A 110,135-nucleotide genomic window follows, 5' to 3' on the forward strand; every position below is an offset into this window, starting at 1 on the left:
AATAATCCTGAAAAAAGTATCTCAGGTTATAAAAAAAATATTAAGCAGCACAACTGTTTCCAACATTGATCATAAATCAGCATATTAGAATGATTTCTGAAGGATCATAAGACACCAAAGACTGGAGTACTTGCTGATGAAAATTCAGCTTTGCATCACAAAAATAAATTACATTTTAAAGTATATTAAAAAAGAGAACCATTATTTTAAACTGTAATAATATTTCATAATATTACTGTTTTTTTTGTTTAGTTTTTTTTAAACTGCAGGCTTGATGAGCATAAGAGACTTCTTTCAAAAACATTAAAAATAGTAATGTTTCCAAACTTTTGACTGGTACTGTACATTTAAATATTTTGATATTTGTATTTAAAGCATTTACAAATATAACAGTAAATTTTAGGTATGACCTTTTTGCTGAAGTAAACAATATAGGCCTTCTTGAACACAATACATAGGCCTGTAGCCTATATCTTATCAAAAAGGTCTAATTCAAGAGAAAAATATATAGATCCTATTAACTATAATTCTGTTGTATGGTCTTTAATGGTTAACTCGTGGGCCAATTAAAATGACAATATGATATCAGCATTATGTGTGTGTTTGTCAATGAAATAGAAAATCATCTCACTGACTCTTTTGAATCGGTTCTTTTCATTGAATCGGTTCACACACACGCTGCTTGAACGGTTCGCTTATGAATCATTATTCTGTTTTTCACTCAACAAGTCTTATCCAACTGAACCGAAAAGCGTTTGTTGGGGAGATGCCCTATAGTCCAGGCGTTTTAAGCCAAAATGGGGGTCAACCGTGAACAAATTGCAACAGAATCAAACTCAACTGATTTTGTATCCTCAATATGTCCTGAGTAAGGAAAAAAAAGCCCCGAAGAATCCCATTAGGGGAAAGTTTCGAAAAAGAGCCAAATATATCCTATTCATACGCCTATTCATTCTTTTTCTCACGTGAATAGGGTAAAAAATTTAACCTTTAGATATCACCATGAAAATTACTGAGTTGATTACTTAGATTGATTACTTGTCTCCTGTTCTTGCCTCAGATTCGTCCCCCAGAAACAGTCCCACGGACCCATCCCCAAACCCCATCTCTTAAAAATTAATAAAGGCTGGTTTAAAGGACTTCTTCCTGCCTCTATGTATTAATGCTCATGGGTAGCCTAAATGTGTTCCATTCAGACCTTAATATTAAGTATTTTACTGTTATTTGTCAACAAGATTCAACAAGACATTTTCACCTGGCTATACCCAATGTTTAGACCTGTTGTGGTATTTATGCAAATTAGCACATCTGTAATCAGATTATGCACCGTTTGTCCATGTTAACAAACAATTTTAAAAAACTTGTAATACATTTTTTGTTTGTCTTGACATAAGTAATCAACTCAGTAATTTTCATGGTGATATCTAAAGGTTACATTTTTTACCCTATTCACGTGAGAAAAAGAATGAATAGGCGTATGAATAGGATATATTTGGGTCTTTTTCGGAACTTTCCCCTAATGGGATTCTTCAGGGCTTTTTTTTCCTTACTCAGGACATATTGAGGATACAAAATCAGTTGAGTTTGATTCTGTTGCAATTTGTTCACCCTTTTTTCCTAAAACGCCTGGACTACTATGGCTTGGGAGGGTTACTTTAAAAATGTATTCCGTTACAGTTACAAATTACTTCATAAAAAAAGTATTCAGTAACGTAATCCAAGTACTATAATATGAAAGTAATGTAACTGATTACTTTTGGATTACTTCAAGGTCACGTATATAAATAAAGTCAAGCAAGAAGAAATATTATTAAAAAAATAAAAATAAAAATAAAACTTTTATTTATTAAGAATTTGGTCCAGTGCACAATATTTGCAAAATATACACACAGGCCTGAAAATATATTTATGTAAAGGGCTATACAGACATCTAGTGGCTATTGTATGGTATTACAGATTATTTTGTTGTTTTTTTAACTAATTTTTAACTAAAAAATAAAAACACAACATTTAACATTTTTACACAATCTACATATTAGTTTATTTTAAAATAGGCCTACATGTTGACTAAAGCCGTGATCTTTCTTAATTTGCCTGACTGAACTTGGGGCGTTGGCAGTGGGAGTTCCCCTACGTCCTACGACGTTACCTACAGCGAACTTCCCGTTACGTGAGAAAATATTAAGAAAGGACATTTTGGGTACTAAAAAAGCGACTCTCCTAATTTCTACAAAATAGCAGCGGAATTTCCATGAATTAAAAGCGATTTTACCCGCAGGCAGCATCGTTTCTACTAGCATCAGTGATTCAATCTGCGTCTGAGGAGATTGTAGAAAGCTGTTATTTGCACATGCACCAGCGCGTGGCACACGTGAGTCATTACTGGCAACAGAACCAGGAACTACTGTATAATCAAGCAGCGCTTAATATAGTGTTATTGTGCCAAAATACTTATTTATTTAGTTTTAAATGAAACCATTGTAATCCTGAAAGTATTCCCCCTTTTTTCAAAATGTAACTATAATCTGATTACTACTTTTTTTTGACGTAACTGTAACGGATTACAGTTACTGGATTTTTGTATCCTGATTACATAACGCCGTTACATGTATTCCCCCCAACCCTGATAATGATTTATAAGAGCATGAGTGAACAGAGGATTTTACTGATATAGGGCGAAAAGTAGGCTAAAAGTTAGTTCAATAGACGAATAGTTGAATAAAAAAATACAAAAAATAAACGCAGTCGTGATAATGATTTGATTGTATGACAGATAACATAGCTTATATGAACAGAGGTCGTTTTAATAAATAGCGTCTTTTTTCAACTAAGAGATGAAAATGAATTAAAGTAAATGTATAGGCTTAAATTCTAAGTGACTGTGACCATCCATGGCGTTACAAAACAACCCCTTCAGTGGAACGAAATTGGATGTCCAAACATTACATAGAAAAGACGTCACTCCGACGTCACATTGCGCAGTGGGATTATTTCTCAGAATTGCATGTTAAAGTCAGAATTGCGATATAGATATATCTATATAGTAGATAGGCCTTTAAACTTTCAATTGCGAGAAATAAACTCGCAATTCTGACTTTCTCGCAATTACGAGTTTATATCTCGCAATTCTGACTCACAATTGCGAGTTTATCTAGCAATTCTGACATATTTTCTCAGAATTGTGAGAGATAAACTCACCATTGCGAGTCAGAATTGCGAGATATAAACTCGCAATTGCAAGATATAAACTCGCAATTGCGAGATATAAACTCTCAATTGCGAAAAATAAAATCCAATTCTAAGGAAAAAAAGACTGACTTTTTTCCTCAGAATTGCAGGTTTATATCTCAAGATTCTGACTTTATAAAACTTTGTATCTCCCAATTGTGTGTTATAAAGTCAGAATTGCGAGATATAAACATGCAATTCTGAAAAAAGTTCTCGCAATTACAAGTTTAAATCTCACAGTTCTGACTTTATAACACACAGTTGTGACTTTATATCACGCAATTCTTATTTTATAACTCGCAATTACGACTTTATATCACACAATTCTGAGCTGAAAATTCAGAATTGCGTGATTTAAACTCGCAATTGTGAGAAAAAAAGTCAGAATTGTGAGATAAAAAGGCGCAATTACCTTTTTTATTTTTTATTCTGTAGCGGAAAAAAGCTTCCATATGTTTCTGCCATGAAATAAAATGGTAATTGCAAATTTTTCTCTCACAATTTCAAGTTTATATCTTTTTATCCTACAGGTTCGAATTTATATCTCACAATTCTGACTTTTTTCCTCTCAGAATTTTGAGTTCTTGCAATTCTGTTCTTTTTTTCTGCCATGGCATGAAAAAAGGTATTGCGACATTTCATCTCACAATTCTGACTTTTTTGCGAGTTTATGTCTCACATTTCTGGGTTTATACACTTTAAGTGAAAATAGTCTATACTTAAAAGTATACTTTATTTATACACTAAAATGTGGGCCAATTTTATTGAATTTAGGCTTACAAGTAGGCCTATAGCCTACTTCTAGTTCTAACAGTGATATTAGTATACTTACTATATAAAGTATTCATAAAATATACTTGAACTTTACTTAAGTGTACTTAATAAAAATTAACTTGAAGCATAGGCTACTTATTTTTTTGTAAGGGTATGATGATGATGTCAGACAGATTAACACATCTTCAGAATGACAAAGTCCTTTGTTGCGCATTGCGATGATCGATGACTGTCATATTTGAGCTTTTGATTAGTAAGGCAACAGTGGGTCATTTAACTTATGTCCCACTTCACCTGACCTCTACAGCATGTCTGAACTTTCACCCAGATAACTCAGTTATTAGGTCAGCAAAACAGGAAGTTGCTGCAATAAGCCAGATGCTAGTTGTCATTTTCACTAAACATGCTTCAGTCACATGCAAGTTTAAGGCATGAAAAGATTAGCCTACTTTAAGCACGAAACCATGAATGTTTCTCTTAAACGTTTGAGAACTACCAGACAATTGTGCTTAACAGTTGACTGATCTTTGTACACTGGATTATGTCATTCGTACAGTGAATTCCCCTCAGCACACGACCTTTGGACTACATCACTCGTCGCAACGTCATCCAGTCTGTCATCAGAATTCCTTCCTATAAAATCCGGAGCAGTCGCTCAATCCTCTTTAAAGCAACTGAGAGACGGCTTATGAATTTTGTTCAGACAGCACAACAGGTAGGCTAAATAATGCATTTTATTTTAAGGTGGCGTAGTTACATTGTTACTCGAATAAGTACTGAGTAATATTAATCAACTTCATGTAGGCTACTTACTATAGAGTTATGGTTAGGGTTTGGTTTAGTGTTAGTTACTTGTAATTATGCATATTTTACTGTTATTAGCCTACTATAAGTACATGTAGTATTAAAGTAACTACGTCACCTTATCATGCTTTTTTCTTTTGCTGATATTTAAACCTTTTAGGCCCTATTGTGTTCATTGTTATCTAACCGTTAAAATGTATTTATGTGAGATGTTATGTACTGGATGAGATAATATTTTGATTAAAGTTTAAAGTAGAAGAAAGAATTTTCTATGACAGTTTGAATGATCTTTTGCAGATTTTCTACTAATTACAGTGACATGGCTTCTGTGGACATTGTGAATAACCAGGTGTGCCATTTAATCCTCGTTCAAATTAAATTAATTTCTTTCTAATTATTAATACTATAAAAAAATAAAATATGTTTGTTGGTTTGAACGTCACTTAATCTGTTCATCCCTGTCCATTCCTTTCTAGAATGTGGTTGACCGAATAGTTCACCTTCCCATGGTTATTTCCACCTATGGAATGGTGTCAAATGTGTACTGCAACACTAAGAATAACTTTCCATACTTGAAGTCTGTGTGTGAGGTGGCTGAGAATGGTGTAAAAACCATAACCTCCGCTGCTTTTTCCAGTGCTTTACCAATCATTGGCAAACTAGAGCCTCAGAGTAAGTCGATTTGTTGTTCAGCCGATTTGAGATCAGGACAGATTACGGTGTGAAAATGTATTTACCAAAAGTTATTGTGTCCCTCTGTAGTCTCTATGGCAAATGACCTGGCATGCAAAGGACTGGATAAGATAGAGAAGACTCTGCCGATCCTACACAAGCCGTCTGATCAGGTATTTAGTAAACTCCACATTAAAATTGCCTAAATGTTAAGCATAAGAAAAGTACCACAGTTTTAAGCACTGCTCTGATACATTGTTCTCTTTCAGATTGTCAAAGAGGCGGTGACGGGAGCCAAGGAAGCTGTCAGCGGTACCATGAACGGTGCCAAAGAGTCCCTCGGTGAAGTGATAGACCGAACACGAGGGGCAGTTCTGGGCAGTGTGGGAAAGACCAAAACGGTGGTTAGTGGACGTGTCCAAACGGTGATGGAGAGCAAGGCGGTCAAACTAATGAGCAAAAGAGTGGACACAGCACTGAGCACATCTGAGACTCTGCTGGAGCAGTACTTACCTGAAACTGAGGAGGTGAAAGGTGAAGATAGATGGACCATGTTTTTTGGTACTAGAATGTATTGATGATATTTAGACTGTGACTTAAAGTTGCTCAGCTTTAGAGTAGTTTCTAAAAGATGGCCTATTTTCTTCCCTATCCGATTAAAACGGCTTGTTTTTAACGGGACTTGATTTTGTCCATTGTTTGGTTGGTTGTGGTTCGCTATTGGTCGATCTCAAATGAGTGACAGGTTGCCCTGCCCTCATGCAAGTAAACATGTCATCAGAGAAGAGAAGATTTCTTCTCTGCATTTCTTTCATCTGTGGAATTTCATTTTTCTTTCACAAAGGAATGTTTTGAAAAAATTACCTCAGTGAAAGTCCATGGGGTCAAAATGTTGTTTCATTGACTTTCATTGTATGGATGAATGTAAAAAAATTCTTCAAATATCATTTGAAAAGACATGATTTTAACAAAATAATTAAAAAAAATTAATTTGTGAGCTATCCCTTTATTCTTCTATAAAATATACTTGCAGTCTGAGAACTGCATATGTACTTATAAGATTCCTCATATCTTGTGATAGTCTTGGGATATGCTTCTTATAAGGTATGGCTTTTTAAATTACATTGAAAGAATATCCTTACTGTATGTTCTGTTATGAGTGTCAAAAGACTGCATTTAGTACTTGGAATTATTTTCCTGAATTCCATTTTCCTGAAAAAGAAGTATTATTCCCATTAATGCGTGGAACATCATAATTAAGCACATCTCAAAGAGATCGTTGACAAGGAATCTGAAATTAATTATAGTTTCAAGAGCCTCACTAATCTTTATTTATAAAATGCCAATGGAAATGATGAAATTAACAATTGCTTCTTTGTCCTGTTTCTGTGGTTGTCCTTTCAAAATCTCTCAGAATGTGAAGGGAATAACACCGAAGGATTTGAAAATAACAGTGATGCACCCAGTTACTACGTGCGACTGGGGTCTCTCTCCAGCAAAGTCAGGGACAGGACATACCAGAGAGCTGTAGATAAGGTTCGTAATGACATGCAATGCAGTTCAGATCTCTGCTAAACCACACCATGGATAAAAGGTCAAAATTATGAGATAAAAAGTCAAAACTGTCATATTCAGTCCTACTTATTACATAAAAAGTCAAAATTATGACAAAGAGTTGAAATTGTGACAAATTTTGACATTTTATGTAATAATTGTGACAAAAATTAAATATTTAGAAATGATGACATACCAAGTCATAATTATAACATATCAAGTCATTATAATGAGATTATGACAAAATTATTACTTTCTTTGCTATACTTTTTATATATGACTTAGTATGTCATAATTAGTTTTTTATCTCATTATGACCAAGTCAGAATTTCAATGTTTTTGTCACATCTTTTTAATGTCATAATTGACTTTTAAAGCCATCATTTTGATTTAGTGTGTCTTAATTTTGACTTGTCATAATTTGATTTATGTCATAATTTCGACCTTTCATCTTATAAATCACTCAGTATGTCATAATTTCGACTTTTAAGCTCATAAATGACTTCATAATTTTGAATTTTCATTGCATAAATTACTTAGTATGTCATAATATCGACTTCTATCTCATAATTATTGTCATAATTATTACTTTTTAAGTCGGAAGTTTGACTTGGTATGTGTTAATCTTGACTTTTTATCTCCTAAATGACTTAGTTTGTCGTAATTTCAACTTTCTATCAGTATCTCATAATTATGGTTTAATGTCATAATTCCGACTTTTTCTCTCATAATTTACTAAAGCGTTTTGTTTTCTTATGTGAGTGGGCTTCCATACAATGGACTGTCTCCTAATGTTGTTTCCTTTTCTTATTAGATTGAAAATACACGGAAGAGTATTGATGTGTCTAACCAGAAGCTACATGAGAAACTGAGTTCACTGATGGGCTGGAAGACTGTGACTCAGAGTCAAGAAGAGAACGAGACACTCACGGACAATGAAACTGAGGTACCCGAGATATCATCTGACTGGAAATTATCTCAAAGATACAGTCGGAATTTCATGTTTTTAGAGACGTGAAGTTCCGTTAACATGGTTAAATGCTTGGATCTCATTTTCTCTTCTGCAAATTATTTTTTTTTTTTATCAGCAAACAGAATCACACACACTGACCGTTGCCTACAACCTCAGCCTGCAACTTCAGACCACGTATTTGGTCTTGGTGTCCAGCCTCAAAGGTCTCCCTCAGCGCGTCCAGGTCCAGGTGGCCTCTGTCAGCCTCTCCGTCATGGAGGTATGCAGCAGCTTCAGAAAGACAGCCGTCATAGGAGATGTGTCCAGTAGCATACTCGTCATCAGTCGATCTCAGCTGAGCAGAATAGGAGATTCCATGGATAACGTCATGGACTACCTGCTCAATAACACACCTCTCAATTGGCTGGTTGGTCCTTTTTACCCACGCGTGGCACGCAGTACTTCAAACGGCCCCAAATGTAACAAACAAAGGACCCTTCAGCCTGAAGTGGAGATGCAGTCAGTGAACGAGGACCGATGAAATTTCAGGATATTAAACGTTTGTTTATATCTTACAAATATACGTATAATCACACATTCCTGCCAATAAAATCCACTCAAATATTTTATGTGAACAATCATATTAAATAAACAGCATTTTACTGAATAATATTTCTGAAGTATTATAAGCCTGTATGCCTAATCCACTAAGGCATAAATAGTGCCTTTTACACACTATTTAATCTGCTGTCTTTTTATTGTTTTTGTACATTTCTAATAAAACAAATACACTTGCAATATTTATTTTTGTCGTGTGTTGGTCTGATGATTGAAATTTCACCTCAAAAATAGTATTTTTATAAAAAAAATTCACTAGGACAATGCGGATAAATATTTCTATACACCGTAATGTTTTACTGAATACTTCACGGTGTAATGGACATTTGGTTTTGGATCCACAAAATGTCTATATTGTTAAGATGTGTGGTCTCTAACTCATTCTATAACCCTCATCATTTTTGTTTCATTCTTTTGTGGATTTAGTCTTTAAGGCTATTGTCTTATTGAATCTTCATTTTCCGGTACCTCTAATGCTAAGCATTTGGTGGAATAATAAAAGTGAAAAGGCGGATAACCTTTTTTGCATCATGCCCGATTTCATATTTTCAGATCTGGCATCAGAGCCCGATATGCTGTGTGTGGAGGGTTCGGAAAACTCTGAGAATGATACAGAGCATCATTTACTAATCAAACATTCTTATTCTTAAAGTCTTATAATTATTTTGCTATCCAATAAACCATTAAACATACACTATGTTACAATCACCTTCACCCACACAGTGAGTGAGTGATGCTCAGTGGGTAGCACTGCCGCCTCATAGCAAGAAAGTCCCCGGTTCAAGCCCCGGCTGAGTCAGGAGTCTTTTCTGTGTGCATGTTCTTCCAGGTGTTTCCCTGGTTGCTCCGGTTTCCCCCCATCAGTCCAAAGACATGCAGGTTAGGTGGATTGGATATACCAAAATTGTTGTGCAAGTGTGAATGTTTCCCAGCACTCTCAATGCTAGGATGTGTCAGGGTATCCAGCGCAAAACCTGTGCCAAATCAAATGTGTGTGTAAAGCGGACCCTGCAAATGAGCGGGAATAACTCCAGGAAGATGGATAGACGGATAGACTATCATCTGCACCCAGGATAGCTCTTTTATTCAAAACAATACCAAGAAGAAAGAGTATAATTTAGGAGAAAAATGTATGTACCACTAGATGGCGCTCTAATAAAAAGTGGCACAATCCCCACTGCTTACATCACAAAACATTGCATTACAAGAAAGAAAAATATTTTTAACAAAAAAATATATATATATTTTTGTAACTTTACTTTCCAAAGTCACCTTTAAAACCAGGATTGTTGTGGATATTATGTATAATAGTTTGCAATTGAAAAAGTGGCATGTATACAGTTTAAACCTCATTCTAGTATTATATTTCATGTCAGGTTCTCTGTAAAACATTTTAGACCTCTCTAACTCAAAATTTTCTAGTGACTGGTTCACTTGTGGCAATCAGTCTACCAATTGTGGCAATAGTCTATTAACATTGGCTCAATCAGAAATATTAAGTTGAGCCAATGGAAAAATTGGATTTACCAAACCGTGTTGTTGGTCCAAAATGAAATGTTTTGAATTGTAGTAGCAGTTGCTACACGAAAAGCATAAATACATTAAACAAAATACAAAACATAGACAACGGGTTTGACATTTACATCTTAAGCACAAGAGGATTCAGAGGATTATAGGTATTGCATAAATATTCTTGTATATTTACATATTACTAGATATATATTAACTCTCTTTATTAATATTTATTTTAACAATGCAATGTACAGTAAAAGAACTACTAAAAAAGTATATCCATAAAGGTTTCAGGTAATCACACTAAGGTAATTACTTAGTGAGCTTTCAGGCAAGACAGAGAATGATAGTACTGTAAAGTACATACTGTAAAACAACATGCTTCTCACAATTGACCTAACTTAGGCCTAACAATTAACAACTAACAGTAGTTCAACTAACAGTTAAAATGGTATACAATAAGGTTTCATTTGTTAACATTAATTAACTACATCAGTTAACATGAACGAACAGTTTACTTGCTTCATATTAATTTTAACATTTACTAATATATTAAATATATGTAAAAAATATATATATAAAAAAAGTAACATATATTTAATATATATATATATAAAAGTTACATATACTAATATATGTAAAAAAAAAGTTGCTGCCTTAAATTTTTAAGTACAATCAACTTAAGGATGTTTAAGTCATTTTATCTTAAATTGCATTAACCTGAGTTGAATCTTGAATAAAAAAAAAAGGTTTTTAAGCATTTTAAGTTAAAGCAATGTAAAAACATATGTTGTCATAACTTATTGATCATATAATTTTTTTACAGTGTACATTATTTAAAATAAAACATTGTATCTGTTAATATTATTTAATGGACCTGATCTAATGAACTAAGGATGAACAGTTGCATTTTTATTAACTGAATGGTAACAAAGATTAATAAATATCGAAACAAGTTAGTTGATGTTAATTAATTAATGAGACCTTACTGTAAAGTGCTACCTTTAAAATAAAATAAAAAAACAAGTACAAATCAGAACGATTTCATTTCATTTGAAAAACATTAGATGAAATGATAGGAAAAGAGTAATGAGGCTCAGCGGAGGCATACTCATTGTGGCTTTACCTAAAGTGAGTGAGAGTGAAAGAAAGAAACAAAGAACAAAACGGTCAGAAACAGGAATTTCTTCCTTTCCAATTAAAGCTATGTTTAATTCAAAAAAGCTGTCAAGTAACGATTACACTATCTGTGTACAGCTTACCTAATGCAGAATGTCTTTGCAGAGCATCAGTTTCTTTTGCTAGCACAGGTTCTACAATTAAGAAAAAGACTGAGATTAACACAATCTTGCAACAGGCCATTACAGGTCAAATAAATGTTCCAAAAGGGGTTTTTTTGCAAGCGATGCCATAGAAGAACCATTTTTGGATTCTCCATTTTTGGATCCTTTCAGTGAACAGTTCTTAAAAATAAATAATTTTCTTCATGTGAAGAACTTTTTAATACTCTAAACAATCTTTTTTCCACAATAAAGAACATTTTGTGAAATGGAAAGGTGCTATGGATATTAAAGGTTCTTCAGGGAACCATAGAATACAATAAAGAACATTTATTTTTAAGGGTGTAATGTACTGAACAAAAGTTACCTACCTGTAACTGCGACCTTCACTGTGCTGAGCGCCAGACCCTGTGAGTCTAGAACTTTGTATGTTCCGGCACTGCTGGCCGTAACCGCCCTAAAAATCAACTTGCGGCTTCTCTCTTTCGGATAACCTTTCTTGCTTATGCCTTCACCTCTTTCCCAGAGGACTGACCAGCTGGTGTCATTACTGTTTTGAAAAATCACTTGCTCAGCTTGATGCGTGTACAGATCCAGGATCAGGTCTTCTCCAGGTTTCACAGATTTAATGGCCTTGTGATCTGGGAAGAGACAAGCCAGCATCAATTTAGATATTCTGCTACATGCTATATGGAAACGATGAGTATTTTGACGTTTACAGATTGGCCCCATTCTCTTCCATTTTAAATGCTCACTGCAACCCAGATTTTTTCCAAACATGGTTGCGAAAGTTTTGCCTTTGATACACTTACATTGAGGCGTGTTTCAGTGTTAAAGTGTTAAGTGTTAAACTCTCACCAATAACTGCAAGTTGGACGCTCTGAATGAATACTCGGTTCTTGATATTTGATTCTCCAACCACCAGGTAACTCTCGTAAATGCCTGCATCGCTGAATCTGACATCCCGCAAGAACAGAGAGCAGTTTCCCCTCATAAGCATTTCCTTAGGCACATCAGCCCGGTCTATGTAATGCTCTCCCTGAAACAGCTCCTCTCCCATTCGCTCGAACACTGAATCCCTTGTGGTCTGCCACTGAATGTGAGGCACGTGAGCTGTTTCCAGTCGATATGCCACAGTACACGGAAGCACAGCCGGCAGACCAACCTTTGACGAGGTGTGGACAACCATTGAGAGGGGAGAGGAGCCTATAGGGATAAATTATTATATGAAAAATAAAAAATGTGTATAAATAACTTAATAAAGATGGCCTACTTTTAACATTGTCTACTTACCAACACAAACGAGAAGCCTTAGCATTAGAAAGGCCGAAACCCTGTGAAGAAACGTTATATATTATAATTACAGAGATTTAATTCCCTTGAACCATATCTAATGGATATTAACAAGAGGCTGACGGTTACGACTGATTGCAGTTAACGTGGAACGTTCTCTGAACATTCTGGCAAGGTTCATTCAAAGTTATGAACAATCATTATTCCAGTAACGTAAACAGAATGTACATATAAAGTTATCTTGTCTTTAATAATGTTTTCAAAACATTAGCACAAAAACATCCAACATATCTTACAAAAAATAAGTAGGCCTATACTTCAAGTTCATTTGATTAAGTATGCTTAAGTAAAGTTCAAGTATATTTTTAAGTAGGCTATACTTTAAATAGTAAGTATAGGCTACAGCTACTAATATCAATGTACTAGTAAGTGTACTGTTTCAATACTTGGGACTAAACTGGCCCACTTTTTTCTATAGACTATTGTTCGTGGAACGTTCTGAAACGTTGTAGGATGTTCGTCTATGTTACTACTTCAGATTGTTTAGAGAACATTCAAACGTAACGTTGCCATTAAATGTTTGCAAAATGACGAAATAAAATGTTCCCTTAAATTCGTATAACCAAGACCAAAAGTTTTTTAAAACCTTTTTTTTTTTAAACTAGACGTTTTGAACGTTCCGAGATCATTGATTCAGAATAATGTTTTCAAAATGGGAACGTTGGTACACGTTTTTAGAACGCATTTTCGTGCACCCAACTATCAAGTTTCTATTCTATAGCTCAGTGTATAGGCTATATTCTGTCGGAAAAGTTCTGTTCTTAAATTCATCTGCTTATACACAGACATCTTTTCTCGTTTTTTTTAGCTTCCCGCCAGGCGTTTTCAAGTTTAAATAGTCCAACGCGTCTCGAGACGACTGCATTTGCTCCTATAGTGTTTGAATAGGGTATATGTCGAACGCCGCATTACGAAACCGGAAAACAGAACGCATCGCTTCCGGTTCAGGTCTTTTGTATGTGCTTCATGCATTTTTTTACTGTTTTACTCAAGATAACTTAAAAGGAGCGAGCAAAGATGATCATAACCAATGTCCCTCGCATGTGAAGATCGATATTTAAAAGTAAAAAAAAAAAATAATCTTCACACTAACGTTTAGATATTTAAATAGAATAAAAAGCCAATAACAAAGTGAGATAGGTAGGTTAGCTGATTACCTTAAAATTCCATAGATATCGGCATCAGTTCATACGGCTGTTAACACTTTCTATGACAAGCGGATGCGATGAGACCAGGTTTCCGGTTTCGTCATGCGACGTTCGACATATACCCTATTCGCTTTGCTTTGAACCCGTCTTGCTCCCTTAGTTTCAGTTTGCAGCAGCTGCGGTGACGCTTTTAGCCTAAACGAAACTTAACTCAATTCAACCAGCAGTAGGCTAATCCTGAAGTAGCCTACTGGAGGCTGCAGTGTCCGTTTTTTGTTGTTGTTTTTAAGCAGTTTATACTATTTTATAGCACTTACCATTCAGTTATGTGGGCTATTCGGATTATGCTACTCAATCAAGAGACAACTTTAAAAAACCAACAAGCGATGTTGATTCGAATTTTTACATTTTAAGAATGTGACAATTTCCTCAGAATATCACCTAGTCTTCTAACGTGTTGCTATTAAATAGGTTTCTCACCTGTTACTTCTGTCCATGTCGCATTTGTGCAGGCTCCTGCTCCTGTCAGACATCCTATGACTGTAAACAGCTCAGCAGAGGCTTTATATCTACAGCGTTCCCTCTCCATTTCCCAAAAACGAAACTTATGCTGTTTAATCGTTACCACCTTGATTTTCCCCTTGGCTAGCCCAAATCAACACATTTGGTGAATGGCTATATCTGAACATCATCATTTGTCAGATTCAATCAAGTCAAAATAGTTTTGAGTTAAGTCTAATTTTGTGTCTATCTTTAATAAAGGATTTGTGGAGTAAAAACAATGTTTTTATTTTGAAGTGGAAAGATAAAACAAGACAAGTCAGAACTTCATACCTAAACCATTGAGTGAGCCTGCCTGTCAAAAAAGTCTGGACACACACTGTCTGCAGCTTAGTTGTTTTAATATATTTGTGAATTTCTGGACATGAGTGTGTTCAATGTTTCAAGATTAATGTTTTCGTTTGTTTAATCACACCACCCATTGCTGTTCAAAAATAAAGGGATACAAAATGTTCAATCAGCCCCTGGTTGTTGTTTCTATATGTTGGATGTCAATCTAGTAATACACTACTAGACCTATGGGTAATCTGGACAGAATAAGGAGTAAAAGTTGTCCCCTGCCAAGTAATTTAGCCTACTCATGTGTTAACTGAAATAAAATAAAAACAAAAATATAGGCTACTTATAAACTAAAATTTAAAAATATAGCCGCAAGCAGCTGTTATCGGGTCCAAGCACAAATGGCCCATTTGAATAGCGATCCAATTGAAACTTATGATGTAGTTTTTATAGCATAGTCCTTGAATCTTGAATGATCTAATTTTGATGTTTGTTTAAGTTTGATGATATATGTGGTGTATGTGTGGACTCAGTCTCATAAATTAGGATGTCACAGGACAATTTCAAATGAATGTGAAGATATCATTTGCAGCTCAAAACCTTATTTATCTGAAGCAATTATCTTAAGTCCCTTTTCATTTTTATAATTCATTTCTATGTTTCTATAACCTAATGTTTGCAGTTTAACACATAAGTGTTTGTTTTATTATTCACACCAGCAATGCATGTCTTTATAGAAATTTTATAATAGGCTATTATTGTGAAAAATACATAGGCCTATAAAATTGTCTCTTCATTTTAAATGGACAGCATTTAAACTGTGTCTGGTTTTATTGGTGTCATGTCTAGTATGGTTGTTTTATGTTCATGTTTCATATCTTTTATTTTGAAGTTTAGTCACAGTCATGGTTCCTGTTTGTCATGTGATTCCTATGTGATCATCATGTGCTTCCCTAGTTTCGTGTTGTTCTCATTGGTTGCTGTGGTCATGTGTCCTGTTTTCTCATGTTTGGTTTATTGTTTGATTAATCACATGTGGACGTTATTGAGTGCACTTATTTAATCCCACATTGCACTACAATAACGAGTGTAGGCCTACAATCACTTGAAGGAGTGAATAAAAACGAGAGAGCGAATTCGGACAGCCTTTGAACATCGGTTGTATTACTGGACTAATTTAGGGAAAAGTGAATGACGGTTTAGGGAGCGATTTCGGATTATGAAATACGAGAGCTGACTTGCCGAGACCTGGGCTGCGTTCAGCCCCGACAAAACGTTGCACAACGTTTTTTAAACAGAAACGGTGATGCGTTGAACACACTGTTCTTCTGATGACGCAAGAGTTGCAACTATGGCAGCTGAGAAGGCCATTCTTTGTGAAGAATTTTCGGAGCCTGATGAAGTCGGTATAAATATGTGTTTAAAGGGATACTCCACTTTTTTCGGAAATATGCTCATTTTACATCTCCCCCAGAGTTAAACAGATGAGTTTTACCGTTTTAGAATCCATTCAGCCGAACTCCGGGTCTGACGGTACCACTTTTAGCATAGCTTAGCATAGATCATTGATTCTGATGAGTCCAGTAGCATTTCTTTCAAAATGACCAAAGAGTTTCAATATTTTTCCTATTTAAAACTTGACTCTTCTGTAGTTAAACCGTGTACTAAGATCGACGGAAAATGAAAAGTTGCGATTTTCTAAGCTTATATGGCTAGGAACTACTCTCATTCCGGCGTAATAATCAAGGAACTGTGCAGCTGTACCATGAGTGCAGCAGGCGTAATGATATGACGCAGCGCCTGAAAATAGTCCCCAGCTCGGTAACTTCTTCCAACGTGACCGGGACTAAGTTTGTCTAACCTATTAGACCTATTTTCAGGCGCTGCGTCATATCATTACGCCTGCTGCACTCATGGTACAGCCGCACAGTTCCTTGATTATTACGCCGGAATGAGAGTAGTTCCTAGTCATATAGGCTTAGAAAATCGCAACTTTTCATTTTCCGTCGATCTTAGTACACGGTTTAACTACAGAAGAGTCAAGTTTTAAATAGGAAAAATATTGAAACTCTTTGGTCATTTTGAAAGAAATGCTACTGGACTCATCAGAATCAATGATCTGTGCTAAGCTATGCTAAAAGTGGTACCCGTCAGACCCGGAGTTCGGCTGAATGGATTCTAAAACGGTAAAACTCATCTGTTTAACTCTGGGGGAGATGTAAAATGAGCATATTTCCGAAAAAAGTGGAGTATCCCTTTAATACTACAAAATATGCCCGATGTTACAGTTACTGCACTTGCCGCCCAGAACAAGAGAACATCCCAATCGAGTGAAGGGATTTGTGGAAACTGAAATGGAAGCACACATCTTACCTAATTCAGACTAAAACACATCTATTTAGCCTCACATACTGACTTTATTTGTAGTTCATACTGTTTTAATACCCTGTATTTTCTTTCTCATTTTTAGGAAAAGCACTTAATTACCATTGTTTATTTCTATACCAAATGTCATACACTTGCAATGAAGCTAAAAATATAAACAACTACATCATTATGTTGATATCCTATATTTTTACAATAAAACTTACGACAAACATGTCTTCTAATATCCTCAGTTGTTGCGTATACCGAGCTGCATCGAACACATTTGTAAATTACTTTCCTTGACCCATTGTGCGAGTTCACTTTAATACCGCGTGCTTTATGTTGCTGCTGATTGGACTGCAGTTCTGACACACCCACCAAACAAGAGAAAACGTATCTCAAACCCCGTTGCACACCGATGCACGCTGTTTCCAGGAAACATGACGTTCAAACCGGAAACCATAGCAAAACGTTGCGCACCGTTTTGAACTTGAACGTGCCCCTGACGTTCTCGACACAAGCTTCGATGCCTCGGTATCAGGCGTAACCATGTTTATGCTTAAGTCTACGTTTATGGTTATTTTCAAGTCAAGTTGTATTTTAGTTAAGTTCTTCATGTCTACAGTTTGTTTATGTTTGGTATCACATCAATAAACTGCACATGGGTTCTTCACATTTGCCTTCAGTGGACTATTAGCCTACGTAGTTACAATTGGGGCCTAAACAGGTTAAAAATTTAATGAGCAATAAGCATTTTACAGATTTATATGTACACTAATTATTTAAAACTATACTATCAGTAGGCCTACATCATACTTATACAAATGAACTAGAGCATGTATTTCGACTTAAAGGGATGGAAACTGGTAGAGAAAGATTGATCTTAAAAGATGCCTTATCCTGTGGCTCCTCTAGTGGGCAACATTAATATCAGCATTAATCTTTTAGTTGAAATGGCTGATAGTTTAGAATTTGCTGTTAGCCTCTCGAGCATCATAAATTCATGAAAATAAGCATGTTTGTTGAGAATGACTTGTTCTCCATGTACAAAGGTTTGAGAGGTTTTGGACTTTGCACACAAGATTATAGACAAAAGTAATAATGGGTCATACCAGACACATATAAAAAAATTATCTCATCATACCTAAACTGTTTAAAAGATCAATATTCTTTTGATAAACTTTTATTAGCATGGTCTAGAGCTGATGTGTGCAAAGTTTGGTGAAAAATTAGAATGGTGGCTAAAGTTTTAAGATAATCGTAAAAGTAGATTTACTATTAACCGGGCCAAAAGCAAGGATTCAGAAGAAATAAGAATTTTATTTTTTAATGTAATTTAATTTTATAGTTATTAGCTAAAACATAATGTTGCTTAGTATAGCACCACCATGTGGCTGATTTTCACATAAATCGGTACGCAAAATTATTTTGTAGAAATATATCCATTTTTGTAATGGTATATAGGCATAATAGTCCAGTCATTTTAAGCCAAAATGGGGGTCAACCTTGAACAAATTGCAACAGAAGCAAACTCAACTGATTTTGTATCCTCAATATGTCCTGAGTAATGAAAAAAAAGCCCAGAAGAATCCCATTAGGGGAAAGTTTCGAAAAAGACCCAAATATATCCTATTCATACGCCTATTCATTCTTTTTCTCACGTGAATAGGGTAAAACTTTTAACCTTTAGATATCACCATGAAAATTACTGAGTTGATTACTTAAATCAAGACAAACAAAAAATGTATTACAAGTTTTTTAAAATTGTTTGTTAACATGGACAAACGGTGCATAATCTAATTACGTATATTTGCTAATTTGCATAAATACCACAACAGATCTAAACATTGGGTATAGCCAGGTGAAAATGTCTTGTTGAATCTTGTTGACATATAACAGTAAAATCCTTAATGTTAAGGTCTGAATGGAACACATTTAGGCTACCCATGAGCATTAATACATAGAGGCAGGAAGAAGTACTTTAGATACCAGCCTTTCAGACCTTAACATTAAGTATTTTACTGTTACTAGTGCAAAATACACGTGAAAAATCAGTTTTTGTGTGTGTTTTTAGTAATTGTTGGTTTGGTGTGTTTGAGTGCTCATTGTTACAATTACACAGCAAAAGTTCAGTGACAATTTTATTTGTGCATGCATGGAAGAAAGCACAAAGTGAACTCTGAGAAAACGCTATGCTTGAGCAAACAGTTTGTGAATAGGCTACTACAAATGATGCCCGTGAAAGAGACTGTGAACGCATTGAATAGGATATGTTTAGTTGGTGAATAGCATAGGCTACTATTACACAGTAGCGATAACGTTAAGCGCACCTGAATGAAATATAATATTCAGAAGTAAACAGCATAGCTGACTTACAGATTCACTTAACATCCACAAATGAATAAGCGCGTCGATTCAGGGAGCAGTGCAAAGTGCTCAAAGTTTTTGTGAGCTGATTGCCGTCAAAAAAGTTCAGAAGATATTTCTTAGTGATGGCTGATTCCAACAGTTTCAATATGATAAAAAATAACTTTTATATTGATTCAATGGATTAATTGCATTTTGAAAAAAAAAAAAGTGTCATGAATTTATTGCATTTTTTGGGGAAAATTATTGCATTTTTGGGGGAAAAAAGATTTGAATTTGTTATGTTATTATAACCTAAAGATGCTATGTGAAAGTTTGAAACAGAAAATAGTGGTTTTCATCTTGCCACTTTCTTGGTAAAGAAAACACATTTTTACTCAAATTAATCAAAATGGATTTATCACGTTCTGGAACCAAACTATAATATTCAGAAGTAAACAGTGTAGCTGACAGAGTGTTTATGTCAGAATGTTTATTTTTAAACCACAACCTTCTTGGGGCTTCTTTGACCGATACAACCCTCTAATGTCAGAATGTTTATTTTTAAACCACAACCTTATAAAAATGATATATTTAACGATATCTTTTGCATTTCTCATCCAAACAACATTAAACTTGGCACTGCACTTACTCATGCCCGTGGCAAGACACCTGTCGAATTTGAAATCCATCGGACTAACGGTTCGAGAGATATGCGGTTAACAGACAGACACACACACACACACACACACACAGACAGACAGACACACAGACAGACGTTTCTGTCATTTATAGATAGATATGTCAACAAGATTCAACAAGACATTTTCACCTGGCTATACCCAATGTTCGGTTGTGGTATTTATGCAAATTAACACATACGTAATTAGATTATGCACCATTTGTCCATGTTAACAAACATTTTCAAAAAACTTGTAATACATTTTTTGTTTGTCTTGATTAAAGTAAACAACTCAGTAATTTTCATGGTGATATCTAAAGGTTAAAAGTTTTACCCTATTCACGTGAGAAAAAGAATGAATAGGCGTATGAACAGGATATATTTGGGTCTTTTTCGAAACTTTCCCCTAATGGGACTCTTCGGGGCTTTTTTTTCCTTACTCAGGACATATTGAGGATACAAAATCAGTTGAGTTTGCCTCTGTTGCAATTTGTTCAACCTTTTTTCATAAAATGACTGGACTAATAGGCCATTCAGATGTGACGTTATTAGCTGTTAAAATTGATTGGCAGTTGGCGGCCAAGTTTTTTATTCATTTTTATTTATATTATAGGATATGTTAGGATGTCTACCAAAGAAGATGCATACCAATTTTCACGTTCATGAATCATGTTGCGGAGTTATAATTGTTTAGGCTATTTGTTGTAGCGCTCCCTATTGGCAGGATTTTCCGAACCTTGGTGTACGCCCTCAGAATGTCCTGTTGTCTATGGGTACATTTACACGACAATTGCATTTTTTTGCGTACAGACAACAACGTTGTCAAATCAGTCCCCATTCAACGATTAAAAACACTTTATTCTGCTACCAGACCAGTAGTTGGCGAGGTTACTTTGTAAAGAAAAACTATGTGTCCTATAGACTAAACACGTAATATGCATGCATATAACGTCACCGTTTTCACAAATTTGTGTTTTTGTAGTTTACACAGAGACAAAATGGTATTGTTTTCAAAACTTTGAAACCCATTTTCACAGTGTCCAAATTCACAGTACTCATAAAAGCGTAGGCAAGAAAGACCCTGGATGACCTACTTCTTGTGAGGCGGTGAAGTGCGCATACCTACTCAAGAAAGTAGGCTATTTTGTTTCTAGCCCAGAATTCCAAAGTTATGATCCAAAATGCAAATTGACTTATTATAGCGCCACCTTGTGTCAAGTGGGTGTTTGTCTGTACACCTGAGCAGTGTTCGAACTATACCGTGTCTTTTGGGGGAGCCCACTTTTGTTTTGTTTTTTTTTTAACGGGGGGGGGGGGGTATTGGTTATGCGCGTGCCATACGAGGATGGGAAGTTCGAATCATTTTACTGACTCTCTTGTTTGATCTCGTCCCTCAAAATGAAAGAATCTTTTCTCGAGCCATTTCGTTCATCTAAGGGGCTTTAAATGTTATACTTTTAACAGGCAAATCCCCCGAACACATCCACCTACGCAATCTTGATTATATTCTGAATTAAGAAATCATTATAATGCAGTCAAAAATTATTTACAAGGAACATAAATAATTATTTTACCTTCAGAGTCTTTCGTTCATCTGTCACGTGACAGACGCAATAAATGGATTGTTCACGTCAGATATATAACAGCTACAAGTCACAAGTGTATGCACTACTTGCTTTATGCAAGCACTATATAGGATAAATCACTATACAGGATTTACCCTATTACACTTTATCGACCCGATAGGTCAAACAGCAAACATCCACCAACAAATAGTCTATAAATAGGCTGTCTTTGAGTTCACATGAACAACGGTTAAATTATTCGTCGGGCTACAGAAGAATATCATAATTCCTCCGGTCAATTAGGCCTAAGACATCGAGAGTCATGCAGACCTATAACAACCCAGCCACAACACATTTTGGGAATAACATGCCTTACCTTAACACAGAATGGATTTCAAGGACTTTGCGCGCAGATCAATGGCCTCGTTTATATTTTTTTCGACGAATCTGTGAGTTAACATGAGTGGAATTTGCACCGCAGCGCCACCACACCTTGATGCTCATGACAAGAATAGCATGCATAGTTATCTTTATTGAAGTGAATTACCGGTAGGTTTAAATGCACCCTGCATGAATGAATGATATTTTTGCTATTTTACACATAATAATCCTTGATGATCACATTACACAAAACTGAAATTGCACGTCAAAATAACACATTGTCTATATTTTTTGAGACCTCCCAAAATTTCACAAATCACGTTTTCAGGGGAGCCCATGTCTTATTAAGGGGAGCCGAGCTCCCCTAGCTCCCCCGTAGTTCGCACCCTGCACCTGAGTAGCGGTGCACGATTGGGACCATCCTGCAAAGTTTGGGGTCAATGATTTACGTTATCTGACAGTCTACGACCCCTAGACTTTTAGGGCAGAAGAAAAAGAAGAAGATCAGTAGCCTACAATGCAAACCTTACAGTCTATGGTAGCCTACAAACACATCAGGGTTCCAGTACCTTCTGTGTTTGGACGCTAAAATGAATTGAAAATGTAAACTAAAACGCAACAGCTTTGGTAAGACCAAATACTAATTGGAAAAACTAAATAAAAGTAAAAACTAAACAAACCTATAACCATGCGGTGTGTAGTCTATTTATATTAAGAGCTGAGTCATAGAATGAAATTGCAACAAATAACTTTATTAACAAAACTTAATAAACAGCATTATGTATGGATTTTTGGAACGCGTTGGAGCTTGAAATATGCTATCATGCATGACGTTTTTTGAACCGGTTCTTTGACACGAACTGTTCGAAAGAACCGATTCGCGGAAATTGGTAGTTCCCAGACAGAAAATCTCGCGATATATCAGATTACATACCACCACATTACAGTGTGCGATAGAGACAAGTAAGATGGCGGCGCAGGAGACCCAGGCAACACAGCAGCTGTCCGTAAGCAACGGAGAGGTAAGAATAGTCGAAATAATAAAGTATAGGCGTCAGATGGACTTGTCAACGAACAGCTTTCATATAGTCCATAAGTTCACGAGAGTAAAGACTTGCCAGTACGTTTTAAAGAAGAAATCCAGATTGCCGGTGTGAATCAGCGACCCCTTTAATTCAGCATGCAGTGGGGGAGAAAACAATGTTGTCTGAGTCACGCAGGGTCTTGTCCGATTGTGTGACGTCTTATTACCGGCACATCTCCTTTTTAACAAATCTCAATTTACACCATTTTCTATCAAACAGGCTGTAAGTTATTTCAAAAACGAGTAAACTACTGCTCCCTTTGACAGCATTTTAAGGCATCATCACGTTTGAAAGCGTATTTGATGCCCTCAAACGCTGTCTAGCTAGATAGCTGACTTTGGCTTTAAGAAACAGCCTATATTGTATATGGTTGTTCAGAAACTTCTATATACTGTTATGAGCTGATGTCTATGAGTTTATCATTCTTAGCATGCTGGCTAACTAGCTGCCTAGCTCTTTCGTTAGCTTCACATGTCAAAGCAGTTTAAAGATGGCAGTATTGTGCAATCCTGGTCACTAATCTTCCAGTTAGACCGAGTAACGTTAGTGATACAATAGCACGTGTCTTGGGTGCAGTTGGAGGAACTGTAACTTAGTTAGAAGTTTTGTAATGATTATAGTATGCTGTGTTTCGTCAGCTAACGTTAGTCAGCTAACGTACTTGAGTAAATGGCTTAAGTCATGGATGATCAGCCCTGTTCATAGAGATCTGCTTTCATACAGAGATTTCATACTGTAATTTTCTAGCGAACACAAAGACTTTGGTTATCCATTTCTGGTGGGGTTGGTCTGAGTTAGACTTAAACGCTCAGGAGGGAGAACTTACTATTGGCCTGCTGCTGAATTAAGCAGCAAGGTTAGCTTCACTCATCTGGATGAATAACCCTGTGGTTACTGATTACACAGGTTATAAAGGTCATATATGTGTTATGATTAACCATAGACATTACTCAGGTTTACAACACTTTTTCCAAAACAAAAGTGGGCTGCCAAATGTAAACAACTGGATAACAGTTTCTCAGTAGAGCAAGTATCTTGTTATTTTTATTGGAAACAAAGAAAACTGGGCTGATGTAATTTATATATCTTTTTGAGTTTAATTCATCTTGCTTGGTTTTTTCATGTGCAATGTGTTTTTTTTTTTTCATCATTATGTTCATTAGCACTAACCAAGCTCTATGGGGTTTCTGTAAGTCAGGGTTTCTCAAACTCGGCCCTCCAGGACCGAGTTTGAGAAACCGTGCTGTAAGTGAACTGGTTAAATTGGTTATGTTGACAAAATTACCATGACAACACAGCATTTGGGTCTCCACCTTTTCCAGAAAGGCCATTCCATCGTCTGTGATTAGGTTAGCCTAACCTTTGTCATAACATCAGAAAGCTACAATGGACTTTGATATTAGTGTTGAGAACAATAGAGGTCTTAGGACTTAGCCTTGGGGGACCCCGTATTCAGAAAGAGGATTGGCTGCCTACGTTCATTGCCTGAGGTCTGTCAAGAAGAACAGTAAGTCCAGGACCCACTAATAGAGAGTTTTAAGATTAAAATAAATTCTACACAAGTGCATAAACGTTAATATCATCCCAAGCTTGATTTCACATGTTGGTTTTGTGTTCAGAGTCAGACCACAATTTGTATTCTATATTCTATATGTAACTTGGTGACAAGCCTTTTGGGATGTATTGTTGTCATGTCAGAGCTGTTATTTCTCATCTTTAGACAACTGGATTGTAAACAGAATCATTGTGGTCCCTGTAGTGTGTCAAATCTAAATAATTTCCTAGGCAATTTACTTTTAGCTGATCAAAAAAAAAAAAAGGGGGGAACAGTGGGAATACAGAGCTAGATGAAAGCTACAGTCGTCTCTTTATGAGCTTGTGAAAATACATTTATGGTAATCATGATATCTTTCTTTCTTGGTCATGGTTGAAACTGGTCACGCTTAGTTTTCTTTAGATTGAGTTGATGGCAGACTTCTATCAGGCTTTCTCATTTTCAGAAAACAGCAGCAGTTTTTGTCGGTATAGGACACACACACACACACAAATGCCTGTGGCTTTGTTTTCTCTAATTAATATTTCCTGTTTTGTCAGTACAGGTTTAGCTGGCACCCTACCAAATGTCAGAGTATTATATAACCAAAACTAAAGTGCAAAATTTGCAGAGATTTAAAAAAACACACAAAAAAAACAGTTGTTAAGGGCACAATGATAAAAGGTTTGTTCTATCTTTTTGTCTAACATCTTTATCACAATGTGTAGTATAGTAAATGTTCATGGTAAATCACTGTTCAATGCTCTGTGCAGGTGAGCAGTAATGGGGCTGCTCCCTCAGGTCAGGAAGCTCAGACAGTGGCGACTGCACAGGACCCCCAACAACAGCAGCAGCAACAGCAACCCAATGCCTGGCAGGTGATTAAAGGTGTCCTCTTCAGGTGAGTCCTTAATGTGAACCTAATTGATTGTTTAACTTTATAATTGTGTGGGGTTTTTTTTCTCCATGGTGTCCACGCATGTACTTTCAGAACACACTTTGGTCCCCTGACAGAGGTGGTTTGTTTTGTAAAACTGTAATGTGGATGGCAACTTATAGTCATGCGGTTGGGTTTTAGCTTGGTATGCTATAATGTTTCAATGCACTTGAACAGTTTAATTTGGTCATATTTATGCAAATAAATGACACGGGTTGCAGTGATCAACATTGGTTTTGGATAATTGTCAACATTTATTGGTATTGCCTGCTGGAGATATTGCAACAACCCCAATGTGAGCCCAGAGGACTATATTACTCAATGGGCGTCCCGTGAGGGGAAAGCGACTGAACGTCAGAGTTGTTCTGGGTGCTCTAATTGATGTCAGGGGGTTTGCATACTTAACTTCGCATACTTATGCAATATATATATATTTTTGGTTTAAATGTTTTATTTATTGTCACAGGTACAGTCATTACCTTGACCAGTGGTATTTTAAATTCACTTTACTCATACTTAAGGTGGGCTGAAATGGACTGTTTTATGGAATACTTTCTCAAATAATAGGTGACAATATAACGCAACTGTGTTGCATCATGAGTTTCGGGATTACTACACCCGAACATCGTATAACTGAAGTCTAATATGAGTTTGCTTTTGTGTTTGTGTATTATTCAGGATTTTTATCATCTGGGCTATAAGCAGCTGGTTCCGCAGAGGTCCATCAACTCCAGATCCCACCACTCCAGCTGGAGCTCCGCGATTGCCCAGCAGAAACCTCTTCCCCAAGGACACCCTTATGGTATTCATAATCAAGACCTTTCCCATCTGCGTTTTACATATATAACCAGGATATATAATCAACCACCTAACCAAATCCTGAGTAGGGCCAGGTTTGTAGCTGCTTTGATAACACGATGTTCTCTGTTACCTGTCTTTTCACAGGATTTATATGTATACATCTCTGAGAATGAGATATTTACAGATTTTAACAATACAGAAGCATTATTCTGGTACCAGCAAGATCTGGTTTATGGAGACTGGTCTACAGGGGACTTGGGGGATGGCTGCTACGAGCATTACCAAGAGCTGGACATCTCTGAGGTGGGACGTGAATACTTGCTGTAAATGTGAATGCAATATATCTGAGAGATGCATGGTTTTAAAAGAAGTGACATTCGTTTTTAAATGAATGAATAGAATTATATTTAGTAGGCACTGTAAAAATCCAATAACATAATTGTATGTGTATAAAATCCTTGTGTTGAGGAACTGTTACTGATGGCCCGTCTGTTTTTGTTCATACAGAGTTTGAAGCAGAACGGCTCTATATACATCCACATTTACTTCACCAAGAGTGGCTTCCACCCAGACCCCAAACGGAAGGGCCAGTACCGCAGGCTATCCACGGTCCATACCACTCGAAGTGAGTTTGTCCAGTTTTTGCCTTTGTTTCTTGCACTCTCTCACTCACATCTGTGACACGCGTGTTTTTGCTGCTCACACGTTCGGCTGTGTCAGCAGGCCTGTAATAACACATTATCAGTGCATGGGTGAACCCACTTTAAAGCCTAGAGCCTGTTTTCACACACTTCCACTTCAACAGTGCTCAACAAGTACAAGAGGAGGAAGTTCCTCAAGACCAAGAACCTGTTGACGGGAGAAACAGAAGCTGATCCAGAAATGATCAAGGTAAGTTTGAGACACAAGCTCTTTTCCAAAACCTTGAGCTGCCTCAGTGAAATAAGTTAATCGACATTGCTCTTGGATCTTCCACCATCCATTTTCCCCATGCTGTGCATTCTGGGATTGCCTTGTCAATGAAGGACACATAGGATGTGAAGTTTTGCTATGTTTGTGCATTCTCAGCGGGCTGAGAGTCATGGGCCTGTGGAGATCATATCCCATTGGCATCCCAACCTCACTATCAACATGGTGGACGATCACACAGCTTGGGTTAAAGGCTCTGTCCCCCCTCCCCTTGACCAGCGTAAGTTATATTTTGTGCTAAACTGCCTCATATTATTATGTCCAAAGCAATAGACCAGGGCTATTCAATTAGCTTCATTCGAGGGCCGGATTATCAAATCTAAAAGTTGAAGTGGGCCGGTGGGTTGGTTTGGGGGCTTAGCTTATTTATTGAAACATAACATTTTCAATAAATAAGTTAAAGTAACCCTAAAAAAGTATGGATCATTAAATTGATCAAAATTGACAGTAAAGACTTTAACATTATTACAAAAAAATTCTATTTAAAAAATCTATATGAATATGTACTTTCTGTTCAAAGAATCCTTTAAAAAATTATCACAGTTTCCCCAAAAATATTAAGCAGCACAACTGATTTCAACTGATAATAATAATAACAATAATAATAAAAATCAGTACAATTACAATAGGGTTTCAGCACTTCGTGCTTGAACCCCTAATAATAATAATTGTTTCTTGAGCAGCAAGTCAGCATATCAGAATGATTTCTGAAGGATCATGTGACACTGAAGACTGGAGTAATGATGCTTAAAATGTATCTTTGCATTACAGAAAAAAAAAAAAAAAACTTTTAATATATGTCCAAATAGAAACTGATATTTAAAATTGTAATAATATATCACAATACTGTTGTTTATACTGTATTTTTGATCAAATAAATGCAGGCTGGGTGAGCATAAGAGACTTATTTCAAAAACATTTAAAAATCCAACTGACCCCAAACTTTTGAACGTTAGACTGATCTAGAATCACCTCTGGTTAACCTGAGCCCTTCTGTTTCTCTCAGATGTGAAGTTTGATGCAGTCAGTGGAGACTATTATCCCATTGTTTATTTCAATGACTACTGGAACCTGCAGAAGGATTATTACCCTATAAATGAGACCCTGGAGAATCTGCCCCTTCGCCTCTCCTACTGCCCCCTGTCCTTATGGCGCTGGCAGTTATATGCCGCCCAGAGCGCCCGCTCCCCCTGGAACTTCCTGGGAGAGGAAACTTATGAGCAGTCAGATGAGGACCAGGATTCTGTTAAGGTCTGTACCTGCACTCAAGAGAATATCGGTTTTATTTTATTTGTATATCATTTGTAGCTGATCACTTTTGACGTTTGATACATGGGATATTAAAACGTAAAAAATGTGCTTTCGATTTTTCATACTTCTGAAGGTAAAAGTTAAATATTACTTAGATAATGGACCGATGTTTTTTGTTTAAATCAATATTCACACTTTAAAAAAAATATAATGTTGGAACTACAGGCATTTGAGTGTTTTAAGAATACTACCCATTACACCACATGTAGCTGTATTTATTTAGTGTATTTTTTCATATTAACTCATTTTTTTATGTCCATAAGCAACACAATATATTAAATGGTCAAAAAACAACAACAACATTTAGACCAGTTAGATCACAAAACAACCTGACATAGCGTTAATGATGATATTATTATTATTATTATAATTATATACTCATGAAAAATTCATTTATTACCCCCAGGGCTAAGAAAAAGGTTTTCTTTTAGTTTAATTATTGTTAAAATGCAGAAATGAAATGCATTTTGGCTATTGGAACCACACATTTTTTTAATTGGAAAAATCTGTATTGTTGTGTTCAGTTATAACCTCCTCAGCCTGACTCATGAATATTAATTGAGTGATGTAATGTTAAAATTACAAGCAGAGTAACTACTTTGAGAAATGCCATTAAAAGGTCTTGTGCTAATATGCTTGCTTGTTACCTGAACAGGTGGCTCTACTCGAGACCAATCCATACCTCCTGGGCCTGACCATCGTGGTTTCCATCGTCCACAGCATTTTTGAGTTCTTGGCCTTCAAGAATGGTAAATAAATACTGATGTATATACGTGTGTTAATTGATCGAGACTTGTGGGTTCTGGTGTCTCTCATTTCACTTTCTCTGCAGATATCCAGTTCTGGAACAGCCGCCAGTCTCTCGAGGGCCTGTCTGTGCGCTCCATCATATTCGGGGTGTTCCAGTCTCTGGTAGTGCTGCTCTATATCCTGGACAACGAGACCAATTTCGTCGTCCAGGTCAGCGTGTTCATCGGCCTGCTCATCGATTTCTGGAAGATTACCAAAGTCATGGACGTCAGGGTGAGATGATGCCACTAACCAGGCGTTTTGGATTACTTCACTTTAATGCCTAGGCTTGAATTCTTCGATCTCGATGTTGATTCTTGTTTTTCTTTTCCTAGCTGGACAGAGAGAACAGGATTGCTGGAATTGTGCCACGACTGACTTTTAAAGACAAGTCCACATATGTGCAGTCTTCAACCAAAATCTATGATGATGTAAGAGACTTTTAAGCTGCGCATCCACATCATTTATACAAGTTACAAGTTTTATGATTCATTTGTTTGTTTTTTCCCTCCCCAGATGGCCTTTAGGTACCTGTCCTGGCTGTTGTACCCTCTCTTTGGGTGCTATGCAGTTTATAGCTTATTATATGTGGAACACAAAGGCTGGTACTCATGGGTGCTGAGTATGCTTTATGGGTTCTTGTTAACCTTCGGTAAGTGTGGCTTCACTTCATGTTTGTAATGGCTTCATTTGATTGCATTTCTAATAATTGCAAGAATGCTCAGAGTCTGTGCCCACATCCAATCAGAAATGGTGATTAGATGCTTGAGGAATAAGCTTACAAAGGGGAATTTCACTTTTTAATCTTCAAGGCCCAAAGGATTTTCTACAGTTCTGTAAACAGAAAAAGAGAGCACTGTCTGCAACACGGACACACAGTCACGTGTGGAATCCAGTAGTTAGCCTGGAGGCAGTTAATGTATGTTGACATATTGATATTTAACGATTTCAGAATGAAAGTAATGGGAAAACGTTTTCTTTTAACACTCAGATGCAGCTTTTTGATCTGTTTATATGGGGTTCTGAGTTAGTTTGAACTTCTTGTTCTTTACGTTTATGCATTTTGCAGATGCTTTTATCCAAAGCGACTTTCATTGCACTCAAGATTTACATTTTCATGCATTTCCTAGGAATCAAACCCATGACCCTAGCTTCACTAATCTGTGTCGCTAATAGTGTTGCTTGTAGTTCTGTTTGGTGATGCTAGTATAACAGAAATTATACATTTCAGCATTAAGAAGTTACAAAACTTGTCATTTAAAAATATTTTGTGAAGTACTTCCTGTTAACTAATTAACTAACGCTTTAATTAGTGTGCTTGACAGCATGTTTTGCTTGATTTTAGAATGTTTGGGTGGGAAAATGTGTGCATTTAAATTTAAGGACAGCTGTTAAAGCTATACACGTTCAGATTGACCTTTGCCCTGTGTTTTTTGCTTTTTTTGTTTTTAGCTTCTCACCTTGAGCGTTAGATTTTTCTATTGGCGTGTCACGTTAAAAATAAAGAGAACCTATTATGCTTTTTTTACATTTTCAACTTTCTTTAGTGTGTAATGTTGCTGTTCGAGCATAAAAAGGCTCTGCAAAATTACAAAGCACAGTCACTCCAAAGAGAGTTATTCTCTATATCAGTAAGCACTGTTTCCGAACTCCCTGAAACGCCTCCGTTGTGGTCTTGAGTTTTCTTACACGGCACAATTTTAGTAATTACCGCATAAGGCATACGAAAAAGAGGGCGAGCCCCTAGTTGAGTTACGTTAGTAGTGTGTTGAAACTTATGGTTTGATGTGGTTGACCAATCATTACACACTTTTCCATTGCGCTCTTCAGAAGAAGGGTTTTCATAGAAGCAGAAACTAAAAAGAGCATTACTGACTGACTGGGAAGATTGACCTGTACATGCATCATGTTTCCTACAGGCTTCATCACCATGACACCACAGCTCTTCATCAACTACAAGATGAAGTCAGTAGCTCATCTTCCCTGGAGGATGCTCACCTACAAGGCCCTGAATACCTTTATAGATGACTTGTTTGCCTTTGTCATCAAGATGCCAATGATGTACAGAATAGGTTGTCTCAGAGATGGTACGTGCTCATACGTTTCCTGTTGACGATATGATTCAGTGTCATGACGATTAGTATCTTAATGCTGCTAGTATTTTTCCACTATATAATCAGCTGTGCCGCCGTTTCTCCACAGACGTTGTCTTCTTCATCTATCTGTACCAGCGCTGGATTTACAGAGTGGACCCCAACCGTGTCAACGAGTTCGGGACCAGCGGAGTCGACCCGACCAAGGACAGCTCAGCCCAGCCAGGAGCTGCCGAAACAACCGCTGCCATCACAGATAAATCAGAGGGGGAGAAGAAAAATGATTAACCCCTTTTAACCCCCTCTCTTGCCCTCTGGTCTTGCGAAGGTGTGATAATGCATCTTCAAGGCTGAATTTATGTTTAATTGTCAGGGAAGGGAACTGGAGTAATGGTATTACGTAAAAGACTGCAGGAAAACGCAGTTCCTCGTTTGTGTGGGATCCACAGGAAAAGAAATATTTAATGTAGAGTTCCTGAAATCATTCTTTTTCAATCTCCCATATTTTTGCAGTCAAAGTGAAGTAAAATGTGATGTACTGTATTGTATATTTTTGGGTTGGTAACACTAATAATTTGAAGGGTTAGGTGGTCCATAATTAAATCCCATTGGCTGGAGTGAATAGGGTGAGTGCAGTACATATCATTTAGTTTTTTTGAAGTATAAGAGTTAGGAAAAGAGGCCAAATGCAGCCTCCCTGTTCTCCTGATTCTGTGTTCTTATTTTCTGTTCATTCCATGTGTGAAGGGATACCAGGAAGCAGAGTTGTGTAGTGTAGGATGGAGGAGGCCAAGAAAAAAAAAAAAGCCAATTCTGTTCAAACGCTACCCCTGTGCAAGACAGAGACTTTACACGGTTTTAAAACAAGAATTGATGTTGCAAACTTGAACAAAAAAATAAAGAAATAACAGCCTTGTAGGTATTAATATATAAGTATATATTAATATTATTAATTACTGATCATGATTATTTTCTAAGCCTCTAAATTTTCTTTTGTATGTCCTAAAACTGTACAGCATCTCAGCTTGTAAAACGTAATCATGCTGACGTCAAACATCTAGCAATAGCTGAATTGCCAGTTTTCTGAGAACTAGTTACTTTACATCCACACTCCACAGTTGGACCACCATGTCACGTCCGGCTCGACACAGCACAGTCCAAGAATGCGCGAGACGCAATGCCTGTTATGTTTTTTGTTTTTTTTTGTGCCGTAATTCTGAATTGATTAAGCTTTTATTTTGGTACGTTCCAAAATTTCATCACTCATGTTTATAGTAAAGCATAAGTGCAGTTTAAAGTGGACATTGTCTTAATTCATGTCTCAAGACTTGTGTATTTGCATTTTGGCTTTTAACAGGTGTGACATTGGTCTCATAAAAACATTAAATACATTCAAGGAACATACACATTTTGTAAAGATTTGAAACTGAAACCACTCAATGAACCAGGAGACTTTTGCCTCCATAACTGCTTTTTATAATATATATATATATATATATATATATATATATATATATATATATATTAGTATTAAATATTAAACCAGAAATGGTAAAAATATTGATTGAATTCACAGGGCAATTATGGTTTTAGCATAAACTAATGGCAGATTTACATTTGAGCAGCACATTTGGATTTATTAGGGTTGTAAATGAGTGTTTTTATAATAAAGCAGTATGATAATGGGCCCTAAAAAGATAGAAGTATTACCTTCTAGTCATGTTACACTTCTGGAAGCCTCAAATGTATGGAATATAGCTTTTGTTTGTGAAAAATCTGTAGAACTGTTTTTGAAAAGCTTGGCAGAATTCTGGATGATACAAATCGAGTCACCAACCTAAAATTATTTAAAATACGTGTTTTCACCTACTGTACAACATTATAAACCAATAATGATCCCTGGAGCTAAACCAAATCAAATCTCTTCTTTTTTTTTTTTGAGCAATGATCATATTCATAAATGTAAAAACATTGAATATGCACAACATTTTAATGCTGTGCTGACACCTAGCGCCCGTAGTAGATGCAGCATCACGCAAAAGCTTTTTGAAGAGAAATGCTTTATTCGCCCTCTATTGTCATAATCATTTATTTGCAATTATATAAAGAGTTATATTCAATTCGTGTGAGCAACATGGCGGCCACTAGAAGGCTTCGTGTAAAATCATGTCATATTTTTTCAAAGAATTTAATTATGTGCGTAAAACCTGATGTTTATTTTCTAATAAATAAAATAAGATCTAGAAATAAACTTTACAAAAGTAAAACTAATTCACAAACGTTCAGCTCTCAACTTATCCTCACATTTATTTATAAATATGAAGGAAATTTAACCTCAGAAATATTACAAAAGGCTCGATTTAAACAAGAAAACATTTAATTAAAGCTCTTTATATATTAAAAATATTTTGCTTCACAATAAAAATTGCAAACATTTACAATATTAAACTTACAAAACATCATTACAATAAAACAGATCTAAATATAACGTACTTTGTCGAGCAAATTCACAATAAGATCAAAGAAAGTTCATTGACGAGCTGATCTGCGGTCGGTCGGATGTCGGGGTCGCCGTCCCAACACCGGCTGATCAGCTTTTCACATGTCTTTCCAGAAGATGACTGAATAAAAACATCCCTTGTGAGTGACGGGCGCAGATTATACGCCACAACAGCGTACAGAATACACTGCCTGTCTCCCTCATACGGCGACTCTCGGGTGAGGAGCTGCCACATTGTGATGCCAAAAGAATAAATGTCCACGCGCGTAGAAACTTCCTCACCTTTCAGCAGCTCGGGCGCGCGGTGAGTGAACGTGCCGCCGATTTCACTCAGATGCGTCACGGTGTCGCTTTTGCTCGATAGTTTAAGAGAACACCCGAAATCTGCGAGCTTACAGACACCCTGTTGTGATACTAAAACATTGGCAGGTTTTAAATCCAAGTGGACTGTGACATGCGCGTGCAAGTGCTGGAGCGCGCGGGCGATGTCTATTGAATATTTCACGCACTTGTCCATAGGCAACGGGGCTGCGAGTCCGTAAATGACCTGATGTAGGTTTAGCGCGCCTGCGAACTCCATTACAATCGTTCCGATGTTGTCTTTGGTGTTGAGGTGCGCGGGTGTGCACGTGGTAGCCGCAATCACGCGCACAATGTTTTGATGGTGCAAGTGCGCTGCATTGAGTTCCGCCCAGAAACTCTGCCTCGAAGCCAGTTTGTTTTTCACACATCTCACTTTTTTCACAGCCACAGTCTCGCCAAAGTATGTGCCTTTGAACACCATCCCGAATCCACCGCTGCCGATGGGCTCCAGAGCCTGCAGTTCTCGCCAGTGGATCACAGAAGACCACAGTCTGTGGGCGATTTTACCGTGAAACGTGTTTATGGGAACACGCAGAGTACATCCACTCGCAGTTTTGGTTAGCGGGCTACTGCACGCGCCAAACTTGAGCCCAAAATCCTTTGGCAACAGTCGGGTGATGGGGATTGGCGACGGCATAGTGCATGGTGACCTCAAAGAGCTGTTGGCTGATTGCTGATTGCTTCGCGTGGGAGAGTTCACGTGATCATTTTTATGCACGTCTGTCATATGACCATCACAGGCCGAGGGAAAATGTCAAGACTGAGAAGTTTTGGTATTACGTAAAAGTTTACTCTAGAGATCTAATTTGTATGATATGGGAAACTGTTCTCTCTGTGTAGGCGGTATTTTAACAAAGGCCTAGCGATAAATAAAACAATTATGTAAAATAACTCTAAATCACACGCGTTATTTGCAGCTATTGGCTCACCCGTTTCTACTTTACCAGTGCTGTATTAACCGAGGCTGACGCAATGATGAAAACAACAAGCGCAATGTGCCTCATTACAGCCTGTTATCCTGCAATATTTACTCTAGATCACGTGACTTTCAACTCTCTCTCTCTCTCTCTCGCTCTCTCTCTCTCTCCACTACTTGTTGACACTACACTAAAGGTGTTCTGTGTGTCCACGATAATTTAAATATTTATATTAATATATACTACTGCTAATATTAATTGTACATAAGTAATTTAATAAATTAAATCATGCGTTTTTGATTATTTAACATTTTTATTTTTAAATAATTGTTGCGTTTATAGGCTATAATATAAAGTAAATAAATGATTATTATTTTTAGGCTACTTGACGTATGGAAAGCTATAGCGCACTTAGGTTATTTAAGGACAGTGTTCATTATTGGGACAGTACCTGATAATAACTGATGCGCTTTCTTGAAAGAAACTCACCTGTTGTTAGTCGTTGACATGGCGACGAATCTTGGGGGTTTCCCCATTTGTGACGTAGGGGGATTTCCACCCACAGACGATTATCAAGAGAAAAAGAGAAAGAAGTACGAGGGCCAACGGTTGTCATGTCACAGTCGTTAGTGGATGATCAAGAGATAAAGCGGTCTCTCTCTTTCTCTCCAGATTTCTTCTCCAAAAGCTTCCGTTAACTTCAGGGCTTCCAAAAAAAAACAAAACAGGCGAAGCACCCGGAAATGAGTGCGTAACGCGGGTCTGATGATCTTGACGCTGTTTCGGTGGATTTTCAAGCGCAGAGATTCAACACAATAACGACCTACAAGTGCGTGTAGAAACCAAAGGGACTCTTTTATAGTGCTTGCAATGAGAAATATGAGCGTTCGGAACGGCACAGCGGAAAATGGAGGTCAGTTCACTTTATTACACTTCGGCCCTGTTGTCACTCTGATTCAGCATGTTTTAGGAATATATTTGCTTTTACTTTGAGACAAAGCTAATTCTACTGCAAATGACGCATTGAAATTGAACAAATGATAACAATCGTCATGTCACTTTATATTACGTTTTATGATACTAAAGTATAATCGAAAGCGAGTTGTTTTCTAAGAGAAGTGGGTGTTTCCAAAGTTACAGGCCTGTATCGAAACAATAACAGGCCCGCGAATGTCTTGTTTTATTGTCTTGAACGGTTATTATAATGGTTTAGTATGTCTCTACTCTAGTCCGATCGAAATGCATGTTTATCATCTGATATGTTTTTTGACTTGTAAGTTAGCGGGTTTGTTTATTAGCTGATATTAAAGAAAAGCTATCGCATGCAGACACGTTTTTTTTTTAAATGACATTGTTTGTCCTTAACTGCTAGTTTTATGTAATATACATAAATAATTTGCTTTCAGTTTCGTGTTCCGGAAATGCGTATGTTTAACTGTTTTTTTTGTGTCTTGTTTTTCTCTCCCGTCTCCCTGTGCAGCCTTAGACCTAGGTGAGTGTAAAAAATTACGTCATTGTGGGCCGGGGTGACCTTGTTTGTCCACTTTCTGTTCCTTTCCCTAAATATATTACGTTTTTTGTTTGTTAAACTATCCTTTTAACACCATAAAACAATGTCATTATTTATTAACCTTTTTGTCTTTTCCATGAAACACAAAAGGAGATGTTATACATACAGTGTGACAGCCCCAGTTGCCATCTTTTTCCATACAGTGAAAGTAGGCTACATGAGATCATCTGCTTTTGTGTTCCATGGAAAAAAGTGAATGACAGAATTGTACTTTTTAAGTGATCTCTTTATCTACACCTTGTGTTTATATTTATGTCAAAACTCTCTCTGAAAAGACATTATAGATGAGTACCTTCTAGAGAAAACGACCAAAGAGCCGAGTCAGCCGAGGCTCCCTGGTCCTCCTCCTCCACCTGCGGACCAAGACATCCAGCCAGTTGATCCACCATGTAGAAGCAGGAGAAGCGCTCCACAGTTGGTCCCCAGAGGATTAGCTCCAGACGTGAGTCTTTCTGCTGTTACAATCAACAGGAAGAGCGGTTGTCTATAGCAGGCATCACTATTATTATTCTTTTATACGGTTTTGAAATCCTTAAAGGGAGTTTTCACCCCATAAATAAAATTCTGTTATCTTTTACTCACCCTCATGTCAACTTGTACGACTTTATTTCTTCTGCAAAACAACTGAATAGTTTTGGTGACCACTGACTTTAATTGTATGGAAAAAAACACGGAGACATTTCTCAAAATATCTTCTTTTATGTTCCTCAGTTTGATTTGGAACAACATAATGATGATTTTAAGTTCTGGGTGAGCTTCCCCTTTAACCTTATCAATTAAATTTGGTGCATAACTCATCCCACCTTGTTTGTTCTATGGACATGAGTGATGCCATAAATTCTGTGGCTTATTTAGTGTATTCACTTGCCTTACAAAGCTGTCTTACGTTTATTGGTATATCGAAACTTGTTCATGACATCAAGCTTTTTTTTTTACCCACTGAAGGATGATTGTAATTCGATGCCTGCTTTCAGTTAGAGTTCTCTCCGCTCATGCTTTTCTCCCCCATACAAAAGGCAGACAGGCACATGCCCTCCTCTCTTCTTCTCACTTTCTCATTGGCTGGTTTTTCATCCAGCTATACGAGCTTCCTGTTTCTTCACCATGCTCTTTCTGGCTCTTCTCAGCGGTTCTTTGTGTAAGCGATCTGAGTCCATTCTCTGGCATGTCCAGGCTTGGTGTTTATCTGTTATCTCCTCAAAAATTCAACTTTCTTAAACTTGTTACTATATTTATTTTTTTATAATCATGCTCTTTGTGTTCAGTATCTTTGAATGTTCTGCATGTGTCAAACAAACTGTTTATCACTTTTTTTCCCTCCCCCTCTCTTTTGCACACTCACTTTCTCTTTCTCTCTCACTGTTGTTTGACATTGGTTTAATTTTCAATTGCTGATATTGCATAGGGATTTGGATGTGAGTTTGTCTTTCCATTAATGATTTCAGATATTGGAAAGTCCGAAAAGGAACATGTGATTTCAATGTGGTAGTAAAACAAGCTGGTTTTCGATGTGGTTTTCTGAACCTTTTGTGTGGCTGATTCATTGTGCAGGTGTTTGAATATAAATTATTCAGCGATTGGCAGGCCATTTATTTGATCTAAATAAGGAAACCCTTTTGGCATTGCTTAATTTATCTGTTTGTTTAAATATTTAGTCTCTTGCTCTATTCATTTGTTTGTTAATTTATTTGATATTGGGAAATCCAGCTGTAAATTACAGTGCTCACCAAAGACAATATATTATAACAACGATAAAGTTTTAATAATCTTTCAAAACTCTTTAAGAACAGGAAAGTCTGCAACAAAACTTACGATAATGACACAGAGGAACAGTAAAACTGGAATCAGTTTTTTCTCCAGCTGATGAACGATAAAAACATTAAAGTCGCCATCCATGTAGTCAATAATCTTACCCCTTTAAACTCATCTTTGATCACCAAAATGGCATATTTAAACTTTCCTTTTCCTGTGAAAAAAAATTATGTATGCCTTAAAATAGCTTGAATGTAACTCTACACCCTTTTTTCATTTAGTATACTCGGAGCCATGAATATGCAAGTGAGCCCTGCCTCCACTCACTCATACAGGCTCGTCTACAAGTCGATGTATCAGAATGGTAATGCGTAACGGTAATTATTATGATTAGCCTTTGGCTTGACTACGTTATCAAACAGCTAATAATGTGTTGCTAATGTTCCACAAACCATGGTCCCGTTCGCCATCTCAAAGTCAGACAGCTGCCTTCTTAAAATCATTATCCTTAGAAACTCTTTGAACATCATAGAACGTCAGTGGAGAAAGGCATATAGTTCATCATAACAATGTAATATACATCATTGGCTATACATAATTCACCCGCTATATTGCTAAGTCTGATTTTTCATATAAACAGAAAAATATACCGGGATAACCTGGCTTCTCTTAATGATTTGCTAAAGCCCGCCCTCACGTTGATGTGATTGGTTACAAGGTAGTTTGTGGCGTAAAAAACACAGGCGATTTCAAACCGCATTTTTAAAACTGTCTTTGGTTCACTGCAGTTTTAAGGAGAAATTTCTCAGCAATGGTGTTGACTTATAAATTTGCACATGGTTTGTCTTAAAGCATATTAAAAATACCACATAGACATATAAACAATATTTAAAACTTGATTTTCACCACAGGGGGACTTTAAAAGCCAACCAGAAACCGTCAGACGACAAACTCCATTGCATGCTTACAATAATTAATGCTCACCAATAATGCGTTGGTGTGGACACTTGTAATATTATCATTATAGTTATCTTTATAGTAATAGTGTTGTTCTTGGTCCTTTTATCTGTTAAAAGTGGTTAAGAACACATTTAGCAACCACATAGCAACACCCTTGTAAGCAGGTGCTGCATAGCAACTGCATAGTAACACCCTGGCAACCACCTGTAAAATCCTAGTAACCCATAGTGATGTGATTAAAAACTACAAAGAACATTTAGCAATATAGTAACACTTTAGCAATAGAGCATAGAACTGGCAACCTTTCATGACATTTTAGTAACTGTATAGTGATGTTCCAGCAACCACCTAGAACAACTTTTGTAAGGAGAAGTGCAATTAATTTTCTTCAAATGCAAAAATTTAGTTTGCATCTCTTTTTTCACAGAATCCGTTCATCTTTGACCAGGCCCCAACCACGAAAACTGCTGCTATGGCATCAATGCATCACATGCGAGGCCACAAAGGGCCTTCTCAGCGACGGGGACAGACATCTGTAGCACCCCAGTGTCTTCATCCTCCGCAGTCTGGGACAGAACATCTGGAGCGCTTCCTGGAAAAGCCTGAGATGGTGGTGGTGGAGCAGCCGAAGGAGCGTGGCATGCGATTCCGCTATGAGTGCGAAGGACGATCAGCGGGTAGCATCCTTGGAGCCTCCAGCACTGACGCCAGCAAAACTCTGCCTGCTATTGAAGTAAGTCTGAGGAAGAACTTTTGGCAAGGGTGCTAATGAGCTGACAGTTGTAGTTTTAGGAGTTAAATACATTTTTATCATCATGTTATCATCAGTTGGACCTTGTGAACCTCTCATTTAATTTCAATTATGCATTCAAGTTTCTCCATTTACATGAATTGCTTTGAGCACCTTATTTAATTAAGTGGGTGTGTCTGGAATGCACCAACTATCCCAAGACAGTGGGGCTTCCCCCGTTATGGTTTGTGGTAATTAAGTTAAACGTGTCTTTGCAGCTAAAATTGAAAGTTCCCTGGAGAGGTGTTCGATGCGTGGGCTCTGACGGAGGGATTTACCTTAAAACCACACAAATAAACATGTTCACCAGTCATTTTTTCCTTTGGCAAATGTCCATACACGGGTACTTTCAACAAAGGAGCCTGTGTCAAAAATGCAACCACAAAGAAGCCATGCAAAAGCAAAAGTAAAACTGTATTTCATCTTTTTTTACCTTTAGATTAAAGGCCCCATTGACAATATCAAGAAAGTGATGGTCACCGTGTCTCTTGTGACAAAGGACATCCCGTACCGGCCACACCCACACTGCTTGGTTGGGAAAGACTGTTCAGATGGGATCTGTGTCATCCACATCAATCCCCACAGTGCTCGTCGCCACAGGTATGCTTCTATTAACCTCAATGGAACAGCATGCTTAGCAGAACGTGATCTGAGTGTAAAAACGTAATTTCCAGCCTGAGTATGTTGGTGTTTTCCAGCTTTGCAAATCTGGGCATCCAGTGTGTGAGGAGGAAGGAACTTGATGCCTCACTGCAGAAGAGGAGGAATAAGAACATTGATCCTTTTAACAGTGAGTTGTTGAACGATAGTTGTTGACTCACTGGCTGTTTCCCAAACCTAGTGAGCAATTTAGGCAGCATACTAACAGAAATGGGACGTCATACATAAGTAGCAACTCTCTATGCTACATGAAGTGCATAAGAACACTCAAACATCATGTTGCTAAGCTTACAGCACTTTACTTTAAGTACAAAAGTACATATTCAGTTAAATTCAAGTTTATTTGTATAGTGCTTTTCATAATACATATTGTTTCAAAGCAAATTCTTGTTTCATGTGTCCCACACAAATTAGGTATTTATCAAACTATTTTTTTAGAAATATTTTGTCTGTATTGAATAAATTAGTTTTGAAATTGACATTTTTCTCACTTTGTCCAGATGTATATTTTATAATGAGGTCAATGCCATATTCTCATTAGGTTTTGGAACAGGTCCTAATAATACTCTTCCGCTGTAGCCGAGTATGAACAACTGTTGAATGTTTTTTGTCTCGTTCTCCCCCAGCGGGCCACTCTAAGAGCATTGAAGACATGGACATGAACGTTGTGAGACTGTGTTTTCAATGTGAGCTGGAACGAAAGGACGGAGACAGAATCCCCCTCGCCCCTGTGGTTTCCAACCCTATCTACGACAAGAGTAAGAGCAAGATATATGTTAGGCCAAAAAACATACTCTACCAAAGTACTTAAATTCTCTGTAGTTTCCCAGCAGATGATGTTTGGGTTGTTTGTATTTGTCTGATTAGAGGCGACCACAACTGCAGAGCTGAAAATCAATCGGCTTAATGTGGTCAGAGGCCCCTGCACAGGAAAAACCGAAATCTACATGCTCTGTGACAAAGTGCAGAAAGGTAACTGAACGTGATACGCCACATTTAATTGCTCAAATTCCTATTATATCTCACTTGATGCTATCTTTACAAAACAGTTGGACTAAAACAACTAATTCGTATATCTGGAATCCTCTATAGATGACATAGAGATAATCTTCAGCATGGAGGACTGGGAGGGCAAGGCGGAGTTTGCTCAGACTGATGTCCACAGACAAATCGCCATTGTCTTCAAGTCCCCACCATTCAGGGAGCAGAACATATCTGAGGAGGTGGAGGTCAACGTGTGTCTACGCCGCATATCTGACCGGATGGACAGCGAGCCAGTCAAGTTCACGTATGTTCCGGACAACGCAGGTGAGTTATCAGACGTGGCTGAACGTTGTAAGGAAAGCCACCTCAATATCAAAAGATAATTTCAAAATAAATGAATTAAAGATTATCCTGTTCAAGACGCTGGATAGGCTCCAGCATCCCCAGGACTCCACTGAGGATAAGCGGGTTGGAGAATGGAATACTATTTAAATGAAATCTTTACACATTTTTCTTCTCTTTATTAAGATAAACAAATGTAAAAAGTATAACAAATTCTACCACAATATTTAAAGGGTTAGTTCACCCAAAAATGAAAATTCTGTCAGTAATTACTCACCCTCATGTTGTTCCAACCCCGTAAGACCTTCGTTCATCTTCAGAACACAAATTAAGATATTTTTGATTAAATCTGAGAGCAGTCTCGCTCCTCCATAGGCTTCTAAGACACTATAACTTCCTGGCCCAGAAAATGTATTAAAGACATCGTTAATATAGTCCAAGTGACTCCAGTGGCTCAATCTTAAGTTTATAAAGCGACGAGAGTACTTTTTGTGCGCAAAAACAAACAAAAATAACGACTTTATTCCACTTTTCATTTCCTTCTCTCTGGGCCTCGAGTCTTTTCACGTAGTGTTTAAGCGCAGCGCGTCTGTGTTGCACGTCACCACGTAGGCTCACTATTGGACGACGCTGGTCATGTGTGTGATACACACAAAAAAATTTTCTCAGGATTCTTTTGATTTTCTTACGGTGCTGTGACGATCCTAAAAAAAATTCTTATGTGGGGCTTTTAGGTTGCTTGTGTTTTAAAGTAGGAGAATACAAAAGCAGACTAATAGGATGAATAACTGAAGCCAAAATGCCTCCGATTCAGAAATGAATCTCCTCCGATTCAGAAATGAATCACATCCTCTCTTGCTGGTTTCTAAAATATTGCAAAAGAAGGTGTGTCACCGTGCCAGTTATTCAAGGGGATTTATAAATAGGCAGCATTACTGTAGTTTAAACTGAAAGTATTCATGAGGAAACTGTAACGCTTCATAATAGGTCTTCTGTTGTCTACAGAACACAGATGATTCCTTTATAATCTGTGCCATTTTAGCCAGTGCCATCACATGCTCATGTCACCCTATAACACTGAAGGGAGGTTCATTTGATTTGCACTTTTGATCTGCAGATCCCTACGGAGTGAACCGCAAGAGAAAAATAAAAACGGATGTCAAGTTCAGCGAGCCATGCAGCAGTAAGTTCCAGTTTTTTAAATGGAAATCTTTATATCATTCTCTGAAACGTTGTTGACTACATCAGTTTTATCTTCCCTGCTCCCTCAGGTCAAGACCTCATTGTGAACGAACCTGGCATGTCACAGCATTTTGACCCCTTCTACACTCACATTCCTGATTGTAACGTTCCCAATGCTTCCATGCCAATCACTGTTCAGGACAGAGGCATCCACATGTTATCCCAGGGCATGGAGGAAATTCACTATAATGAAGACTTTAAACAAGAGGACGGTTGTATTAGCGTGGACCCAGAGGTTTTGGAAACCTTCTTCCAAAGCTTGGTTCAGCCAGGTTCAGAGCATTTTTTAAATGAATTTCAGATCCTTGATTTAAACTTCAGTTTAGACAGCACAGATACGAACTCAAACGTCAACCAACCCATGATGAACATGGCGTCTATAAATGACGTGCAATTCAGTCAGATGGTGAATGAGAATCAGGCCTATCCAGCAGATTTGGAGAACATCGAAGGCCTCGTTTTCTCCACTGTGAAGAGCGAGAATGACCTGGACCATTGAAAACCACTGTGGACTTTTGGATTTTGGACATACAGTCACTGCTGACTAGAAAATCATTCCGGACCAGGAAAAGGCTAAGTCAAACTTGTTATTGACTAAAAAACCAGTTCAGCTGGCACTATGACTTCCAGTTTGGTAGTATGTGCTTACAAATGAAGTAAATCACCTGCCAACAAAAGGCAGGAGTGGCATGTAGCCATTGCATTTTCTAGTAAAAAGGGAGCAACATATGCTGCTCAACTGCTTCTATCGTGCCAGTTACGAAATGTGTCTGTCATTTGCTAATTTATTGTGAGGGTTTTAAAAGCAGAACAGATAACGTATCGAGGAAATGGAGCCAGACCCAAATTCACTAAAATATTTAAGTGTTATATATAACATGATATTTGTTTTGAACATTTCTGCACAGTTCAACTGTTGAGGAATTTCAATTAACAGCATTAAGGGGTCAAAATTGGACATGATTCTGAAGTAGCAGTTGGATTCATTCATGTAATTCATACCAATCTGACACCATGTCATTTCATTTCATTTCTTTCATGTAATCATCAACAATGATTACAATGCCCCACCAAATCCTCTGCCCATATCTGGCCATTTGTGATTCCTGAACAAAAGCATAGTTTGTAATTGTGATATCTGGTTAACCAGTACAGCACTATGCTAAGCTGTAAGGGTTTGTCCACACAAAACGTGTTTTTGCATTCCTCTCTGTTGCTTTTCTATTGTTGTTCTCTGTAAACAAGCGCTAGATGGTTTGAACGTTGCGTTCGTTGACCTTGTGCATGGCGCAACGTTCTAAAAACGTACCCGAAGAAGTTCAAAGCTGGTTAACTTATAGATCTGGCTTTTTATCTCATGTTTTTAAATGCAAAAACACGTTCTGTGTGAATGTCCCCTTAACTTGCTAACCAAAATTTCAGTTTTCTAACTGAAAACACAAAGAAAGGGAAATGTTTAATTTGATTTTGTTTGCTTTGGTAGTATAATGTCATTTGAAATACATTATTAACATATTTTCATGACATCTCTTATCAGGCACCAAATAGAGTAACCATTAAATATGGTTTCAACCAGTGGAATCACTTTGGCGTCCAAGGGGATTGGATTCTGTTGGGGTCTAGTATTTTGCATGACAGCGGACATGACATGATTGGTTTTTTAACACAGTTAGGTACTTTAGTCAAGTAGTCAGCAGCTATCATGCAACTAGTTTAAACTAGATTAAACTTCAGCAATTTAATCGCTGTCAATGTGAACACAACTCAAACAGTTGGTGAAGAGCAATATGATAATTGGTCAGTTATTGGGATTTCTGTCCACTGAGAAATTTTAATTGGTCTAAAATTTCTAATTAGTTGTATATTAAACATTAAATATGTTCTGATTGGCTGCATTTTAGCTTTAAGTGAGATTAGTAACTTTTCACTGGAAACTTGTCTCATGTCTGGTAACGTCATGCTGTGAAGTTAAACATATGAAATGAATGTAGTCAAAATAAGTCAGTGGCAAAAAGATTTCAGCGCTTTTTTTCTGTTTTAACTACATTTAAATATCAATGTTGAAGGAAGATGAATTCATGATCTTAATTGGAAAGCATTTCGTCCATTTGTACACGCATGTATAATGTCAGTAATACTGCTGTGATTCACATTGTTTTGTGTAAAAATCCATTAGTTGCCTGCAAATACTGTCGCTTTCTGCTTCTCATAGTATGCTTTTGCTGTTGATATTAAAAATGTGGAAAATGAATATTTTGACTCCATTGACTATCCCCATGAATAATTCCTAATGTCACGGGATGAATCATAATTTCTTCCGATCTTGACTGTAGGCAGAATTCTATGGCTGAAGTCCTTTCATATCCACCTCACCACATTAACAGTGTTAATTCAAACCCCGCAAACTCTTGACTTCATATGCATTTCCAGATTCAAGCGACATTAGGGAACCAGATAAAGTGTGCAGTTACTTCCTCATTCACTAGTGCTATTGCTGTGCTTTGTTGCACTTCTCTGATACTATATATAGGGTTCAAAACAATAGCCGGCCCACACACGTTCAGCATGTCACAAACTCTGACAAAATAGCCTCCTACAGTTTTTCATTGAACTTTAGACATGAAGCTTAAATTGTTGTTCTGTTTTTAAGGTTATTAAAACCTGTTTTTAGGTTATTTTATTCATTATGACTTAATATCCGAATGTCAGTGTGTGTGTGTGTGTTAAGCACTTGAGCTCTTGTGAGAAGTGATTTCCCACACCCCAGTTCACATGACTCATGACCTTTAAAAAGTTAGCAGCAGAGCTCTCCTCCCCCTTTCTCTGTGTGTGTATCTGGATAGGCTATAATGCAACTTCAGACTTGCAAGGTTTAACATTGACTAGCTCTAGGGAAATGATACCTCACACACAGAAATTCCAGTATTAGGCAATGGCTCCACACTGTAATAAATATTTGGTGCCAAAAGGTCCAGTATTGGGCAATGGTTCCATCCCTACTGTAATACATTTTAAGGCGCCAAAAGGAAGGTTGCAAGAAGACACAAAATTTGCATTTTAAAATAAGTTGCACTATTTCTGTAATGTGAATTTATAAATGAGAATTTGTTTGTTTCTTTTTTGACAGAAATTACAATAATCAATGAAATGTAATACTATCACACCGCTTACTGAACAAATAACGTTAACGTTATCTCACAATACTGCTTTTGTAACAAAAATGGGATATTACTAATATACAACAGCTTTAAATCAAGAAATTAATCTGTAACTTACAAATTTAGACTTAATATTGCCACTTGTGTATATTTTGTTATTTCAGCGACAACTTTCCAGACGAATTCAAAGTAGAACTGTCGAGTCTCCGAGCAACACAGAGCAATGGCGTTTCTTTCATGTCTTTGAACGAATCGTTTGAGTGAGTGATTCAATAAGTCACTCATGAATAGAGTCACTTGTCGCCACCTACTGGCGTAAATATGTAGTTCGCAGAAAGTGTCTGAAAAATTCTCCCGTCTAAATTCACACAACTTTCCTGAACGGGCAAACACCATAGCAAACACAGACAACGGGCAGAGCTGCCAACTCTCACGCATTCACCGTGAGACTCTATACCGTTTTGGGGTCGGGGTCGGGGTCGGCGAAAGGTCAATTGACACTGTTCACACGCTCTCACGCCACACATCCATTTTCTCACGCACAGAAAAATCGCGAAGCAAAGAGGACACGGAGACCGACAGACTAGACAGAGCAGGTTACTTATGATATTAAAAAAAATCTCAGCTCTCAGATTCTGTCAATTTTATTACGAAATTCAAACAATAAATACCGTTTTGGCGCTTGTAAATGTGACGTGACAGATCCCTAGCGGCACGTGAACCGATCATCTCTAGCTAAACACGAATGAACAATGTTGAAAGAAACAGTACAACTTACCGAAATGTATATTCATCATACATAATATTGATCAATCAGTGTTTTTCAACTGCGGAAAGGGTCAATAAAACAGCTGGAGAACAATTATGTCACATAACATTTACCTCAGGAAAGCCATTTAATGACCATAATATAGGCTATAGCAGGTTAGTTGGCTAGAAAAAAGAGCTATAGAGAGCATTTTGCTAAATATGTTTAGCCTACTATATTACATATTATATTTTTTACTTATATCATTAAATAAAGTTATTATTATAATAAAAAACATTATATTTATTTATTTTATTTTATAATTCTATACCAGCTGATAGGGCTGTCTGTATGTTTACAGCATTAGATGAGTTTTTTTTTTCTTGAGAAAAATTAACGCCTATCTCGTGTACCTAATATTTATCCAAAATATTAAAGTCAATATTAAATCAAATCACAAGAATTGAATTGAAATCGTGAAATTTGTTTCAAGCAATAATAAAAAAACGTAGCTTACCAGAAATTGTACCATATAAACATTGTCACTAAACAATGATGTGTTTGTTTTGTGTGTTATACATGATGTTATACATTTTTCTTAAATAAATAAAACCTAAAAATAACCGTTAGAGAATGTTCTGTATAAAGTCTCATTATTTTTCCACAAAAAAACCTCCCTCATATGTTAAGTGAGAATATTAGTCTATGGTTACAAAAAAAAGAAGAACCTAAAGAGAACATTCCTGGAATGTTAGGAAACTAGACAAAAAAAAAATTTGATTGGCAAATCAATTTATTACTAAGTATAAATGGCATATTTACAGAAGACAAGCACATAGTTGTTGGAGATGTTAATAGAAAATAAATACATTATTGTTTATTCTTCAGACTGTATGACAGACATAGAGAATGGCAGAGAAGAGAACCGTCATCATTTTTTCTCCACTATCTGAGGCTCTGAGAGCTTCTTAATGGTGAGCTCCTCCACAAACTGCTTCACCAAACTCTTGTGAAGAGGCTCTGGATCCTAAGAAAGAAAAAAACGGAGTAAGATTTATCAGATGACAGTGAGCGGACGTGCAGTGTCCGTCCTTCACATTCCCGTTCATTTCATTACCTTCTTTTCCAGAAGTCTCTGTTTCTCAACTGCTTCCTCCAGACTCAACCCCACCCATTCAGCCTCGTCCTCTGCGATCTCAAACTGCTGCTTTTAAGAGATGCGAGTAAGGCAAGCGGAAGAAAACACAGGCTGATTATCAACACCATAGGCTGCAAATACACATCTTGTAATCAACTTATCTAACCTTGTAGCGGTTGTAGATTTTCTCCCTGCGAGACGGATCATCGGGATACAGATCCGTGTCTCTCCGCGCCAGACGTAAAAGCATCGCACGCTTTAGATCCATTCCAAACTTGGAGTTCAAATCTTGCTTTGGGGTCTGATTCAAGAGAAATACACACAAGATTCAGACCAAATTATGCTTTAAACTTTTCTTGTATAAATCATTAAAAATGGATTTCTATCTTAACTTTTACAGTACATTGAACTGAATAACCCTTTACACAAGACTGGTTTTACAAACAATTTACATAATTTATTCTTATTGCATTTCATACAAAATGCACACATTTAATAAATTAAAAAATTATTCTATGTTTAGCAAATTACATATTTTATACAATAATGTAATATAATAATAAATATATAAAAAAAAAAATTTAATATATTACATAAAAGTATTATAATTTTGTAAAATAATAAAACATACTAAATAACACAGACTTTTAAGGACTTCATAATTTTGTTAATATAGTAATAAACATACAATAAATAGAACTTCTATACAATAAATATTATAAATACAAACATATTATTATATAAAATTATTGTAATTTTATCATAATAAATATAATTTTTTTTTTAAACATATTACTATATAAACATATTACATAAATGCATTACAATTTTGTCAAATAATAAAACATACTAAATGCCACAGATGGACTTTATAATTGTGTTATATATATAAACATTAAATATTACATTATAAACATATATTATTATATCATTTTATTAGACATCTAAAAAAGGAAATCCTACACACTATCAATACTAGCAAAAAGTATGAAAAAATATTTATTAGCAACGTTTCGGTCTCATGACCTTCATCGGGCATATATGATAAATAATATAGATATGTAATAAATATTATAATTTTTGTAAAATAATAAAACACACTAAATGCCACAGACTCGTGAGGATTCCCACCTTCAGAATGTAGAAGTCGAAGCCAAAGGCGGCATCAATGAGGTCCAGTGTGCGAGATGTGACGGTTACAGTGAACTTTTGGTCGAGGATCTCACTGTACAGCTCTCTGTTAAACAACTGGGGCTTCCAGGTTTTGCGCAGTCTTGTAGAGAGCTGATGTGATCATTCATATCCACAACGTAAATATCATATAAAAAATATAGGGTAAGTCATCTGTCTTCAAGTTACATTCTAATTTATGTACTATCAATTCACATCAACTTAAATTCAGTAGTTCTCTCGTCGGTCTTACCTTGTCACCTTTGGCATATCTAAAGCCAGAAATCCAGCCTTCTCCACCCCAGAGTCCATCCTGTGATTCTGGCGGATAATAAACTGGGATAGGCACATCCTGGACTCGCTCTCTGTGTCCAGATTTAGGATTGACTCTGTATTTGACACCCAGAGGCTTCCAGTGCACTGGAGTTGCAGGGCTGGTGTCCTGCAAGGAGCGCAGGTAGTGCTGGGGGAGACGGGAATAGATGCCCGTCTGCAGCTTCAGGGCTTCCCAGATTTTAGGTGGATACTTGTGTAGAGGCATTTTGTAGGACAAAACCTTAGAAAGAAGGGTTGAGTAGGTCCATGCATTAGACAATGCACACACACACACAAAAAACATAATAAAAAAAAAATGCATACATATATACATTATTATATACACACTGCATAGATTCGATTTTATGCATATGTTGTATATATTAAGTACAACTGTAAACTAGCTGATAAGCTACAGCTTATGAGATACAAATATTTGCTTTATTATACAAAAAGCTGAAATGCAAAAATAATAACAATAAGGAAAAAAGATTGTATACAGGTCATCACTCTTACCGGGGAATGACGCAATCGGAGAATGTTAAATTTAATTTTACATGATCAGTATTAGCCTGCTAGCCTCTCAGTCCAGCACACGCTGTAACGCTAACCAAGGGCACCATACGTCATTTCCCATGACAGATACTAGTGTGAGAATCGCGATTGGTTCAGTGGAGTGTTTACTGCGCTGATTGGATGTTTTCACGGCTGAACTTCCGGGTTTAACAGAAGTTATGTTCTCGTGGTGGTCTAAAATAAAATATTACATTGATATTACACAGTATTTTTAATATTTAACTTTCACATATTTCCTGTCTAGTCGCCCGAAAGGTGGAATTGAACCACTCTGCCGCTAAGCAGCTACAGGTTTGAAGCCTGCACCCCGGACCACCGAGGTTCATCCGGGCATTTCAAAAGGTTGGATATACTTCTAAATAAGGGTCGCTGCTCCGCTATGTGTTACATCTATGGTATGTTTAATTTATGAAACTGTATTTTAATAGCGTATCATCATTAGGTTATGACATATTAATCATTCCCACATTATGAAGTTTATGGAAATGTGAAATGTGCAGAAATCCTACATTAAGCCCAGTGTTGGACCACATGCAAATTAGGTACTTGCTATTGGTTCAAACGTGGGGCGGAGTTTCACAGTCTTTGTTGCATATTTTATTGTTTTGTTAATAATTCTTTGCTGGGACTTGAAACCAAATCAGGCATGCTTGCTATTTCGTTGTATATTGCTTTTTTCTAGAAAGAATAAAAGTATTAACAAAAGTTTTACGCAAAACGTTTTCTTATGCAGCCTGTGTAGTATATTTTTCTAGTCAATTAATAGAGATTCAGCTTATCACTAATTTAATTCAGTTTAATACTAATAAATATCTAATTCACAACCAATTTGATGTTGTGTAATATATTTATTTTTTGTCAGTTTTTATTACATAAAATATGTATTTGATCATGACCATGATTAGACTCACTAATCATCTAAGACATCCAAAAATGATTTAACCATGAATTATATTAGCTCTTATATTATATATTTAATTTGAAATAACAATCATATTACTAATTCAGTTATTTTTCATAATGACATACTCTGATTGGTAAAGAAACCCTTCATTTTATTGCACAGGGTTTATGGCATTGACCTTTTATTTGCTCTGTGTTGTGGAAAGAGATAAAAAAATAAAATAAAAAAAAACATCAACTCACATCAGCCTCAATCAAATAATATTTTTTATTTCGCCAGTAAATAAATTATGCAACATAAAAAAAAAATCCAGTACATGAAAATGGTTCACTCGCACTTAAAGAATAGCATCCGTTCCAGATCTTCACTGTACAATGGCACACATTCACTTCATAATTTTCAAATATTCTTGAAGCTTTAAAGGCTTCAGGCAAGAAATCTTGAAAACAGACAGTCATAGGCAGTGCATATGCACCTTCTCGGAACCACACTTACATTTTTGCTTGTTGCAACAGCAGTCTCTCACACTACAGGGAACTTATGTGTTCAGTTTTCTACCGAACTGTTTACCAGAAAGTGTATGCGGGAATAATTGCAGAACTGTCCTAATGTGTCATACAAACTATGAATAGTGAGAACTATGCAGAGAATAGTGATTAGAAACCATCACAAGTACACATCTGACTAAAATAAAGTGACCTGACTGAGATGATGCTTTTAATAAACACAAACCTTTCCACTTTGGTCAGTGTTTGGATAAAGATCATTCGTTGTTTGTAATGAACAAAACTTTTATGCTGTGACAATAATGGAAGACACTCAACAAAACAGGAGAGTGATAAGACACAAACACCACTCCTCCTGGTATGTGATATAGTGGAGAGACAAAAAGGACAACAAGTACACATTATCATATTAGAATGACGAAAATACTGATGTGCCGGCCATGAAGTTGAAAAATATATATTTATCACCCCATCTCACCATTGCAGTCCAATATAATCAACTTAATAGTGAGTGTTTATATGTGGACACAACTTTATTACAGAATATCCCATCGACAGATTCCAAAATGTTTTGTTTCACGCTCACTTATTGCATTATATCACTGAACGATGTGCACTCTTGTTACTGGAACATTTCATGTGCATCAGAGAAAACAATTTGCAAACAATAAAGTATAATTCATAATTTCATATAGCATTCCCCTGTAAGGTCACTCACAACATTTTTATTCAGTTTCATCATCTTCTACTACAATGAACTGACATTTCAGCTTTTGGGACTGCATTTCATGTGATGTCATTAAAAAAACAAACCAAAAAACAAACAAACAATGGGCTCATGAATAACACAAGCACACAACAAACGCCAACTGTGATTGATAAATATGAAAACCATAGTGCTTGTCCTACTGAAATTTAAAAAAGGTATTTACCAAGAGTAATTGATAGAGGAAAACATACAGTTGGCAGAAACATCAATTTTAAACTCCAAAAAATGAAAATGCATAAATGCAACAGGATATGACATCACCCTGTTGCAAAAGGCTCCTAAGCGTGCACGCGCACACACACAGACACACACACACTCTCTCTCTATCGTCCTCTCAAACATGCTTAAGTTATTAATAAATAAAGAGGACAATCGAACTCAATGTTCTCAAACACCATTGTACATCTAGATCTTATAAACAACGCTTTCGCAGTATAATCAAATGGAACCTTTTCACTATTTTGAGTTACCATGTGAAATCAAACACCAGGGAAACAAATGAGTGACTGAAATGTGAAAAAAACTGAAAAAAACTAACGAGAAATGTTATAGTGGAGATGGAAAGCTGTTCCGCAGCAATTTTATAGAAATATCACTGTGGATTTCATGTGGGATCTCCTCAGAAACTCATTATTTGCCCATTTAGTTTGAGTGCAGATGAATTTAAAATCAAAACTTGATAGCATCAGCCAGTGAAAATGGTAGTTTAGTCATTTTTTTTTCCAGACAACACACTGAATGGCTGATATATGGTGAACACACTGATGTTTGATTCAACCGTCATTTGAAACCCACTGAAGAAACTACATCCTAGACTGACCAGAGACTGCCTATATACGAAATCTGCCTGGATAATAACATTATCCATATTAATACTTGTATGCACTTAAACGCTAATAATCATGAGACAGTTCATTTGATTATAATAAACAGCTGATCAGTAATTGCACAAGCGTTTGTTCAGAGACACATAATAGGATACTACCGAATCACGTTTCCCACTAAAATGTGGCGACGAATGACGAGGCTTTCTCAGGGAACCTCAAAAATAGAGGGAAAACAATCACTATAATGATTTTAAGATCAGCACTCTTGTGCTTTGCTTTGGCAATGTGTGTTTAGCAAGAACCGCGATGCGCTAATTAAAAGTTAGGGTTAGGGTTAGCACAACCTACTAAAATAACTCTGCCCTACTTTACCTGAGGTTGGAGCGGTGCTTGCTTTACTCGGACTCATGTAACTGCTTTACCGCTTGTGTGTGCTCAGCTGTGATGGGGCAATGAGAATAAATTGTAGTTGTGACTCAAATTCAACAGGTTCAATGAGCTGGCTGTTATTGGACCTTAGTGGAGCCACCTCATCACAGGCTCCTGGAACAATTCAGTCAGCATCTCGGTCACTATTCCGAGACCGATAACGGAAAATTCTGAAACTACGTTACACTGACCGTCTCACTTGGTGCACACTGATAATGCATTTACAGCAAAACAAACAAAAACATATCAAACCGATACGAAAGATTTTCTCTGCAGCCCTTGACCCTTTGTGACATCTGAACGGCAGCATTTCCTGGCATTTTGAAGAGTAACTTGTCGTCTAAACTGCAATGAGCCAATCAAATCTTTCGCAGCTTAAAGATGGTTCAACGTTTGCAAACTTCTGACGAAGGAAAAAAAAAGTGGAAACGAAACCCAAAGATGTGAAAATCAATCCAAATAAATCCATGCTGACATTGTGGCAGAGAGTGTGAAAAGTGCTAATGCTAGTCCTCCATCCCAGCCCGCGCTCCTCAGTGTTTGCAGTGGCGACGATGGGACGGCTCTCGGCCCGGGCTGTGCGGTGAGGATGGGACATGGCAGGGTCCAGACGGAGGATGTGGGAAAACAAAACAAAAAAACACTCGTAACACGGCACACACAAGCAAGTCCTCGGATGAATGTGACATTCCCACTGACCGCATGCTGCTGGAGATGTACACACACAAAAGGCCAAACGCCCACCATGCATACTGACTACCAATGGCAAAAATAGAATCCTTTGTCTTTTTTCCTATTTTTTTATCTCCTATTCTGATCCCCATGTGTCTTCACTGTAAGGTAAGGCAGGGATTTTTTTTTTTTTAAATACATTTTTTTATCTGATGTGTGACTGTCTGTCGTTAAAACAAGCTCTTGACTACGCCACCAGACCAGCAGCCTAAGCAGTATCTCTGAGACATCACCATCCCTCCCCCCCGCTGCCGATCCTCGACAGGTACGTCGTCCTTGGGAACGGTTACAGATCATCTTCGGAGTCGTTTCCGCGCTACGCCATGTAGATGAAGGTGTTAATGTCCGTCTCGTCTCTCTTGATGTACTTGTGCTCAATGAGCCACTCGATCTGTTCCTTGATCATTTTCTTCTGAGGGAGGAACATGTTCTTGAGGATCTCCACCAGCTCGGTCTGCAGCTGAGCGTTTGTGATCTTCTTACGCATCTTCATGATCTGAATGATGGCCTCCTGAAATGTTGCGGTAGAAAAAAACAAAACAAATTAAGCCCAAAGTACACTTGGAGCATAGTGACTAGTGTTAGTGAACAGAGAGCACTAGTAATGACTTTACTAAGATTTTGTACCTGTGTTCTTAATATTCTAAGCTGGACGATGCCTTCGTTCTCCTCTTCTCTCATTCGCTCCGTCGTCAGCTGCAATCGGCCGATTAGGTTTATCTTCCCCCTCTTTTGAACCTTGGAATTTTTTCTGAGGAAAAACGGGGGGAAAAAAGGGCAATTTCTAAGTAAATGAAAGAGCGAGTAAAAGTCAAAGCAGGAGATGAGATTGTCCTTACATCAAGGAGAATTCCTGGTTAACGAAAAACAATGTGCTGTCCGTGAAGTCTTTGGGAGAGCTCACTGGCGGTTCATATGACAGCACTTGACGTTTGAGCTTTGGGAAGGCAACAAGAGACTGAACAAAAAGAGAGGAGAAAAAAGTAAATGATGATGATACCACATCTATAAACAAAGATATTTTAACTTCTCAAAATCAATTGATATTTGATATTTCTAATTCATTTTTAAAAACACTAGTAATTGAAAACCTGATAAATGTAATCAAATTTCAAAATGAATAGCCATTTTTATACTGGACATTATAATGTTGTGATATCTAAATTCACTTTCACTTGTAACGTTATGATTGATTTGAGTTCTTAGTGTTTTATTTTTAATTTGTTTACACAAAATAGTGTAACATTTTAATATTGGCTATTTATCAGTTATCGACCAAAAAGATAATTATCGGCTTAACCATATCGGGCAGAATTTTAATATCAGTGCACCCATGTTAAAGCAGTGGTTCTCAACCAGGGGGCCGGGGAAGTATAGAAAGAATTTAAATGAATAAATTATTGTTAATATATTCCAATAATTAACACTAATCTAAATTCATTTTCAGGCTACAGAATATTCCTTTAACCATCACTTTATTTAAATACTAGAAGCCAATAGCGTTTTAAGTGGATAAGACATTTTCAGCTTTTCTATTGCCAGTTTGCGTAATTTCAAAGTGTTTTCCACTCTATGAACAAAAACTGATATTTTTTGCAACTTTTCAGTGCATGTTCTTTTTTTTAAGTCTTTAATGCAGACAATGTTCTGTTTTAACTAAACATCTTAACACAAAAAGTGCAATTCTTGTGCAGAAGTTTCCAGAGTGCTTTTCAATTTTTCTTCAATTAATTTGGTGTTGATTAACAGAATACCCAGAGAGTTCGTCTCAGTTCGGCGTCAGGCAGCTCAGTGGCAAGTTTCAGATTCTCAAAGCTGATCTTCTCGCGTGGTCTTTGGTTCCAGGCAAAAAGTACAGCCAGTTGGAAGGTCGTGACCTCCAGGTCGTATTGCCCTACTTCATTCTTGAAAGTGATCTACCGGAGAGCACACAGACTTATTAGCTAGAAGTTGCAAGCATTTACAGTTGCAAATCACTACTAAGCATTAAACACCCAAAGTGTATAAAATACACCCACAATGCCATTAGACATGAGGTGGTGCCAGTGGAGTTTGCGGCCGCTGTGGTTCTTCTTGTAGAAGTCCTCCACCTCAGGGATGAGATCTTCAAGCTCGGTGGGCAGAGACACAAACACTTTCTCTGAGCTGCGTGACCAAGCTCCAGCATTCAAGATCTTTATGTTCACAGAGTCCGCTGAGTAACAGAAGGGGAGAGAAAGAGACCTTAGGAACTACTGTCCAAATGAAAAACAAACCACATCACATCATCACTAATATTTATCGCAAATGTTCACTATGGTGGAGCTTGACCAAATTTGGTTTAGGGATATGGGTAGGGTTAGGGTGTAGCTAGACCTCAAAGCGCCACCCCTAACATCCAGAGAGGAGGAGCTGGATGTCAAGCTCCACCCATTGGCTCTGCAGTGAGCAGCCTAACGAATTTTCAGCATCATTACTCCAGTCTTCAGTGTCACATGATCCTTCAGAAATCATTCTAATATGCTGATTTGCTGCTCAAGAAACATTTTTTCACATGGTTAATGCTGCTTAATATTTTTTGGAAACCAGGATCAATTTTTTCAGGATTCTTTGATGAAAAATCTTACTGACCCCACACTTTTCAAAGGTAGTGTAAATGCATATATATAGAGAAAAACTGGGCTAGTAAGTCACCTGGTAAAGCCAGCTTGTTGTGTTTGTGCACCTCCTTGAAAACCTGGTTAAGATCTTCGGACACTTTGATGTCTTGGAACATTCTAGCTAGCTTGTTCACATAGTCAGCCGGCATCCCAACTTCCTGAAGCATGCCAGACCGAAGCCAACAGTAAGCCATTAAAATACAAAACACTCAAATTGAGTTTCAGTCACTCATTTCTCTTTTATTCTCACCCTGAGCCACTCGACCATGTTCTCCTCGATCTCACTGTCCGCTGAGATGTCCAGGATCAGACGCCTGGTCAGGTGGGCTTTGTGGTATCTCATGAACACATCCTTATTCTGGACGTATTTTAGCACAAGCAGCTACAGGAAGGAATTAGTAGTATTTACATTTCGAAACACTTTTGAGGACGACAACAACATGTGACATGTCATAAACGCCTCACCACTTCCTTCAGTTTGAGCTCAATCTCCTCTGAGGTCAGCTTTTTGCTGAGGGGCGTCTTTCTTAGCAGCATGTCACAATAGTTGGCAAGCAGCTCCGGACACTTTGACTCCGGTTGTGTTTTGAGGCCCACTCTGCATTTAGAAACATTAAAGGGTTAGTTCACCAAAAAATGAAAATTCTGTTATCATTTACTCACCCTCATGTCGTTCCAAACCCCTAAGACTTTCGTTCATCTTCAAAAGACAGATGAAGATGTTTGAATGAATTCTGAGAGATTTCTGTCCCTCCATTGACCGCAAGTACCACTTTGACGCTTCAAAACATTAATAAAGAGATCGTAAAACTAATCCATATGAATTGAGGGGTTTAGTCCAAATTTTCTGAAGAGACACGATCAAGAACCAATGAGGTTCACTCTCGTGTTACGCAGCACGTTTGAGCTTCAGCAAGAACCAATGAGGTTAGTTCTTGCGCGTCAAGAGTTTCTGTTCGCTGATAAATGTATGTGTGAATAAAAGCCTAAATTCAATCGATTCATCATATAAAGTGATTGAGTCTCTTCAGAAAACTTGGACTAAACCGCTCAATTCATATGGATTAATTTTATGATCTCTTTATGAACTTTTTGAAGCGTCAAAGTGGTAGTTGCATAGCTGTCAATAGAGGGACAGACAGAAATTTCTCAGATTTCATAAAAATATCTTAATTTGTGTTTCGAAAATATATACGAAAGTCTTTCATTTTTAGGTGAACTAACCCTTTAAAGTGTCATCAAACATGATTGATATAAGCTGATACAACTCTGAAACATGGAACAAGAATGGTCACATTCATACGGACCCTTTTCACAGACTGTGAATCTAGAAGTTTATTTTTTCATTTTTAAAAATGAATGTACATTTATAGCACTAAAATTTGTGTCAAATTATTATGCCATTGTAGAAAACAGTATAAAAAAATATATTTGTTGTACTTTCTGTTCACTGCTGCAGAAGTTAAGCCAAGTATGACGACTTCTTTTTCGGAGAACCTTGTAAATGTGAAAAGGGTCCATTAGCAGCACTCCGCTATGAAGTTAAAAGGAGGTTATTTTGTGCTTCTCACTATAAACCATTACTCACCCCTTCTGTTTTAATGGCAGCTCCAACTTAAATATTGTGGCATCATTTACAACTGCTTTGTATGCCTGGGGGAAATTAAAAACTATATGTTACAAGTCATTAAAAATGTACGCAAGACAAACACTTTATGTAAAATAAACAAGTCAATTCATTTTCCAGTAACATCAACAGTGTTTCTAATGGATTATTGTTGTATAACCTTCCGATGTTCTCCTGTGTCATCACAGATCTCTGGTAACCATCTGCAGTGTGATCTAGTCATGCAGGCTACTTACTGAGACCAACTGTAAGACAGAGAGAATGAATACTGATGCGGCGGCGTGCTCACTTTGTCTCTGGCTGTCAGGAACCGAGGATCATCCTGGAAAGCTTCCTTTACTAATTTACTAAAGCGATTGAACAGAGTCAGGAGCTGCTCCACATATTTCTCAGAGTCCTGAGGAAAAACATAAACAAGAACGTTAACACCTAATGGTTGAGAATCTGCCATAACACAAAGGTCAGAATTTCAAAGCTTTGAATATAGTTCTCACTGTTGTGATGGTCTCGGCAGCGGCCACCATGTCTGCCAGTCCAGCACTGATGATGTGATCCTCAAGGTCTTTCAGCATGGGTTCAATCCCATTGGGAACTTTATCCATGAGAGAGAACATGAGGTGCAGCTCTGTGGATGAAGAGTTCACTGAGGTTTAATTTTTTTTCTTATATTTAAAGATATTATATAGCTATTTAGAAAAAATTCAACTTTATGGAAAATACACTACTGTTCAATAGCATAGGGTCAGTAAGATTTTTCTTTTAAAAGGAATCCATATTTTTATTCAGCAAGGATGCATTAAATTGATCAAAAGCATTAGTAAAGACATTTATAAAAATAAAAAAACTTCTCTCATTGATAACAAGAAGAAATGTTTCTTGAGCAACAAATCAGAATATTAGAATGATTTCTGAAGGATCATGATTCATGTGACACTAAATAAGTAGTAATGATACTGAATATTCAGCTTTGGATCACAGGAATAAATCACATTTTAAAGCATATTCAAATAGAAAACAGTTATTTAAATTGTAATAATATTTCACAATATTACTGTTTTTTACTGTATTTTTAATCAAATAAATGCAGCCTTGATGAGCATAAGAATCTTCTTTCATATACATTTTCAATGGTAGTTTATATTTTAAAAAAACCTAAAGGGATCATTTTAAATATAGATTTCCAAGTCTCATACTCACTGTCAGTCTCATTCCGTTTGATCATGCCTGGACATTCAGCCAAGATAGTTTCTTTAAATGACGTTACAAGCGCATTCACACAACATTCCATAAGCTGGGGAAAAAAACAATCCACAATTTCAGACTGACATACCTGGCTATATGACTTCATTCATCAAATACTGAATCATTTAAAAAATAATCTTTTTTTTCTATATATATTTACATTTAAAAATACACAAATATTTTAACAATTGATGCCCTATATTGTGAATGAATGAATTATTAATGCATTATTTAAAAGACAATCATATACTCACTGCTTGTACAGAGTTACATTCACGTCGTGTCTCTAAATATCGTAGTGCACGTTTCTCCTCTTCCCTTAACTTAGCGTCAGCCTGTAAACAGAGATGTGAGAACACATGACTGCAAACACAAGTATGGAAGAAATGTAGAGTGTTAGCAGGAGTCATAACTCTACTCTTGGCTGTGCAGTTTTAATCTAACATGATTAGTATGGAATACGAAGTTCTAAAATCTGATCACTGGCAGGCCGTACATATTTCATGTAGTTTTGTACTCCATTCTGCTGCAGGTAGGACGGTGCCTGGGTCCTATAGAACCTCTCAGTGGAGTCTAGGTAGGCTTTCTCAAAGTTATCCCTGTAGATCTGCAGTTTATCATCAGGGTTGGAGCACAGGTTCACTGGAAGAGAGATTATAAGTGACTTCTAATTAATAACGCCATCCAATTCTTTGAATTTTCTACAAAAAAGTCACTCAATCCAATAAAAGAACTGCAGCAAATCTCACCATACGACTCTCTGACCCCGATGACCAACTGCGAGTCAAACGCCTCTCCCAGCCGCTCGGCATGGACCAACTTCATTGCACTATCCTGCAATCTATTCTTGATGTTGGAGAATATAGATTCGTTCCAAGTGTCCAGCATCAACTGCAAGAACATAACAAGCAAAACTAAAGAATGAATCCCATTTTTAGGTAAACAATAATGCTGGGCATTGACACAAATTTCACAATTCGATTAAATTTCGATTCACAGGCTTGTGATTCAATTCAGTTCCGATCTCAATTCAATTCGATATTGAATCATTTGGATAAATATCAGGTACAGTACGTCAACTAATGCTGTCAATTATTTAGGGATCCCTGTCAGTTGGTACAATACTACTATATTAAAGACTAAAATTAATAACTGATTTGTACACCGACATTTTAATTTGCACATAAGGCAGTTTTTTTGGATAACTTTTTTATGACAATTATGTTTCCACTGTGGCTATCAATAAAAACTTATTTTCATGACGGATTTATTCAAACATACATTAAATATTGATGAACAGGTTAAGTAAAATATAATGAATATGTAATATAGGGCATATATGGTAACACTTTGTTTTACTGTGTCCTTGTTACATGTAATTACTATACATTATGCATAACTGCGTGCAACTAACCCTAAATCAAACTTAATCCTAACCCTATAGTAACTACATGTAGTTAATTGATATTAAATGTAACAAGTACACCTTAAAATACTTTGAACGTCTTTCCGTGGTTGAAACATTGATTGTGCGATTACATGAGACATGGGCCTGGTTTCACAGACAGGGTTTAGATTAAACCAGGATTAAGCCTTAGTTCAATTAGGACATTTAAGTCGATTTTGTTTTCAATTTTCCTTAGAAAAAAACATTACTGGTGTGCATTACCAGTAACAAAACAATGGCACTGACATATTTTAACCCTCTGGGCTTCTTCGTGCAAAAATGCACGAAAACGTTGCTTCATCGGAGGGGGATGAAACTTGGTGACTTTTGTTATATTACCTATGTGAAAAATCAAGGAGATGATTCAGATATGTTAAAGGGTCGTAAAAAAAAAAAAAAGTCACACTTAGCTTCCTTCGTGCAAAAATGACCGACCATAGGAAATTAATGGGAAATACGAAAAAATAGGAAAACTCAGAGAAACTTTTGGTGGTAAAAACTACAAATCAGCCACTGTGCAGAAAAAAAGTGCACAGCAATGAAGGGGTGACACTCTAAAACATCAAGAGTGCAAATATGACACCCACCTGCATCTGGATAAAAATTTTTTTTGGATAAAGGAATCAAAAGTTACAGCATTTGGAACAGAGATAGCCTTTTTGTACAGTCTTTGACGCCCCCTCATGGGCAATTGTTTCTCCATGAAGAATATCTTGTCATAAAAGCAATAGATTATGTTAATTTTGGGCTCATTTTAATTGTAATAATATACTGTAAAAAATGAAGTGCCATTTTCAATGATCTGTGAATTGTTCATGAGCTGTATGATGTTTTTGGCACATTGCAGTACATTATTTTATAGATTATGAAAAAAAGAAATTCTATTTATCAGCAAATAACTCAGCAATACTTAAGAGTTTTTCAAAGTGGATACATTCACTGTAAAGTTCAGACTCTAAGCTTTAAGACTTTATATATATATCAACTTTAGAGTTTATATATATATATATATATATATATATATATATATATATTAATTCTAATGGAAAAAATAGCTCATAAACATTATATAATTAATGCAAAGTATTATAAAAATCTTTAAAAATTCTAAATAATAATAAAAAAATATTATTGAACAAAAATATATTTCATTGGTTTTCCTGGAAAAAAAAAAAAGTAAAATTTTAAGGCTTCGTACGTTTTTGCACGAAAGGAAGCCAAGTGTAACACATTAATGAGGAAGCCCAGAGGGTTAAGATATTTTAGTGCTTAAGCCTTGTCTGTGAAACTGGGGGATGATATATTTCGGTAAATTGTACTGTTTCTTTCTACATACTTTCTGACGTTCATTCGTGTTTATTTGGTGCTGTAACTAGTAGTAATGTGGAATGAGATGATTAGTTCACGAGCCGCTTGAACTGAGGCACTACAGCGATCTGTCACGCCACATTAAAGAGCGCAAAAACGGTACAGTCACGCTACAAAATAATGTATAGTGAAGATTTGTTCACACGTTATCTGGAAACAGCATAGACTAAAAGACTGATTCTTAGGATTTAAGTGGTATTTTCAACCCAGCCCTAAAAAATGTTTTATCCCACTGACCTTCCTAACAATGCTGTCTTCCATATTGGACTTTTTGTTGCTGCCCTGTTTGCCCATCAGGGTGATCTCCAGCTGGCAGAACGGTTTGGGCAGAATGTCACACTGCGTGAAGAACTTCCTCCACTCCACGATGTAAGCCTTGAGGAGCGCCGTGTCATCTTGGTGACTGAGCACTCTCTAAACACCAATGTTCAAGAATGAGAGATGACTCTGCTGAAGAACATTAACAGGTCACTTAATCCTGGATCTCTCTTACCGCTTGAGCTTGCTTAATAAAATCTAAGATGTCCTCCTTGAGGGCCTGGTGGATCTTTGCAGGTCCTTTGTCATCCCATAGACAAACTGCATGAACATCTCTATGAGAATGAAGAAGAATAGAAAGACAGACTGAACACACTCAGACTTTAGTTAATGTGTAGGATATAAAAAGATCTGAATTCATAATATAAGGTCTTACGAGAAAAGATCGAACCACTGCTGCTTAGTTACAGACTCTTGGCGAAGCAACTTAAGGACAATGGGGCGCATAAGATCCCACTTGTCCTCAAACTGGAGGGAACCCTTGTTCTAAGTAAAAAGACATGGAAGAGGAAACAGATGAACAAGAGCATGCCTGCATTAATATGTAACAAAATGAACCAGACATTATGGAAGACTTTTGTGTTTAATTTTTTCAGAAAATCTGTGCTTCTCAAAGCATTTACAATAAGGCAAGTAGTTTGTTTCTTTTATTTCTTATGTCTTGGGTTGATTTTTGTTATTGCTGCTGTTAAAAAACTGAAAATTTCTTTGAATTATTTTAACTTTTTTAGTAGTATTTTGTAGTATTTCTTTGTTTTTATTACTTCAGTTTTTTGCATTAAGGTCACAAAGAAAGATTCTTTACTAATCTTTCAACATGCCATTTGCTACTTTTCAAATACATTGAACATGTATACATGTATAGATTTAAAGGGATAGTTCACCCAAAAAATATTTACTCACCCTCATGTCATTCCAAACCCGTAAGACTTTCGTTCATCTTCAGAAGACAAATTAAGATATTTGAATGAAATCTGATAGACTTCTGTCCCACCACTGACTACCACTTGGTTGCTTCAAAAAGTTCATAAAGAGATTGTAAAACTAATCCATATGAATTGAGCAGTTTAGTCCAAATTTTATGAAGAGACTCAATCACTTCATATGATTGACAGATTTAATTTAGGCTCCCTTGTTTATGCCTGTCAAGCAGGTTTGGCTGAGCTTTTATGTTTGCTGATCATTGTATATCTGCTCGATTAAAATGGATTCGTTTTACGATCTATTAATTAACTTTTTAAGCGTCAAAGTGGTAGTTGCGTAGCTATCAAGACAGAACTGGCTCAGATTTGCTTAAAAATATCTTCATTTGTGTTCCGAAGACGAACGAAAGTCTTACGGGAGTAATTAATTAATGTCAGAATTTTCATTTTTTGGTGAACTATCCTTTTGTGTTACCATTGCACCAGACTTAGACTTTCAATCTTAAATTATGAAAGTGCATTAAATATATATTTTAAATAAACCATTAACATTTTTAAATAAATATACAATTTCAAATGTGTCAGTGTGCAGAAATGAACTTCCAGCACAATTAACAATTACTAAAGTTTTACATTTCTAAAACATTATTGTACTTTACCAAAGAGACAGTGAAGAGCTTGAAATTAAGAGACATGATGAAAACAAAAAAGTAAAAATCAAGGTAAATATCACTTGTGAACACAAAATGCTATTATGCATACTTTCCAGTTCTAATAAGTGTAAAAATATTATTTAATTGTACATATTTTGGATAAAAAAAAATGCTAGCTATGAAATTAGTTAACCAGAAAAGAAGTCAGTAATTTTATTTCAAATTTATGTATTTTCCACCAAATATAGATAGCAAGCAACAGGCTGAACGGTTTTTAAAATCAACCTGATAGTTCATGCCTCTAGACAGCATTTTGGATATCACTAGTGTGTTTGAACCATAGACTGTAAAAAATAGGTTTGAACACATATATGACATTCAATATACTGTCTAGGTAAGCAGATCACTAGGTTCTGACACACAACCACACATACTTCACTGCATTAAAACAATTTGAATGTCTCTACTCTCTCTAATTAATACTCCTCAAATGATTTCCTCACATATTTTAACTATCTGACCCTAGTGACATGACATGTAAGGCAAAAAAAGATTAGCACATGAAACTCGATATGATCAACACATATAGTCATTTCTTTAGCTCAGTCACAACACTGTGTCATTTAATCATTTGCCAGGCTAGCAACATGCGTGCTAACTGTCATCAGGTACATGTCCCTTTATGATATACATTTATAAACAAAATAATACTTTGGGTCAACACCCAGTGGCGTGAAAACTGACTTTAAGTAGTCTGCATGCAGTCCAGCATTATTGTGATTATTGGCTTCATTAATCTCAGCTAGCTCACAGCCTGCTAGCTAAACACAGGCTGCAAGACAGTCTTATAAACTCACTGGACATGCACGTAAGAGTCCGAGCAAGCCACTAAACGTCAGTGGTACAACATAGTCATTTGAAGGTTATAGGCGTGTACACGTTTTTTTTGACAGTTTCTGGAGAATTTGGAGGCAAAGAGCTAAAGTGTCTCTTACCTTTAACAAATGAGACATCGTCGCCATGTTTCCTTAACTTATCCCCTCGTCCGATCTCGCGAGAATTGGTTCGGTATTAGAACTAGCGATGGGATCTTCGGTTCGTTTCTGCAAATGGATTCTTTCGAACCGTTCGTTTTAAAGAACATGATTAAAAATCGATTCAGTGCTTCTTTTATGTAATGCAGATATAATTCATCTCATGATAGCTCATAATGACATAGTTTTTTAGAACCTATAAATAATTAAAATATTAAAAAACTGAATATATCGAATATTTAACAATTTTGCATTAATAAATGGCATTTATTTAAACATTTTTAGTAAAACTTTTGTTTCGTATATGTCAAAAATGCACAAACATATTTTAATGACCGTATTAGTAGCATTTAATCTATTCGGCTCCCAAATATCAGCTCATCCATCAGTTCTCGGCTCATTCCTGAACAAATCGTTCAGACCGGTTTTGTGAACTTGTTCAACTGATAGAAAAGAACGCTCGGTTAACCAAGGTCGGACATTCCTACACAGATTGAGAATGTATGGTGGTGGTGGATTAGCATGTAGTGGCATTGGCATAACAATTCACACAACGTATTATTATGTGTAGCCTATTATTCAACACCGTTTTAAAACTTTGAGATGCAATAGTCATATTTTATTTATATGCCGCTTTTAACAATGTAGACTGTTCCAAAGCGGCTTTACAGTGGTAATAGGAAACAGTGACAATATAAAATCTTTGTGTGATTGTCTACTATTTCAGCAAAGGCTCTGACAGTGACATTCAATAATCAGATGTATTAAAGCCAGCCATATATACATAGCCAGACGTGAGAGCTCCATAAAAGGCCATATCACATGATATCACGTGTACTGTAGGCCTATTTGTGACTGTTTATGTGTGTACAGTATGTAGAGCGGGTTGGCCACCACTAGTTATTTCCATTTTCAGATTAATAGTATTATGTCTCAACTGGTCTTCCAGCCTGGTCAAGATGGTTAGGCTTGTTTTATAAGAGGTTTAAGCACTTTTAAACTTGTCAGAATTGTCAGTCAACCTTGACTGCACTGGGAAATAATCTTAAACCAGGTAAGAACAAACTGCCAAAAACAGCTTTTGTTTTTTTCATGCAACCAAAATGTGTCTTACCATAGATTTCATATTTTAAACGATGAACCATCATTTTTTTATTATTATTACAACAATTTTCTATGATTCTCGTAAAATTCCTTTTAAAATTATCTTCGAGTTTTCTTCGTGTCTCATCAAATCCTGAGCTCAGTTTCTGCACACTACGTTCAGGCTATAAATTAGTGCCTTGGTTATGGGGTATTTAGGATTTTTATTTATTTAGATAGAGAGATAGAGAGAACATTCTTTCTGTACATACTATATTAAATACAATCAGTCATTAAAAGCTTCTTAATACTACATTGACAATAAAATAAACAAGGTTATAACGTTTATCCCAAAAACAACCATTTCTTGACACAAACTTAAGCGAGATATATGGGAATATATATTCCCTCCTGAGCTTTGGCAGTCTTCAGTTTGGACTCAGTGCTTGGTCCACTTTATGGCGGCGACGGAAAAAGCCACACTGAAAATAAAATCACATGAAGAGTCAGTGCATGCTGAGATAATGGTTCTGTTCGGAATAGCATCTTACAACTCTTACTATTTCTGCAGTATATTGTATGCAGACTGTGCACAGGATGCAAATTTTATACATAAAATACAGATGACCAAATACATTCACCAAAATATGCACTAATACCATTACAGCTTACTGCAAGAAATAATATCCCACATTGCATTGCGCTGGACTTGATCTTCCAAAAGAAAGAACCGTGTGATATCATTATCAAGTGTGGGGACAGAAAGGAAGGGTTCATTTTTACCTTTATGAGAATGATAATAATGATGATAAGGAGCAGAAATCCTCCTATGGATCCTCCAATGATGGCACCTTTAGATGACGTCACGATCAGCTTCGTGATCATCACCTCAACCTGCATTGCATGAAAAATCTGTCAGCCACCAAATGCTTGATAACATGTTTGCATGCTTGAAAAGGGTCTGCCATTCACCGTAACGGTCCTTGAAGTATCCTTCGCAGCATAGACGGTCTCATCAAAGCTGTATGTTCCTACGGCAGTGATCTTGTCTGATTTTTCCTATAGGTTTGACAAGTTATATTGGATTAACAGGTTGTTCATGCACGTGATTATCACTGTACCAGGACTAATTGCTGCTTTCACGCCATGTCGTAATTACCGTAATTTCGAGATGAAAACACATGACATTCTACTTACAGTTGTTCTCGTCCTCGCACCTGGAATTATGCGTTTTTATGACAACACTATCAACACCTAAATTAATCTGCAGTGGTCAGGTGGTAGACCGGTCACGTGGTACAAGATTACAAAATTCCCAGCTTTCAAGTTGTAATTACAAGCTCTACGAGGACGTGAACTCTTTTTACACGTTTAAATCTCCTAATTACAGTAATTACGACATGGCGTGAACGCACCTAGCAAGTTACTATACCTGAACATCACGTATCAAAACATCGGTATCAATGATGATTTTCTGCAGCTCTTTCATGGTACATCTGATGACAAGTGGTTCCTGTTCCTACAGACACAAAAATAAAAATATAAATATAAAATGTATTTTAAATTGAAAATATTTAAATGATTTAATAATAACAGTTGAACAGTTGAAACAGTTTTTTGAAAGCATGATCAATGTTTCAAGGTAATATCTTACCTCCACTTTATTTCCTTGCCAAGAACACTCCTAATGCAAAAGGAGCAATAAATGTTAATTTGAAAGCCTTCATGCTGTTTATGGTCACTCTATGCACTAAATATTTCATGTGGTACCTTTGGTTTGACACTTTTGATGTGCAGATCGGTATTGTAGGTGTCCTTTGTTATTTTTACAACTACATCGATTTTAGCGCCATACTTATTTTCACCTGCAAACTGAATCAGAATACAATAGAATATATTAAATGTATAATATAAATATATGAACATAAAAATTAGCCGGTTCTTATGTGATTTATATGTACCTGAAATTCAAACTGCATCTGTCGAGTTTCTTTATTTGCACCCTCTTCAAAACGGAGTCTATTTGGGGAGGCTGTGCTGTTGTTGTGTAATAAATAAATAATAATACATTTGCTTCAATATTACAAATTCAAGAGGTTTAAACGGGTCATGAACTGCATTTTTTTAAATATATTTCCCTAAGTGTACTTATAATGTCCGTTTGATTTTTTACATCAAAAATGGTCATCATTTAGAATTTATTTATAAATAGAACAATTTCTACCCTGATTTTAGCCCTCTGATTTGAACGCTCTGTTGGAAGGGGCGTGTCAGCCCACTGCTGTGATTGGCTTACATCTTCTCATATGAAATAAGTATTATATGTGGAACTTTCTGGAAAACTTTACTATGTTTTTACCATTACAGCTGTTGAGATTAATCGTGAAAAGTGTTGATTATAGCATTATATTTAGATCTACTCCGATCGCATTAAAGGTTGCAGCAATGAGCATTGTAGCCTATGACAGATGTGTCTGTTGAGAGCATGAATGCAGTGATCTCATCATTGCAACTCGATTTCTGCACTCTCACGTTTTCATCATAACAAATAAGTACAAACACGATGTAAATAAGATTCACTGTGCAGTGTAGACAGCGTCATTGATAATAATGGGAGTTTTGGCGAGAGTCCAAAACTCAGTCACTGATAAACTCTTGACAGCTCCAGCGATTATAAATGGAGGGTTCTTTAAACCGCTTTCTATATAATTTGATCACAATTAAAATAACAGATTTTTAATAACAGTAGCATTTTCATGCTACTAAGAAAAATAATATAAAGTTGACCGTTTAGTCACTGGCTTGATTCTGACGCATTAACAGCAAAAAAAACGATTTTGAGATAAAGAACATCTGACTGTACATGAATCATATCCAAAATCACTGGTCACAGATTAGGCATTAGATTTAACACAGTTACTTACATGTTGTGGCATTACTGTCGGTTCCATAACTTACAGTAAAAGTCTGTTTGTAAACCCTGTGCCGAAATTGTGGCTGATTTACCACATAATCCAGTGAAATGTACCGAACAAACAAATAATTCTTTACTGAGACATTCACATTAAGCTGAAAATAAATAACCACTTTTCTAGCATTAGGATCCTTTGTTATTTTTAGTCCAGTGATCCTGTATCTAAAATAAATACCTCTCTTCTCTTTACGTCATTACTTCATAATGTGACAAAATCCGAACGAAGTTGTTTTTAGAGCTTGGTTTTAATAAAAGCTGTTTTTGGACTAACTAAGAAGTTTTGATTTCTGAAATTTACAGGATGTTTGTCTCTATTCATGACCCCTTTAATTCAAAATACTTATCAGGTTGTTTGTTCACTTACCCAGTCAGCTGGATTGGTAGGGAATACATCACATTAAATGCATATTTTTTTGAGTCCAGAAGCTGAGAGCCTCCATTCTGACTAAAACCAGAGAAAATGTTTTTTTTTTGTTTTTTTTTATGCACATTTAAAAATTTGTTACTGATTTTTATATAAAGAGCAAGAGAGCCAGCTCTCAAACCTGGTTAGATTAGCGATAATCTCATAATCCCTCAACTCAGATTTGATGTCATTGAGCTGCCAGGATACAAAGAGGTTGGTCTGGGAAATAAAAATAAAACAACAACAACAACTTTTCATTACTGGAAAAAAAAATCAAGTGCAAATGACATCAGAATTCTTATATTTCAAAGATAAAGTCATACCTGTGTGTCTCTTTTGAAAACAGGGTGTTGAATATTACACTGTATCTGATTGTCATTCTTCACGGGGCAGGTGGCTCCTTCTATTTTCTGTAAGTGAGACACCAAAACAGGATATCCTGTATCTACTAAATGCATCAACAGCAGAGAAAAATTGGCTTTTGCAAGGTATGGTCTTGTTTTTTTTACCTTCTGACTGAGTATACTGGGGTAGGTCAAAGTCAGGGTGGTCAAATAGGAAGGGTCTTCAGTATTCGTAAGATTGAAATTGATATTCAAGCTTTGAGTGTCTCCAATTATGATCTTAGTTACACTGCAATGTAAATTATTTCAGTTAAAAAAAAAAAACATCAAACTATATTTTTACATTTGTAAATAGCTTTTTAATAGTTAATTTAATTCATATAATCAGTACATACCTAATTTGTGAATCAGATAATGTAATATTTGGTATACAATCTGCAGCTTTGCAGTCATTTTCAAAGGAAATCTAAAAATAACAAAAAAAAAAAGCATGCTATGATCATTTTAAATGTTATTACAGAAATTAAAAGTCTTTAAATAAAAAAAATCGCCTAATATGGATGATGTAATGACAGTGAAAATGACAGTAAAAACATTTATATTGTACAAATGATTTCTATTTCAAATACACGCTGTTCTTTCGAACTTTCTATTTATCAAAGAATCCTTAAGAAATGTATCACAGTTTCCACAAAAATATTAAGCAGCAACTATTTTCAACATTGCTAATAATAATAATTTCCTGAGCAGCAAATCAGCATATTAGAATGATTCTGAAGGATCATGTGACACTGAAGACTGGAGTAATGATGCTGAAAATCCAGCTTTGCCATCAGGAAGAAATTATATTTTAAAAAACAGCTATTTTAAATTGTTACAATATTTCACAATATTACTTTTTACTGTATTTATGATTAAATAAATGCGAGAAACTTATTTCAAAAATACAAAAACTTTTGAACGGTAGTGTAACAAATGGTGAAAGATGACTATGTTCACAAGTGCTTGTGAAATTTTTATATTATGAATATTCTGAAAACTATTTACCTCATCTACAACCTCAGTTGGAGTAAATATGTCAAGAATTCTGATAGGGGCTCTATTTGGGTTGGTGGCCAATGAAAACTTCAGCTTGATTTTAATAGCTGAAAAACAATCAAAACATCCCTGAAAAGAAGACAATCAGTCAATATCACAAAGAAAGGATCATAGCTCTCAAATTAGTTTTGCAAATCATTTGCTGCTCAACGAATACTGACAACTTCTCTGACAAGTTGGGTAGGAAACCAAACAAAGAACCAAACAAAGAAGCAACATACCAAATATTGTAGGTTGATATTGGTGCACTGTATGTCTGCCTTCAAAACAAAAATGTTTTCTAATTGATCGCTGTTGTCAGCAGTGATACGCTTTTTGTTTACATCAGAATCCAAGTCAATTTGGTACTGAAGAGGGAGTGTTTCAGCTAAAATGACAGGAAGTAAATTGTGGTTAAAATCACCATGAGGATTGTTTTGGATCAAGAATACTCACTGAAATGAAACAGAACACTTACATTTGTTAAGTTTTCCCTTTTTCACATCAAAACATACTTCTAAACGTATGCTAAACTTGCTGGATAATTCATTCGTTTGTTGAGTCAGAGGAATTTCTTTTTTAGAAATCGTTCTAGTTACGTTGATAACCACAACAGGGATACTCCTGCAAAAAAAAAATAGTATAAACATGAAACAACATCCAAAGAGAAGGTTACCCTATCCTACAATGAAACTAATATAATTTAAAAAAAATTAACTAAATGTTTCTTTTACTCACTCAAAAACAGTCACTCTCCCTTGACTTCCAACAGCGATGCAGGGCTTATTTGAAGCAGAAACGACACTTACTGACTGACCAAAGTGCACAAGTTTCATTTCAAAATCTGAGGGTGAGATTTTCTAGGGAGGAAACAGCAAATTATATTTGAAAACCTTTCAAGTCACACTGAGATGGAAAGTCAAACTTTAAAGCAATCATCTTAGGTCTATTATTAAAAAAATTGCAAATTCATTTTTAGAATAAAACAGTATATAACAAGGAGCTATATTTTGTGAAGAAGCAGGCTCATAATTGTTCATAACATTTCATAATTTTAGGGTAAATGATAATGAAGCAAAAGATGCAAAATAATGACTGAATCACTGGATTATTATGTGAGGTCATGAAGTGTCTATATGAGGAGAGTCCAACTGAAATCAGTCTTTTCTTAAGAATTTCTGGATATTATCATGAGATATTAATCGTTTTATTATTTCATTTTATAAATTTGACATGAATAAAATATCTTTAAATAATTAATATAAAATATTGTTCTAATAATTATCTGCACCATGTCTATATGATCATTAGGGGAAAATACGCAACAATAATAATACCTGGACAAACAATTGTCTGGATATTGTCCAAGATTTCTTAAAAAGCTAAAGTGTAAAGAAAATGCGCCCAAGTGGTACCCACTTGTGAAAACCGAAGGCCATCTATGAATCCATTGTAAATGTAAATGCTTCCGGAGGAATCTGTTTCCAGAGGAGCGCCCACTGCTACATCATTGAATTTGTTCCCATCAATATCTCCTATAGAGGCGATGGCTGCACCAAACCTCGCAAAGGTCTGTCCCGCATCACCCTGCAGCTTCATTGTCACGCTCTCAAACCTGTCCTGCTTTAGGATGATTTAAAAATAACCAAATTAGATACAAATCCTGTTATGCTATGGCCCTACACGTGTTCATGAGCTGAAAGGAGAGTATGATCTTACCTCATTCAGTCTGTACACTAGCACTTTGCCTTCTTCCCCATTTTGATGGAAATGTGGTGCTCCAACTAATAGATGATCTGTGAATTTATTCCCATCAATGTCCAAGGCACAAAGAACTGATCCAAAGTAAGATCCAACCTATGGCAATTATACTTCACCTCATTATTATCATATTAGCAAATGCATACATTTGGGCTTGTAAGTGTAATCAGAAGAAAAACAAAATACTTATGCATGTATTATGAATTCCTAATATGGACACCATTTAAAGATTACTCAATTCAACAACTGAAATGTGTAAATCTTAAAAACGGACTGATATATATATACATATATATATATAGGGATGGCCAAAATTATTAGAATGGTAAGATTTTTTAATGTTTAAAAAGAAAACATTTTGTTTGCTCACCAAGGCTTCATTTATTTGATGCAAAATACAGCAAAAACAGTAATATTGTGAAATATTTTTATTTTTATTGTATTTGAATATATTTTAAAATGCAATTTATTTCTGTGTTGGTAAAGCTGAATTGTTGATGTTTTGATTGTTTTTCAGCTATTAAAATCAAGCTGAATTTTCCATTGGCCACCAACCCAAATGGAGCCCCTTGACGTATCCAGAATTCTTGACATATTTACAACTGAGGTTGTAGATGAGGTAAATATTTTTCAGATTATAAAAATTTCACAAGCAATAGTGAACAAAGTCGTCTTTCACTATTTGTTACACTACCGTTCAAAAGTGTTTTAATCATAAATACAGTAAAAAGTTATTTAAAATAGCTGTTTTTTGTCATTTCTTCCTGACGGCAAAGCTGAATTTTCAGCATCATTACTCCGGTCTTGTCCGTATCACATGATCCTTCAGAAATCATTCTAATATGATCATTTGATGCTCAAGAAACAGTTATTATTATCAATGTTGAAAACAGTTGTGTACACATTTTTTTCAGGATTATTTGATGAATAGAAAGTTCAAAAGAACAGCATTTATCTTAAATAGAAAGCTTTTGTAACATTACCACAACCGTTCAAAAGGTAGTTTTTTTTTGGGAAAGAAATTTATAATTTTATTCAGCAAGGATGCATTACATTGATCAAAAGTGACAGTACAGACATTTATTATGTTGCAAAAGCTTTCTATTTCAGATAAATGCGGTTCTTTTGAACTTTCTATTCATCAAAGAATCCTGAAAGGAAATTGTACACAACTGCTTTCATTGATAATAATAATAAATGTTTTTTTGAGCAGCAAATCGGCATATTAGAGTGATTTCTGAAGGATCATGTGACACTGAGGACTGGAGTAATGATGCTGAAAATTCAGCTTTGATCCCTCACCCCATTACACTTTCAAATACTTTCAAATAGAAAACAGTTATTTTAAATTGAAAAAATATTTCACAATATTACTGTTTTTGCTGTATTTTGGATCAAATAAATGAAGCCATGGTGAGCAGAAGAGATTTCTTTTAAAACATTAAAAAATCTTACCATTCTAATAATTTTGGCCACCACATATATATATATATATATTTTTTTTTTTTTCGCCTAGAATTCTTTTAGACTTTTAAACTTAAAACAAACAGTCTGGTGTGTTTATATCAATAGTATTAACTACAAATACCTGATCTCCCTGAAGCACATAGTTTTCGGAGCCGTCAAAAATAAATACCCCACCAGTCAGATTATACCGTGGTGCACCAGATATGTAGAGAGTTTTATCGGGTAAATGAGCAGAAGTGACGCTATAACCTGTGATCAGGAAGGAGATTCAACACAAATGAAACAGAGATGACTTTCATTTATCCAGGTGTTCAATATAATAATCAACTGAATATGGATCGATGGATTCCCCCGCAGGACAGTTTAGAAAATTCTTATTATACTAATACATATATCATTAAAGGCTGCTAGGAAGATGATTACTGTGAACTGGATGACACTGCATGAACCTAAATTACATGCAGACTGAAACAAATTTATATATATTTGAGAAAATGACTGCTGAACTGCAGTTTTTCACTGGAAATATATATATTTTTTAAAATCAACTCACTCACCTAAATATGAAAATTTGGGTCCATTATTAGTGTCATTCATAAATTTCTCAGTGCCTTCGGATTTCAAAATGACCCCACCACTCCAGTCATAGGCACCAACTGCTCCAAAAAGAACAGAATTCTATGCAAAAAGCAAAACAAATGAATGTTAATAGTGTATCAAACATCCACACAAGTTCTTTGTAGATTAAGATAAAAAATATCCGAAGCCAAAAATCCTACTTACGTCATGCACGATATGGGAACTGAATCCAGCCTCTGCGAGCTGCAAATGAAATCCTGCACCTTGCTGAGTGCCTGAGACACAAAGTGGTCAGATATTGCATGAAACTCATTTTACTTGGTAAGACTCACATTAATGTTATATTGCATATTGAGTTACAAAACTGTCAAAGTCAGTTTTAGAATATTTGATCTGTTTTTAATCATTCACTCAACAGATTCATTCAAGCACACTGATTCACAAAACACTGTCATACATGTGTTGATTGGAGGCGCAACGCTTGGCTTAGTTTGGAACAATTTTAGTTGGCGGTGTAAAAAATAGATAAAGTAACTGGTAATGTTTTGTTTTAAATGTTTTACTCAATTTACTGCTTGTTTACGGAAATGTTATCTAAAAGTAGCACTCACAATTTTGTGCTGTTGCACTGAATATCTGCATGGTTCAATTTTACAACAGCTTTTTATTTAGGCTACAGCTGCTCATCCAATTAGATTTTAGCATTATATTACAAAACGTTTGAAACTTTCTTACCTTCAACCCCAACTATACTGTTCTCCAGTTTGGACAGAATGTCATCTAATGCAGCATAATTGGAAACATTGAAAAATTGACCAGGATCTGCTATTTCCATCATCTCTTTTATTGCGTTAGGTTTAGACAGAATGCCGTCACCAACCTAAAGATAAGATGTTATTAAGTGTTTTAAATAAAACATACGAATCATTAACTATATAATAACAAACTCTGTGTAATATAGCTGAATATGAGTGTTTTAGTATAGGGCTCAGGCTGGTGAACCTAGAAGTATCTACAGGGACAGATTCAATCTGTAATTGTAATTCTAATTGCATTTTAAACATCTAAAATGCTAGAGAAATAAGCAGTGAACAGGACACTTACTCCTATGGAATAGCGATTGAAATCTTTCATTTGTTTCATGTTCAAAACATCAGTAAGGTTCATCGGATCTCCCAAAATTTCCCCGTCAGACAAAACAATCATTATTTTTTTGGAGTTATTTTTCGATCCATTCTCGGGGATTGAAACATTTGTACTGTAAACAACCAATGAAACCAGTCAGACCATGACATTAACGTACAACCAACAAAAGTGCTACATGCTAATCAAACACTTAAGATACAGTATAAAATGTCTAGTATTTCACATCATAAATTGTAAACTCACAGGACATGATGGATGGCCGAGGCAGTCTTTGTGATGCTGTAAATTTGCTTTATTTCCTTGACCTTTTGCAAGGTACTGGCACCGTTCTCATTTTCTTTAAGTGAGAGCTCTGTCTTGATTTTATCGCCATATTGCACTATTGCAAAGTCACACTGAGGAGAGAGTTGTTTTGTTAAGTATAATACCTTTTAAATTGCACTTAAAAAAATAGCTATAAATGTTTGTCATAAAATCCTTTAGTTTATACTTGCATTGAAACATGCTTTCCAAACATTGAACATGACATTGTAGATGAAGTCTTTGGCTCTCTCAAAGTCTTCTTCACTAATGCTGCCAGAGCCGTCCAGCACAAAAGCAATCTCTGTCCCAGGATCTAAAAAAGATGTTCTGAAATATCAGTATAAAAATACTGGTTTCTTTTAAAACATTATTCTTTGCATCTGTAGTATGACACAATCAGCATGACATAATTAATAAATAATAATACTGATTTATTTCAAAGGCCAAACATAGACTAGTACCGTCCTCTTCCTCTTCTTCATCTGTTTTCGTGTCACTGTCCGGCTCGGCTTGTCTTCTCATCCTCTGTTTAACTTGTGGATATTGACAGAAATGTAAATTAGCAATCCGATTCTTTAAATGAGCCACATCAAATTATTTCGTTTTATCTCAGGTGGGCTCACCTTGATCGATACTTCTTCCTCGATTGTTGTTGTTGTTGTTGTTGTTGACTGAGATGTAAGAGATTTAGAAAAATCAGAGGTAGGATTTTATCTGTTCGAATCTGAAATACCATTATCAAATCATCCATACATACCAAATTTAACAGGATTCAGTTTGACTTTCTCAATGGGATTTATCAGTGTGCAATTTCCATTCAAATCCTCAGTTGATGACTTCAGTATGCGAACTTGGTTACACATCTTGGGCGAAAAAAAATACACAACTCTAATTATCTCGATTGTATCTTTCACCGACGTCATTCCTCTTTGTGTTCGGCTATCATTGCATTCTAACTGAATAAACGGATGTTAATGTCCTATGTTAATAAGAATTAGTGGTAAATGTTTAACTAGGCTACTCACAGTGACAGAATCTCTCTGATTGAAACTTGACAAAGAGTACATTGTTTTATTTTATAGATGTTTTCACTAGGGAAGTGCCGTCACTACATGGTTTTAGGTGAAGTAACAGATGTGACTCACAATGCTTATGACTTCCTCCTGATAGTCACAATACAAGCATCATCCTGAACAATTTCTCCTCATGTCCCAATACATATAAATAAATACAATTCCCCAGAAATAACTTTGGTATCCCAATATTTCTAGTCCTATTTAACTTTTCACAAACAATTTTTTCACCATTTTCCTACTCTCTAAATAGACTATTTCCTCTTTAGAGGAGAACCGACACATTTCTGTCTGTCACGTATGTGAAGGGGAAGCCACACTCTCTGCGGTTTAAATGTAAAAATGTTGTGCGACAGACACGAACTGTGTCTGATTACGCACAGTTCACTTCTCGTTTGGTATAGCTTTCAATAGCTCAATCTTTGGTGAAATCATGTTGAGAATAAAACAACTGTCTTTTTTTTACATGTTTTTATACATACCACAAGGTGCTCCTCTTCTGATGTCGGCCTAGAAGCTACAGATGCAACTGATCTCAGGCCTTTTGGTTTTTCATCTTTAAAAGATACATTGATATAATAAGATTTTTACTATGAAAATAATTCTGTAAATCAGTAAGGACATTATTATGAAATTAACAAAGTTAAGTTTATATTTTGAGCTTCTCTATAAAAAGACACAAAAGAAAAAGACAAACTTACCGATCAAATTTAAATCGACGCATTCATCATTTAGAGTGCAGCTGAAAAGTTTTCCATTTGATGGGGAGGGAACAAAAACTCTAGAACACGACAAATTAGGACACTTTTACTAAAATAGATGACCTATAAGGTCATTATAAAGAACATTTATTTATCTATTTCAGTAAAACGACATAATTATATAAAAAAAAAATCATAAATGACTAACCCATCTTTTGATTGGATAACAGTTTGCCCAAAGAGTGGATCATCTTTTATGAAATGCTTCACTGGAGATTTCTTCTGAATATTGAACCCGGTCACACTGCATATGACTGTAACATGTAAAATAATGAGTAAAAAAACTAAATGTTTCAGACAGCAGAATTTTACACAGTAGTAAGATTATGTTTTTATAATATAGTTTCTACTTAAGCCCAGACATTTTCAGATTCAAATAAATAAGTGTTTAAAACATGCCCAAACACAAATAAATGCTTTAAAATAATGAACTGTAAACACTGATTATCAACACTGTATAATACATACCAATCAAAAATAGTAGTCCTTTGTACATTTTGTGAATTCGATCAATTCCACGCTTTAAAAAAACCATATCGGCACACTGAGACAGAAAGCTGCTCGTTGAGGTGTTGAAAGTAGAACAGCACACATGCCTCTGTTGACTGTTAAACCCTCCCTCTTGACACACTTCAGACACAGCACATTTACTCTAGTCAAGTCAAGTCAAGTCAAGTATATTTGTATAGCGCTTTTCACAATACAGATTGTATCAAAGCAGCTTCACAGTATTAAATTAAAATAATACAACAAGGTTTGTTTCTAGTGGAATTTATTGATTGATAAAATCAAATTAAATATCCCCAAAATATCCCCAACTGAGCAAGCCAAAGGCAACAGTGGCGAGGAACCGAAAAACTCCATCAAGTGACCTAATAGTGTCCTAAAACTCCATCAGGTGACCCAATGGAGAAAAAAAAAAAACCTTGGGAGAACCCAGGCTCAGTCGGGGGCCAGTTCTCCTCTGGCGTTTATGAACTAGAGGCCGGATTGTAGTTTGAACTGTAAGATTAAAAATATTATATGAATGCCTGGCTGAAGAGATGCGACTTTAATCTAGTTTTAAACTGGGAGAGCGAGTCTGAGCAACGAACAGTATCAGGAAGACTATTCCAGAGTTTTGGAGCTAAATGTGAAAATGCTCTCCTTCCTTTGGTGGATCTGGATATCCTAGGTATGACCAAAAGCCTTGAATTTAGTGATCTTAAAGAGCGCGATGGATTATAGGGCGATAGAAGATCCGTTAAATAGACTGGAGCTAAGCCGTTTAGGGCTTTATAAGTCAGTAGCAATACCTTGTAATTAATACGGAACTTTATAGGTAACCAATGTAGTGATGATAAAATCGGTGTTATATGATCATATTTTCTTGATCTAGTAAGAACTCTAGCGGCGGTATTTGAGGTGTGTGAGGTGTACATCTAGGCGGCACTCTAGTGAAGGAAATTTAAAATTATTAGCTGTTTTTATTTTTTATAGTAAAGACTGTATAAACTCTAAAATAAGAACACAAATTAGACATATTATAAACACTAACTGGAACATCATTGAAAGCGATAGCACTCTTCGGGCAATTTTTTTTTGAAATATCAATGGTTAGTTATAGACATCCACCAACTATACGAAGCAAGGTGGTATAGATATCTTCCTGCTCCTGAAAAGAAAACATGGCTCTTTAGTAGGCAATTTTAGATGTGGAGGGTGTAGACATTGTGATAACTTGGTCAGAACAATTACTTTTATTGATGCGTCTTCTTGGGAAGTGTATCCATTGAGTCCTATATTAATTGCAATTCCTTGTATGTAGTTTATAGGTTAGAATGTGAGTGTGGATATTTCTATACAGGTCAAAGGAAAAGGAAATTGCATTTAAGAGCGGCTGAACACAAATATGCTATTCGGACGAAAAACATGTTGTATCCTATGGCGAGGAATTATGAGGTGGGTCATGTTAGTGAGAGTTCCCTTTAAGAGTTCCCTTTTTTTGTAATGATTTATGATTGATATCAATTTATATCGTGCTGGTGTATATGTTTATATTTAAATTGTGATGTGTGTATATGTGTAGTTATATATATATATATATATATATATATATATATATATATATAGCTTTGTGTATATGTGTGTGTTATAGAGCTTTGTATGACTCTCATACAGATCTGAAAATAAACTAGTTAACAAAGCTATTGGTTCAATGTTCTGACTGGTAGTCTCAACCACAAATCCATTTGAAATTGTATTTTCTATTTAGAAAATGGGCCACCGGAAGAAAAATGGTCCTTTTATTTTAGAAATCTTTATAAAGTGAGTGAGATGCCCATTAATTATCACTGGCATACTATAGGTATTCACTAGTTTTGCAAGAGGACATGTACATCTGAGACAACCAAACGCTGACTCTGTTACAGGATGTGGTGAATATGAAACCAGCAACTCTAACTGTGACAGTAAACTAGTCTAGCCTCAGCCCTCAGTTTTTAAAATAACCTCAAAATATTTGTGTAATAGTGCATTAAAGGGTCATCGGATGCCCATTTTCCACAATTTATAATTCTTTAGGGTCTTCATGTAAGTTTGTAACACACTTTGGTTAAAATTGCTCAATGGTTATGTAAAACAACACGCTTTTTACCTCCTCAAAAAAAGCTCTGTTCACAGCGACCCAGTTCCCTTTCAAAAGGTCTCTCGTATTGCGTAAGGTTAGCTTATACTATGGGAAAACTCCTTTTCTCGAGAATATTGAAGCCAAATCTTTAAAACGCAGTGCAGCTGCACAGCATACACAGATGAACGGTGAGTACAGTCATTGGCTGTGCTGCGGCAACTGCACGAACCTATGGCGAGGCGGCTCAGATGCGCAAACCAATCAGGACACTTTGCGCCCTGGCACGTCATAGCCCGCCAGAATGGGCGTGGCCTAAGGCTATAAAGCACCCATTCTTCGCCAAGGACCTCAGATTTGATCTCCTTCAGCGATGTCACGGTTCATGAATTCACTGACTCTTTCTCGCTATGTGTTGTTGTGTGTGCAGGTGGGCGTGATCGCTGCCCAGTACTGCTGATCGGCGGCGCCACCTGCATCTGATCAGTGGCACCAGCAGCGCCTACTTATGCTCACAGTTTCGTCTTGTCTTTTTCAGATCGTTGTTGGATGTTCCCGGTGTGTTTGTCTCCAGCCTGTCTTCATTTCTACTATGTTTGCACCTGTATCCAGTTTTCCTGTCGTCTTCACTCTGCCTTCTTCCACGGAGCTTCTGTTCTTCGGTTCCCCGAGTCCTGGCAGCCAGCGCATCGGAATTCCTTCACCATCGCGACTACTGGGTTGTCAATCAGCGTCCCTGCGCTACCAAGGGCGATTGTTCCTGGACTCTGGCTTCTGACCAGTGACCACTCACTACCTTATCATCAACTGTTTTCAATAAACTGAGTTTTACTTGCATTTGAATCCACTGTTTATTGACCATGACAAGCGAAATCACCACCACTTCGCTGATCTCCTGATAGAAGCCTTCTCTCCGCCGTCGAAGAGCCTTCAGCGGGATAAGCAGCTGCTTCGCAGATCTGAGGACGCCGGCTTCCTGTCGCCGCCTTCAGCCCGCTGTTCTGCTGTGCCATCCGGTGCGCCGTATCCTTTTAACGCAAGTGTGTTTGCCGCTGCGTCACACTTTTCTAAATGAGAAATTTCCAGGCGTTGTTTCAAATGCCTCGCACTAAGTGCGCCTCGTGCAGAGGCCCTCTCGTCGGTGGAGACCGTCACATCCTTTGCGCTTCCTGTTTGGGCCGTGACCACGCGGAAGCTGCACTTAGCTGCGGCTGCCCTTAGTGCGATATGATGGATCTCTCCACCCTGCGGGATCGACTGGCCGTTTTCGACGATGAAGACCACGTGCTTCCTGCTCTCTCTCTCCCTTTGCTCGAGCCACGCAAAAAGAAGCGCCGTTCACAAAGGATGCCAGAGCGGACGGAGACGAGTGAGCACACGCCGGCCCAGTCCCCGCGTGCCTCGCTCTCTCCTGAGGAAACCCCCTCGCCAGTCCTGTTCACGCAGGCGGACCAGTGCCCCTCTCTGCGAGTGGCAGGTCTCATCTCTTTTGGGGCATCGGATGAGGATGAAGAGAAGGATGACAGCCTTTCCATTGCTGTATCCGACTGTGACGAGTGGGCGGGCTCCGTTTCCGGCCCCGCACCGTCAACACAAGCCAGCGTGAGAACGGGCTTTGATGCAGAGTTTCTCCGTGTGCTGACCACGGCCGTTGAAGACCTCGGGCTCGAGTAGTCTTCGCCCGAGGAGCCCACGCGCAGCAGGCTGGATGAGTGGTTCCTGCAGGGGCGCTGGCAGGCCTCTCAGCAGAGACCCGCCCCCTTCTTCCCAGAAGTGCATGATGAGCTGACTAATTCATGGAAAGCACCGCACTCAGCTCGCTTAAAGCCTTCCTTCTCCTCGATGCTCTACTCTGTGGACGGCACGATGGAGAAAGGCTACGGCTGTGGTGTCTTACATAAATCGCCAGGGCGGTCTAAGGTCAAACAACCTGCACGACATGGCCAAGAGTCTCATTCTATGGGCTCAGCACAACCTGCGCTCGCTGAGGGCAGCGCATGTGCCAGGCATTCTGAATATGCGGATATGCTATCCAGAGACAATGTTCCCCCAGGGGAATGGTCTCTTCACCCTCAGACGGTTCAGCTGATATGGAGCATCTTCGGTGAGGCAGAGGTCGACCTCTTTGCCTCAGAAGACAATGCTCGCTGCCGAACATTTTTCTCAAAGAGCAAGGACGCGCTTGCCCACGACTGGCCGAGCCGTCCGCTATATGTATTTCCTCCGGTCATGATGCTACCACAGGTCATCGAACGGATCAGGGAAAGCAAGTGTGCAGTGCTACTAATAGCCCCTCTTTGTTCACAACTTTTGACACAACTGCTGGAATTTGGTTCTCCGATTTGACACAACTGCTGGAAACAGCCCCATGGCCAATTCTGCTGAGGAGAGATCTCCTCACACAGGCGAACGGGAAAATCTGGCATCCCTGTCCCGACTTGTGGGCCCTTCATGTATGGCCCCTCAACGGGTACCCGTGTGTCCCGGATAGGGTGCTAAAAATATAACGAGGTATAAAAGCAAAAGGTATTTGAAGCTGCTGTCTGGCTGGCAGTTGTGCATAAAGTTGCATTTCAACCAGCCCAAACCAAAGCTTACAAAGAGAAATGTTTACAGGTGTAGAAATACATGAATACTCGTTTTTAAATAGTTGCATGCCAACTCTCACGCATTCACCGTGAGACTCACGCAATTGTCACTTTTCACATGCTCTCAGGCCACACATTCATTTTCTCACGCACAGAAAAATCGCAAAGCAAAGAGGACACGGAGACCGACAGACAAGACAGCTGCAGGTTACTTATGATATATATATATATATAAAATCTTAGCTCTCAAATTCTGTCAATCTTATTACGATATTCAAACAATAAATACCGTTTTGGCGCTTGTAGGCTAAATGTGACGTGTGACAGATCTCTAGCGCATGTGAACCGATCATCTCTACTAGCTAAATAAACACGAATGAACAATGTTGAAAGAGACAGTACAACTTACCGAAATGTATATTCCTCATACATAATATTGATCAGTGTTTTTCAATAAAGGTCAATAAAACAGCTGGAGAACAATTATGTCACATAACATTTACCTGAGGAAAGCCATTTAATGACCATCATATAGGCTATATCACGTTAGTTGGCTAGAAAAAAGAGAGTATTTTGCTAAATATGTGCCTACTGTATTACATATTTATTATATTTTTGCTTATATCATTAAATAAAGTTGTTATTATAATAAAAAACGCATTATATTTAATAGTTATTTTAACCTTAAATAATATACCAGCTGAAAGGGCTCTCAGCTGTCTGTTTACAGCATTAGGTGAGTTTTATTTTTTTTTTCGTGAAAAAAATTAACGCCTATCTTGTGTACCTAATATTTATCCAAATGAGTCAATTTTGATTCAAATTACAAGAAGTGAATTGAATTGAAATCGTGAAATTTGTGTCGAGCAATAATAAAGAAAACCGTAGCTTACCAGAAATTGTACCATGTAAACAGTGTAACATTTTGTCACTACACCTAAAATTCTGTGTAGTTACTAAAATGTTTTGACAATCACAATACACTTATTGTGATGAAAGATAATTTTTTTCCATCCCCCCAATCTCTGTACTGCCATACCGAACTGTAATGGGCACCATAGCTCCTATATGATTATTAGGTTTATGGACTAGTTTTGGCCACTAGAGGCCCTCGTTGTGTTTCATTTCAGTTTCCCGCCATTTTATCATGTGCTATTGTTCTCACCTGTGCCTCATTTCGTGTGAGTGTATTTAAGTTGCTCTGTTGTTTGCACAGTGTTTGTTAAGTTGAGACTGACCTCTCCAGTCTTTTGGTAAATTCTTCTTGTGATTTTCTCTGGATTTATTATCTGTTTGAGTATCTGACTTTTTACATTTTGTTGTCATTTTTTTCTCATATAAGTTTTTGGATTGGTTTACCTTTTCGGGGAACATAATTTACCCTTTGATGTTTCTAGATTCTCTTTTGGAATTTACAAATATATTTATATATATATTTATTATTATTATTATTGACTCCTTGGGACAATTTAGAGTTTTTGAATTACTTTATTTTTGTATTGACTCTTGGAACATTTGGAGATTCTGTTTTGGAATTACTTTCTGAACTAATTAAATGAGGCTTTAAGTGTATTCCCTGAGCTCTCGTTTCTGCAACTGGGTCCTTTTCCTTCAGCCTTCATAGCTTTGTTCTAACCTTGGTTCTATAAGGTATACAAGTTATTTTAAGTTATTGAGAGCAGGGCTGAGAAATGTTTGTGTGTGTGTGTGTGCGCACACTTTTACCGGAAACATCAAGTGACTAATAGACTTAACAGGTTCTTTGAATGAGGTTTTCATTAGTGCTTGGTGACTTCCAAAGACATCTTGCTTGACAAATATGGCACACGTTTTACAGCTTTGGATATTTTTTACTGCTCTGGTGTCTTCAAATGGTAAGTTAGATAAAACTATTTTTTTCAATCTCCATATCTATAGATTTACCTGTGAGAGATGAAAAGTTGGATCAGTCACAGTTTGATGCTCTTCCACTGTTCAGGTCTGGACCGCTGGAACACAGGATGGACAGAGGTCACCATCACCATCACCGCCTCTCTGAAGTCTGAAGTCTTTCTCCCATGTCACTTTAATATAAGCCTTAACAATGAAACAGACACTGTGAAATGGAGCCACAATTCCAATGGAGCTACTCTTCTAAGGATCATGAGTAATGGCATTGTCTACTTTGATAGAACAGAAGGACGAGTGAGTGTTTTTCCCCTTCTGTTTAAAGAAGGAAACTTCTCCATCCTCATCCACGATCTGAAGCCTTCAGACATCGGCCCGTACTTTTGTGAGCGGAGCAGTGAACGCTGGAGAGTGGAAATCATACAATCAGAGCCTCCAGTTGAGAGTAAGTTCAGTCCCTGCATGGGAAAGTCTTTCAAATTAAATTTAGAGGATAACAATTTATTAAAGATAAATATTATAATTATGACATCAATCATTTTACATTTATATAACATAACATTTCTATTTGTGGCACAGAAACTGTGGAGTTGAACTCCTGGTTATTCTTTTTTGCTGGAGCTGGACTTTTCACTCTTCTTTTTATTGTATTTAATCTCACTGGTGAGCATTATACTTTTCATTCATTATCCAAAGTAAAAATTCAATGAACCAGTATTTACTTAGAGAATTGATGAACTGACTCCAATTTGTTTGTAAAACAATATTCAGGCTTACGGAACCGTTGTATGAAATGTATGAGATCATCCAAATCTTGCTCCATTAATGAAGAACACGATGAAGGTAAGTTCAGTAAAAAATTATTTGAATGATTTTAAGATCTTTGTTGGTTTGTTTTTCTGAAGAACGCTGAGCTCAAATAACAGTTATAATGTTTGCTTTGTTTGTTTTGTTTTTATATCAGCATTCAGAACTCCAGATCCAAAGGACTCTACCATAACAACAGTAATATATAATGTATGTTTGAAAAAGCTATCATAAGGCAGAGAATAACAAGATTGTTTTAGTCAAGCAGGCATAACACTGCAAAAGAAGAAATACTGGCAACAGTGGGAAATAAAACAGGATTGCTATTATAGATCATCAAACATGTCATCTGTAAGTGTTTTTCTATTGATTTCTACTTTAAAAAAAAGGTTAATAAGAAACTGAATAAATTTGTCAACCACATATGTGACCCTGGATCACAAAACCAGCCATAAGTCGCACTGGTATATTTGTGGCAACAATACATTGTATGGGGCAAAAAAAAAAAAAAAAAAAAAGCAAATGAACTTTTCCTTGTGTAAGTGCAGTGCACAATTCATTTAAATGCAAACAAACAAGAACACTGTTCGGTGTATGATATTTAGGCTACTGTATATTAAATGTCAACTTCTCTATATTTTAGGAATCTTTGTCTACAATTTTTATGAAAAAGGTTGTTTGTTCTTAGGTCATTTTAAATTCGAGAGTCGAGGGAGGCTGTGAACATTTTTTTGTAGGTGAGGTGTTAGGTTTATGTTTTTTTGGCTTTTTTTCCCCAAGTGTTTGTTTTTTGTGTTTGTAGTTCAGTTTAGTCTTGATTAATCACAATAGTTCCCTTAGTTATTAATTACTTTCACCTGTTGGTCATTTTCCCCTCATTATTCCTTGTGTATTTAAACCCTTATTGTTTCCTCTGTTCATTGTTCTGTGTCATATGAGTTTTAAGTTGTTGCTAGTTCTTCTTAGTATTCTTGTTAGGGATCATTGGATTAAAGACTGTTTTTGTCATATTTTCTTGAGTCGTGCGCTTCACTTTAGCATGACAATAAGCTACATTTACGTTTAATATAAGCAGGGCTGGAAATGGCTGAGATTCACTGGGGGACTCTAGTTGGTGTTGCGGAAATTATTTATTGGTGAGACTGTAATGAACCAAATCATTCACAAAATGCCTTTATTCTTGCAAGAATGGTTGTTCATTTACACGCTGCCTTATATACATCACTCACCCCTTACCCTGCTTTCTTCCTGATATCTTGAATGAATTGAAGATCTATACCATATAAGGACTTTTTTTTTTTTTCTCGGCCCAATACAAGAAGGACCGTTTCTAAAAAAAAAAATAGCAGGAAGTTGAGTAGACAAGTAACACCTTCTAAGACAAAGACTAGCTCATCTGAGCTGACATTTGGACAGTAATTTTCCACTAAGCTATTGTCTGTTGTCATGCAAGCACATACTTTATATGAAATAAAATTATTTTCCACCACATTGGGAAGATTTAAACATTAAACATATTTCATGTTTCCTCCAAACATTTCTTTTCTTGATCAAGATTGACATGAAAGAACAACGAACAACATTTATGAATTGTGCTACACACACTCTTCATTAAATCTCTGCTTGTAAATAATTATCTGTGTAATTTTGGCCAAATTAAAGTTACATAGGAATCTGCATATGTGGTGGATGCAAAATTTAACAGGTTAAACAATACTTTTAAAAGATTTGTCCTCAGGATAAAGAAAATTAAAAAGCTAAAAATTAAATTTTAAACACATTTATAATAATATATTTGAACTTTCTATTGATCATAGCATCAGGAAATAAAAATGTAAAAAAACAGTTTTCAACATTGATATTCATAAATATTTCTTGAGCATCAAATCATCATATTAGACTGATTTCTGAAGGATCATGAGACACTGAAGACTGGAGTAATGATGCTGAAAATTCAGCTTTGATCACAGGAATAAATTACACTTTACTAGATATTCACATAGAAAACAGCTATTTTAAATTGTAATAATATTTCACAATATAACTGTTTTTGTTTGTATTTTTAATCAAATAAATGCAGCCTTGGTAAGCAGAAGATACTTCTTTTAAAAACATTAAAAATCTTACCAATCTAAAACTTTTGACCGGTAGTATATATATTATAATATTACCGAAAACACTCGACATGTCAACAAAACATAAACAGAACATCTTTCCAAACACATATCAAGCTTATTTAAAAACATCGAAAGCATAAACACTCATTCAAAGTAACTGGAAAAGGGAAATGTAAATAACCATAATAGTTCCCGCCTCCTCAGCACGAGCTGACCGATAAATCCATAGACAGTAAAAGAAAGGATAAAATCTAACAAACCAAGAGAGGCGGGACATAAGGCAGAACAGCCAATCAGGTGTGCAGGCCTTTTCTGTGCAATAGAAATACATTTAAAGTGCTAGGGGGAGGTATAAACAATATTATAAAAATATTTTAAAGAGTGTACATGCTTGTAAAATTCGAATAGCTTTTTTTTGTTTCTTCGAGGACAATATTGACTCAATATAATTCTTCACCTCATTTTTAAATGCGATACATAAACTTTTAAATGCTATACAAACTTATACTATGCTATACAATGCTATACAAACTAAATGCTATTTAGACATTATGTAGCTATGGAAGCTTGTTTCCGCCACAGAATAAAACATTTTAAGAGATAATTGCGACTTTTTATCTCACAATTGCGAGTTTACATCTCGCAATTCTGACTTTATTTCTCAGAATTTTGAGATATAAAGTCAGAATTGCGTGAAATAAAGTCGCAATTGCGTGTTATAAAGTCAGAATTGCGAGATATAAAGTCAGAATTGCGTGAAATAAAGTCGCAATTGCATGTTATAAAGTCAGAATTGTGAGATAAACTATTCTGAGGTAAAAAAAAGAAAAAAAAGTCAGTCTTTTTTTCCCCCTTAGAATTGGACTTTATATCTCACAATTGTGAGTTTATATCTCACAATTCTGAGAAAATATGTCAGAATTGTGAGATATAAACTCGCAATTGCGTGTTATAAAGTCAGAATTGCGTGATATAAAGTCGCAATTGCGAGAAAAAAAGTCAGAATTCTGACTTTATAACACGCAATTGCGAATTTATATCTCGCAATTCTGACTTTATTTCACGCAATTCTGACTTTATATCTCGCAATTCTGACTTTATAACACGCAATTGCGACTTTATTTCACGCAATTCTGACTTTGTATCTCACAATTCTGAGAAATAAAGTCAGAATTGCGAGATGTAAACTCGCAATTGTGAGATAAAAAGTCGCAATTTTTTTTTTTTTTTTTTTTTGTGGCGGAATCAAGCTTCCATATGTAGCCCCGCCCCTTTTCAGCGCTGCGCTCGTTGTCTTTTGACTTCCGGTCTGTATTTTCACAGCGATCTTGCGTTTTTATCATAGACAGTATGGTTTTTATGAATGAACGGCTCGTTTTAAAATCTTCCCTGTCTACTGACATTTGTTAAGTCATCTGCTTTAAACATTACAATCCTCATGATAACTTTCGTTAACTTTATATTATGTAAATCCACTTCAAAAGCTAATTACTCCTGGACAGCAATGCCATCGGTTTCCTCAACGATCGTTTCTCTGGCGCATAAGGTCTATTGTGTAGAGGGTGACATGAATAGAGTAAAGTTCTGAATCAAGGGGATGTGGTTAGCCAAGTATAAATATCAGTGATAGGAACATAACAGAGTTAGTATTTTATTCCGTTTTTATTGTAAATTCCTCCTTAACCCTTTCATGCATGAATTATGATTTTTTTCCTATGTGTTTTTATTGCTCTTAGGGCATGAAAAACAAGAATTGATTTTTATTTTATTTTTTACAAATTTTTCAAAGAGATCTTCAGATGTCCACTTGAGTGGACAGCATGCGGTTATGGTTTAAACTTAAGATATACTATATTAAATATAAGACAATAATCAAACAGATAAAGTATGTGAATTTAACAAACTAATCAATACTATTATATCAAATCATGTGAAAACTATAAAATATATACAAAAAATATAAATGCGAAATATTGCAAAGGCTTCATACAAGTTGCACTTCGCGTATCTTTGATATCAGAACATGAGGACGTGATTCCATCAGAATTTTCTACAGCCTGTCAAGGTACAACTGTGAAAACCACTCAGATGCTCCCTCCAGTGTACCAGAGTATGGATATAACCCTTATTAGCTGATAATTCTGATTATGTTCAAGATGGACATGGCATGCTCATTTCTATCATAGCCCTCCTCTGAGAAAACCTAGCGATACGTTTTTTCAATCTCATCTGAAATGATCAGTGTTGGGGGTAATGCATTACAAGTAACATGCATAACCCATTCAGATTACTTTTTTGATGTTACAAGTAAAGTAATGTGTCACAAGTAACATGCATTACGTAATCAGATTTGTTTTAATGTTACGAGTAATGTATTGTAACATGCATTACCTAATCAGATTACTTTTTGATCTAACAGGTAATTAACTACAAGTAATGTGCATTACCTAATCAGATTACTTTTTGATGTAACGAGTAAAGAAACGCATTACAAGTAACATGCATTACGTAATCAGATTACTTTTTGATGTTATGAGTAAAGAAACGCATTACAATAACGCACATTACATAATCAGATTACTTTTTGATGTCATGAGTAAAGAAACGCATTACAAGTAACATGCATTATGTAATCAGATTACTTTTTTGTTATGAGTAAAAAAATGCATTACAATAACATGCATTACGAAATCAGATTACTTTTTGATCTAACAAGTAAAGTAATGCATTACAAGTGTCATTATGTAATCACATGACTTTTTTCGATGTTAATGAAAATTACAGTCTAATAATACAAATACATTTATTTACAGTAAAAAAAGTCACTGCAGATTTTCAAGTGTTTAAGTTTCAAAAACAATATTCACATTATAATTATGAACTCTAGCTGAAATATAGCCATTGATGCATGACGTCCACTACAGTGGACATGTGATTAATCAGAGTTTTCTCTCAATCTAAAATCAAAACTTGGAAAATTTAACTGTGATATGACTCATTAGATATTGCTTGATGCTGCAATATTTTTTTTACCTACCTGTACAAGAGTCTCCTAGGATAGAAGGAATGGGTGGATATTCCGGAGCAACTTGGCATGTCTGACTGACCCTTGGCCATCTTGGTTTGGAGGGGGAAAAAATCGAAACACAACGGCTTGCCACTTGGTTGCAATTTATAGGATGATGCACCAGGGTCCAATGAAGAGGTTGATGTGCAACTTTGCCATAAAAACCCGTGCAAATTCAAGAAAATGCTTTTTTAATAGCTGTCCACTGTAGTGAAAGGGTTAATTCAGCAGCGGTTGTTAATTTCATGTTGTAGTGGTGCCCCTCATGTGGTTTGATTGGGGACTGCAGGCAAAATGTTCGGTAAGACGGGAGATGACTGCAAATGTGTACTGCACGCTGTGGGTGGGTATATTTATGCTCCGTCTCCGTAATATTGATTTGATTATAATGTAAAGTAAGTGGAGTATTTTATGTTTGTCTGACTTGGCTAATATTTTGACCATTGCATGTGATAATGAGCTGATGAGTTGAATCAGGTGTGTTTGATTAGGGAGACAAAGAAAACGTGCAGTGTTGGGGGTACTCCAGGACAGGTTTGGGAACCACTGCATTACAGTATTAACATATTTTGTTAGGTATATGGCCTTTTGTGAACTCTTGTTGTGCCATACTCTCATTAGCAAGGCCACAAGGTTAAGCTGGTAATCAGGCCCAACAGAAATGGGAAAGGCCTAAACATTTTTTTGCTAAACACATTCATAACAATAGGCCAATGGTAAATGGACGTGCTAATTTTGTCTGTTTGAGTTTGGTAGATGTGATACAGACTTCAACCTCTCTGAGTTTTTCGACTGAAGAAGAGCAGACACTTCACTTCAAACAGCAGTGACCAACTTGTTCTGTTGGAGAATGGGGGTAATGAAGCACTAGATCTGTACAGCTCATTCACATTTATTCGTACAAGTCTCTGTTCTATGTGTGACAGTTTGTGAGTTTAGGGCAATATTCTGTACACCAGTGCAGTGCTTATATGTTGTAATAGTCATACCTAATGAAAGCACTTGTATTAGTAAAAGAAAAGAATGCAATTAAACAATGAGTTAAGGGACATTTTATTCCAGGAAAACGGAAGAATTATATACAATAAAGCACAGCATAAAAATGAACATAAAATAATGTCAACAAGAACAAAACTGATGAACTGGTAGAGACTGAAAAAAAGAAAGAAGAGAACTATATCTTCTAGAAAATATTATATATGCAAGACCAATATAGTCACATCCTCACCTCCACTCCTGGTGGTGTTTTAGTTTTTTTTAAACCAAGGATGAAGCAAATACAGTAATTGATAAAACATGTATCCTTTTTAAATTAAGTAAATTATCCAGGTTTGCAATCTTGCTTACAAGAAAACAGTTCCCAAAACTGTTGAGATGCTGAAGAGGGGCGGATCAAATCAACTCAATGTCATTATCCACAACCAAACTATTTTGAAGGCCACCCCTCGACTAGGCCAGATATTTAAGAACCCAGAAACCCTAAAATCAAATTACATGAATGAGAGAGAACCACCATAATCAAATTTTAGCTGGGTGTCCACGCTGATATCACAAAGTGCCAACATCCCCTGAATTCCAAATGATGCTCCCCTTTTGGGCCACTTATACTTTCTAATATGAAGCAAGCTTTTCTTCGTGAATCTACAGGCTGAGACGTCACTGAGGACTTTAACTCTGAGTACAGAGTCTTCGTCACAATCTCAACCCGCTGATCTGTTGAAGGATTTCCCCATTTATCACACAGCTGCATGACCAATGTTGTGTCAAAGCCATGGCCATTCATGACTGGAAAGGTTTATCTGGCTTCTCCAGCAGAATTATCTTTGCCGGATGCCCCGCAGTAACTTCAGTTCGCACAAATTCCTTCACGTCCTGATACTTGAAGCAAAAACTCTTTTGGGCCAAGAGATCCGGCCATGAACCGGACAACGCATACGGACAATTTTCCAATACTGGCCACGACCTTGCTTGGCACCAAAGTCCTTAATAGCCAGCCCTGTCCAGGTCTGCTCAGACAGGCACTTAATTATGGCCTCATCTGGCTCCGTGGCGAGGTTGGAAGCTGGTTTCCATAACCGTTAAATCTCCTCTGGCTTTGGGTAGTTGGACTTCCACCCCTCCTGCCCAATCAGCCTTGACAAATTTGCGGTCGAAGGCATGTGGACTTGTGCTGAAAAAAAAAAAAAAAAAAAAAAAAAAAAACTGTGTGTTGCTGTGTTAAAGGTTTAGAAAAATTACCTTAAGCATTGGTAAACGCTTGTTGGCTACTGTTTAAAGAAAAAATAAAAACACACCTGCAGTGTCAAGTTAAAATGAGCGACAATGCTGTATTGGTGGATTCGGAGACTTACACAGAAGATATTCCTGTCTCTGGGCGTACTGCGCGGCACGCCACTTGTCATAGAACGTGCGGTCTTCAGGAAACCCGGATTCGACGTGCTGCTTTATCGATGGTGGCTGGCCATCCAGTGAAACATGAAATCTGGCCACAAACAAAGAAGTCTTTCTGGCCATTTGGCTGACTCGAGCTGCCTCCGGCTGGAACCAACTCAGCTAACGATTGGTCGTCGTCTAAAGAATTGCTTTATAGGTGAGGAACAAGAGGTTTATAAATCTGCGAAATTTTTTGAAAAACTGGCTACTCTGATGTACAAATTGTTTGTGACGTGTTAGGTCCTTGTTGCATGAAGAGACTTACACAGACAAGGAGTCCAGCAGCACAGCTGCGTCAACAACATCCTGTGGTCCGACCAGACGAGCGCCACGGTCCAGGTACAACTGCACAGTCTCCCGTTGGGGCTCTGATAGCTTTTGCGCAGCAATAATAACAGCCCTGCGCACGTCCTGGCTAGTGAAGTGGGGCAGTTTGTGCCTGCAGAGACAAAATTTAACATGAAGGGTGACCTGTGAAATGACTATGACCAGTGTTTCCCACACATAGACTAATTAGTGGCGGTGCGCCACAGAATCAACACCGGCCGCCACATATTGCGTTTCGTTATATAAAAAAAAAAATTACGCTATTTAAAACACGCAGCGTAGTCATTCAGCTGCATTTCCTTTTCCTGCTCTCCCTCCGTCTCTGTCACTCACGCGTCTCTCTCACAAGCGATTTTTTTTTGTCTCGCCAAGACCTTATTTGATCGGTGAGTGATGTAGATCAGTGGTTCCCAATTCCAGTCCTCGTGACCCACTGCTCTGCACATTTTGTAGGTGTCTCTTATCTGACACACTCAGTTCAGTTCATGGAGTCTCTCCTAATGAGCTGATGATCTGGTTCAGGTGTGTTAAATAAGGGAGACATACAAAATGTGCAGAGCAGTGGGTCACGAGGACTGGAATTGGGAACCACTGATGTAGATGACTGATAGGGCGCATATTACTTAAAGAACGAGCAGAGAGAGAGAGAGGCCCGGTCGTGCACGCGCACGCACCCTCACCCTCACCGTCTTCAAACTGTCTTGCTCTCTCTCGCATATTAAAGGGATAGTTCGCCCAAAAATGATATTTAACCCATGATTTACTCACCCTCAAGCCGTTCGAGATGTATATGTCAATCTTTTTTCAGACGAACACATTTTCAGTTATTTTAGAAAATGTCTTAGATCTTTCAGTGGTAATAGTGTGAAGCTATGGGGTCCACCTCCTTCAAGTCCCAAAATGTGCATGCATCCTTCACAAAAGTAATCCATCCGGCTCCAGGGGGATAAACGAAGGCCTTCTGAGCAGTGTTGCCAACTTAGCGCCTTTGTCGCTATTTTTAGCGACTTTTCAGACCCCTTTAGCGACATTTTTTCAAAAAAGCGACTAGCGACAAATCTAGCTACTTTTTGGACAAACCTCAGTAACCTCCAAATGTTGCCATCACAGTCCTGCGAGCGCGAGGTTTGCGTTCTTCTTGCCGTTACACACCTCACTCTGCGTCTACCCTGTTCAGTGAATGGCTGAGAGAGGAGCAGCAGCACGGCAGCTGACAGACGTGAATGAGCAGTGTTGTTTCCACGGACTTATCACTTATCTTTTGTTTTATATTTAAAGAATTTAGTTTGACCATTTTATTTTATTACTTGTGCTTATCACTTGTAATACTCACTATCACAGTGCTTTAGTAGTTCACCCAGTTCCCGAACTGTCTCAATTCAGATAATTTTACACATATAAAAAATAGTCATTCAACAGCTACCCGTTCTATTGTCTGACAAAAAAAATATAGTAAATGAGATACATTTTTATTAGATATTCGGCTATATTATATTATATTATAGTATGTTATATTAAAATACAGTATGTGAGCATGATTTTAACGATAAAAAACATTAGGCAAGCAGAACGCAAGTACGCCGCGATGACGTCATGAATATGCTAATTGACGTATGACGTCATCTAACGACATTTAGCGACTTTTAGGGGAGGCGTTAGCTACTTTCCTTTGAAAATAGTTGGCAACACTGCTTCTGAGGGTAATCCATGCGGTTTTGTCGTAAAAATATACATATTTAAAACTTTATAAACGAAAATAACTGGCTTCCGGTGGCGGTCGACGCGCGTTCATGGAGATGGAAGCGTCGTGACGTAGAACGAACGTAGAGTTTTGTTTTGCTCTGCTCTCTGGCTGCGCTGTCACGCTCGTTCTACGTCACGACGCTTCCTACGCTACGTCCTACGTCATACGCCAGCATCCATCTCCATGAACGCGCGTCGACCGCTACTGGAAGCCAGTTATTTTCGTTTATAAAGTTTAAAATATGTATATTTTTTATATTATATTATTACCCTCAGAAGGCCTTCGTTTATCCCCCTGGAGCTGGATGGATTACTTTTGTGAAGGGTGCATGCACATTTTGGGACTTGAAGGAGCTGGACCCCATAGCTTCACACTATAACCACTGAAAGATCTAAGACATTTTCTAAAAGAACTGAAAATGTGTTCGTCTGAAAAAAGATTGACATATGCATCTCGAACGGCTTGAGGGTGAGTAAATCATGGCTTAAATAACATTTTTGGGCGAACTATACCTTTAATCAAAATCAATTGAGAATTGACACGATGGTAAAAGATCGGAAGACCGAAGTTTCACATGAAGCATTCGGGTATTTTTCTTTTCCTGAATTACTGCTGGGTGTTGTGCAAAATAAAAAAAAATAAAAAATAAAAAAATTACATTGCCTTATCTTCTCTGAAAAGCGTTCCGCCCATTCAGCTGACATGAAAAACACTTTCAATAAACAAAACAAAACCTAACCAATGATGAAATGTTTTCGGTGTTGACAAATCTTGTGCGATGTCCTAACTGCCGGGATAATCACATAATGCGTACAAGTCCGTTAACGACACGTCCGATTCTCGAACTAATGACTCCTTTGAACCGATTCAACCAAAACAATCTTTTAGTTTAGACTGTTTGCGGTAAATGCAGTTGGGTTGTCGAGGTCAAAACTCTAAATAAGCTGTGAATCAAATAAACTTACTATAATGTTGTCATTTTTTTACTCTTACACTGAATTTTTGGATTTTGTGAAGGTGTGAATCATTTTTGATTAATATTTAATATAATAAAGTTCTGTGTAACAGATTATTAACGGAGATTATTAATTATTATTATGAACTTACCATCAAGGACTCCACAGCTATCGGGCGCTGCATGTGGGCAAAAACCAGTGTAGCGTCGCAGTAGTACCTATACATGGTACTTTCTCTGTGCCCGAGTTATCTGCCCTTTGCCAGATCACGACCCATCCTTTGTACCTCTAGCTTTGTACCACCACTTTTAAAATTGTTTGACAATCTTTGACTGCAGCAATCCCATAAAGGAAGAACCTGTTAGGACTAAACAAAAAACAAGACCGGTGTAAGGGATCTGCTGGAGGCAAGTGTAGATAAGAACCTAAGTGCAGTTTATTTATAAACATAAGATCAAATATAAAACCATGACACTTACCGTACAGTGAAACAAAACTTGACAAAGACATGTGACAAACATGAGGGCTTAAATACACACAAGACAAGGGACACCTGTAAACAATGAATCAATGACAAATCAGACAAGGGAACACATGGCAGGATCCCAACACCAGACAAAGAGCTGACAGACACTGAAGGCTTAAGTTGTGTCGAGCTGATGAGGGTGATTGATTGATTGATTGATTGATTGATTGATTACATGTGTGGATGACTGCAGAGTGTGTGCAGGTGAGAGCCAAGAGCATTTCTTCTTCTTCTTCTTCTTCTTCTTCTTCTGGTGTTTAATGGCAGATTGGCAGACCAACATAAACGGTGCATTCCCGCCACCTACTGATCTGGAGTGTGGAGTATACTAAAAAAAAAAAAAAAAAAAAAATTCTATTTATTATTCCTGTTTTATTTAGATGTTTAAATATTAATTCATGAATTCTTGATTGTCTTGACCCATTTCCTAACAATACTTTTATTGAAATTGTATCAACTTCCATCCATCGTAACTCTTGAATGAACTGTTGTCTTTCCCTTTCATATGCAGCACATTCTAAAAGAATATGCTGCACTGTTTCTAAATCCCCGCAATTATCTTATTAAAGTATCAATTATCAATTAAAGTTTCCTGTATCATGCTTCCCTATTTTATAAAGAATATAATTAAATGCAGTGTGACCAATTCTTAACCTTGTAATAATTACGTCTTTTTTCCCATTTCCATATCTTTTCCTCTCATTTCCAAACCGTACCTGAATTTGATAAAGATGTCTTCCTTTAGAGTCACTGTTCCATATCTTTTGCCATCTTTTACTAATTTCAATTGCTATCAATCTCTTGATTTCTGATTTACTTAGTGATACATTAATTTCTATTTGTGGATGATTTAATGCTTTCTTTGCCAACTGGTCTACCTCCTCATTACCATCCACACCCACATGTGCTGGCACCCAGAGGAAGAATACCAATACCCCTAACTGCCTTGCTCTAAAAAGAGCATTTCTTGGCATTGTGACGTTATCATCTCAGCATAAAAGGTTGGTTTCATTGTCATCTTCTGGTTGGTAACATCCACACTAGATTCACCATGCTTGCTGTTCTTAATTAGTATTTTTGTCTTGTTTCCAGTACAAATATCTAAATATTCTTAAATCAAGATGCATTTACTAGATGAGTAAAATTGTATAAGATATAACACTGCAAAAAATGCTTTTCTTAGTATTTTTGTCTGGTTTCCATTCCAAATATCAAAAAATTCTTAAATCAAGATGCACTTACTAGATAAGTTAAATTAGATGCAATTATTATGTCTTGTTTTCCGGGGCAATCGATCAAAATAGAGGTATATAAAATATAAATAAAGGAAATAAAGAAAATAGAGTTTTTGCTCTCTGTCCATGGGGTAAGAAAAATAATCTTAAATTCAAACAGAAACAAGATTATTTTTCTTACCCCATAGACAGATCATTTTGCTTCTTTTAAGAGAAAAACTCACTTCATTTTAATTTATTTCCCCAGAAAAAAGGACATAATATCTTATGGCATTTTACTACTTTAGTAAATTCATCATGCTTTAAGATTTATTTTTATTTTTTATATTTGGACTGGAAACCAGACAAAAATTAAGTAAGAAAAGCATTTTTGCAGTGTATGTCTTTGTTAACAAATCACTTCAATTCTGATTTACTTATCCCAGAAAAAACAGGACACAACATAATTATGACATCTAGTGAATGCATCCTGATTTAAGAATTGTTAGATATTTGGACAGGAAAACAAGACAAGGATACTGAGTAAGAATAGCACTTTCTTTTTTTCAGTGTGGCACACGGTTTACTGCACTTATACTTTTGAGTCAGACCAGACGGGACTACATGGGTCGAAGACGGAGCTTCAGCATCGGTCTCCGGGGGCTGATTCACTGACCATGTTGGCCTGGGAGCATCTGTGGGGAATGAGGTTGCAGATTGTAGTCCCAGTTTCTGCCGTAGCGGACCCAATCCCTGCTCGAGGCCTTTGCGCTCTGCACCTCGGCTGCTCTCTCCTCTGGCGTGCTGCTCTTCACGCACACCCTGGCCAGGGTTGCACTCCTGCGGCTCGTGGCACCGCAAGCAGTGGACAAGATGACGATCAGGAGTCCTTGGAGACAAATAGACATGATGTGAAAGAAATTATTTAAATGATTTGAAAGAATACATGATTTGAAGAAATGTGATTCAATAAAATAAAATTTTTATTGAAAAAATTTCAAGGGAAATTGTTGTGCAATTGTGCAAAATACTATATAAATATATAAAATAATATAAATATATACAAAGTACTATATAGTAGGAAAGTAGGCATATTCGAATGCACTATAAGTACACGTATGTCAGAATCTCGCGATAATTAGTACGTCACCCAGCTAATTCTCTTTTTTTTTATTTTTTTTTTATTGCATAACACATTTGATACAATTTGCCGAAAAAAGAAATTGATCTTGTAATACAAAAATCATTTAGATACAGTTCAGTTTTTTAAATACACATCAGCCAATAGAGAATTAAGACAAATATCATACAAGTAACAAATAATCTGTATAAAAATTATAAACAACATAAAAGTACACAGCCAGAGTATCAGACAGTAAATATCAGTTAAATTAATTATAAAGTTAACTTCGATAAGTATTGCATACATTTTGATGCTGATTTACCATCTAATCAAGAGATACAGTCTATATAATTTTTCAAGTCAAGTTTAAAAACATTGAAAAGAGGTTTGTTCTTCATAAATTTTCCAAGCAAAATTAATAAGTTGACTATATATTGTACAGAGGAGTTTGAGTCAGAAAAGTAAAAGATGATGTCAAAATTAGATAAATGTATGTTTGAGTCAAGGTGTCCATTAATGAAACACTATATCTTTCCACAGAGAAGAGCTATGTGAACAGCTATAGAATAAATGGTCTAACGTTTCTGTTTCCAGAGAGCAGATGATGCATTTTTCGTCTACGGTAGGGATACATTTCGAAATAATCTTGTTACAGGGGTAATAATGGTGAAGAATTTTAAATGATATTTCTTTTACTTTGTTTGTAATTAAAAATGTATGTGGGTTACTCCATGCTCTATTCCAATTAATATTTTCATACAAGGGGGACCATTTGTACCTGGAGGCAGGGATAGATTTTGCACATAAATGGTTTTTTATTACTTTGCTGTTGACTTTTCTGTCTAGAAAAGATAGACCATTTATTGAGGACACTGCTGGAGAAAGATATATTAGTTTGATCCAAATCTGTCTCATCTCTAAGTAGGGTGATAGCTCTGGTTACAATATAAAATTCTTTTCTTGGCGGATGGAAATTAAATTTATGTGTGAAGTCGTCATAAGTTAAAATTTGATTTGAGTTATTTAATAATTGGGATACCAGTATAATATCATGTTTTTTTAAAACCAGTTTTCTATAAAGAGAGTCTTGTTTCTATATATGATATAGAAATATTGTTCATGTTGTTCCAGATAAAACATTTGTGAGGGGAGAAATTGTGTTTGTACAAAAGTGACCAACAAGTTAGAGCCTGTTTATGGAAGTTTGATGGAGTATGGGCACTGAAGTAAGAATGTGATTTTACCAAGTTTTTCAAAGATAAAGTTTGGCACAATGTTCCACAGACTGTTTGGATTTTTCAAAAATTGATTTTTAATATCTCATTTGAAAAGTGATTAGTCAATTACCGATAAACCCCCATCCTCAATTTTATTAGTTAAGATGTTTTCCCTGATTTTATGGGGTTTCTTCCTCCATATAAAGTTATATAATAGTTTGTCTAGATTGGCACATTGTAACTTAGGTATTTCTATTGATGTAAATAAATATGCTGCTGCTTTAGAAAGAAGAACCCTGCCATGCATAGATATATCTCTTGCAAGCCAAGAGTCAAACTTTTTATTAATAGAGTCGTGTAGTAATGAGATATTACTCTCTGTCATCAACTTGTGATTGTGACTGATTTTTATTCCAAGATAAGTTACTAAATTATTTATATTTATGCCACATCTTTGACCCAAATGCTTATTTTTAAGAGAAAACAGCTCACATTTTGAGCTTTCAGAAAATTGGTTTACAACATTTAGTGCAACTCCTATTTGGGATTCATTTTTTAGAAACAAGGTTGTGTCATCCGCCAGCTGTGAGATTTGTATTTCTCTTTCATTTAATGTAATTCCTTTGAATGAACTCTTGTGAATTAAATCACAGAGAATTTGAGCCACAATCAACAATAGAAGAGGCGAGGTGGGGCAGCCTTGGCGGATACCTTTGTTAATGTAAAATCTGGGTTAAGTTCCATTAGCCAATTTAACACAACTGTTTCCTCCCATGTACAGAGTTTTTACAGCATTAATACAATTCTTACCAAAATTAAAAAAGTTCAAGTGTCAAAAATAAATTTGTGGCTTACCGTGTCAAAGGCTTTTTGAAAGTCTAAGAATAAAATAAGGTGTTCATCATCTAGAAAGTCTTTGTATTCAATCAGATCCAAAACTAAGCGAATGTTATTGGCTATGTGACGATCTTTCATGAAACCAGATTGGCATTCATCAATTAAAGTGTGTAGTTTACTGTAGATTTAAGACGTTTTGCTAAGATAGAGCTATATAGTCATTATTTAGCAATGCAATGGGACGCCAATTTTCAATTAATAGAGAGTTTTTGTAATAAGTGTTATGACAGCTTGCCTCAGAGAAGGAGGAAGCTCCCCTCTGTCAAGAGATTCTTTGAAGACAGCCAGAAGAAGTTTACCTAGTGACTCAGAGAAACATTTATACATCTCAGAGGTCAGGCCATCACAGCCTGGTGATTTATTGTTCTTTAATTGAGTTATTCCCCAAATAATCTCCTCAAGAGTTATGTCCTGGCATGTCCTGCATCCACACAGTTAGGTGAGTTAATCAAGCTAAAGATTTCCTTTGGATCTTTGAGATTACAGTTTTTCTCGATTGCTTAAACACATTTCTTGAAACTATGCCTCATATTCTCAAAACAGTAAACACAAATCCATAACGTCTCACCCAGTTCCCCAAACATCCTATTTTCAGGTCAAAATGAAGCTCTACACTCAAAACCATTCACTCTTGCTGAAAAACCAAACTTTGCCCTCACACTGGACACACAAGCCCTCAAAATCACACACACTACAACATAGTCTAACACACTGGTGCAATAAATTCAAAACAACATTTCCAAAACTGGTAAGTTATGTTGATTGTGGTTCCCCCCTCACAAAACTTTTCACATGATGAACACAAAAGACACAACCAATGGATACATTGGCACATTTTTATTCAATCATGTACTACACAGTACAACACACACACTCTCTCCTTTTTTTTACAGTATTTACTTACTTACAGTAAGATGTGTGTGACCATCATATGACAGTAAAAGAGCACACACAAAACCTTATTCTAATATGGAATTGTTTTTGGAATGGTAAAGAGTGTTAGTAGGTGACAGGAGGGCCTCGATCCACTCAAGGAGACAATATGATGAACACGTCTAAGAATGTTCCACGTATGGTTGAAATTCCATAATTTGCCTAGAAACATTCTGGGAGTCAAGACTATAAAGGATGAAGGATGCCCTCCCACTGTCACACTCTGCAGACACTCTGTGTGACTGTACGACTGCTGACCTTTTCTTGCAAGAAAATAAACCTCATCAAAGACTATTGGAAATGTTTGTCTTTTATTCAGTGATAGAATTTTGTTTGCCACCACTCCTCCCTGAAGGTTCTCGAGGTGACGGTAAAGCGACTCAAATTTGGCCTTCCTCGTAGCCCAGCCTCCCTCATAGTCATACCATTGACAAAGACATGGGCAACTAGAGTGGCTTGAATTTCATCTGAGACTGCTTGTCTTCTTGCCCTTCCTCCTTCTCCTCCTTATCCCTCCTCGATCTCTTCCTTCATGTCTTTCTGGATCCATTGTTCCAAAACTCAACAAACTGATTTGGGCCCCTTTATCTATCTATTGAAGGATCTGATTGATGTGTGTTAAATTTTGACTCTTAGTGTTTCCACTTGGGTAATTGTGTGCTAACTGAGCTGAAGCTGTGCTGACTTGAGTGAACAATATTGAATGCTAGTGCTTAATAAATGACAACATGGTCTAGGCAATGAGAAATGAAGGGATTTGTGTGTAGAGTTTTGCAGTGACAGTTCAACAAATTTGACTCATGTGTCAAAACAGGGAATAGTGTTTATAGTTTAGGGAAATGGGTGTGCTTTTTGATAAATGGCATTATGGTTTTGAAATTTTAGTTCAAAAGCCTGGTTATAGTGTTTAAGCAATCGAGAAAAACTGTAATATCTCTTGTTCTCTAATATCTTATATAGTTCTCGCTAATCTTTTCCCCAATGTCAAGGTTTCTTATAGAATTGATTTAATTTCTTCTTTTTTCCATGTTAAAGAAATATCTACTGTTTTTCTCATCCCGTTCCATCCAATTCCTACGTGACCTTATAAAAGCTCCTTTTGCTTTGTTCTCATATAAAATATCTAGTTGGTTTTGTAAGTCTAATAAGGCATTATTATCTTCTTGGCTCAAATGCTCTTTTTCAGTAAGTTTGTTAACATTGTTGATTAGCGTGTAAGTTACATTTTTCTTTTTATGTGTCAATATCTTGCCATAACCCGAGCAGACGCCTCTAATTTTATATTTCCCACGATGTCCCAAAATGAATCCCTTTTCTAGCAGCCTCCCACTGTTCTGAGGAGTTCTATTTTCATTTTTAGCTCTTCATGAGTTAGCCAGTTAGCAGGAGACCTACACAATATAAAACTCAAAACTACGTTTTTTGAACACCTTCTTTCAAGAGCAAGTGGTTTGCGAATCCTGCATTGAACTCCGAGATTTTGGCTTATATTAGTTATGGCAACGGCTTATGACTCGTTTGAAAAACGATTCATTTAATTGACTCAGAGTCGACTCTTACTTTTGAAAGACAATAACTTTATATACGGTGAACTTTCAGATTTAAAACTTTGCAGGGTTTTTTCATTCACTTAGAGCTATGTTACACACATAGGTGCCCTTTAAGTAGCACTTAAAGCACAGCTGCGTCGTTTGTTACTGACGCGTGGACCTCCCCTTTAAATGACACAACACTTCCTTAAACACCCTGGCATTGCTTGCACTAAGCTCTGTTAGAATGTAATGAAGAAATTCTGAATTTCTCAGCCACATGTAAGGGTGCGTTTAAAGGGGTGATGAACTGAGAAATCAAATTTTCCTTGAGCTTTTAAGAGGTCATCATACTATAAGAATATTCTGTAGGTTTCAGAACTGAAAACTGCCTTGTTAGTCCAATAAAAGCTTCTATTGACACCAGGCAAAGCGAACGACAGGTTTTTCAAAGTGGGGATCTATGACGTCAAAGGGTATAAAACACCGCCTCGGCAGCCTACTTTGTTTAGCCCTGCCCATCGATTCGCGCTGTTTACAGTTTAGGACCCACGGACCAGATGTTTGAAGAAGACCCGCAGTCAAAATTATAATAAATTGAAGAAAAGTTTTACTTAAGATAGTTTGCAGTTTCATCAGCAGAAGTCAGCTTCAAGACTCACACAGGAGTTCGTTGGCCGCCCCGTTTACAGTTACAAAGATCACAGCAGTTATACCCTACACCAAGGTCTAAGCTACGCCATTGCTTACAGGTTGAATGATTCTCATTGGCTAAGAAATAGATAAACATAGTAATTTTCCACACATATACAGATAGACTGAAGCATAACTGCACTGATTATGCAGCTGACACTCGTACCCTGAAGTTAGGCACGTCGTGACCTTCCAGGCATTCTGGGTGCCAGCATGTCCAGAACAACAACTCAGTCAATCTCCAATAATGCCAGTGGTTCCTTAACCTGTAACCAAGAAGACTAACACACACAGCTTCTCCAAGGTTGGATATGGCTAACTATAAACAGGAGAGTACTCTCAAAACATCAAGATAATGTGTTCTTTCTCTCAAGGAGAACTACACTTTAGTATAACTGGAAAGTAAGGCTTTAACAAAGAAATGGTCTATTGGCTTCAATGACCCCAATATGTTTTAACACGTTGATGACCTTTCTCAAACACAAAACAAGTCCCTATTTCATTTCTGGAAGCCGGAATAAATAAGCAAGCACTGTTACTGCATTCAGATATCAAATACAGACATTAAAGAATATACAGTAATCACTATAACAAAGTAAAATCTCCAGAGAAGTCATTCAACTCATGTGATATTTAGAGGGAAAAATATTGATTAATACCTTGATTATAATCACTCATTACTTATACATTGAAGCAGCAGTGGATTCCAATAATATGCAAAACTGTTATCCAATCATAGCAGTGGGCGTTTACTAGTGATGTAGTACTCGAGTCCGGTCTCGAGACCGATTTCTGCTTTCTCGGACTCGTCTCGGACTTGTTCCTTCAAAGACTCGGTCTTGACTCGGACTCGGCATAGGCGGTCTCGTCCCCATCCATCACTAATCCACTAGAAAATTTTAATTTGCTCTGCATGTCCTAACTATGATTAAAAAAGTCAGGGTGGGCTTAACATGTTGATGACAGAGCAGCACTGTTGAAGCAGTTTAGAAAAATAGGCAGAAGATGATGCATGTGGTGGGGATTTTTTTAATGATAGTAAAAGCATAGTCCATATTAAGACGTTAAGACTGCTCCTCTAAACAATTCCCAATCTAGCTTAGTCTGTAGGCCTAACTGTTGATTATTAACTGGGGTGATATTAAATCATGAATATGAAAACTGACATGTTTTTATGGTCTTGGTCTCGACTCCTAAAGACTCGGTCTCGACTCGGACTTGCTTCCTCAAAGACTCGGTCTCGACTCGGACTTGCTTCCTCAAAGACTCGGTCTCGACTCGGACTTGCTTCCTCAAAGACTCGGTCTTGACTCGGACTCAACTGAATTTGAAAACCAACGGACTCGGTCTCGACTCGGACTTGCTTCCTCAAAGACTCGGTCTCGACTCTGACTTGCTTCCTCAAAGACTCGGTCTTGACTCGGACTCGACTGAATTTGAAAACCAACGGACTCGGTCTCGACTCGGACTCGACCCTTCAAAGACTCGGTCTTGACTCGGACTCGGCATAGGCGGTCTCGTCCCCATCACTAGCGTTTACTTCCAAGTATTCAATGCGGCACGCCCATAAAAAACATTTCAGGAGCTAGGCTCAAAACCAGGGTAGAAAATAGCCTTAGTCATTTTGATGTTTTTGAATGTAAAAACCAAGCGAACGTCATAAGTTGACCTCAGACAACAATATAAAAAAATGTAAAAAGCCAGTTCATGACCCCTTTAAATCCGACTAAAGGGATTAATAGAGCATGTACTGATCTAGTGTAAAACGAAATATTGTCACATTTTACTGTACCAATATTTTTTGATTGACCATTACAGTTTTAAATGGGACAATACATACAGAGCCGCCTATTGCCTATTAAGTTCAGGATATCTTTAGTCTGAAAAGTTACTAATTGGCTTACCTAAAAATAAGTAGCCAAGTTCTATTTTTTCTTAACAATGTATAATTATGACCGCCGCTAGCGTAGCTAGCGAAAGCGGTCATATAGGGATTCAATTCAATTCAAATTTATTTGTATAGCGCTTTTCACAATACATATTGTTTCAAAGCAGCTTTACAGAAAGTGCATTTCAGAAATGTACATAGAGAAATACAGTTAGTTAATCATGTATTGATTTAGGGCATAAACATCGCCCGCGTCGAGTCGTCTCAACTGTAGTATAAAATGTAAGTATTATGTGAATGCCTGGCTGAAGAGATGCGTCTTTAATCTAGTTTTAAACTGGGACAGCGAGTCTGAGCCTCGAACAATATCAGGAAGGCCATTCCACAGTTTAGGAGCTAAATGTGAAAAAGCTCTCCCTCCTGTAGTGGACTTAGATATCCTAGGAATGACCAGAAGCCTTGAATTTAGTGATCTTAAAGAGCGCGATGGATTGTAGGGCGATAGAAGTTCCGTTAAATACACGGGAGCTAAACCATTTAGGGCTTTATAGGTCAGTAGCAATACTTTGTAATTGATACGGAACTTTATAGGTAACCAATGTAGAGACGACAGAATTGGTGTTATATGATCGTATTTTCTTGATCTAGTAAGAACTCTAGCGGCGGCATTTTGGACTAACTGTAGCTTGTTTATTGAGGATGCAGGACAACCGGCTAATAAAGCATTACAGTAATCTAGTCTCGAGGTCATGAATGCATGAACTAACTTTTCTGCATCAGAAACAGATAGCATGTTACGTAGCTTAGCAATGTTTCTAAGGTGGAAAAAGGCTGTTCTTGTAACATATGAAATATGATTTTCAAAAGACAAGTTGCGGTCTAATATAACACCCAGGTCTTTTACTGTAGAGGATAAAGTAACAGGACACCCTTCTAAATTAAAGTTGTATTGTGTGTGGATTGTCAAAGGTTTTTTTTTTTTTTTTCAATCTACTGAATTTTCCGTCAACGATACCAGGGACACCGAAACACCGGGGAACATGAAATTTGGTGGCCATGTAGCCCCACTAGACTTTTACGGAAAAATTTCGCTTGGTCCCCGGGGGCCACTCTCGAACCCCCATACACACACATACAAATCCACATGCACAGACACACACACACAAACACACATGCGCACACACAAACACACACACATACACACACACACAGACAGACATGCACATACTACTACTTTTTTTAGGTATATACATAAACACGCAATACAGCCAAATTGCTCCACGTCATTTATTTTTGTGGAAAGCCAGTGCAGGCCTGAGCGGCGGTCATGTTTTGTACCGCCATGCGGTACATCTAGTTAAATACTAGTCACTATTAGATTAATTACTAGTATCTAATAAGCAGTTTCTAATGAATAAATACTGGTATGTTTAAAATGGTAGCCTACACTAAAGTCAAGCCAAGTCACCTTTATTTATATAGCCTAGCGCTTTATAAAATACAGATAATTTCAAAGCATATTTACAGTGATAACAAGAAAATTATTCAATGATGCAAAAAGAGTTCATTTCAGCTGTACAGCAGCTCTAAAAGAAAATAATGTCATCGATCAGATGAAGCCAGCTCAGTGCTGCTTCAGGTCTATTGTAAAGAAAGATCATCATTTATTAAATTAGTTAATTTCATTCTACCTAATGGAATGGATATAGCTAAAAAATAAGTAGGCCTTGCATGAAAATATATACTAATACATTTTAAGGATTAAATGTTAAAACAGCTTGCTATAAAACGTGATTTATTTAGATTAACTTGTATAGTAAAGCATACTATAAAGAAAGGTAACAAGGAAAAAACTAAAATGATGATTTAGACCTCCAGTGTTATTTTTAAGGTCATTAGAGGAAACAATTTCACATGCTCATGTCGCGGTTGTTGCAAGCGGATCTTTAATAGCTTATGCAATAGGCAAGGTATACACATACAAACACCTGCTGTTGTGGCTGGGGCACAATCCTCATTTTAGTCAAATAACAATGTTTACTTTGTTAACTTTGATGTGAAAGCAAAGTGATTGTTTAAAATCAAGGAATTATTTTTGTGCTTATAAGGATGTATGCTAGGCCTAAACTAAATCATTTATTTATCGGAAACTGTCGTTGGACCGATTGTGCAGGCCTTATAAAGTGATTGGAATTAAATCCATCCCATGTTCGATGAGAAGTGGAAATAGACAGAAAAGGCTTTTGCATCAAGAGACTTTTTGGATTCATACACTTAAAGCAACTAAAAGCAACTGATTTCTTATATTTTTTTGTAATGATTTATATCGTGTTGATGTATACGTTTATATTCAAATTGTGATGTGCGTATATGTGTAGTTTATATATATATAATGTATGTATATACAGTATA

At 36.6% G+C, this 110,135-nt stretch overlaps 9 protein-coding genes and 3 long non-coding RNA genes across 17 annotated transcripts; 6 read left to right on the forward strand and 6 right to left on the reverse strand.

Annotated features, from left to right (window-relative positions):
- The first annotated feature begins 4,412 nt into the window (after window positions 1-4,412).
- Window positions 4,413-9,123, forward strand: plin2 (perilipin 2). Its single transcript, XM_084419384.1, has 8 exons — window positions 4,413-4,717; window positions 5,104-5,155; window positions 5,283-5,478; window positions 5,569-5,651; window positions 5,748-6,012; window positions 6,893-7,014; window positions 7,847-7,978; window positions 8,121-9,123. The coding sequence occupies exons 2-8, from the start codon at window positions 5,126-5,128 to the stop codon at window positions 8,523-8,525; spliced, it is 1,233 nt and encodes a 410-aa protein (XP_084275510.1). The 5' UTR covers window positions 4,413-4,717; window positions 5,104-5,125; the 3' UTR covers window positions 8,526-9,123.
- igldcp (Ig-like domain-containing protein) lies at window positions 8,599-14,564 on the reverse strand. Of its 2 annotated transcripts, none has more exons than XM_084419385.1 (6): window positions 14,376-14,564; window positions 12,688-12,728; window positions 12,253-12,600; window positions 11,766-12,035; window positions 11,377-11,427; window positions 8,599-9,576 (listed from the first exon to the last, which is right to left on the reverse strand). In XM_084419385.1, exons 1-6 carry the CDS (start codon window positions 14,426-14,428, stop codon window positions 9,383-9,385), a joined length of 957 nt encoding a protein of 318 aa, XP_084275511.1. In that variant the 5' UTR covers window positions 14,429-14,564; the 3' UTR covers window positions 8,599-9,382. The 2 variants fall into 2 exon arrangements, with proteins under 2 accessions (XP_084275511.1, XP_084275512.1); XM_084419386.1 differs by lacking the exon at window positions 8,599-9,576 and adding an exon at window positions 11,007-11,240 and having other exon boundaries at window positions 14,376-14,490.
- An 8,441-nt stretch (window positions 14,565-23,005) lies between these two features.
- On the forward strand, window positions 23,006-32,892 carry clptm1 (CLPTM1 regulator of GABA type A receptor forward trafficking). Its single transcript, XM_084418148.1, has 14 exons — window positions 23,006-23,098; window positions 25,469-25,596; window positions 26,311-26,434; window positions 26,578-26,736; window positions 26,941-27,058; window positions 27,239-27,324; window positions 27,502-27,622; window positions 28,409-28,653; window positions 29,369-29,462; window positions 29,546-29,736; window positions 29,838-29,933; window positions 30,019-30,154; window positions 31,422-31,589; window positions 31,705-32,892. The coding sequence occupies exons 1-14, from the start codon at window positions 23,045-23,047 to the stop codon at window positions 31,881-31,883; spliced, it is 1,899 nt and encodes a 632-aa protein (XP_084274274.1). The 5' UTR covers window positions 23,006-23,044; the 3' UTR covers window positions 31,884-32,892.
- A 1,062-nt stretch (window positions 32,893-33,954) lies between these two features.
- Window positions 33,955-35,560, reverse strand: mos (v-mos Moloney murine sarcoma viral oncogene homolog). The gene has a single exon (XM_084418079.1). It carries the CDS (start codon window positions 35,183-35,185, stop codon window positions 34,103-34,105), a length of 1,083 nt encoding a protein of 360 aa, XP_084274205.1. The 5' UTR covers window positions 35,186-35,560; the 3' UTR covers window positions 33,955-34,102.
- Window positions 35,561-36,095: 535 nt separating this feature from the next.
- Window positions 36,096-45,926, forward strand: relb (v-rel avian reticuloendotheliosis viral oncogene homolog B). The gene is made up of 11 exons (XM_084418149.1): window positions 36,096-36,288; window positions 36,856-36,867; window positions 37,221-37,387; window positions 40,085-40,390; window positions 40,887-41,047; window positions 41,146-41,237; window positions 41,734-41,865; window positions 41,975-42,079; window positions 42,200-42,415; window positions 43,551-43,616; window positions 43,705-45,926. The coding sequence occupies exons 1-11, from the start codon at window positions 36,246-36,248 to the stop codon at window positions 44,172-44,174; spliced, it is 1,770 nt and encodes a 589-aa protein (XP_084274275.1). The 5' UTR covers window positions 36,096-36,245; the 3' UTR covers window positions 44,175-45,926.
- Window positions 45,927-48,359: 2,433 nt separating this feature from the next.
- Window positions 48,360-50,856, reverse strand: mrpl28 (mitochondrial ribosomal protein L28). 2 transcript variants are annotated; one of them, XM_084419851.1, is made up of 6 exons: window positions 50,721-50,856; window positions 50,143-50,445; window positions 49,851-50,003; window positions 48,886-49,020; window positions 48,699-48,785; window positions 48,360-48,608 (listed from the first exon to the last, which is right to left on the reverse strand). In XM_084419851.1, exons 2-6 carry the CDS (start codon window positions 50,428-50,430, stop codon window positions 48,513-48,515), a joined length of 759 nt encoding a protein of 252 aa, XP_084275977.1. In that variant the 5' UTR covers window positions 50,431-50,445; window positions 50,721-50,856; the 3' UTR covers window positions 48,360-48,512. The 2 variants fall into 2 exon arrangements, with proteins under 2 accessions (XP_084275977.1, XP_084275976.1); XM_084419850.1 differs by having other exon boundaries at window positions 48,699-48,788.
- Window positions 50,857-52,631: 1,775 nt separating this feature from the next.
- On the reverse strand, window positions 52,632-66,225 carry cul5a (cullin 5a). 2 transcript variants are annotated; one of them, XM_084418931.1, is made up of 20 exons: window positions 66,160-66,225; window positions 63,965-64,074; window positions 63,764-63,863; window positions 63,508-63,684; window positions 61,205-61,346; window positions 60,952-61,097; window positions 60,710-60,790; window positions 60,411-60,504; window positions 59,708-59,838; window positions 59,503-59,610; window positions 59,175-59,239; window positions 59,027-59,083; window positions 58,052-58,184; window positions 57,837-57,968; window positions 57,621-57,744; window positions 56,966-57,141; window positions 56,702-56,863; window positions 55,787-55,905; window positions 55,575-55,698; window positions 52,632-55,458 (listed from the first exon to the last, which is right to left on the reverse strand). In XM_084418931.1, the coding sequence occupies exons 1-20, from the start codon at window positions 66,184-66,186 to the stop codon at window positions 55,264-55,266; spliced, it is 2,403 nt and encodes an 800-aa protein (XP_084275057.1). In that variant the 5' UTR covers window positions 66,187-66,225; the 3' UTR covers window positions 52,632-55,263. The 2 variants fall into 2 exon arrangements, with proteins under 2 accessions (XP_084275057.1, XP_084275058.1); XM_084418932.1 differs by lacking the exon at window positions 59,027-59,083.
- A 223-nt stretch (window positions 66,226-66,448) lies between these two features.
- Window positions 66,449-79,767, reverse strand: itgae.2 (integrin, alpha E, tandem duplicate 2). Of its 2 annotated transcripts, none has more exons than XM_084419476.1 (32): window positions 79,641-79,767; window positions 79,321-79,426; window positions 79,113-79,192; window positions 78,894-78,967; window positions 78,096-78,201; window positions 77,962-78,009; window positions 77,800-77,871; window positions 77,530-77,651; window positions 77,279-77,430; window positions 76,994-77,147; window positions 76,625-76,769; window positions 76,094-76,164; window positions 75,868-75,988; window positions 75,432-75,559; window positions 73,802-73,939; window positions 73,502-73,702; window positions 72,821-72,942; window positions 72,561-72,706; window positions 72,325-72,470; window positions 72,053-72,172; window positions 71,401-71,471; window positions 71,171-71,294; window positions 70,985-71,071; window positions 70,801-70,880; window positions 70,620-70,700; window positions 69,243-69,318; window positions 69,052-69,153; window positions 68,936-68,965; window positions 68,714-68,800; window positions 68,254-68,340; window positions 68,065-68,175; window positions 66,449-67,763 (listed from the first exon to the last, which is right to left on the reverse strand). In XM_084419476.1, exons 1-32 carry the CDS (start codon window positions 79,705-79,707, stop codon window positions 67,710-67,712), a joined length of 3,309 nt encoding a protein of 1,102 aa, XP_084275602.1. In that variant the 5' UTR covers window positions 79,708-79,767; the 3' UTR covers window positions 66,449-67,709. The 2 variants fall into 2 exon arrangements, with proteins under 2 accessions (XP_084275602.1, XP_084275601.1); XM_084419475.1 differs by having other exon boundaries at window positions 73,502-73,705.
- Window positions 71,109-82,447, forward strand: LOC311297258. Its single transcript, XR_014628787.1, has 3 exons — window positions 71,109-71,149; window positions 74,361-74,462; window positions 82,316-82,447. It is a non-coding gene; the product is annotated as an uncharacterized lncRNA (long non-coding RNA).
- Window positions 82,448-85,582: 3,135 nt separating this feature from the next.
- LOC311297257 (uncharacterized protein) lies at window positions 85,583-88,069 on the forward strand. Of its 2 annotated transcripts, XR_014628786.1 has the most exons (6): window positions 85,583-85,618; window positions 86,203-86,239; window positions 86,344-86,697; window positions 86,832-86,915; window positions 87,024-87,095; window positions 87,217-88,069. XR_014628786.1 is itself a non-coding variant. In XM_084419477.1 (5 exons), exons 1-5 carry the CDS (start codon window positions 86,185-86,187, stop codon window positions 87,291-87,293), a joined length of 642 nt encoding a protein of 213 aa, XP_084275603.1. In that variant the 5' UTR covers window positions 85,827-86,184; the 3' UTR covers window positions 87,294-88,069. The 2 variants fall into 2 exon arrangements, 1 of the variants encoding a protein (XP_084275603.1); XM_084419477.1 differs by lacking the exon at window positions 85,583-85,618 and having other exon boundaries at window positions 85,827-86,239.
- Window positions 88,070-93,274: 5,205 nt separating this feature from the next.
- Window positions 93,275-99,381, reverse strand: LOC311297261. The gene is made up of 4 exons (XR_014628790.1): window positions 97,855-99,381; window positions 94,942-95,115; window positions 94,595-94,825; window positions 93,275-94,413 (listed from the first exon to the last, which is right to left on the reverse strand). It is a non-coding gene; the product is annotated as an uncharacterized lncRNA (long non-coding RNA).
- On the forward strand, window positions 94,699-100,432 carry LOC311297260. The gene is made up of 4 exons (XR_014628789.1): window positions 94,699-94,833; window positions 94,917-95,015; window positions 99,148-99,230; window positions 100,014-100,432. It is a non-coding gene; the product is annotated as an uncharacterized lncRNA (long non-coding RNA).
- Window positions 100,433-110,135: the final 9,703 nt, after the last annotated feature.

This window comes from Rutilus rutilus, assembly GCF_951802725.1.
Source record: "Rutilus rutilus genome assembly, chromosome: 9".
Taxonomy (NCBI): Eukaryota; Metazoa; Chordata; class Actinopteri; order Cypriniformes; family Leuciscidae; genus Rutilus; species Rutilus rutilus.

Coding starts and splice junctions, on each gene's coding strand:
- plin2 (XM_084419384.1), top strand. CDS start 5,126: ATGGCTTCTGTGGACATTGTGAATAACCAG. Junction 5,156..5,282: donor TGGACATTGTGAATAACCAG/GTGTGCCATTTA, acceptor ATTCCTTTCTAG/AATGTGGTTGACCGAATAGT. Junction 7,979..8,120: donor TCACGGACAATGAAACTGAG/GTACCCGAGATA, acceptor TTTTTTTATCAG/CAAACAGAATCACACACACT.
- igldcp (XM_084419385.1), bottom strand. CDS start 14,428: ATGTCTGACAGGAGCAGGAGCCTGCACAAATGCGACATGGACAGAAGT. Junction 12,036..12,252: donor CGTCCAACTTGCAGTTATTG/GTGAGAGTTTAA, acceptor GTCTCTTCCCAG/ATCACAAGGCCATTAAATCT. Junction 11,428..11,765: donor AGTGAAGGTCGCAGTTACAG/GTAGGTAACTTT, acceptor TCTTAATTGTAG/AACCTGTGCTAGCAAAAGAA.
- clptm1 (XM_084418148.1), top strand. CDS start 23,045: ATGGCGGCGCAGGAGACCCAGGCAACACAGCAGCTGTCCGTAAGCAAC. Junction 26,435..26,577: donor TCCCCAAGGACACCCTTATG/GTATTCATAATC, acceptor GTCTTTTCACAG/GATTTATATGTATACATCTC. Junction 30,155..31,421: donor TGGGTTCTTGTTAACCTTCG/GTAAGTGTGGCT, acceptor TGTTTCCTACAG/GCTTCATCACCATGACACCA.
- mos (XM_084418079.1), bottom strand. CDS start 35,185: ATGACAGACGTGCATAAAAATGATCACGTGAACTCTCCCACGCGAAGC.
- relb (XM_084418149.1), top strand. CDS start 36,246: ATGAGAAATATGAGCGTTCGGAACGGCACAGCGGAAAATGGAG. Junction 41,048..41,145: donor CACAGTGCTCGTCGCCACAG/GTATGCTTCTAT, acceptor GGTGTTTTCCAG/CTTTGCAAATCTGGGCATCC. Junction 41,238..41,733: donor GAACATTGATCCTTTTAACA/GTGAGTTGTTGA, acceptor GTTCTCCCCCAG/CGGGCCACTCTAAGAGCATT.
- mrpl28 (XM_084419850.1), bottom strand. CDS start 50,430: ATGCCTCTACACAAGTATCCACCTAAAATCTGGGAAGCCCTGAAGCTG. Junction 49,021..49,850: donor TCGACTTCTACATTCTGAAG/GTGGGAATCCTC, acceptor CTCTTGAATCAG/ACCCCAAAGCAAGATTTGAA. Junction 48,609..48,698: donor AGAGACTTCTGGAAAAGAAG/GTAATGAAATGA, acceptor TTTCTTTCTTAG/GATCCAGAGCCTCTTCACAA.
- cul5a (XM_084418931.1), bottom strand. CDS start 66,186: ATGGCGACGATGTCTCATTTGTTAAAG. Junction 59,839..60,410: donor CAAACGGAATGAGACTGACA/GTGAGTATGAGA, acceptor CTTCATCCACAG/AGCTGCACCTCATGTTCTCT. Junction 58,185..59,026: donor TCTGCAGCAGTGAACAGAAA/GTACAACAAATA, acceptor TTCTAAATGCAG/AGTGGGCCTCAAAACACAAC.
- itgae.2 (XM_084419475.1), bottom strand. CDS start 79,707: ATGGTTTTTTTAAAGCGTGGAATTGATCGAATTCACAAAATGTACAAA. Junction 79,193..79,320: donor GTTATCCAATCAAAAGATGG/GTTAGTCATTTA, acceptor GTCGTGTTCTAG/AGTTTTTGTTCCCTCCCCAT. Junction 76,165..76,624: donor CAGTATAGTTGGGGTTGAAG/GTAAGAAAGTTT, acceptor TTTGTGTCTCAG/GCACTCAGCAAGGTGCAGGA.
- LOC311297257 (XM_084419477.1), top strand. CDS start 86,185: ATGGCACACGTTTTACAGCTTTGGATATTTTTTACTGCTCTGGTGTCT. Junction 86,698..86,831: donor ATCAGAGCCTCCAGTTGAGA/GTAAGTTCAGTC, acceptor TTTGTGGCACAG/AAACTGTGGAGTTGAACTCC. Junction 86,916..87,023: donor TATTGTATTTAATCTCACTG/GTGAGCATTATA, acceptor AACAATATTCAG/GCTTACGGAACCGTTGTATG.